Source organism: Ruditapes philippinarum, unplaced genomic scaffold, assembly GCF_026571515.1.
Source record: "Ruditapes philippinarum isolate M1 unplaced genomic scaffold, ASM2657151v2 ctg283_1_1_1_1, whole genome shotgun sequence".
Lineage (NCBI taxonomy): Eukaryota > Metazoa > Mollusca > Bivalvia > Venerida > Veneridae > Ruditapes > Ruditapes philippinarum.
This window is the reverse complement of record NW_026855710.1, coordinates 124,788-268,966: the sequence shown is the minus strand read 5'-3', so window position 1 is coordinate 268,966 and position 144,179 is coordinate 124,788. Positions and strand designations below refer to the sequence as shown.

Genomic DNA, 144,179 nt, shown 5'->3' with positions numbered 1-144,179 from the left:
AAGGTGAGCTAAAAATATAGCAGTAATCTGTTTGTTGGATTGGGTTTTACATGGCACCAACAGCATAGGTCAAATTGCGACTTTCCAGCTTACTGGTTGAGAAAGACCTTGGTGCCCTTCCGTGCATTATTTCAGGCACGAACAGGCACATGAGTACAACAACAGATGTTCAGTATGCTAGCTGGATTATAGCATTCCTCACATAAAAGAATCCAAAGTCCCTGTCAGGATTTGAACCCACAGCGGTGAGATAGCAGTACATTTTGCTTGGAGGGCAGCTAATTATTGGAAATATTTGGTCAACTTTTAGTTTTAGGTATTTAAATTAAACAAAGAGCTGTTTTACAAGTAAACACATCCTTAACTATTCTTTCTTCACAAACAGGACAGATATTTAGGGAAAAACACAATGTCGACAGTAATATCAGGGTTGACAGCAGACATTTAGTGAGAACATTGTTTCCTGTTTCTGTTATTTAGAGGCAGATATTAGGGGAATACAATGCAAAAACTTTTTTTTTGTTAGAGTGAACATAGGGTTTAATTTATATTAATAGGAAGATAGTTAAAACAGAGAGGGGGTGAATTGTAGTATTAAAGATGAAATTATGATTAAATAATAAAGAACACATTGGCTTGACTTTTGAATTAAATGGCAGGCATTTTGTCTTTATGGATGATAAGGGTATTGTTGAAGGGCTGGATTAACTTTTATGATACAAATGTTTGGTAAAAACAGAAGGCTGGCTGTAATTTTAGAAGCTGTTATTTGGTGAAAACATATGGTAGTTAGAACCGAATGTAATAGGTACCCCAGCAAACAGCTTTTTTTCTGAAACAAGGCATCATAACAAGCATGGGTCACATTTGGCTGTTTCTTTTAACCAAATGCAAAAACTGAAGTTTTTATTGGTGAAGATCTTTCAAAGGTCAAGGTCATATTTGAATCACTCAATAATAAATATGAAAGTTTGGTCTTGAAAGTTGTTTTGTCCAAGTATGAAACAAATACATCAATAAACAATGAAGTTGTTGAAAATTTCATATGGTAAAAAAAATCTTTATGGTCATTAATTTCAAGTTTGAATCATATACACTTCAAGCAGTATGTGGATGTTGTACTTATTTTTATTCTGTGCAAAAATTAACAAGTTCTTCAGAATTTAATTTTTGCAGTAAGCCGCTTTAGTTATAACAACTTCTGGAGAGACTGGTCATTTTGAGCGAAAACAGCCAAATTACTAACTCTGATTTGCTGTTGCGCAGTACAAAATAATTCTCAAAATGTAACAAACAATTACCAATGATTCGAAGATTTTTCATTTGCTGGGCCATTATATCATAATGTAATTTTGATTACTCGAATGAGGTTGTGAGAATAAATATTTTTGAAAATATTAACATATGCTTGTATGAGTATGCCCGATGTTACTTTGCTGAATTCCGTGAACAGTCCAAACTCCTCACAGCGGTTACTAACCTTTATCAGTACAGTCTACGCCAGATCAGATGTTTTCAACAAGCGTGCAATTTTCCACGAATAAGGTGTGATTTTTTTTTTCAGTTTATCAATTGCATTGTTATTATATGTTTAAGATTATGCAATGCTGTTTTAGCAGTATTTGATTGCATTTTACTGTTTGATACATGGTTAGTCTGTGGCTGGTAAATGTATTTCATGCAGGCCTTTTTTTCAGTTGCTGTGTAAATTTATTTTTGGACTGCCACCTTTTCCATATTATATAAGCCAATAGACTACATTTCAAACCTTGTTCAGTATTCAGTTATTCAGAGATGGATTGATTTGCAACATACTGAATTTCTCATGGATTAAATACAAATTTGACAATAAATTACAGAGTCCATTGTACATGGATTGAAATTGTGTTGAATTAAACATGGAATTTGATTTACACTAAATAATACATGGAATCTGAATTGCACTGAATTTCACATGGAATATGAAGCACACTGAATCCCACATGGAATATTTTGAATTGTACTGAATTTCTCATGGAATATAGTGCAAACTGAATTTCAAATGGAATTTGAATGGCACTGAATTCCTTATAGCATTTCAATTGTGCTGAATTTCTCATGGCATTTGAATAACCAATAAATAGTTTCTGAGCTAGCAGACAACAGGCTATTCTTATCAGTTGAGTTTCAAAGGTTACATAATTCTCTCAGTATAAATTGTTTGTAAAATGGTGTGACAGGCAGTTAGGTTTAACAGTTAATTTAAGTACCTATGGTGTCAAAAGGGGGAGAATAGTCTGACTACCTATGCTTTACAATTCTCAGACTTACTGTATACAGCACTTTCAGTGCTTTGATTTTTTTATTTGTCCATAAGGGTCAAAAACAATTAAAGGGTAAGGTTGCACTTGAGTTACTTCACATGAATATTTTGCCAGATGTGTTGTTTTCTTTGAATATGAACAACTCCATAGATTTATAACAAAGATTTGGCCAATTTAATTTGACTTAGAAAGGTAAAAGTAATTCTCTAATTCCCCACTTGACAGATTTATCCTCGGTGGTAGTTAGTCCAAATAGGAATTGAATCAAGGTTAAATGTACTGTTCAACAGGTTGATTTTATAGAAAATATAGGACTTTCTGTATAACATTGCAGATATTTAGTGATTTCATAAACAGGCAGATATGTACATATTAAGTACTGAAAGTGTTTTTGAAAGGTTACTTAGGTTAACATATTTGTTACTGGCAGATATTTAAGGAACATATTTGGTTCAATGAATTGGAAAAAGAGGCAATAATTAAGATATAATACAGTGTTGACTGTACTTCTGATATAGCTAAAATTTAGAGATAATAAAGGATGGACTCTCTCTCTTTAAGAAGGCGATATTTAGTAAACATATTCTTTAGAGAAAGACCTTTCATTAAAGCAATAAGAACTTGAATTATGTATCTGGGAAACAATGTTAATATTAAGAGAAATCATAAAAATTAAATATTTGCTTTGGAGGAAGATATTGAAAGAAAACAGAGTTGACAACACTTTTGCAGCCAGATTTTGTTTACAAATAACATAGAGTTGGGCTTTTTTGTTTGCTATGGCAGGTTCTTTATAAACAACAAAGAAAAGCCTTTTTGTTCATGAGGCAAATATTTTGTAAAAACATTTTGTTGCCTTATTGTTCATGAGGCACATATTTTGTGAAAACATTTTGTTGCCTTTTGTTTATATGCAAAACAATGAAAACATTTTGTTACCTTTCAGTTTATGAGGCCGATATATTGTTAATATATAATATATGATCCTTTTGTTCATGAGGCAGAAAATGTGGCTGCCTTTTCATTTATGAGGCAGATATTCTATAAAAAAAAACCCAAAAAACATTGGTTGCTTTTTTGTTCATGTGGCAGATATTTCTTGAAAACATAGGGCCAATTCTTCAGAGGTTAATAGTGTAAGGCAAATATCAAGACTGTCCTGGCTTTACTCTTTCAGAATAAGATATCACAGGGCTGAGTGGTCTGTCTTTATGGAAAATGCACTTATACAACGGTACTATTGTTGGCATGCAGATTCTAAAAATATTTTTTCTGAAGCAGATATTTATAGAAAGCAAAAAAATTACTGTACTATTTCAGAGGCCAATATTTAGAGAAAACATATGGTTAAAATATATTGTTAAAAAGAACCAATTTTTACATTTTACAGGGTTGACAGTTGATTGTATTATTAAGCTGAGTGAATTAAGGTAAAACATAGGTGGCTTTAAGAAATACTTTTATAGAAAATATAATGTTGGCCTTTTTGTTCTATATGGCTGATATTAAGAGTTGGCTATAATTTGTATTCACTTGCATGAGTTTTCAAAGAGAGCATTACTTTAATCTTATATTAAGAGAAAATATATCACTGTTTTATTTTTGTTGCAAAGGCAGATATTCAGAAAAGAGCATTGTTTAATGTTTGCCTTGTATGCAATTATTAAAGCAGCACGCCTCCAGATTCATGTTAATTTTCATGAAAATTTTGGAAATGTATTTAAAGGTAAAATATTGTGAGGTGAAAAAATAAAGCAATTTACATATTGCAATCGCCATTTACAATCCCAGAAAATCACCAATAAGTGGTCAACATATGCAAAAATAGCACTAACGCAGTAGAAATATGGTGATAAAATACTGCAAAATCAGTCTTTAACTGCATATAACATGCAAAATATAACTTTGATCTTGAATGTCTTTACCTTTCTTAAACTCTAAGTACATTTTTCTCAATGTTAATTTTCTTGAGATATTTTTGCTTATCTGGAGGCGTGCAGCTTTAAAAGACAACAATGTTGGGTGTTCTGTAAAATAGTACAAAGGATTGACTTTCTGTTTTATATGGCAGATATATGGCTGAATATATTATATATTTAGTAGCAGATATTTACATAAAAACTCGGTGCTGAGAGATACAGAATACACCACAATGACATTACTATGTTAAGAGAACAGTGATTGTATAAGCTGCGTGTATCAACAGAAAATACATGTTTAAAGCAAATCATTATGGGGAAAATACTTTTATAAAGAAGGCTAGATATAGTGTAAAAATAGGGCTTACAATTAGGGATTACTCTTTGGTTTAGAAGCAGATATTTAGTTGACTTTCTGTGGCAGATATTTAGTGCAAACTTTGTGTTGACTTTCTGTGGCAGATATTTAGAGAAAACTCTAAAGAGACTCTCATTATTTTAGGCAGCTATTGAAAAAACGAAACCCACAGGGATAACAATATTGTTATTGTTAACATTAAAGGCAGACATTAAGAGAAATAGCTGGATTAACAGTTTATTAATCTGTTGGTTGACTGTACAAATTGAGTGGCAGGTATTAAAGACAACACAAGGCTGACCAAATATTAAATAATAAGAAAATGAGAAAGGTATGGAAGCTGTCCTGTGAATGTCAGGTGGACATTACTGGTTTAGAAGCAGATTTTTGGAGAAAAGACAACAAAAGATGGACTGTGCTATTTTCAAGGACAAACTAAAGCTGAGTGTATTTTTAAATTGGAAGTATTAAGAAAAAAGGTTCTATGCATTACCTTGTAGTTGAGGTTAACATTTAAATGATTGAAGAAAAATCTCCAAGAGATAAAGGGTTTATAGGGCATACCAAAAATTATCTGAAATTTGACCTTCAATATTGACTTGACCTTGAGATGGCACAAAAGAAGTATGGATTCTGCTTATTGCCTTGTTGAAATGTGCTGTTACAGTTTCAGGTAAATCCCTCAGGAGGGAAGGGTATTAAAGAGTAGCATTTAATTTTAGGACATTTGACTTTCAAGGGTGACCTTGAACTTGAGAAAGCAAAGCATAGACATGGGTTCTGCACATTGATTTGTTGACGTGAACAACTGAGCCAAGTTTAAAGCGAATCATTCAGGGGTATATGTTTTATATTTTAGAGAAATGACACAAATTTGAATTTTAAGGGTGACCTTGACCTTGAACCAGCAAAACTGTGGCATAGGTTCTGGACAATCACTGCCTTTTTGAGGGAAACTCTTCAGCCAAGTTAAAAGCAAATGCTTTCTTGTGGTATTGGATTTATAGAGAAGACACAAAATTTAAGACATCTGAACCTTAGAGTAGCATGCCTCCAGATTCATCCTTATGTTAGTGGAAATTTTGAAAAAGTATTTTAAAGTAAAATATTGTAATGTGAACAAAGAATGTAATTGACACATTGAATATCAGCACTTAATCGACTTTTAAATTACCAAAAAGAAGTCAAAATATGCAAAAATCAGACATTAATTGCACATAAGATATAAATTATCATTTGAATATTTTATCTGTTTACCTTTTTTAAAATCTTAGTACATTTTCTCATGTTGAATTTATTTGGGATATTTTGGCTCATCTGGAGGCATGCAACTTTAAGAGTCATTGTAAGCATAAATTCTACACATTAACCTGTTTAAGACTAGTGACAGTTAAACATTTTATCAAAGTTTAAAAAATATTATTCAAGGCATAAAGACACAAAATGTACAGAAATTTGATCTTCTATACGGTGACTAGCACAGCCAAGGTAGGAGTTCTGCATTTTGCTTTGTTGTGATGAACATTTGAACCATGTAAGATGAAAATCCTTCAAGGGGTATGGGATTTACAGAGGAGACTTGAAATGGCTTCAAGAATGCCTTAATTTCCAACTGGCAAAGAATCGGCATGGGTTTTGCACTTAAGATCCAAATCTAAAGAAAATCTTTCAAGGGAATGAAGATTTATAGAGCAGACAAGATGGGGACACATTGGCTTACAAACTGACAGTATGATTGCAATATAGCAATATCCTCTTTAGGAAGTTGGGGTATGAATACAGGAATTACTTTTTCTTTCAGACAAATATTTCAGAGTAACATAATGCTATATTTTGTGTATATGCAGATAATTTAAGAAAAACATTGGGTTTGAAATTGTTATTTACATAAAAAAGTGTTTGCCTTCTTTTTAATATGGCAGATACATGTATTTAGAGTAAACACTGTGTAGCAGATATTTGTACTGTCGAAAGGCAGGTTGACAAAATACATCTACCAGATATATTTAGAACAATGATTAATAACAAAAGAGTTCACTAATTTGTTTCAATTAACTTAAAACACTTGGTGGACTTAATTGTTTTTCAGGTGGTGCATTTTTTAGTCTCACTCGATATCAAGAGGACAAGTGGGTTGAGAGTATTGTATTTCAGATATTTGAGACTTGGGTTTGACTGTATTGTTTAGGTTGCAGATATTAAGAGAAAATGTTAATTTGTCTGTTCTGTTTTTAGGGATATATTAAAACACAGAGTTGGTATGTTGTCTGAGAGGATGCACCAGAGTACACAAGAATGCACATGGATGACTATGTTGTTTTGAAGCAGGTACGCCAGGCAATACCCAGGTTTTACACCTGTCTGTAGAAATTATATACATTTGATTTTTCTGTTTAAGAGGCATATAATTAGAGAACAAACAGAGATCAATGGACTGTATTACAGGTAAATATTTACATAAAACATTTTATAAAGAAGATATTTATAGAATGTTATGGTAGGTTAACTGACTGTTCTGTCCTTAACATGCAGATGTTCTTTGGGAAAACAGGGTTGCTTGTAATGCTGTAAGACAGGGTTAACATAATTGTCTTAGAGTCAAATATTTAGAACAACATACTGTAGGGTTTGTATTTTTTAAGGTGCTGATACAAAAAGTAAACACAGGCTTCACTACACTTTTTGTTAATTTTGTTAATTACAGAACATAGGGTTCATTGTTCTATTATAATATGGTAAACAAAGGGTTGACAAAACACTGGGTTGATGTTTTGTTAAAATACACAGAAATTTCAATAAAACATAAATTTGTCTGTTCAGTTTTGGGGGAAGATATAGTGAAAGCACATGATTGACTGCATTGTTTTTTGTAGCAGAAACGTGAGAGAGAGAGAGAGAAAGCACATATTTGCAGGCAATGTAATTGTTTTAAAAGATAGCAAAGGTAGACTGTAATGTTTAAAGGGGTTCATACAGTGGATACAATATTGCAAGACATTTGACCTTCAAGGATGGCATTTATCTGGCAAAGCAGTGGACATGGGTTATGCATTATTAAGGTCAAGTTATAGCAAATCCAACAAGGGGTATAAGATTTATAGAGCAGACAAAATTGTAAGACATTTTAAGGGTGACATTGACTTAGCACAGCAGTATTGCCTTGTTGAAAAACATTCTTGAGCCAAATTAAAGCAAAGTATAGAAAAGAACATTTGACCTTCAAGGGTAATCTTGATTTTGAACCGACAAACAGAGGCATGAATGAGTTTCAAATGAACATTTGAGCCAATTTTAAAGCAAATATATCAAGGGGTATATAATATTTTAGAAGAGGCACAAAATAATAAGACATACTTTCAAGAGTGACCTTGATCTTGAGCTGGCAAAGCCATGATATTGTTGCCTTGTTAGGGTGAAGATTTCAGCAAACCCTTAAGTGGTATAGGATTTAAAGCAGGTATACAAAATTGTAAAACATTTGACCTTCAAGGGTGACCTTGACTTTCAGCTAGCAAAGCAAAGGTAGTAAAACCTTCAAGGGGCATAAGATTTATATATTAGATGAATCTGATATTTTACCTTCATAAATGATGTTGACCTTGGCCACATTGGTTTTGCAATTTAAAGATGAACATGTAAGCCAAGTTTAAAGCAATCCTTTAGAGGGGTATACAAACTTATAAGACATTTAAAAATCAATGGTGCCTTTGATACATTTCCTTGTGGGGGTGAACACTAAATATTTCTGAAGGGAGTTAGAATTTATATAGAGGATACAAAATGAAAGATATTTACCATCAAATGTAACCTTGACCTTGAGCTTTCAAATAGGTGTCCTAGGTTCTGCAGATTGCCTTGTTAAAGTGAATTTGTGCCAAGTTTGAGGAATGGGGTATAAGATTTATAGAGTGGATAATGGTGGTGACAGACAGACTGACCTATTAATGGGACATCACTCCAGTATTATCCTGTCCACATTATGTTGTCAGGGTATAAAATTAATATTAAATAGTTTCAATTTTAATATTTTCTTGTATGAGTATATGTTTTTTCAAAGGATTCCTTTGAAAATAAGAAAACATTTTCTAAGATAATCAACAACCATATTCATGTAGACTGACAATTGGGGCATTTTATTATTCTCAATGGGGACAAAAAAAAACATTTTTCAGCATTAGGAATGCCTCTGTTGACTGGCAGTACATAAATAAGAAAAAAAGGCCTATATTTGAAAACAAAAGACTTATATTTATAGAAAATATTAGGTTGACTGCAAATTATAAAGGCAGATATCTTTGGAAAGCACATAATTGACTTATTGTTAATGAAATAGATATTTAGACAAAACAAATCAAGGTCGAGAAATTTTTTCAGAGGCATATATTTTAAGAAAAGACATCATTGACAGCTCTGTTTTAGAGGCAGGAATTAAGAGGAAATACATGTGGCAATACTGTTTAAAAGGCAACTATTTAATTAACTTGATTCTAAATTGACACTTAAACAATTGTGTTGATTCTAAAAGGCAGCTTTTCAGACATAAAACAAGATTGACTGTACTGAATTGTAAACTGAATTTTTTAAGCAAATGCAAGAATGCATGCCAAAATAACAAACCTATTTTAAAAGTGAAACAAAGATACAAAACTCACAGAAAATGTTGCCAAACACAAAATAACTTAACAAACCTATATTAATACTGTAACAAAAAGTCTGATAACTCATGGAAAATTGATGCAGCAGTTTCATGTCTTGCCATGACCATGGCTTAATGTATTGGTAAGAAAATATAGGTACTAACTGAACATTTTAAATTACAATATATAACTTGCAGATTTACCATACCTTTGAGATAAATAAAGGGGTGATAATTGGGGAAAATTGATGCGGGAGATAACTATCAGTTCAGGAACATGATTTTACGTTAGATATGTGTAATATGAAGTCATTTGTACATGTATAAGAAAACTGATTCTCATAAGAATTGTGAAAATTGACAGAACGAAATTTGAAAAAATCAATCTTCTTAATAGGACCTTATTTTGATGATTTCGAAAAAGTTAAGAACTCTTATATGAGACAATATTTTGAACATCAACCAAAAACTTTGCGTGTACTTGTAACTCCCTGAAAGAAGCAACCCTTGTTGTAAAATTTATCCTATTGTAATGTACGCTACTATCAGTTTATTAATTAAAACATTCCAAATTTCATAAGAAATATTAAACATATCCACTTCAAGGAACTTAATTTTTACAATTTATTCATTGCATTTATCAAATAAAAAATTATTTAACTATGAAACACCTGAAATATTATTTTCTTGAGCTTGCAAAAGTAATCGCAATAAAGCGCAATTCTACAAAAGTGCTTTTATCTAAAATGCAGAATTTTTCGATGATTGATATCAATTCTACGATTCTATTTATTTGTTCAAACCTTACTTCAATTTTAATACTGATGAAAAACAAACTTTGCAAACAAAATAACTGATTAAAGTTTTGTCGTAGAGTCTTTTAAACAGAACATCAATTGTCTCGGACATTACTATGATTACGGAATCCTGTAAAAATATTTGTTGTGGGTAATAAAAGTAATAGATATTATTATCATCATTTTATTATACAATCCATTTTTCAAGTTTAAACTTAATTTTATTAGTTCTGTTCATTAAGCTTGATTTAATAGCATGGGTAAATAATATTGCACGGACGAAGTAACTCACCAGTATAACTATGTATCCGACATACAAAAGAAGTTATATACCTGTACTTTATATTTATATCAATGTAATAAAACATATTATTCAGACCGCGGGCATATATGCAGCGTGCAGAATAACAACACATATATTACAATTACAATTAATGCCTTAAAGCTACATCAAATTATAAGATTTGAACAGAACATTTCATGACAGAGCATCATTCTAGCCCATATATAGATAAAATTATATTTTTATTGTCAATTATTATGTGATTCCTACATAATTTAAAATACTTACAATTACAAAGAGCCAACATTGTATTTTTCTCTTTTACCTTTGTCAGTGCAATTTCTACATATTTCTAAAAGAGCGGGTGTGGGTATTATCAAACACTTAAGGTAAAATAAATAGTATTCAATTGACATTTGATGAATATGAGTTTTATATGAATATGAATATTATTTAAAGAGTTATGTTATGGCATTTTATATATTAAACCTGGCTGCTTCTATTATAGAACATATGTGCGTAATACCAAACACAGGTGTGCATTTCCAAACACTGCCAACTTTAAAAAAATTTTAATCTTCACTTGAAATATAGAACAATTCATAATGATATCATTTCATTATTGTGCAAGCAATAAATATTTCACAAGTATTCACTATTGAACAATGTATTACGTGTTCAAATGTGTAAATATTAAATGATTTAAAGATCAATTAATTTTTATTCATTAACAGCTGACCAACTAAGATCTTAACAATATTTGTACTCAAGAAGAATTCCATCTATTCTTATGAATGAATCAATTAACAGAAATACACATACATGGACATACTTAACAAAAATGCATGTATGTTGAAAGACAGAACAGATTAATACACATATGTTGACAGACATAACAGAAATGGACATACATAGAAAGTCTTAATGGAAATAATCAGAAATACACATACATGGACACTCTTAAGGAAATACACTGAAATACACATACATGGACATACTTAACAGACACATACGTTGCCAGTCTTAACAGAAATACACATACGTTGACAGACTTAACAGAAATACACATACATGGACAGTTTTAAGGAAATATACAGAAATACACATACATGGACAGACTTAACAGAGATACACATAATATTATGTTAACAGAAATACACATATGTTGACAAACTCAATGGAAATACGCATTCATGGACAGTCTTAAGGAATTACACAGAAATACACATACATGGAAAGACTTAACAGAAATGGACATACAAAGTCAGTCTTAATGGAAACAATCAGAAATACAAACCTGGACAGTCTTAACAGAAATACACATACATGCTAATTTTATTCAATTGATTAATAATTGATGAAATAATTATTTCATTTATCCATTAATTATCCTTTTATTTATTTATTAATATGTATAAAATTATTTATTTTACTACTATAATTGTATTTAGATAAATTTATAACATAACTGTATAAGTTGTTTTAATCATTGTTAACACTGTGTTCGGTAATTCACACATGACAAAATTTAACTGCTTGTAATTCCAAACATGCAAATTCTCAGTAAATGAATAACTAAGTGACTTACTGAGTTATTTCTCATATCACAGTACATGTATAAGTTTCACAAATAACAAAAAACATGTGATTTATGGAAATCACATGACCATATAACCTTATGATGTCAGGTATTTAAAATTAGAATATTTGTAGTACAATTACTTTGACAGTCGAGCATCGTGGTATTTAAGTCTTGAAAATCTTTGCTTTGTCAAGGATCACGATGGAAATATAACAGATATGTCGGGAAAGGAAGTGACTTCATGTTTATAATGTCACTGCCTTATTAGAGGAATATTAAGAAGGTTATGGTGAGAAAATTGTGTTCCACAATACAGGCATGTTCGGTAATATCCACACCCACTTTACCGACTTCACCATACATGACTGTATAGATGAAGAAAGTTTTCAAGATCTGCAGGTAAAGTTTGATAATGATATTGTAATGTGATACATAATTGTAATATGTTGAACACGCTATTATGTGAATAATATTGTAGACAATATATTTTATTGATATATTTTATAACAGCAAACAAGTAAATGTTAACAGTTTCTGATAATATTTTCAGTTACTGTGTGTTTATAATTTTAGTTTTTTTACTCATGCGGGGAAACATAATTCACTGGGGTTTTGAAACTGATTAAGATGATAATCAACAATATTGCCTCATCTATATAATTATATGCATTTAAATTACAAACACCAATTTACTTCATTTAAACAATATATAGTTATGGAACAAAAGCAAAATCACTCAAAACATTAACAAATGTATAGATTGCCATCAGAATAATTCAGTAATGTTCAAGAACATTACAATACAGATAATGAAAGGCATATCACTTATAACCTATATCTTTATAACCTAACAGCTTTATACAAGAAAACTTTAGAAGAAAATTTAAATATTAAACGTATTCCATCTTACTAGAATCTGATATTCAGTAACTCTAAAGCTACACTAATACACAAAATAAAAAAAAATCTGACTTTATTACTGTAAAATACAAAGGATGTATATATTTATGCTGTATCTATGATTAAGTAAGCCCCCCACGGTTACACGTTTAAACGGATTCGTTTCGATTTTCATTCCTAAACGTTCATGATATGTCTTACCGTTTAATTGAAATGATCATATTGTCTTACAAAATATCCTTATCATTGCCTGTAATCACGGCTTTTATCAATTCCAATTGGTTTATTCCAAAGTGAAAATGGAAAATGGGTGTTTACAACCCTCCACACAGCATCACAGTGCAATAATCGCTTGTGGCATATACTTTTTTGGTAATGTTGATTTCCTTTGATCTTTCAAGAGCGAAATGGGGATACAATGCAGAAAATGTGTGCCGACACAATCGTGATGAGCCCTGAACATTATTTATTTGTACATGTATTAAAAATAGAAAGTATGTCATAATTTGCCAACTCAATACATGGTGTAGTAAAGTATATAGAAGGTAACCACCGTTTAAACAGTATCGTTTCGGTTCTTAGCAATCGTGTAAACGTTTACAAAAAAATGTAAACATGGGAGCTTTATGATTAAGTATATCACAAAAATGACTTGTTTAAGTGCTGGTTAAATGAAAATTAAGTATACTAAAGCTATGTTACATTTTTATCGTATTGAACATTACAATCGCGTACATTACTGACATATATGTATAATTATATAGATATAGATATCTTTAAAGATACGTGGGCACAATTCTTCCAGAGTTGGTTATTATATATCCCTCCAAATGTAAATCATTTATTAAAAATTTCTTAATTGGGAAAAAGTGCATAAAATGTACTGAATTTTAAGTAGCGAACATTACATGCTTAAGCCGATTCATCTGGCACAGGCTGTCAAAGTAATAGAATCTCAGTAAATTCTAAGAAAGATAAGTCTGGCTATTGTAGCATAAATATTTCATTGTAATTTAATGTAAATAAACATATAAATGACTTAGATCACTAAGTTATTTTCAGTTAAGTGCAGCACTTAATTTACAAGCCGCGTATATTAGCGTACGTTGCCTATAAATTTTGACGACAGTTCCAAAACATTCTACATATGACAAAGATCAGTCTTTTCAAGTCGGTCAAGCTTCGAAAACAGATAAGGAGATATAAATACACCTGCACAAATTAATTTTTCAATTTCACAATTCGCATGAGAATTAGTGCATAAATATCCAGCTTGAAATATAGACTAAGAGTACAGAAGCTGTACAGTTCAACTTTTGCAGGGCATTTTCATTCCATGGTTATTCAACAAATTGTTATAGATCTCCAAGTCTTACAAATTTGTAAAAAAAAATGTTGGATTATTTGGTATTATTGATTATATCATGCCAAACAATATATGTGTATGTGTATTATATTAAGCTTAAAGTTAGTCAAATTTTAGCAGACAAGTTTATCAAAATGAGTCAATTAAATACAAGTTGATATCTACAAGGAGCAGAAGCAAAATGTTCTCTTATAGAATATATCACAAACCTATGAAAGATCATGGCAATGGAGAAGGAAATGTTTAACAGTGAAATATTCTCCAATTCACTATCAATTAAGAACTACATGATCACAATGGTTTTGGTGATTTATTAAGACAAGGGTTGATATGATGAAGTTTGTTGGATCCGGCCTTGTCCTAATCTGATTTCCATTTAGATAATACTTGATTACTAATAGAGTATGATTTTAATTTTGGTAAAAATATATCTACTGGCTGAGAATTCTATGATTCAAAATCACAGTTAAAATCCTTTGTTTTTGTAGATATTCTTTATTACATAAAGTTACAGCCTGTGATATCTTAGCTAAAATTTTGCATTATAATTTAACTCAAGACTAAAATCTTTATGCATTATATATAAATTGTATGTTCCCACTTATATGACAATTCTAAATTAAAATGTTTTTTAAGCACCACCAAAACCTTAAAATAAAAAATTTAACTATAATCAACATCAACTATAAAGAACTTTAATTGTAATTTGAAAAATGTGAAACAATCAGAAATAAAATAAATATTTTCCCCAAAAATGCATATCTTTTTAATTAGGGTATGTATAACCTATATGTTTGTTTGAAACTACAGATCTGATGAATGATAAAAATGTAAGATGGAAACTCTAATTTATGCAATACATAATTTGGCACATAGCATTTAAACAAGAACAATTTATTTATGTACAGTAAGTAATATGTGAGGAACACATCACAACATTGGAACAAGGTAAAAAAAAATAATTAAAAACCTACTTAAGTTTTGGGTATCCATTACCCTTCCAAGTTAATAATAATTTAGGATTTGAAAAATTATACTTGCTGTAAATTCTAATGCTACCATTGTTTCAAAAAAAAATTAAAAAATCAAATAGCTGTATACATTTTTCATTCTAATGCTATTGTTTTAGTCATGAGAAATAAATAAAATTTATCTGTGCCAATTTAAACTTTAATAGTATTGTTTTGAAATAGCTAAAAGTTTTGGAGCAACTGTATTAATAATGTTGCTTTATATTTTTACACTATTGTTTTTTTAAAGTTACTAAATATTTACTAAAATGATTTTTTAATGCTACCATTCTTTCGAAAAGATGAACAATAAATAAAAAAGCTTTTTTTCAATGCTACTGTTTCTTACAAAAAACAAACAAACTGCAGTACATCTTTATTTTGTATGTTCTTCTTTTACTTTAAGAAATAAGATACTATCTTATAGGACAAAAAATTAAAGTTTACATCAATTGGATGCATATAGTTCTTCTAACAAAATCAAACTTTTTTTTTTCTTTTATATAATATTGCAAACGTTAGAATTCACAGTAATGGACATAACTTGCAATCAAGGCCGAGTCACCATTCACAATACATGATTACTGGTGTTGTAAAGACAATCAAAGCCTTCCTTGGCCTGGCACAATCCAATTTTGCTAATGATGGGAGAACCACCATTGCTGGAAAAATGCCCATCTAGATCTTTAGCCACCTTTCCTGAATACATGTATTCGGACACCTTATCATATAACTACCATGTTAACGTTTTGTTAACTGACTTCTGTTTTATTCCAAGTTATATCCGTTGTGGTGCATTCTTTTGTCTGATAAGTATCAATACACAAAATTTAAGCTAGTAAAGTAGAATTTTTATGCTGTCTATCAAGTATCATCTTGGTATAGGGAAAAGCACAATTTTTTAACAGGGTAACATTGAGCTTCAACTGACAGTCAGCTTCAATACAAAATGTTAAATTGGGTGAATTTTTGACCATATTTAATTTTCAAATCTTTTAAGGGGCAGAATAGCGATTTTTAAGTGACTATAAAAATAAACACATGAATATCTGATCTTAAAGTGTGACCTTGACCTTCAGTAAACACAGTTGCAGATTTTATTCTGCACATTATTTCAAGTTAACATTTGACATTTTCTTTTACCACAAAAGGTATAGGGGATATGAAGTGATCATGAAAAATGTTACTGAGAGACATTCACATAAACAGATGAACTTATAGACAGACAGACATTCCTATAATCCTCACCTCTCTTGGGACGGAGGATCGTAAAGCATTGAAAATTTACCTCTATGCAATTTATCCATAGAGTATTAGCCAAACTCTTGACTTTTGTATCCAATTATGTCATTGAAGCCAAAATAACATGTCACTAAGCATGCCATGAGACAATTTTGAAACCAAAAAAGTGAAAAATTTAATAAGGTAATTACTTCTGAAATATTATATAAACCAAAATGAATAAATTTTGAATTCAAAGTATTTTTCAATGTATAGCGACATGTCACCATCATGTCAATGAAAAGAAATTTACTACCAAAGTGGTGAAACGTTTAACTTTTAATAATTCCATAAAGTTGTAGTTTAAAATTGAAAGCAAGCAGCATGTTCCTTGCAAAAAGAAGTCAAAAAAGTGACTAACATTTCTTATTTCCTGTACTTTTCAAAAATACATATAGGCTAAATAAAAAGAAAAATTCAAATTTAAAGTCAATGTCGCATGTTTAAAGAGAAATTTTGAAGTCATAGAGGTGAAAAAATTACCTCTATGAACATGCCAAAAATGTCAACCCTAAAATATTTTAATATGTATTGCAGAAAAATAATGCAGCAAATTATATATAAGCCACATAAAAAGAAAAAATCCAACTCTAAAATACATTGTATGTAAGAATTTGAAGTCATAAAGATGAAATATTATCTCCATGAAATTTCCAAGAATGGGAAAAAAAACACAACTCAAAAATTATATGTTGCATGTATCTAAAGAGAAATTTTGAAGTCATAGAGGTGAAAAAATTACCTCTATGAAGTTGCCAAAAATGTCAACCCTGAAATATTTTTACATGTATTGCAGAAAAAAAAACAAGAAATGTCAAGGACACATATGCCCCTTTTCTAGCCCTTGACTCATATTATTGGTTATTTTGTTAAAGAAACTTGCCATAAATTGGTACATGTAAGTGTTCAGTTATGGAAAAAAGAAAAATATGAAGACTTTGTGATAAATAGTTTTCAAGATAATGAGCGAAAACTATTCTGACATTTAAGGGCCCTGTGACCTTGACCTTGAACTAGTGATTCCAAAAGCAATACGGGTCATCTACTAGTTATGACCGATCACTATGTCAAATATGAAGACTTTGTGATAATAAGCTTTGAAGATAATTAGCTGAAATCATAGGATCCTGAGACCTTCATCTTTGACCTGGTGACCCCAAAATCAACAGGGGTTATCTAAAAGTTATGACCAATCAATATGTGAAATATGAAGACTTTGTGATAAATAGTAACCAAGATAGTGAGCGAAAGCACTCAATTATGTATGGCCCCTGTGACCTTGACCTTTGACCTGGTGACCCAAAATCAATAGGGGTCTCTACTAGTTATGACCAATCAATATGTGAAATATGAAGACTTTGTGATATAAAGTAACCAAGACAATGAGCAGAAACAATTCTCACATTAATTGCACCTGTGACCTTGACCTTTGACCTAGTGACCCCAAAATCAATAGGGGTCATCTAATATTTATGACTATGTGAGATATGAAAACTTTGTGATGAATACTTTTCTTGATAATGATCGAAAACCATTCTGACATATAAGGCCCCTGTGACCTTGACCTTTGACATTGTGACCCAAAAAACAATAGCGGTCATCTTCTAATTATAACCAATGACTATGTGAAATATGAAGACTGTGATGCATAATTTTCAAGATAATCAGCGTAAGTCATTCTGACATTTAAGGCCCCTGTGACCTTGACCTAGTGACCCCAAAATGAATAGGGGTCATCTACTAGTTATGACTAATCACTATGAGAAATATGAAGACTTTGTGATGCATATTTTAAAGAAAATCAGCAGAAGCCATTTTGACATTAAAGGCCACTATGACCTTGACCTTTGAAGTAGTGACCCAAAAATCAATAGGGGCATCAACTCGTTATGACTAATCACCAGGTGAAATATGAAGACTTTGTGATGAATAGTTTTTAAGATAATCAGCGAAAACTATGCGGTCTACCGATGGACAGACAGACCGACATTAGCAAAACAATATACCCCCTGTTCTTCGAAGGGGGGCATAAAAATGCAGCAAAATCATATTAGCCACATAAAAAAACTCAATTTCAAAATTATATGTTGCATATGTAAAGAGAAATTTTGAAGTCACAGAGGTGAAAAAATACCTCCATGAAATTTCCAAAAAAGTCAACCCTAGAATATTTCTATATGTATTGCAGAAAAAAAATGCAGCAAGACATATAAGCAACATCAAAAGAAAAAGTTCAAATCCAAAGTCAATGATCCATGTTTAAAGAGACATTTTTAAGTCACAGAGGTGAAAAAATTACCTCCATGAAATTTCCAAAAAAGTCAACCCTAAAAATATTTTAATAATTATGTATTTCAAGAAGCTCAAACAAAAGCTCAATGAGAGCAAAAAATAAACCACTTACGAACATATATATGTTTGGGTTATTTACCCTCGCCACCTGATAAACCAAAGGGGCGAGCACAAACATCATTTATATACTTGTTTTATTAGGATATTGAATTTCTGTTGTAAAGTTATATATCAGCCATGTGTCTATGTGTGTTCCATAATTCTTAACCCACCAATGTCACAAAATATACCTACATATAATGGGTTAGGAATAAGATGGGATAACATCCCATACTCAGTCAATTTAAGCAATATTATAAAGCTTAATTGTTAATCAAGGTATAAGCTTTTACAAAGAAAGAAAGACAATTAAGATGTTCTAGAAACAGTATCTGTCACTGATGTTTTCCCAAAGTAAAAACAATTAATTAACATAAACAAAATTAATGAAATCATTTTCCTATTCTTATAAAATAAACCAACAAAAAATATATTATTTAAACATTAAATATGATTTTTTATTGAAGTTATTGTAAAAAGGCATTTTTCTTGGTAAATACCTAAAAGAAAAGACAAAAAAATATCATAAAAATATAATGAATACTAAATATTTTCCCAAAATAGAGCTATCAGCAATTTATCTGTGTTACCATTAATGTGATGAGAGAATCTTTATCTTATACAAGAAACTCTCATACTTGAGTATACTCAAGATAGCCTGTGCTCTATATAAGTTGGGGCATGAGTATACTTGGCAGATATACTGCTAACATAAGAAAGGGGAGTACAATAGAGATATATAGAGACTTATTCAACATTAAGGGTAACATGTAGCCTTTTCCCTTCCCAATTTGACTTTTTTAAACTTCTTGAAAATGTTGTTTTAGAGCTCTTAAAATTGTTGTAAATCAAATACGCTCTTTATTTATTTAATTTTCAACCCTTTAAACAATATAACATCCAGTGACAGCCCTTATTTTTTATAACAGCATATGGGCTTCTATGGCCCATCAATAGTGAGAGGTTTATATGAAGGTGAGATGACCTTTTAAAAGGTTCATTTTAATGAGTGCTTTGTGGCAAGAGGCCAATTGCATTGTAATTTCTTTACATTACTTTGTATATTTTCTACTTCTCCATAAAAAATTTAATTATAAGTAAGACTGACACACATAAACAGGTAACTAACCCAAACACACAAATCTTTGTTTATATTACTTTGTTTTAAATTAAAACAAGAGAGCCAACAAGAGAGCCAACATGGCCCTAAATTGCTCACATGAGAATCATTGCTTTTGTAGAGAGTTATCTAAAAATAAAGAGAGGCTATGGCCTTTAGTATTGCATGTTGTTTCAGTTCCATAATACTTTCATCTTCATAATAAACAATTATACCAGAAATTCAAACAAACATCTTCCATATTGAGACAAAAACCATCTATGTTAATATGCTATAAATATGCTTATGCTTGATAAATGGGTTTCCTTTGTTCAAATTTAAATAACTAAAATTTAAGATAAAAAGAAGGCATAAATCTATCATTCTGTTTACAACATCTATCAATGTCAACATAGCATTTAAGAGGCACACTAGGCACACATTTGAATAATATCATTTAAATTTAAAATTGTCATATTTGGTGAAAACATACAGAATAGCATTAAACACATCATATGCAGATAGATTTACAATAAAAAGCTTTCAGTTAAATATTAGCTTGACTTTTGTTGGTGTAAGACTGAATTTGACCTCAACTTATAAATGACCTTGACCTTGAAAGTCAAATTTTTAGTTTTGCTATAACTTGCTATAACTCTGTAATTAATTAATGGATTGTTTCCATACTTGAAAACCTAAACTCTTAGGATAAGACCTTAAAGAACAAACTGAATTGACATTGACTTCTTAATGACTTTGATCTTGAAAGTTTTGCTAAAATAGTTGGTAACTTTGTTATACATGGACGAATTGGATTCATTCTTGGAGGAAACAACATTTATGACAAATATTGAATTAAGCTTGCCCTTAACCTAAAAATATGATAACATTGGCACATGACTAATGGTTGACAAATTGGATTTTGCTTTGTAATTGCAATAAATTATCTTTTTACAAATTTGGTTCAAATCTTTTCAAAACAACACTAAAGTGGTCTATATTGACCTTATACTTTAAAATGATATTGACTGTCAAGGTTAGATTGTTTCGAGGCATGTTCAGGAAATGGAATGAAGTCAACCTAAATTGTACAGACATGTACAGGTAAAGGACAACCAAAATGACATAAAGTCAACTCATATATTACAGATATATACAAGCACAGGGTATGGCATAAATCAATCTAAATGTTACAGATATTTATCGTAAAGGAAATGGCGTAAAGCCAACTTAAGTGTTATGAGATATGTATGTTCATGTCAAAGGAATGACATTAAGTCCATTCAAATGTTACGGGTGTTGTGTGTATAGGAACAGGAAGTGACAAAGTCATCTGAAATGTTAGATGTCTACAAGTATAGAACAGGACATGAAGTCAACCTAAATGTAAGACATTTGTACAGGAACATGAAATGGCATGAATTCAACCTAAGTAATGAACAGCATGGCATGGAGTCAATCTTATTGTTAATTTAAATGTACAGGCACAGGAAATGGCAAGAAGTTAACCCAAATGATATAGATGTGTATGGTACAGGAATTTGTAAAGTCAACCTTGAAGTTGGAGATGTTTACAGGTACAGGAAATGGCAGGAAGTCAAAACAAATTTCAGATAATTATACAGGTACAGGGAGAGGTATGAAGTCAAACTAAATGTAAGAAATGTGTACAGGTACTGGAAACTGCATAACATTAATAATAAAGTAAGATATGTGTAAAGGAACAGGAAATGCCTTAAAGTCAACCTAAATGTTAAGAATGTGAACAGTACAGAAAAGTGCATGAAGTTAATCTTAATGTAAACTTTAAGTTTAGGAACAGGAAATGGTTTTTAAGTCAATTGAAATGTTAGAGATATGTTCATATAAATCAAATGACATAAAGTCAACCTTGAATGGACTCCACTGAGGTTTTTTGACATGACTTGAGTGGTATTTATTTTTCGAGATTTATGTTCCATTTGAATAAGTCTAGACCAATACCTCGTGTGCAAAATTTCAGATCATTTGCTCACTATGTTTTTTTTTAGAATAATTATCCTAATTGTGAAAAAAGATCAATAATTAAAAGTGTTGCAACACTCTTCACTCATTGGGGCTTAAAAACAAGCACAAAAATATGATTTCCAATTATTCAGAGAATATTTCTTAAATTTCACTTTTTGCATATCTCTCTGTTTTAAGTGATCTATGTAAGAATTTCAATTTTTATGTTTATTAGGCTTTCGGACCTCAGTTGAGTTCCTTTCATGTTAAGGATATAAATGGCATGAAGTCAATTTTAAGTCAACCTAAATGCTAAAGATGTGTACAGGTGCAGGAAGTGGCATTAGGTCAACCTTTATGTTGGGAGATATAAACTGGTACAGGAACAGGAAATGGCAAGAAGTCAATCTGAATATTGGAGATATAAACTGATTCAGGAACAGGAAATGGCAAGATGGCAAGAAGTCAATCTGAATATTGGAGATATGTATTGATTCAGGAACAGGAAATGGCAAGAAGGCAATCTAAATATTTGAGATACATACTGATTCAGGAACAGGAAATGGCATGATGTCGATCTAACTGTTACAGATATGTACTGGTATAGGAAATGGCATTAAATCCACCTTAATGTTTGTTTGATTTGGTTTTAATGTCACACCAACACAGTATAGGTGATATGGCTACATTCCTGCTTTACTGGTGGAAGAAAACCTCAGGTGACCTTTTGTGCATTATTTCAGGCATGAACAAAGGCAACCTTTATGTAACAAATGTGAACAGAAAATGGCATTAGTCAACCTAAATGTTAATGGAACAGGATTTGGTCTCAAGTTAACCTTAATATGAGAAAAATAAAAAGGCGAAGGATATGGCATAAAACTAACCTAATTGTTAACAAGGTTAGCTTTTAAAAAAAGCTAGTAGCGACTCGCTTCGTAATTTTTTTTCCACTGTTAGGTCTAAATGTAAAAATGACAGTTCTGTTACTTGAAGAGATTTCAGCGAACATCAAAATAAAAGTGACATATAAAGTTATGGAAGCCAGTTCTCTCAGTTTAACAAAGAGTAATATGAGTATATATGAAGATGCATGTAAACAGATAGAATGAAGTCCCTATGTCTATGCACATTTACTATATGGCCTGTTGACCTTGACCAAAAAAATGTTAGATAGGTAGAATTCATAAAGATGTCTCTTTATACGAAGTTAAGTTGTAAAATGTTGGGTGCGGGCGAATTTAGATTCAAGGGGCATGATTAACATTTGATTTGTACAAGTTCTCAAGGCATTGGTACATATTCAATATTAAAGCTGGAGGCATTGAAATTTGTATCAATAAGACTTAAACATATTTTCCCTAAGCATTTTAATAAAAATTATGTCCACTTCATCTTGGTATGTGAAACATTTTAAACAAATAGATATGATGTAGATACATGAACAAAATCTGAAAGTGGTCAACAAGGCAATACCACATGCCAAAAATTTAAGGTTTAGGCATTAATAAGGTTTAAAGGTGTGCATATGTGTTTCTATATAAGACATGTCCTTGACCTATGTGCAAAACAATATGAACAACTATGACAGAGGACACCTGTAGTGTGGTTAATGTGCAGTGTTTGGTTTCATAGATATCATTTAAAAAGAAACTAAATTAAACATTACGGACAACAGATGAATAGGGATCCCAATTCCTGTTTATGCTCACCAGAGCACAACTTGCTCATAGTGAGCATAAAAGGGAATTATATTGTAAGAGCTAGCTAGGGTTTGATCTCCTGTACAAAGATTCAACGACAATAATCAACACAAATATAGTTTATTCTAATACTATCCCGGGCGTCCCGGATCCCGGGATTTTTCCCACCCTAAATACCGGAAAGAATAAAATGACCGAAAAAAAGAAAAAGAAAAAAATGCACATAACCAGATCTACACTTATGTAAATTAACCAAAAGAAAACTTACTACAGAGAAAACAGGTAAAATCGCTAAATCAAAAGTCAGTGTAAATATGATCTATTGAAAAGAATTCATGAAATCAAACATTTCAAACATTATCATCATATCTTTGCGCTCAAATCAATACTTGCTGCTTTTAAAAAATGGCGTGAAAATTGAAGGTTTTTTGACGCTTTGTAAGATGAAATTTGATTTGCTAAATAATTCTGGATTCCAGCACTGACAGATAAATTTTGTAGAAAGCTGGAAGCCAAGCTTCGATTAAATTTTTGGATGGATTCGGAGTTTAAGGTTGTTTCTCAGTAAAATCCTAACGTAATACCGGCTCGCCGTGGCGAGCCGGCAATATGTGTACAGTACAGGAAATGGCATGAAGTCAATCTAAATGTTATGGGTGTGTACAGGTACTGAAGAAAAGGCAATGTGTACAGGAACAGGAAATGGTATTAAGCAAACATAAATGCTAAAAGAAATGTACAGAAAATGGCATCAAGTCAACCTAAATGTTTGAGAAATGAGCAGGTGTAGGAAATGACATGAAATCAACCAAACTGTAAGAGAAGTACCTTAATGTTATAAAATCATACAGTGCAGGAAATGGCATGAAGTCAAGCTAAATACTAGAGGTTTGTATATGTATGAACAAGAACTGTCAGAGGACAGTAACGCTCACATTTCGAAAAAGTTGTCACATGGGTGTTTCATTGAGTATAATAATGCTTACCTATATGAAAACATAAAATTGTTCGAAAAGGTACAAAGGCTTGCTATTAAGATGTTTTATTGAGTAAATCACTGCTTTATTACCATGAATGCATAAAATTGTCCCAAAAATGGCACAAACCCTTCAGTAGTTATGGAGATACCAGCTTACACACAAAAACTTAACCAAGAATTTCTAAGTCGAAAAAGGGACATAATTATGCGAAAAAGCAAATCAGATTTATGGGACTTGTGCCATTCATGTTAGATAATCACAGAGAACAAGTGTGTGAAGTTTCGATCCATTCTCTTCAGTAGTTATGGAGATACTTGCTTACAAGCAAAAAACTTAACCACAGGGAGGCAGACGCCACAAATGGGTGACTGCATTAGCTCGATTATTCTGCGAATAGTCGAGCTAAAAATGGCATAAAGTCAAACTAAATGTTGGGAGTTATATTCAGAAACAGGAAATTGTAAATAGTCAACCTAAACGTTAAAGATATGTACAGGTTCACAATATGGTTTTAAGTTTACCTAAACATTAGAGATAAAATCTTTTTTCCAGTATTCAAAATTTATGGGGTGAGTCATTTAAAGATATACTATGCTCATATTGCTGTGGCCTAGCTGCTGATACGCCAAATATGCACATGGGTACAATTCATTTTGAGAGGTGAAAAATTAGAAAATCATTTCAATGCAAAAAATGGCTTAAAAACAAGCTCTATACGGCCTGCAGTCAACTTACGCAATGTATGAAAAAGACCATAATTATTTATTGTATTTGAAAATAGAAAGACCCTAATTATAATGTACTAGATTCTATTTTTACATACTTATATAAAATTATTCATTTGTTTTTTATGTAGATATAGGTACAGTGAAATTTGAGAAAACCGGACGCTGAGAAAATTGGAACTCTCTAAATACCGGACGAATAATTCAGTCCCAAATTTTCCCTTCTTTAAACTATTGTATTAAACATTGACAATACCGGAATCTGTAAAAACCGAATATCGGACGGTTGAGAGGGGACTACAAAGTCCATTATATAGACAATTACCTTGACAATACGGACGACGTAGGTGTGAATAACCTTGTGTACTTATCAATTGGTTGTGTCTAATACGCTAACTGAGCGGTAACGGAACAATGATTATCTGATTTGTTAATTATCTCTCTTTTTACAGTTTGATTCATTGTAAGGTATAGATGTAACCGTTTTATATAAATGCCAAAATGCACGAGAAATTGATAAGTTAAAATCAGTATGAATGAAAAATAGAATATTATTATACTGCATTGCTTTTTCTCTATTCATTTCCCAAAATGACAACGCAACGGAAACGACATTTATCAGCGCTAAGTTCTATTCCATGGTCTAAAAGAACTTGACGAGAGCTGTCTATAAGTGACAAATTTAAATTAGTTAAAGACAGTGAAACTTTGCCGAGACCTATTCTAAAAATCTCTATCTGATAAATATGGTATAGGCGATATTTACAACTGGGGCATTATTATAAACAAACAAAGTAAATCATCGTTTAATCATTATTCATTACCCAAATGTAAACATATGCGGGTGTAATCGGACTTAATCGTTATGAGGTAAATGCTGTTCGTTTAAACCAAAATATTATTGTATTTATATGCAATAATGGGACAAAAACAATTAAAACATATTGTATAGTATTTTTATCATTTCTTTATTAAGCAATATACTTACTCATGATCATAAAAATGCAAATATACGTTTAGCATCCTTTGTAAGTTATTGCTCGGTGAATAGCTGAAGAGGACATTGAGAATACCGGACCGCTGAGAAAACCGGACAAAACCCTCGGTCCGAAAGCCGTCCGGTTTTCTCAACTTTCACTGTACCTATAAAATCATATGGACTCCGTTTTGTTTTTAAAAGTTATCAACTTTTGTATTAAACTCACCTCACATGTAGCTTGAATACGAGCTCTATCCGTAAAATATTACGAAATAATACATTTGCTTTTGAAAAAGTTGCAATTCTTTTTAATTTTATGAATAAAAGAAAATAATGCAGACATTTTGATAATATCGACATGTCATAGATATCACAAAATCATGTAAGACAATAATTATGTCGAAATGAAATTTCTTAAATTTGTGGTTTTATAAATGGAATAACTATAAGTGACTTAAGTTTTATTTGGAGTAAAATAGGGCATGTTCTTAATATTAATTTGATATGCCTCATCACATGAGCGTCTGAAAATCAGTCTTTTGCAAATTGTTTCAACAATTTATTTTGGAAGGACTATATTTCTCTTGCATACATCATTGAAGTGAAATGACTATTTTTTTAACAATTTGAAAAAATAACACCGAAAATAGTAAAAATGGTAATACCCAAAATAACGTTGCTAAAACGTTTACAAAATATTAACTTGTGTGGATTTCTTTACCGTGAATATCTGCCAATTTTATTGTGCATGGAACATGATCCTAACCTCCCCTTTGGCTGAATACAAAATGTATTTCACAGAGCTTGATTAAATAAATAAAATATTAACATTTATTCAAATGTGAGCAATTGACACGGTGCTGGTGTCATAGGCAATGGGGAAGAGCCCTCGCAAATGTGATGGAGCCAACTCAACCATTCAATAAGTGTCGAAATGGTGGAATTATGCCGATAAATATTCATGGATATACTAAAACAGAATCTCCAAATGCATTGAGATACTAGCTTAATAGGTTCTTCAGTATCCGAGTAGAAGTGTACTACGTTGCTATATATCTATTAGTTTTTAAGGTAATGCACCAGACAAGGAAGAAGAACAAAGGGAAATAACTGCAAATACTGAAGATGGAGTTATGGTTATTGTACACTGCACTTCCTCTCATTGTGCTTGACCATTGTACAAAGATGTATTGAATTCCAACTTCTAGTTTTCAAGTTATGCACTAGACAAAAAAGGAACAAAGGGCAATAACTATGTAATTAGTCCAAATAGTTATGGTTCTTGTGAAATGCACTTCATCTCACTGCGCTTGACCATTGTATGAAGTTTCATTGAATTCCAACCATTAATTTTCAAGTTATGTACAGAACAATAAAAAACTCTTAAATGAGTCAAGCACTGCGCTTCTTCTCAATATACTTGACCATTGTATGAAATTGTATTGAATTCTATAACCAGTAGATTTTATGTTATGCTCTGCAACAAGGAAAAATAACAAAGGGCAATCACTCTATAATCACTCTGGATAGAGTTATGGTTCTTGTGGACTGCACTTCCTCTTATTGTGCTTGACCATTGTATGAATTTGCATTGAATTCAAACTATTAATTTTCAAGTTTCCACTGGACAAGAAAAAGTATCAAAGGGCAATAACTCTGTAATTAGTCAAAATAGAGTTATGGATCATGTGCACTGCATTTTCCCTCTATGTGTTTGACCTTTATATGAAGTTGTATTGAATTCCAACTAGTTGTTTTCAAGTTATGCTCTGGACAAGAAATAGCAATGGGAAAGTTACAAAGGGAAATAACTATAATTGCTCTAGATAGAATTATGGTTCTTGTGCACTGCACTTCCTCTTATTGTGCTTGACCATTGAATGAAGTTGTTTTGAATTCCAACCATTACTATTCAAGTTATGAACCGGACAAGGAAAAATATTAAATGGCAATAACTCTATAATTTGTCAAAATGAAGTAATGGTTCTTGCGCACTACACTTCCACTCAATGTGCTTGACCATTGTATGAAGTTGTATTGAATTATTCAAACTAGCAGCTTTCAAGTTATGATCCTGACAAAGAAAAGCAATAAAGGGAACTAACTCTGTAATAAATCAAGATGGAGTTACAGTTCATGTGCACTGCACTTCCTCTCAATGTGTTTGAGCATTGTATGAAGTTATACTGAATTCCAACTATTAGTCTTAAATTTATGCTCCGGGCAAAAAAAAGAATTGGAAAATAACTAAGGGCAATAACTGTAATTACTTTAGATAGAGTTATGGTTCTTGTGCACTGCACTTCCTCTTACTGTGCTTGAACATGGTATGAAACTTTTTTGAATTTCAACTAATAGTTTTCAAGTTATGCCCCAGACAAGGAAAAGTAACAAAGGGCAATAACTCTGTAATTAGTCAAGACAGAGTTATAGTTCTTGTGCACTGCACTTCCTCTCAATGTGCTTGACCATTGCATGAAGTTGTATTGAATTCCAACCATTAGTCTTCAAGTTATGTTTCGGACAAGGAAAATGCAACAGATTGCTGGACTCCTATATAGTAAATTTTTTACACTAAGTTTGGTTGTAATGAATTATAGTACATAATGTATAATGTGTTATGTGCTGAATGTTGTAGTGGTGTGGGGGGGGGGGGGGAGAAGCAATCAAGAAACCAGACTATTTAATAGCTTACATGTATTCTTTAGGTTTATATGGTACCAGTGCTTTACTGATGACTGCTTGTGTTTCAGGATATGTCTCAAGCTGGTGTAGAAAGTCTGGGAAAGAAGAATTCAAGAACAAGGATATTAACGATGCCAGTTATGCTAGGAAAAAAATGAAACAACTGGGTGAACAAAAAAAAACATTTACAGTGCAGTGCAATTAAAGATGACTTTCAAGAGAAAATTTCAATTTCAGCAGTGCAATTAAAGATGACTTTCAAGAGAAAATTTCAATGTTTTTTTTTAATTGTCTCCTAGATTTAGAATTTTTTTCAAAAAGAGTGTCTTTAATCAAGATTATTTTATTTGCTTTTTGGTCACTGGGTACGTATTCTTCCTATTCTTTCGTTTTGTTTTAAACATTAAACTGTTAAATTGCATAGCACTGCTTGGGCGAAATTGATAGTGAAAAAAAGTCCGAAACAATTAGAAAGATGTTCTACTTGGCATAACATTCTCCAATTTTTGAAAAGCAAGCTTTTAAATTGAGTAGTTTAAGAAACTGTTATTACCCTTTTCAGCTTTGTTTTGGTCGAAAGCTCTACAACAGAAGAATCGAGGTCTCTGATTTAAATAAGAAACAGCCAGCATTTAGTATCCCTGGGTGTAATATGTCTTTAATAAAATTGCTTTTTTTAGGATTTTAACCACATTTATGTGATATTAAAGGGACTCCACTGAAGTTTTTTGATATGATGGGACTGAAAAAAAAATTTCCATATAAATGTACAATCTGATGTAGGTTTAGACCTCTAATCTTTGTGCAAAATTTAAGATCATTCAAGCGTTTAAACACTTTTCACTCAAATCGGACTAAGAAAAGCATATAAATACGATTTTCAAGTGGAGTCCCTTTAAAATGCACGTAAAATTGTATAATCAAATCATCCTTAAATGACTAAATCCGTGGAGCTTTCGGAGGCTTAAAGCAATAAGTCAGGGATGTGAACAAAATGAAGAGATGGCATAATTTTAACTAAATATTGGAGATGTGTATAATTAAAATACATGTAGATGGCATGACGTCAACCTAAATATTGGGAAATCAGATATATAGTATTCAAAATGTTGGAGATGTGTACAAATAAAACAGATGACAAGAGTTTGAGTTAGAGATGTGTACACAAAACGAGAATATGGCATACAGTTAACCTAACTATTAAAGATATGTTCAAGTAAAACAACCAGTCTTATTTAGCCTATGAGATGTTTACAAGTAAATGGGAAAGCATGAAGTTTAACATAAATGTGTTTTTTGGTTTTTTTTGGTTTGGTTTTATGTCACACCAGCTTTACTGCACATGCCCATGCCCCTCCATGCATTATTTTAGGCAGTAACAGGACCCTGAAAAGAACCACTGACGTTCTATAAGCTAACTAGATAGCTTTCTCACATAAAATAAATCCAAAGTCATTGTCTGGATTCAAACTCACAGCAGTGAAGGGCAATGACCTGTTTTTGTTTGTTTGTTTCATTATACGCCTTGTCCCAACAGTATTTCAGTCATATAGTCGTTTCCTAACCATCGTTCCTGGAAAGTTACACCAGTACTAGACTACCTTCCCTCTGCGCTTAACTACCAAAGCATCTCCCGGGGATCGAACCCGCGCCAGAGAGGTAACTGGATTAGAAGTCATCGACTCTAACCCCTCGACCACGGAGGCGTAAATGACCTATACCACTCAGCCATAAATTAAGATAAATATCAGAGATGTACACAAGCAGGGACAAGTAGAAACCATGCAGTCTTTGACATTTGTTAGGCTGTTTATTTTACACACTGCTAAAATACTTAAAACACTTGCCTTTGCTGCCCTTTCAGTCTGTCTTATGTTGATTTGAAATTATGCAAATAGCTCTTCTATATCACACACAAACTACTTGTTCTTTGTCCACCAGTACATTACTTCAGGCTTTTACCAGCTGCTGAAATTCTTAAGAATGGGAATACTGTAATATTTGGTAAACATTTGTATCAAAAATTGTTACCCTTAATTAAAGGTCAAAATGCAAAAGAGCCTAAGCTCATCATTCATTTCCTGAAACATGGTAAGTTCTTCATAAACTAGAACTGTGTCCAAAGGACAAGGATGCCCCCACTGACAACATATATATGGTACATAGTGAAAAATCAACAAAGGGCCATAATTCTGTTAAATTTGGTCGCAGCAAAAATTCCTTCCTTTACTTCCATCTACACATTAAGGTTGTTCATCCCTGGAAGTTTAAACAAAATCTGCCATCCGGTTTAAGAGGAGTTGCGTTCACAAATTTCTATATGGTATATAGTGAAAAAATTAACAAAGGGCCATAATTCTGTTAAATTTGGTTGCAGCAAAAATTCCTTCCTTTACTACCCCATACACATTAAGGTTGTTCATCCCTGGCAGTTTAAGCAAAATCTGCCATCCGGTTTAAGAGGAGTTGCGTTCACAAGATTTCGGGACCTACGGACGGACAGACGTACGGAAGGACGGACGGACAGATGGACGGACAAGTGCAACGCTTAATGCTCCCACTTTGTGGGGGCATAAAAATTTATAAATACAACCCCAAGGTGCATAAGAACACATGTTGACCAATATTCTTGTAAACTTTCAGGCCCGCAGGTCAAATACTTTTTGAGCTTTGCATGAACAAGTTGAAAATTGCAAACTTACAATAAGTCAAGGACAATGACTATAACAAAACTGAAAAAAAATCCACATGCAAAATCCCAGGTGCATAGCTTCACAGTGATGTTGATCATTATTCCTGTAAAGTTGGTTGATTCTAACTCAAGCACTCAAGGAACAAATAACACAATATAATAAAATGGTTCTTACTTAGTAAAGGGCAATTTCTCTACAAATACAGGATAAATCCACAAACGAACCCAAAAGTGCATAATACACATGTTGACAAACATTCTTGTAACCTTTCAGGCCTACAGGTCAAATACTTTTTGAGCTATGCATGAACAACTTGAAAATTGCTAATTTTTACTAAGTCATGGGCAATAACTCTGACAAATCAGAATAAATCCAAGAGCAAAACCCGAGGTGCACAACTTCACATGCTGACCAACATTCCTGTAAAATTTCATAACCCTAGGTCAAATACTTTTTAAGCTACATGCCACACAAGTTGAAAATTGCAAATTTTTACTAAGTCAACGGCAATAACTCTAACAAAATAGAAGCAAAACCCCGGGTGCACAACTCCACATGCTGATCAATATTCCTGTAAGGTTTCATGACTCTAGGTCAAATACTTTTTCAGTGACTAAGTCAAGGGCAATTACTCTAAAAATACTAAATACATCCACTCAAAAATACCAAAGTGTACAACTTAAATGCTGAGCAGTATTCCTGTAAGGTTTCATGACTCTCGTCAAAATATTTTTTGAGCTATGTGCCACACATATTGAAAATTGCAAATTTTTACTTAATCAAGGGCAATAACACTAATAAAACAAAATGAATCCACAAGCAAAACCCCAGGTGCACAACTTTACATGCTTATCAATATTCCTGTAAGGTTTCATGACTCTAGGTCAAATAATTTTTGAGTTACATGCAACACAAGTTGAAAATTGAAAATTTTCACTTAGTCAAAGGCAATAACTCTAAAAATACTAAATTATCCACTCGAAAATACCCAGGTGCACAATTTCACATGCTGAACAATATTCCTGTAAGGTTTCATGACTCTAGTCCAAATACTTTTTGACCTATGTGCCACATAAGTTGAAAATTGCAAATTTTGACTAAGTCAAGGGCAATAACTCTAATAAAACAGAATAAATCAACAAGCAAAACCCCAGGTGCACAGCTTCACATGCTGAGCAATATTCATGTAAGGTTTCATGACTCTAGGTCAAATACTTTTCAGTTAAATGCGACACAAGATGAAAATTGTAAATTTTTATTAAGTCAAGGGAAATAACTCTAAAACTACTAGATATATCCACTTGAAAATACCCAGGTGCACAACTTTACATGCTGAGCAATTTTCCTGTACAGTTTCATGACTCTAGGTCAAATATTTTTTGAGCTATGTGCGACACGAAATGAGAACGGACAGAAGGATGGACAATGGTAAATCTAAATGCCCCCTGCCTAAAGATGGGGCACAAAAGTTCATTAAATATTAAAGAGAATCACAAGCAGTAAACTCTTAAACTCACCAGTGCATCAACTGGATTAAACATCAATTATTGCCTCTTTTGCTACATGTCCCACTTGCAAGATATTCTTGGTTATTATACCATTGGCTCTCTCAAATAATTGTCTTCTATAGCCACTTTGTAACCCACCTGAAAATTAAAAAAAAATCATTTTGCTATTAATGTTTACTAATTTAATTGCAAGTAAACACCTTTGAAATTCATCATTACAGGAATACCAAATATTGACAATAAAGTTGTTTAAATGAACATACAAAAAAAGTAAATTAACAGTTTAAATCAACGTAAATCTTCTGATTCCCTATGAATAAATAGGCTAAATCATTTGTAAAGAACTAAATTCAAAATGTTGTTGGTCAATTGTACTTACTACTACATGTACATGAAAACAACTGGGCATTAACTGTTATCTTGTGAGTGTGTGAAAAATAAGATCATGTGACCCTATATTTTGTCACATTTTTACAGTTGGATAAATTATTGTGCAGTAATGCTAGGGGCTTTACTTTGTGCTGTGATCCTTACCCTCAATTATCAATCAATTAAAATTGACCACCTTTACTGGTAAGTCACCAATATACAGGTACAATTGGATTAAGAGATTAGGGCTGTTGCAAATACACTATTATTGAGGGTTTAAACCTTTAACTTGCTGGGGAAAAAAACAACTCATAAAGCATTGCCATCAGTATAGAGCTTGGCCAGTCTGAACATTTGTGCAGACTAGCCTGGCTCTAAATTTTTGGTTAATTAAATTTTAATTTTCATCATGATATCCTCAAGTATTTGTCATCATTCAGAGCTGTTCACTAATTAGGGGAGATAATGTGTAAACAACCAGACAGCGCGATCAGTCGGTAGAGCCGCAATACTGTATTCCTAGGGTCCCAAGTTTGAGTCCCTGTCAGGCTGCACATTTTCCTCGCTCTGTGACATTTTGTCCCCAACAGGGTACTTAGGCTACATAATTATAGCTCAAGAGTTTAATATACATTGCTCTGTAACCTTGTAAAATTCGAAGACAAATTTCAATATAGAAGAGATTGAGTATGTCATGGTTCAGAACTGTCCACTATTATTATATAATGTGTAGTTGATAAAATGAAATCAGGAATAGACAATTTAAGAAATTTATCAGATGAAGGGTGAAATAAATCTATGATTGAATGGATGCAGTAGTTCAGTGGTAACACACTGTATTACCAAAAGTCCAGGTGTTGCATGCACTTTTAGTTTGATTCCCCGCTAGCCAAACCCTCTTTGAGAAGTGACTTCAACTTTGAGAGACTAACTATTAAAATTTTCATCTTGACTTCCCCAAAATTGATAATAGACAGTTCCAAAAATTGAAGGCTACCATTGAAGTCCATTTTTAGAGTACAGTAAGAGCAAAATTAATATGCTTTTTTTAGAATAAAAAGCAATATAAGCAGGACATAATTACATCACATTAAACCAAGACCACAGGGCAATCAATTTATAACTTTTTATGTGTCAATAATTAAAATAATCTTTAAAGAAGGAAACAGACTTTGAATTCATGATTTTTTTCAAAACATGTTTCATATTAAATATCCTCATGATAACAAGAAATTATAACAAAACAGTTTTATATTCAAGTTGTAAAGCAAGAAATTGTAACAAAACAGTTTCATATTCAAGTTGTAAAGCAAGAAATTGTAACAAAACAGTTTCATATTCAAGTTGTAAAGCAAAAAATTGTAACAAAACAGTTTCATATTCAAGTTGTAAAGCAAGAAATTGTAACAAAACAGTTTCATATTCAAGTTGTAAAGCAAGAAATTGTAACAAAACAGTTTCATATTCAAGTTGTAAAGCAAGAAATTGTAACAAAACAGTTTCATATTCAAGTTGTAAAGCAAGAAATTGTAACAAAACAGTTTCATATTCAAGTTGTAAAGCAAGAAATTGTAATGAAACAGTTTTATAGATACATCATGATTGAACTTTTTTTTCTGATAAGATATTATCCTGAATATATATTTCTGAACTCTAATGAATGATTGGAAAAATCATAATACATGTATATCAAAGCATAAAAAAAGTCCATATTGGGATTTCAACCACTTGCCTAATGACTGTTAAATATTTTACAGTATGTACAGATAATTTACTTAAAGAGAGTATTCTCCCTTGAATAAATATTTTTTTTAAATGACTATGTGCAACATAAAATGACTTAAACTGAGGGCCTGATTTCTTGTATCCTGAGTTAACATTTCTGAAAAAGTCTCTTATTTTCTTCAAGCAGTTCAATTATTATTGAATATATTGAAATTTACACATATAATGATAAACTAAAAGTAACATGAACCTTTGTACTGCACATCATCTCCACTGTTTACATTTCTGTCAAATAGTTTCAATTTCATTCCATTAATTGCATCAAAGATAAAATACAAATTGTATTAAAATTCATAAATAATGAATAAGTGTGACCTAACCCATTCAAAAGGAAGCCCAAACCTGCAGACAGCAGCAAATTGTCTCATAATGATTCTGCAAATTACAGTTTTAATATCCTTCCTTCAGTTTAAAAGACAGAGCACATAATAACATAATACATTGTAAGCCAAATTTCTTCAAAACACTTCAGTCATGATGGGTTATACTGCATATAATCTGAGAAAATGAAAAAGTACATGTAAGACATGCTATATGACTTATGAAATGTTTTACTCCAGGGGCAAATGTCCAGGATCACCAGTAAATGCTGTATACATATTATATTTGAGCCGCGTCACAACAAAACCAACATAGTGCGTTTGCGACCAGCATGGATCCAGACCAGCCTGCGCATCTGCGCAGTCTAATCAGGATCCATGCTGTTCCCTTACCAACCATTTTAAAAGTAGAGAAACTGATAGCGAACAGCATGGATCCTGATCAGACTGCACGGATACGCAGGCTGGTCTGGATCTATGCTGGTTGCACACTATGTTGGTTTTGTCGTGACGCGGCTCATTTTAATTTTGTTCCGATATTTGAAGTTTCTGATAAAGATTTCATTTTTAAAATCTACTGTTGCTTCTATTTTTTTATAATGATTTATAAATATCAAATTTGTAGTTGATGATGGCCACCTATGATTTGTTGTAAGACTAATTAAAAGAACAGCTCAAGAGTACATGACATAAACCCTTTCAAATTACAATGGACAATGTCACTTACATAGGGCTGCACTGGCTTTGGACCATTCAGAAATTATTTGATTGTTGACCATATCATGGTAAAAATTTTGATAATGCGTAACTAAATGTTTGCTGCCAAGAAAGGACACATTCATCAATAATAGACCTGATAAAGACATCATCATCATATACCACAGCCAAAGTTCAAACAGGTTCATCAATGGATATAAGGTGTACATCACATTCACCATTACAGGACCCTGCATACTTATATATTTTTTAGCAAACAAATCTGATTTATGGTGGTGTAGCCCAGTGGTTAACACATCAGATTAGTTATCCAAAGATTGATGGCCACATCACACTTCAATCCATGCTAGGGGCAAGAAACTTTACACTCATTGTTTAGTACTTATTGGTTCCAGGCACAGGTAAACGTTGCGTGGCCATGACTTACACTAAACCTCCGTTCCTCCTCTACAACCCAAAACCCTAAAAAAAATTATAAAAAAAAATTTTTATGACTAAAATATTATAAAGGTATTTTACTCTACTTTCATTTTGCATAGAAATATCACTAGCATCACAATTATCAGCGCATATATTCATCAATTTTTCACCAATCTTAACAATCTTGGTCTCAAATCTTAGATAAATAAATACTCTTTAAGAAAACAACAATGGCACCTTCGCTGATTATACGTAGCAAGAAATATCCAAGCCCAAACTGTCAACAAATGAAACTAGGAAGAGATCTGATTGCACCGTTTCGGTAAAACTCTCACGAGTAAAACACACTTAATTCACCGTGAAAGAATATTTCTTTGTATTGCGTATTTAAATATGATAAAATTAAGTTATTATTTATAATAATTGTTCAATCAAAGCATCATATGAAACTATAACGCACCTTTTTTCCTATATGTCAAATTCTCAATCCAAAATGAAAGTAAATTAGCACAGCAGAGTTGTTTCCCTTTAAGTATTTTCATTGGTCCGATGTTTTCCTGTGACCAATGAAAATACTCCATTTGAAAACAATCTGCAGGCCCATTTTACTTTCATTTTGGAATTAGAATTTGACATATAGGAAATTAAAAAAAAAAGAATGAGGTATTCCTTTTTTAAATTTTGACAGGAAGGTCCAATGAACAATTTTACATTTAAAACTGTGCACATGGTCCGAAATCATACCTGTACAAATTCAAAGAACAAGAAAATAGGTCACTTCATCAAAATATAGGTCATCTGATATTAAAGTCTTTAACTCCCTGTGATTCAAATTTCATAGATGTCCATCAAAGGACAAGTCACTTCATCAAAATCTAGTTCATCTGAAAGTTCAATTTTACATCTAAACTGTGCACATGGTCTAAATTTCATAGCTGTGCATAAAAGAACAAAAAAGTTAGATTTAGATTATTGTAGCGCCAATTTTGTACTTCTAATCATTCGAGCATTTTGATTTTGAGGGGGTACTTTGAAATATTAGCAAGACGGCAGTTTTTCTGCTATCTTCTGGAGGTCAGCTGCTTTAAAGCTCAAGGCCAATGTCAGTTCAACCTTTTAAAAGGTCTTGTCCAAAAGGTTTTTTTGTCTCAGTATGAAGATAAAACATTGTTTTATTACCAAATTACAGGCAATTATAGCAATAATCTATAAAAAAAAATCAATTATTTGGCTGTCAAAGTCATACACCAGTCGCGGTCAATTTGAGTTTGTTATACATAAAGGTCCTCGCCTATCCAAATATATGAAGTTTATTCATTACGAATAAAAAAGTTATAGGAATGTACACTGTGCATCTCTTAGTTTAAGGTACTTAACGATTTGAAACCAGACATAAAACAACAAATGAAACTTATGGTCATAAGCTATAAACATATAGGTATTGTCTGCTGTATTGCACAAGCAAATTCATTGAATTTATATCCCCCGCCGAGTACTGGTTATTATTAACACAACAACTGAAGACATGAGGCTTTATTTATATATTAATCATGGCATAAACAGTAATATTCTTTGAACTTGATAAATATTCAGGGCAATAACAGAGCCATAACTGTGTTAAATAGTAAAATCTGGAAATGCCAATGAGATGTATGTATACTACATAACTAATCAAGGGCCATAAATCTGAGTTTAGGTATCTGACTGGAACAAGGCGACTTTATGCACATCTCCTCTTAGTATCCCATAAAGTTTCATTGAATTCCAGCCAGTTGTAGCATTCTGTATGGAAACTGCATTATGAACTAATCAAGGGCCATAACTCTGAGTTAAAGAGTCTGACCGGAACAAGCCGACGATATGCGCATCTCCTCTTGATATTGAAGGTTCCCATTAAGTTTCATTGAATTCCAGCCAGTAGTTGCAGAGAAGTAGTGTGGAAATGATTTTTACTCTATATGCATACTACATAACTAATCAAGGGCAAAACTCTGAGTTAAAGGGTCTGACTGGAACAAGCCGACGATATGCGCATCTTCTCTTGATATTGATGATTCCCATAAAGTTTCGTTGAATTCCAGCCAGTAGTTGCAGAGAACTACTCCGGAAACGATTTTTACTCCATATGCATATTGCATAACTATTCAAGAGCAATAACTCTGAGTTAAAGTGTCTGACCCAAACAAGCCGACGATATGCGCATCTCCTCTTGGTATTGAAGGTTCCCATAAAGTTTTGTTGAATTCCAGCCAGTAGTTGCAGAGAAGTAGCGCGGAAATGATTTTTACTCCATATGCATACTACATAACTAATCAAGGGCCATAACTCTGAGTTAAAGTGTCTGACCCGAACAAGCCAACGATATGCGCATCTCCTCTTAGTATTGATGATTCCCATAAAGTTTCGTTGAATTCCAGCCAGTAGTTGCAGAGAACTACTCCGGAAACGATTTTTACTCTATATGCATACTACATAACTAATCAAGGGCCATTACTCTGAGTTAAAGTGTCTGACCGGAACAAGCCTACGATATGCGCATCTCCTCTTGATATTGATGATTCCCATAAAGTTTCGTTGAATTCCAGCCAGTAGTTGCAGAGAACTACTCCGGAAACGAAATTCGGATGGACGGATGGACAGATGGACAACACCAAAACTATATCCCCCTCCCGATTCCATCGGCGGGGGATAACAAGGAAACAACAATATATTTAGTCAAAGTCAATTTTAATGGACCAAACGTAGACAGTATGTCGGCCAATTTGAAAACAGTATGACATCATTTAAATAGCGGTAATGGTATTATATTATAGTTTTTTCATGTTTCAGTTAAAATTTCTACGTGTTACTTTGCTTGATTTTAAATATTAAATTTATCCTTACTTGTAACTCAAAGTTTATTTTATAACAATTAAACAAGAACAATTGTTTCAGACATATGCAAAAATTAAACAGACTATTGTTGCTTTTTGCAGAAATTTGTAAACTGTTGTTCTGTTTTACGTAAAAGTCTAGAGATTTAAAATATTTTTCCACAAAAACTTTGTTGTTTAGGTATTTAAATAAAATATGTCAATTCTGACCAATTTTAACACTGGTAACATGAAAATATGCCATTACCGTGAAATAAGTCATGACGCGGAATTAGAGATGTTGAGTACAATAGTTTTGTAGTTTGATATTTCTTAACATGCCAAAAATATACATTGCATGTAAAGGGAAAATTATACCCAGCAGGCACTTGACGTTGTTTCAACGTTGAAAAAACGTTGAAATATGGTCGTGACGTTGTTCAACCAATATTCAACTATGGACAACCATACGGATATATTGCCAATGTATATAGAACGTTGATTCAACGTTGTTTATGGTCGAAGTTTTACATTTAGTTTAATCATTATATAAACTTTTATACCACTAATTTTGTGTTATTATTCCTTTATTGAATTAGTCTGTAAGTGATTTTTGTCACGAAATTTTGCGTTAGTATATTCAAAATTAGCGCTTTAACAAATAAAGTTGGAAATAATTTTTCACTTTATATTAACGCTTTAAATGTTTAATTAATATGTTTTGTTGTTTGTTGTTTTATTTTTTAGTTCTTTATGAATAATATTAGATGATCTAATTAATAAATTGATATTAATCAAAACCCCGTTGGTCAGGGGAAGTAATTGTTGCAGTCTATGATTTTGTTTGTTGTCTATGATTATCGTTCGTGCAAATGGTGGTGCTGTTTGGAAAATTTGAAAACAATACGATTGGCAATTTATTTGGATTTCGAAGGTATTACCGTCATGCTTTACTTTAGTCAGGGCTCACGCTGTCGGTCGCCATAGTCGCCATTTGCGATTATTTTATAAGATTGGCGATTATTTTTGCATTTTGGCTACAAAATCTGGCGATTATTTTTTACTTCCAACAGTGTTTATATAAGGTGTAAAAATCGATAATGAATGCAGTAGACCCAATTAACGCCAGCGGGGTGCATTTGATTTAGTGTCAACTTTTTACCGGTCACGTGCTGCTAACTATATTGCCCGAGGTGATAAAATACATGCGAGATGTATAATTGTATAAGTACTTTAAAGATATTGTCCAGCATTTATAATAGCCATCAAGTATCCGTCAATTAGTCACAAAAATCGTTTTAAAATTGATAAACTGGATATTGACTTACCCAAAATTTAGATGCCAAAATTTACCGTGAATTGCAGTAATTGCAAATTTTGATTTTTTTGTTTTAAGCTACTTGACTAAATCGCCAGTGGAAAACAATGGTAAAATATTTAAAAAGTATTAACTTCCAAACAACTGTTTGCACAACAACCAAAATTGTGAATATTTCTTCAGAAAACAGGAAAAATCCGATTGTCACATATTTTCGCGACACCGATAATTTTGATATTTATTTAAAGGTGAAATAAGCTATGTTCTGTTTAAAACTCTTTACTACTATGGCAGAAAATTTGTATTACATTGGTGATGATGATATTTTTCAGTAAATTATTCAGAAAAAAGGCTGCATTCTATGAATGAGTTTGCAAACTTGTGTTATTTCTATAGGCTAATATGACCTAGATCTACTCAAGTTCTGTGTGAAATGTGGAAATTGACAGTGATTATAGCTAGAACAAACAAAAAAAGTTGTCTGATAACAGCATTATGTAAAGTTATAATGAATCTTTAATATTATTGTTATACAGTAATTATACTAATTATAACGTTTTTATTCTGTTCTAAAATAACAATTAAAGTTGTGGTTCTATTTAAAGAAAGGTAGTTATCAATATACACAAATGTATCAGTTTATTTGAGAATCCTTATAAATCTGAAAGTTTTATATAAATGTAATGTTTATTTAATCAACTGCTTAATATGTTGTTAATCGCTAATTCGTGAATAGTCCGCTGAACGTTTGGCTATTATTTTTTTAAGTTGAAATTATTGGCTATTATTTTATTTGAGCCAGTGTGAGCCCTGCTTTAGTTTACTGATTATTTTCTAAAATATTACTATTTATTCTTTAAATTCTACTTTAATTTACTTTATGAAATAAATAAGAGATGAAAACACATGCTTGAGTTGATTTAACACGTTTTCGCGACCTAATTGAATGATTTGGGTTCGGTAGGCATTGTAAGCATGAAGTTATTGATGTCCTTGGCAATTTATGATTTTACAAATCTTGTCTTTCTTTAACTTATTTTGCATATTATTAAACATTTGTCTGTACAATATCCTAATTAGAATTTAATCAATTATAAAATTTAAACCTATTAACTATTTAGTAGTTCGGCCCACATAATTTACGTCCCAAGACAATATATATAACTATGTCTATGTTTATATTTTAGTGATAGTATTATACAGTGTTAATTAGTTTGAAAAAAATACATTATTATTAAGTTAAATAACAAAGTTGACTGTTAAACTTTAAAATTGAATAGTCGTAAATTTATAGGGAATAATAAATCTATTTCTATTTTATTACATATTATTTTATATTCTAGATTCTGGTCCTGGCTGAAATTTAGAGTATTGCAGCTGTAGTCTGTATACCATACACTCAACATGAAAAGGACTGTCAGGTTTGTTCAATTGAAATTAATTCTTATTAATTTATATATTTGAATTTATTTACAATACAAAGTATAAATTTTTCAACTACTGGATATTTATCTTGTCTTAAAATATATTATTTTCTGAATATTCCTGTAACATTATTAATATAAAATTTACATGTTTGTTGATTTCAGGATGCTGCATAAAATGGTCTTAGCTAGAGCCTAGAATGTTAATTTCTTGGGAATATGCTGCAAGGAACTGACGGGGAGCAGTTTTTCTTACCAATCATAGGTGAGACTTTTAAATAGCTTCTTTTTAAAAAGATTTTGTTGTCTTATATACAGTATTTGCTGTCAATATGAAACTTAGCTATGTTTCAATTTCTATGCTGTTTTATGATGTAAATCTTAGAGAAAAGCATTTTAAGATAAAAACAAATCACTAAGTTGAGTAATTATATGTATAATTTGAGATTGACCAAGTCAACAACTTCTTATTTTTATTTGCAGAAGCAGTAAGAGACAGCCAAAGAAGTACTCAAACACCTGACATACCAAGAAAGATCTAGAAGAAAAGATTGGAACAGATTGTAGCTTAATTGTTCAAACTATCAAAGTGAATTTTAGCTGCACTTGAACTGTATTTTTTAAATAAAATATCTGAAGTATTTAATATTGTCTTGATATTTTGTTAAACTTGGTAACTTTGCTTTATATCCAAAAATTAAAGTATGGTGGGTTTTCAACGTTGAAATGACATTAAAACGTCAACGTTGTATCAACATTGAAACTTCAACGTTGTATCAACATTGAAATTTCAACGTTGTTTCAACTTTCAAATCCCAATATAAATCCAACCTTATTTCAACGTTGAAATCTGACCATAATTCAACGTTGAAACAACGTTGATGTGCCTGCTGGGTAATTACTTCAAATATAATTGTTGAAAACATACACTGATATTGTACATTAAGATAAAGGGAAATTATAATAAACATTTCATTTTCAAATTAAACAAAAGGTCAATTATAGGTCAGTGTCACATCTAAATTATTCAATCTGTTATTTGGTAGGATGTCTTATTTTGTCAAATCTACTTGGCAGAACAATTTGTGAGAATCAATCTTAAACAGTTAAAAGAAACTGTACAGTTGCTTGTCAGTACTACAAACATCATTGAAGTACCTTTAGTGGGTTTAGAACTTTTTTGCAACAGACACACTGTGCAAGAAGCAAATAATGTCTTTCTGTCTTTTCTTCTTTTTCTTGGGTGTACGACATGTTGTTGTTGTTCGAATTTTGTGACATATCGCGGGAAAACCGAAGAACAGTGAAATAAATAGTTCCCAACATTGACTTCTCTATATTTTGATTTTTAATAACATTTAATCAATTAATGTTAAAAACATAAGCGTAAAAATACAAGACAAATCAAATTATTTATCTAAGAACAAAAGTTTGTGGAAATTTCAATTTTATCTCTTTTACACAAATTACTCCGCTTGTATTAGGTTTAATAGTACTAATTTATTTCTGTCATTTTGAAGTAAATTTTGTCCGCCTACTGCACATAAAGACAGACAAAAACATTGCCAAAATGAAATACATATCCTTAATTACATACAGCTGTTGCCAATTTAGTACCATCATTGTATTTCTTAAGACATTCATTTGATCCATTTGCTTCAGTTATTAGTTTTCAATATTTAGAAAGTCCAAAAATGTGTCATATAACGTTATAAAATTCATTGACATGCAATCATAAATTACTTTTATATATCTCCAAATTTGCTAAAAAAAACATTTTTAAATATTAAAGTATAAACCCAATTACACATCATTTTTATAAACTTCATCAATGCCCAAAATCATCACCAATTAGTCTACACTATATATCTATATCGTCCGCTTTTTTCCTCTTTGTCTATATTGTCCGCGTTTTCCCTATATGTTTATATTATCCGCTTAAGGCGTCCGCGTTTTAATAGACAGGCCCTAGGATGAACGCCAGGCCCATTTTAGAGAAGAATTACTAACCATGTTATGAAATGACATATAATTAAACCGCACGCAACAAATAGAAAAGGACTGGGTAGTACATGTATACAATGAGATTAATGAGTAGAGTTTGTTATAAAAGGAAACACATTTCACAGTAACAACAAATGCAATATAAATGTAAAATACTTGTACAATAACAAACTAGATCTATATATTTGACATTGTAACATGTAGATAATCATCTGGGCGAAAGCCCGTTGCTTTTCCTTAGATACAAATGTAGACTAGATAGGCGTTGAGGTGCAAAGATTTTGGATTTTGGAGAAATACAATTTTATGATCAGAGTATCACAAGTTCCCACTGCACTTCCATATGGAAAATCCAAAATTACACAAGAGGGGCTCTGAATCGATTATCTGACTTGGTGGAAGTATATGTAATTGGGGCAGGTGAAGGTCAAAGTTTATACTACAGCATGACATACCTTTTAATCTTGGGAGGGGGGTTTAAAGTAGAACTGGCAATGCATTACAAGTAATGGTTGTTTTCTAGGTAATCATTTTGGATCTTATTTTGTAGAGATTCTTTGAGAACAGCGATAGACAATCTTGTGACCAGTACATTTATACTGTACCTACAGTGGCATCAATCTTACATACCTTATGATTTTTGAATCAAGGCGTTACCACTTTTCAGTAAAAAAATATTCATTTCCTGACCAGCATGTTTTTCATCATTTTGTTCTAGATAACTTATATCAGCATTGTTATCTAAAACCTTTTGATGTTTTTTGGACATTTTGAATATCTTTTTATCATGTTATCTGACATGATATCTGTTGAGTCTGTAGGCAACTCATCAAGAGCAGAATTTGACTTTAACAATTGTACTCTTTGGTTTGGTACATAAGTATTTACCAAAACAACGTCTCTTGTACTTTTGTTTAAGGGAATTTTCAAAACTAAATATACTGCTTCCTGTGCACTCACTTCAACACTGATCGAAAACACATTTTTAATGTCTCCTACTTGCCTTTTTATATCTAGTTTGTCATTTCTTGCTTCTTTTGAAGCAGCATGCATAAGATTATTCATACCATATTGTGATTTACTTATATATGAAACAATTCACAAGGCACAAGCATACGAATCTAAGACAAATTGAATGTCAGTGTTTGCTTTGCATGCTTTCAACTCTGATTTACACGTATCTCATTTGGATTGGAGTTTAATGAACTGCTAATGCATTAAATGTAATCATTCTCATTTACCTGTGCATTGTCTGTCAAAAAATTCTCAAAAGACATATTGTATCCATGTTAATTCATTTTTATTTTTTTTCGTACTGTTTGAGATATTTGTTCTTGTTATTTGGTGTTGGTCAAACACCATATTTTTTTTTGCAGAGGTGGTCATGGAAAGCCAAAACGGCATGTCCGATCTTGCCCTTTTTACATTCTTGAATGTTTGTGGATTTGGATGTCTACCAATGTCCTCTTTTTATTTTTGCACAGTCAATAATTTCACCAACACAGTAATAGCTTAACATAGCTTATTATTTTCCTAAAATTATTTACACAGTGTTTGGCAGATTTATCACTGGAACAACGAAAATCATTCAATGCATCTAAATAATAATCAGTGTGACACTCATAAAATTCATTTATGACTTCGTTCCTGTTATATATAGTCAAAACTAAAAAAAATCTTTGTTTTTTCAAATAAAAACCATAGGGTCAAAATGGACCCCGTCTATGGGGGTCATTTATTTTCCATATATTTACATGTACATAGTAAAAGCTTTAAAAAATCTTCTTACAATATTACAAAAAGCTTAGATATTTGGCATTGAAAATGTTCCAGTGATTGTCCACCATGTTGAAATAAAACCCCTAGGGTCATTGAGAAATGGCCGTTTGCAACACCGGGTCTTTTTCAATTAAAGGTGATTTTATAGAACATTAATTTACACATTGAAAACTCATTTCTATAAATTATTAATAAAATGTGTTTAACAAATGTGAAATTCAAGGGTTATCCGAAAAGTTTCTTGAAAAATGTCGTATGGTTTTGATTTATTAATATTTTTCGATGGTACTTGCAAAACCATTTATCATTGTTATTAAGTGCATGAAGTATTTGTTTAACTTTGTGAAATGCTATTATCGACAAGGAGTGATACTCACATTCAAAAAGATACAGTGGAAAATTTTCATTCATAAACTAATTTGATTACTGTCATAACTTTGAATATTATGATAGCTTTATCAACAAAATAGTTTACGCCTGTTTATGTTCAATGTACTTTTATGTTATATACAAGCAAATAAATATGATTGAATGTTAAAAGTTAAATTAAATAAGCTATTAACATTTATGCAATGCTATAAATTTTATTTCAGGCTCGTTTGAAATATATGTCAATGGAAAACCGTTATATTCCAAGTTAGAAAAGAATTGTTCCCACCCGATTGCATTAGTGGTAAATATATCATTTTCAAAAAAATGCTAAACAACGGTACAGTTAGGGGCAATATACATATAACGAAAACATTGTAGATATGAAACAAATTTCCTAACAATACATAACTGTTTCATTTTAAGGTTTAAATGATCATAAAAGCTATTTAAAGGAATAGCCTTATTAACTGACAAATTTCAACGCTTACATTCAATATTATCCTTTTAGAATAAGTATAAATGTAATTAAAACGATTACTCTTGTCAACTGATAAATTTTAACGCTTATATTCAATATAAAATATTTTCCTTGTTATTTCAGATATTTAATTCAATACACAATACGATTCACAACCCCGACTCCAAGAAGACAAAAGACAGTTCTACACAATTTTGTATTCTTGTTTAGACAAACTATACCTTCCAAAGAAATACTTAGAAAGAACAAACATCAACATGTCACACTTTTGTCATACTTCATTGCATTAGTAGGAAGTTAAACATCAGTGCATGAGTAGATTTTAATTTAATTTTTATACTTAATTTTTGGAATATTGTATTTATATTTATTTAACTTTCTTTGGACTCTATCTCGCCTTTCATGTCCAATGTATAAATGCATAGCGAATTTCTCTCCTGATGCAGTCGCGTAACGGGCAGATTTATCTTGTTTTAGCTTAGCATACTAATATTGAATTTGTGACAGATGTGCTTCTATAGATCTCTAGATAACATGGATTAAGGTAATATTTATTGCATAGATTATTAATACATCTTTCATTTGTAAATATGTTTGCCGTCGGCTTGGAATGACTTTTGGATACTTAAAGCTTGTAAAAAGCAGGTTCCATAAGGATGTACCGCCGACGACAAACATTCATAACTTATTTTGTATATATGCTAGCATAGATTACTTTGAAATAAAATATCTATAATTCTTTTCATAGTCAAACACTTTTGCTTTTGACAGTTTGCAAGTCACAAACCGCTTTATGGGTTAGATACTTCTTGATGTGTAAAAGGTAATCAAGAATTTAATAGTGGTGTATGTATCCTATGCTGTTTTATTGTTACCTTTTACTGTTATATATGTTTACATATTTATGTAAAATGGATAAAGAGTTCTAAATCATTCCGATATACTAATCATCTTTTGCACCATTAGTAAATTTTTATGTTATCACAAGTATATAAAACAGATTTCTTTCCAATTTTTGAAAATTCTGATTCAGCAATGTTTTGAGAGACTTATCCGTTACAACTCGTTTAGGTAGCATGGAAAGCATGTATCCCAATATTTTTATGTTTTTGATGAGGTGTACAATCACACATGTCTTTTGTTATACGGTGAAAATACCGGGTTATTGTCATTCAGTGGCTTACGTTTCTTACATCTGGAGCTGGAGCAAGCGGCGATCAGTTCATTTAAATGGACAATAATGCTCGCCCCCATAGGTCCAGGGTGGTCAAGGACTAACTAGAAAGGGAGTCTATTGAGCGCATGGACTGGCCAGTTCGCTTACTAAATTCTTATATCCAATAGAACACATGTGGAATGAGATACAGGTTATAATTTCAAATCGTCCGCCGCAACACTTAACCAGTCAGGAGCTTTGAGCCATGTTGGTCCAATAATGTGCAGCCATACCTAATAGGAATCAAACGATCACTTGATTATTGTCAAAAATATCATCAGTAAACCGTATTCTTAATTTCTGAAAACTATGATATAAAGTTCAGCACTGTTCCGACCTGCCTATCGAGCACGTCCAGTTTAAAAGATAGGGACAATAAGCACACAAACATCATCTTTCGTCCGATCAACTTTAACTATTATTTTAACGTTAATCATGACTGAATGGACCAGTACACAACAACAATGTTAAACATTTTTTTTTACATTTCTTTTCCAATATATCGTTAACATGCAACAGCTAGGAATTAATAAGTCATGATATACTAAGTTGCTACATGACTATGAATAATTAAATATCAGGATAAAACATTGTAGTTCATTATCAAAAAGCTAAATCAACCGGTGCTTTATCAGGCGATAAAATATGCTTAAGGTGATTTTCCTATACATTTCATATGTACCATGTTTTATTTTATTATTTAAATATGGTATAGTAATACAGAAGTATTATAGGGGACTCAGAACATGCTTCAGATGGAGCGGTTACAGAAATTGATTCCGGACGGAATTTAACAGGGTGGAATTTAATTCTAATAGTTGCTATTATGGATATTGTTTGGCCCAATTTGAAGCAACTATATGTGTATAAAGTCGTCAGCGTTGATTTCACGCTTGCATGGCGTTATCATTTTAATAAAGAATAACCTAGTGCCTCTTTTAATTTACATTTTAACTGATATTTCAATCAAAAACCATAAGTTATAGGTGAACGAACACAACTTTCGCTTTCCCCTGAAGCCGCCCTTGGATTGTCAACATCTTTTATCTAAGGTTTAAATAGATGTCACCTATAATGTCATGACATAATGTTTAGAGTGATAAAAGGATATTTTACATCAGATAACGGTGCATATATACTTCATATTTGGTGCAAATCTGTAAATGGAACGTTTTTCTGACCTTAACCGGAAAATCAGTTACACAGGACATGTGTATAAACTGTTGCTATCTTTTATTCATATGGGGACTATATTAGTTGAAGTGAAACGGAAGTAAGCTGCATGTTTTGATGACAAATATTGAGACCACATTGTTATTGTAGCAAGCATTGCGTGAAATTTTTAATATGACAGCGACCTGTCGAAGAATGGATTGCAATGAGTTGAATTAGCAAAATTTGCTTCAATATTACTTGACGAAATAACATAACCTTCCATGTTGTTTAAAGCGTATTTCTTTGATCAAAAAACAAACAAATAATTACTTTACAGTATAGTTTGTTTAAAGCTATACTTCTTGTTTTAAAATTTTACAATTAACACGCAGGGAAATATAATATTCTGAAGAGCTGGAAGTAAGTTTTAATTTGTTATGATTGATACTAAAAATATATTTGTCTAAGCCTTAAAGGTTAGGATGATTTCTAAAATATCTGATGTTGGCACCAGATTTAAATGAACTTTAACGAGAGAGGTTGTTAAAATTTTAACTTAATGTATTCCCGTTGTTTGCAAGTCACTCATGCGACGGTTTTAATATGAAGATTATATTGAATAAAAACTATTTCAGATATTGCGTTTAAATTCTAAAACGAAGCTGTGTATAAAAATCAAACGGTTTGATTATGATATCCGTCCATATCAAATGTCATGTACAATGATATATCTTTTATTCTTTTCTACAGGCTTGAAAAGGTAGCCAATAAAAATTCTATATGCCTTCATATAATTCGGAAAATATATCTCTAAAACAAACCATTAATCAAATATTATGTTTATTATTTTTATTTAATTTTTTTTGTATACATGTACAATTCATGATGATGGAATAAGGAAGATTTATATCATACAATGTACTGTATATCCATGGCAGTAGTATAAGGACTCGACGACACAGTATATTCTTTGTCTTAAATATATTAATAATAACTATATTATATTTTAACTAATATTTATCTAGATTTAAACTGTATGAGTATAATAGTGCAGTATGCTGCCGATAACAAAAGAATAAACTGATGTTGCATCATTATGATGTATTATATATAAGACTTGACGTGTATTGAATACACTTAAACGTTTATCATTTTATAAATGTAGTAATAAATTTTTATTTTCCTTAAGCTTGACAATGGCAACCGCTAAAGTTATTAGTGAATTATTCGGAAATTTTTGAAGCAGTTTCAAATGCAGTGTCCATACGACTAAATTTATTTATATTTGAACACCTTTATGAAAAACGGATTTATGTTTCTGCTTTGCATATAAGTGGTTTAAACAATACGTATTAATTTGCTATTAACATAAAAGGAGTAATAATAATCCAATGATTCTGTATCTACAATGAACTTTTGCTTCAGAACAGACTGTTTTTAAACATAGCATAAATTTTGCTTTTGAAACGGAAAAAAATAGCTTATCTTGAAAGTTTTATTTATAGATTTAACGTTAAACACATGTATGCCTATAGTACGTATGTACAACTCGTATACAAATAACCTGTGGTATATGCCACTGTATTTACATTTTGCCATATTGATAATCAAAACTTAATTCATTAGATCAAGTCAACAAACAAACTACATGTGGTGTTTAAAAATAATTTACGACTTGTTTGTCACTTCGTATTATACATGTAATTACAAACTAAAAATTATACATATGGATACAAGTTGTATAGATAAGTGCTAATTTGTTTGATACTTGCTCTTTCAGAAATTAAATGGAAAATTGATGGAACAATGGATTTAAATCAGATGGATAAGGAATCTACTCGGAAAGAATACAAAAATACCTTCGTGCTGTCAGTTGCCTTTACAGCAGTATTTACTTCTTACTTAGCAATACAAAATCTTCAGAGCAGCTTGAACGAGAAGCATGGTCTTGGAATTATCTCCTTGTCATGCATGTACTCTAGTTTAATTATCTCAGGTATCATTGCACCTGCAATCATCAATGTTTTTGGCGAGAAAAGGGTGTTAGTAATATCTTTCTTATGTCACGTGATTTATATAGGAACTAATTTTTATCCAATCTTTGCGACATTAGTTCCATCATCTGTGTTATTAGGTTTAACAGCAGGACCAATGTGGACATCACAAAGTGTTTATCTCGCTACCATGGCTTATTCCTACGCAGGAAGAACATCTAAGGATAAGCATGCTGTACTGAGTAAATTCAATGGAATTTTCTTTCCGATGTATGAAACCACGCAAATAACGGGAAACCTTATATCTTCGTTGGTCCTGCAGCAGGGAAGTTACAATAGCAGTATATCAAGCAGTGCAATAAGCAATAATATGACTATTACTGATAAACTGTGTGGCAGTGCAGATTGTCCTATGTTAGTTAAAGCCACACATATCGACGAACCTGGTAGAGACGTTGTGTTTATTCTACTAGGAATATTTCTAGGTCTTGACATATTCGGTGTGCTTTTGACGTTGTTTTTCTTGCCCCCTTTGAAAAGGTTGAAATATAAAGGTAGTGTTTGTAGAACTTTGGCACTATGTGGAAAGGGCTTAACCGATGTTAACATTTTACTTTTGCTACCATTAATAGTGTTTATGGCAATGGAGCAAGCTCTTCTTTGGACTGTTTATACAAAGGTAAAAGAAATCAAATTAGATTAATATTTTCTCTATTTATGAATAACCGTTTTCTAAAAGACTACATGTAATTAGAAGCTTATAAATCAGGCGTGTATGAAACTAAATCTTTGACAGGAAAAAAATGAAAATTGAAATCATTAAATTCTTTACTTTTTATTTCAGTCTTTTATAAGTTGTCCATTAGGAATACAGAAGCTTGGGTTCGTAATGGCAACCTACGGAACATCTACAACACTGTTCGCGTTCGTTGTCTCGAGAATCTCAAAGTTTACAGGAAGATATATTTTATTTACAATCGCCGGTGCTTTCAGCCTCGGAATTCTTATCACTTTATTTTTATGGGAGCCCAGTTCAGAAGACGTCATGTTTATCTATCTGATACCTGTAATCTGGGGTGTGTCAGAAGGCATTTGGCAAATCCAGTCAAATGGTATGAAAATATTTATTATTATTATTATTATTATTATTATTATTATTATTATTATTATTATTATTATTATCATTATTATTATTTAAATGAAGAAATCATACTTCATTTAACCATTATTATGACTGTTAGTATTCAAATACATGTAGTGTTGAATTGATGAATTCGTTTATTGAACACATTTTTTATCGGTAAAATATTGAAATGTGGATAAGTTGTTTATTCAAATTTTATATTTGTTACGCATCTTTTATTAAGTATTTTTCTGTTATTCGTTCAAATATATATCTATACTGACTACCTTATGGCGGTTTAAACAAGTTTTAACAAGTCATATTTTGGAGGTTAAGAAAACATGTACATTAATATTTACTGTTTATTATGTGATTTGTCAATTAAATAATTTACTTTCATAAGCGAATGTACAAATGTGCCTCTTTAGTTTTTCATACACTAGTGATATAATTATTTTTGTTTGTTTCAGCTCTAATTGCATTTTTATTCCCGGACAAGAAAGAAGTCGTATTTGCCAACTATCATACGTGGAAAGCCATTGGTTTCACCATGCCTTTTGTATATGGAAACATACTCTGTGTGTCAACAAAATTATTAATAGCCATTACTTTACTTATAGTAGCAATGATTTCATATCTTGTAGTGGAAATAAGAGTAAAACCAGCAAAGCCTTGTAATGAAATCATTACAGACGAAGAAAATAAACTAAATCCAGACAATAATACTGCTAATTGTTAAACATTGGTACAAATGACAGCAATTTCCTTACATGCTGTGTGCAATGCATTTGATTCAATAAAGTAAAAAGCTTTGCAAACTCAAGTATATCAATTTTCATTAGGATTAGGCATGTAAAGATTATCGATTGCAAATAGTTCAACTATATACACTTAAATTGCCGAATATTAGAGCCACTATATATCGACTTCAAAGATAATTTATGGTTTGTTTACATGCTTGTGCAATCGAGTGATAAAAAATAGTTTCCTGAGTTCATATTTTATTATTTCCTATGTATGACAATCATTTCAATACGTGCATGGTATGTATTCATACCACAATATGATTTGAAATGAAACCAAATAATGATCTTTACAAGAACATGTGAATTATCGTAAGAGTCGTAAATTCGCAATAGTGATGCCAACTATCGACATTGTCATCATGATTGTGCTTTTAGATAACTCTTCCTATCGTATTATACTCATCTTTTCACGCAATTTAGTTTGTAGCATCATTTCTTTCAATTAAAAAAGCAGAATTGTCAAAAGCTGTTAAAAGTAATCGGGTAGAAAATGTAAAGTAAAGCTTTTAAGTTCCCCAACGATATATTTTCTATACATAATTGAGTACTTTGTTTAGCAGGTCTTAAACTATAACAATTTTTTTATAATCTATATCAACACTTAATTTATGTAACGAACTTATTTACAAATGTGTGTATTTTTTATTAAGATATGTCAATCAATAATTTTAAAATGCCAATATCAGGCTTATTTATATGTGTTATGATATATCATATTTAAGTACTGATTTTTAACTGTAACTCAGTAGTTTTTTAGTAACTTAATATAGTAGAAGACAATCTTGTGCTTTATCCATGAAAATACAGTCACACTGGTTTGTATACGTTAATAATGTAAAAGACAATCATACTTTGTGAATTTAGTTGTGATTTAATAATCTTATCAAATACATACAAAAAAGACGCGTCCGTTCAGGCGTTTTCGATTACAATTATTTATTATTTTCAGGTCTTGTTTTCTTTCTACCGAACTCATTTGAAAATAATTCATCAAAATAACTAATTTAATTCTTCCATACACCACAACGGTCTTAATTTTAATCTATGGTTATATGCATGCATATTTTGCTTTAAATAAGTCAAGCAGCACATAAAAAACATTGCTGATACACAAATAACGTTCTCCATATATGATAAGTCATATATTAAAAGCATAACTCATCTGTCACGGTTTAGATACATATAATTGAATCAAATTGACATTAAAAAACAAGCTTTGTAACAGCTTAGCTACTGCCTTTCGAGAAAGAAGAGCATGCTGTTGAAATTTAATGACATAAAAGTGAATTAAATGTCAACGTGACTTGAAAAGGTGCCAGTAACATTCCCTTTTCTTTTTCATTATATGTTGGTAAATAATTAAAATAATCGTTGAAAACTCGAGAAAAGATTTTTCTCTCACTTTTTTCTTCTTTAAAACAACAACAACAACAACAACAACAACAAAAACCCATCTTAATATAAAAAAAATGCCGAATCTGAAACACAGGCCCTGCTGTTTTTTTATTGCTCACAATGTCAATGTACTACTGTATGAATTCCTCGTCTATTTTTTTTTTTTTCTTGTTTTTTTTTCTCATCCGTCTCCTTTAACTTCTTTTCGAAAGTGGAGGTGAAGCGTTGGATGTAAATAAATGACAGAATGCCAATTAATAGGCATCGTTAGAGTGGTAAAATTTAGAACAGTAAAATAGCCATCTTTTTTTTCGGCAAATTAGTACAGTAACACTGATGGGAGTCAAAATACTAGCTACTTTGTTTACATTTAGCTACATTTATGACAAAGAATTTCACATTCATATTTCACATAACATGCTCTTAACCATTATTTAAACGTACATATGAAATTAATATTTGCCCTTTATAAAGAGGAGAAAAAAATAAGGATCTTTGAATGTGCCTTTATATAACGGCCAACACAACCAATATGCACGATCTTTTAAATTTAAGAATCCAAATTTCTTAGACAAGTGCACGATCAGTCCTGGTTAAGCCTATAGGTAAGTGTATATGCTACCACCCACGCCCCCTAGCACAAGCATAAGCAAATTCAATGGGGTAAAATTTAACATGGGAAACATACGTGAATGTGATAATACATGTTCGGCGATGATCATGGTGTTGTTCATGCCATTCCATGAATTGCGGCTTATGATACGGTCTTCAAGTAAGAGAATCCGTGTGACGTAAATGAGAAAACAAATGACGGGACTTAATTAGAATTTTGAGAGAGTGTCTCATTTTATGACGCCTTAATTTAATCGCATAACAGATAGCTGTTAAAAGAACCAAAATCTTGTAAAGAAATGTGCAGAGGAAATCAGCAGGTGAAATCAGCAGGTATCTTTTTTTTCTACATTTAGTTTGTTCTAGACTTTCCTTAATTAGAACAATGAAAACTACAAATGTACTATCTTGATAGGAATTTAATAAAATATTCAAGAAAGATATTTTGTTTATAAAAACTTGCTGTAGCAGTATTTATGACTAGATGTATAGATGCTAGTGTCAGACTTGTGTGGAATGATATGATTGTGTCTACATTATTGAGCTTTCAATAACAATGATGATGCAAACTTTGGTATGCCACATTTCAGACACCTCTATAATTTAAATGAGTGATGGAAATAGAAACATGAATTTATGCCATGCCACTTTGCATGATATCAAGAAATATAATAATAATAATAATAATAATAATAATAATAATAATAATGATAATAACAATAATAATTATAAATATAATAATAATATGGCTTGAATGATTTGGACGAAAACCTGATTGATTTTGTTTGTAATATATGTGTCTACTAAAAAAACGATTACATTTGGTAAGCGATATGACGTTCAAATACTTTTAAAATGGTAGGTAAAATGGAGATAAGATTGTAATTACCCTGATCTTGCTTATTTCTCTTTTTATAAACAGGAATAATATAAGCATCTTTTAATTTAATTTATCTGTATATATTGTTAATTATTAAAGATTTTATTGCAGCCACAGTCATTTAAAATATTATGGGCTTATTCCATCTAACCCTGTGGATTTTAAAAAAATACATGATATTTTGACTCCCATAGGAGTGATAAAGTCTATATCATTATGAAACGACAATATTTCATCTAGATAATGTTTAATTTGGAAAAAGTGTCAGTTTCAAATTTTGTCTTTCCTATTATATTTAAAATGTTGATAAAATGTTCTTTTAAAGCGTTTAAAATATTAAGTTCCCCATCAATAATGTTTTCGTTACTGAAAACAAGAGTGATAGGTAAAACATTACTATGGCAATCATCTCTCATCAAAACTATTTGGAAATTTTACATTACGTAATAAAATTGCCAAATTTGCCTACATGTAAACAAGAATGAAATTGATAATATTCCCACAATAATGAGAATAAGTTCAGGATATTTGTATACAATTCTATTATTTAAGATAACTGAAAGAATACTAAAAATGTCTTATTAAAATTATGAACAAAAGTTTGATAAACTAAGAATAAGACATAAAACATCAAGAGCACTACTTTCTACTGTTGTGATGATGATAAGGACTGAAAGACTTCCTCAAAAAAGCAGGATTGGCAAATCAAAGTTGACAGATTTAGATATACTATTTAGTTTAATAGAATCCAACTTCTTACAGGAATTTCTTCCATTCTGATAAGCCAACTCAGCATCCGTAATATTTAGATACAAGTTGGATAAAATTTCATTTTACTCCCCACGGGTCATTTTGAAAAAAAAGGCATTTCAGCAAAATAAGGATAAATCTAAGGGAAAAACAAATGTGTATATATAAGAATGTACGCTATAATCACTTTTTTACAAACATATTAATTAGGGTATAAATGCTTATTTTTTATTGGAACAGCATATCATTATTCTTCATCTGAAAACCACGCTCCTTCAAGTCTATGGAGATTATGTGTGGGTATAATACTATTTACAAAAGTAAATAATCAAAGTTTTGTACATTATTGCATTAATTCGGATTGAGGCCAGTATATAGAGGCACAGAGACAATTGATTTGAATTTTTTCTTCTGTGTATATGCACTTAGTCTTGTTCTGTTATTCAATGGTATCAGTAAATTTTCAAGATATATAAAACTATGGGGGTTAATTATCTAAATGAAACGTGATCTTGTTCTTTCGATATCTTCTTTATTGAAAAATATTGATTTTCTGGAAAAGCGTCAATTATTTTAGTAGCTTCACACCTAACTTAAAGTGTAACATTATATTTCAACGTCGTGACAAGCACATTGTGGACAACAAGCGATCGTAAAATTTGCGAATTAACAAAAATCTGTTGGAAAAATGCCTGCTTTTAAGCTGACAAAAGAACTCTTTATTAAAGACAAATTAAGCAATAATATTGTGCATTCCATTCATAGTATGTTTGCTTTTTAGTTTATTTAACATTAATTTTCGCGACACCAGAAATTATATTTTATAGGTTGAACACTGCTAAATTCTGTTTTTACTGCATATTATTCTGTGTTCTGCATAAAATGAAATGTATAATCAGAGACATAGATAACAAAGATAAGCAGCTCCTATATACCCTATTGAAATATCACTCATGCCTATAAAAAAGTGGGAAATTAGGCATTTTGTAGCAAATAAAACTTAATGGATGTACATCTGATCCTTTAGTATTATATACCATTTGAAAGGTAAATCTTTCATCTATGGCTGCATGTTAAAATATTGGTAACTTTCCATGCCTTTCACTTAGAAAAACATGGCAGAACATACCCACTGAGCCAGTTTTTTGTCATATGAATAGTTTTGTAACAAAAAATATTAAGTAGTTCTCTTTAAAAAATGATACAACATTTATTTAAATGGGAACTGTAAATATTTTTACCTGCAGCCATAGACAAATGCATAAGCTTTCAGAAAATGTATTATTTTACTGATTTTGATATCTGATTAATAAGTTTTACTTGCTACAAGTTTTAAGTTTAGTAGGCACGCGTGATATTTTAACTGGCTAGGAAGTATCCTATCTCTGTTATCTATGTCTCTGGTATAATGTAATGAATGTTTGTAAGAAAGATATTTACAGTTTCGATTTTTTGTACTGGGATCCTACATGTTTACCGGACGATCAGTTTACTGGACAAAAGCTATTCCTGCTGAGTATTGATTTGGTGGTGCTGGTGTTACAAAAATTTTGTTTGGTGTGCTGCCAAAGATGAAAAACTTATTGGCGTCCGCGCCGAAGCGCGGCGCCCTTATGGAATGAAATCAGATTTTGTGAATGGGCGACAGCAACTTCTCGAGCCTTTTATTATGACCACATAATTAAAGCCGATCATTCCGATCGGTATGAGGGTGCTTGATTAAAAATAATGTCTCGATATGTACAATGAATAGCGAACTGGAGAATTTCGCAATGCATGAAATAACCTTTTCCGTCTCTTCGTTTTTTTATTTATCATTTTGTAGTACACAGTGGGTTATTATGGTATGTTAAAATACAATAATGAGTTGATGACCTAAACATTCCGAAAATCTATTTATAGAGGGATGTACTGCTATCGGTAATTCCCGGTCTCTCCCGGTCTATTTTGACCGGAATTTACTAGTAACCGGCGAATAGTATCACACGTTTATTGTCCGGTCTCACCCGGTTTTGGAGTAGATGTTTGATATCGTTACAGAACAGAACAAATATTTTACAGATAAATAAGTTTTTTTTCCAAAATGAATGTTTGTCAAGCACAGATGAACTCATTATTATACATAACATACAATTCGAAAAAAACCAACAACAAAAACAATAGCAAATTCATTTTATCTTTATGAGATAAAAACAATAAATATGTGAAGGTACATTTTATGGTATTAATATGACACTATCAACTTTGAAACATTTTATTTAATTTGTTATTCGTGTTTAGTAAAGATGCCGAGGAATTATTCAAAGTTACAAATTAGATTTTATGAAGTATTCAATTGATTGATAATTTAAAAAATGATAGAGAAATACAAATGTACATTGTTTAAGAATAAACAATATTATATATTGAAAGATTAAGAATAATTTACTGACTTTTTCCAGTTAAGTTTTGATTTATAATCGTCGGTCAATATGACAATTGAATTCTTAAAATTTATTTTACAATTTTGATAAAAAAAGAGTAGTAAACGTAAAAATTCAGTATTAAAATAGCACATAAAACACAAGTATTAAAATAGCACATAAAACACAAAAAAGAGAGGAAAGCAATATTCATAAAATCTGTATATTTTATATTAAAATAGATATTACAATTATTGTATAATAAACAATTATGCTGAACATGATCAACATGGTAATATAACCAGTGTCATATTTTTACTAAGTGTGAACAGATACCTTAATATCTTCAATGATAGCGATAACATAATAAGAGACAATTCCACAAGGTGTTGATCATGCGTTACACATATGGATTATAAATGATGGTATACATGTATATCCGTTGCTATATATTAACAATCACGATCATGAAGAAATAACAAGTAATATTCTAATCTCTAGCATGCTAATCAAAGTTCATAATGAACAATGTCTTTCGTCTGTTCATTCTGGTGAAAACAAATTAACCATTGAAAAGTTTATAAGAATATCTTGTCATCATATGTCTACTAGTTCATCTTCACTTTCTGCATTTCTTGCTTGGACGCCCTTTGATGCTTTGCATCAATGCTTTTCTTGTATCCATTATGATAAGCTTCATTTATTCTGTCACAGTGAAAAAAAATACGGCACTTTACATTTGCACGTTTTATAGTGTCTAAAGGGGAACATAAATAATGCCACATCATGTAGAATTTAGAATACACATGTACATACAATAACATAATTAAAAAGTTTAGTTATTGACACATTCATCTTAAGAAGAATCAAGTTTATCCATCATTATCCCAAAGTGCTATCTGTAAACTCGTGACAGATAGACTTAAAACACAACTGTCAGTAACAGTAAGACTTATGTTTTAAATGTTGTGGTGAGTTTGGTTGTTCATTTTTTTTTTTGGTAATAACAATTGACATTAAAATTATATTCAAAATACTGATCTATTAAACAACGTATTGAAGTCTTAATTATTTAGACTTCAACACAATTTTAAAGTCCTTTTTATTAACCCTTTTTTGCATAAAAAACAAGGCTTTTTTCTCTCTCTCTTTCAGGTATGCCTAAAGATGATGACCTTAAATCTGATCTGCTTCAAATATTAAATGTTGAAAATGCTAAAGATCAAATTGAAGTTTTGAAAAAGGTATGTCTTTTTTTCTGAGTCACATGAAATGTTTGATGTATCAGTCAACCATATTTGGCAATGTTACATTAGTCAAATTTTTTTTTTGATTGAATTTAAATTATATTTATATCTTTATGGCCCCACTAATTGCGTCAGATAGAATATTAATTTATCCTTGTCCAAACATCCACAGGTCTATCATGCTGCCCATCTGTAGAAAAACAGTTGAATGTAGGGGTGTCCATCACTCCATGTTCTATTGACAAATTTCTAGTTTATTCACAATATCTAACTTAACTGAACAGCATATAAACTGAAAATCAAAGATTTGAATTCATGATCATTCATTGATGATAATTCTAACTCACTAACTCACTCATTTATATGATATATGATATATGAAATATATATAATATATAATCTTAGATTTAAAATTGGACTGGAATGTAAGTTTTGAAAGTACAAGGTTTTGTTTAGTTTATTTGTTATTATAAAAACCTGATATGGGGCAAATATTGAGTTTTTATGTACTAGTGCAGATTTTCTAACAACCAAGTTAACTTCAGTTAAGATGTTTGTATGTTATTTCAGGTATCAAAAGAAATCAGCAATAGAATAAAAAACAATGCAGATAATGAAGATGTAGTTTTAGCATTAAACTATTTGGTGCATATTTTCTTTATTAGTACCAGTAAAAACCCATGCAGGAGAGTTTTAATCAGGTATACCTTTCTCCCAGGTTTCATTTCCTTATACATGTAGCTTAACTTATATTATAAATTGTGATATTGACGCCTATTCTGTAATTTTTTTTGTTACTAATGGAATAATATAATTTAAAATCTTCATATTCATAATGATTTTTTTGTCATTGCCTTTCTTTTCTAGTTTAATATTCTTGGTGTTTTTTTAGCACCACCAGTGCTGTGTTACTTAATGGTTTATGTTGAATGACTACATTGTATTTTAAAACTTATCTTCAGTTATGTATCTCTGGGACAGAAAGTTATCTTCAGTCTCAGTGTATCTTAAAAATGCATAAATAAAAGATTTATATGTAATCTTGCCAGTTAAATGTTAAATTGAAGCCCATTACTCTTCTTGTAATAGGAGCTTAAATCTGTACCCAAAGCTACTTATATTGAGAAATGTACATATAATATTTTCTACTGTAGCATCTTCCAAGGATTGCCTGAAAATGTAAGAAGCAAGGTGATTGGTCCAGCATTCAAACATGCTCTGCATGAGTTATGCAACCATCCAATAAAGATATCTGATAGTGAATCAGATGGACCAATCAGATTTGTTGACACAGTTGATCTAAGGCACAATGTTGACACAATAGCTGCTGTTATTGAGAATTTCCCTCTAGGTAAGAGAACTAAGAACAAAATTATTACATATTTGTCTATAAAAAATTACAATAACTTGCAAGAATTAATTTTCAACCATTTAAGTTGTTTTTAACGTCAGGTCAGTACAAGCTCACTTTTTTACCTTTACTATATTTTGTTTTAACTTTAAATAAACAAGTTAACACTTGTAACTTTCTGAATTTTATAAATGGACTTGTCCAGCTTTAATTTTTGGTACTTTCCGTCATCAATATTGGTATATCAAGTTGAAAATCTAAAGTTATTTGGCCCTGGACAGGCTGCATGGACATTAGGGCTGCCAGGCCTGACTCTACACTGGTGGCAAAGGCTAATCGCTTCGGGTTTTAGTTTAGTAAAGGTTAAACATTATATCTTATGAACAATTTTATTATTTATTGTCATGAAAAGTTATGTATTGTGAGTATTTGAACAGTGGAATAACAAGTTGATATAAAACTATTTACAGGAGAAGACTGTGTTAGTAAAGTGTGCTTGGAAAGTTTGACATACCTTGGAAAACTACAAGACAACTTCTTTTATTCTTATGGGTATGTATACATGTTAAAGTTGCATATATTTAGAGCATCTAAATAAATAAATGAATATGGTGACAAAGTTGAATTTATATACTTGTTTAAGTATTCATATTTGAGTATGTTTATACATGTGTTCAAATAGTTTTATCTGTACAAGATTTAAATTAACATACATGAGGTAGAAAAATACATTTACAATATTTAGTTTGAATTTTGTTAGATTAATGACCTTGACAGAAAAATAAATGATCATTAATAGATTTTCAACTTATCTACTTAACCATTACCTTTTATCAGATCTTGTTCTTTACTTTAATTCAGTAGCTATTTGCTAGACTTTCATGTCTAACACATATTTTTATTGGAACATAGCAAGATAAGCCATGATTACGAGTGCCTGAACTCCTTATGCCTGAGAAAATGCTGTACACTAAAGAATGACCTTGCTAGTCTACTTGTCTTTAGTTAAAAAAAAACACTTCAAAATACATTCAACTACTAAAATACTCAAATTGGAATTTTAGGAAATCTGAATTTAGGACCTAATTCTAGACCTGTATTTCTTATGAATTTTACATATTCTTTATAGTGATTGGTTATCCCCAGTGCAACAAAATGAGGTAATGCATCACTGTCTGGAAACTGTTAAACTAGCCAACAGAATCTGCCAGAAATCTTCAGTAGCCTTGGAAACCAAATTAAAAGATGAAGTTTTATTAGAAACATACAGACAAGTGGTTACTCAGTTTATTAGTATTGACATTAAGATATTACAAACAGGTAAGATATGATATTACTATAGTAAGTATGAAGAATTTCTATTTAACTCTGATATACAAAAATGTACTATCCAAAATTATCAAGTTACTGACATTCAAACCTTTAGCCTGATGGTGGTAACAAACTTTACCCATATGACCAGTGCAGACCAAGATCAACTGGTACATCATGCAGTCTGGTCTGACCATGGTCTACATTGTTCACTATTCAGTCAATACATACTTAGAAATTTTCCCTAAATATGATGATAAATGGTCTTGTCCAAATTAAAAAATGGACAAGGCTATTCAAGGTATTAATTGCATTACATGTAAAATTGGTGACATAATTTTAATATCAGCATCTTAACTAACCTGAACAAAACTGGATTTATTGAAATTAAGATTTTAGTACACATGCAGATTGCAGTGAAACCTGATTTTAATGGAACTGAAAAATAGCACATATCAAAAGAGTTCAAATGTACATGATTGACTATTACTCATTATAATGAATTATTGTAATTTTATTTTGTTGACCTTAAAATGTCATTTATAAATTCCATATGGAAACAGTGTTATAGTAGGTAGTTTTACCACCTTTCTTAGTACATATTTTATGAGTATATTATAATGTTTGAATGTTTGGGATAGTAATCGTAATAATGGGTCAATATCCTATATAAAAAATTGTCATGTTTTTTACAGATGATTTTCTACTAGATTGTAAGACAACAAGTGCTATGAACATTTGGCTGATGTTGAAATTTTGCCTGGATAGAGATCAGCTAATTTCTCAGGTAAGGCTCCATTGATAATTGCATGAAGTTGTTCTAAGCAAAACAGGTGTGTTATTGCGCTACATTATAGTTCATTAAAATATCTGTAAATTTGTTTTAGGGAATTTGGGACTGTGGATTCCATGTTTTGTGATTCTATAATTTTGAAGTTAAAATTTTAACCATGAGGTTATCTAATGCAGTTGCTTTCTTTTCAAATCATTTTATATTCCTTATATCTTTTGAACTTAAAATTTCTTCAACATGTCTATATTTAGGCTTCAAAGACGATGTTCAAACACATTGATTGGTTACTTTTGTCCTTCAAACAAATTGATAGATCACCTTATTGGTTGCAAGAATTAAACTTTGACCATTTGACTAGGAGCAATTTATCAAGCTCAGCCTACCTGTGTAGTGTCTATGGATTTTTAGCAATGGTTGCTATGGAAACACTGTTTCTTCCTGTTGATGGAAAATGCTTGATATTGGATGTTTTGTTACAAGAGTTTTTAGAACTAAGCAAAAGGTAAGCATATGTATTGATGCATTTATTCATTTTTGTAATTTTTTCAACTTGACAGTCTAGTCTTATAGCAAATATATACAATATCACATGACAGTAAATATTTCACTAGTTTTTACTGATTAAATAAAGTATTTTTATTTATATAATTTGTAATACAATGCTTTTTTGCAGAGACTAGTTTACTTGTATAGAACAAATTATAGTCTGCCTACAAAGTTCAATAGGGAGAGTATCAGATTTGTAACTTAGGGGTTGCTAATTTGATCCTTGAGGCTTAATTTCTCTGTGAAAATTGATTTTGAATATTGAATCTAATAATTCTTATGGTCATTTGTCTATCATTTCTTTAGAAATCATGTGTGATTAGTAGTCAGTACTGCAGAGAAATCCAGATATCCTAGTTAGATGGAATCACCACCAAACATGACCTAAAACACGTGTTGAAATTAAAATCCAGAAAAAAGGCAAAACAAACAAAAGTAGAACAATTTATGTTCCAATTATTATACAAGCAATGGTTTGTATGTAGACCTTTGTTGTTATTTTTTAGCTCAAGTGATGTTGGTAGCAAACTTCTAGCAGCAAAATCTGTCTGTTTTTTAACTCAGAAAGTCAGGTATGTGCAAATGAGATATATTCAATATTCAATATTCATTTCTTTCAGTAGTAATACCTTTCATGTTATCAAACCTTGAAAGCAAATCTTTGATTTATGGTTGGAAAATTTGACATAACGTGAGTTTCTAATCATAATCTTTTGATCCACTTGAGACGTTAAGGAGAACAAAGTAAATTCATTGTTTGAAATAAGAGCTTCTGCAGTTGAAGTTTATTTAAGGTACCTTATTAGTGACCTTTATAAATCATTGTTTCATATTTAGTATTGTTTGGAATCCTGCCAGGGACTTTGGATTCTTTTATGTCAGGAAACTATCCTGCTAGCTTACAGAATGCCAGTGGTTCTTCTCAGGTGCCAGGTTGTTACAGAAATAATGCATGGAAGGGCACCTGAGTTCTTCTTCGACTAGTTAAGCTTGAAAGTCGCCATATGACGTATACTGTGTTGGTGCTAAGTTAGTTTATACAAATTTAGTTTAGTTTGATTGTGTTGGAAGCTGTAAGCTTATTGAAACACTCTTGAATCCGTTCCTGGACTCAAGCAGTACCAAGCAATGAATGTAAAGTTTCTTGCTCAAGGAAACAACTGCTTGGCCCTGACAGGGTTTGAACACACACAATCAGCAGTACTAGTCCGACACGTTAACCACTTGGTCATGCAGCCATTGGTGCTAGGTTAAAAGCAACCTAAAAGAGATAGGTGTGATTTATATTTGAAAAGGTCATTATTTATCATGTGATTAATTTTGTTCTTGTACAAATAGTATCATATTATATGTAGTGTAAACATATAATAAAGATGTCATTGTACATGTATATGTTTCAGAGATTATTGTAGTCAAGGAAATATTATACCAGTAGAGATAGAGAAACGGTTGCTAGGAGACAGTGAGAATATGAAAGCTGTATTACAGTTTGTATGGACAGCATGGGAAGATTCTGTAGATGTAGGTAACTTTATATAGGTGTTCTTGTCAATGTTTTTAACATACTATTTTAACATGTTAGATTTTTATGTCCTGAGAAATGAACAAATACAGTGAGTAATACAAATACATGTGATTTATTACAATAATCCTATTAAATACTTCTTGCATAAAAATACACATGCAGGGCAACATAGTGTAAAATGAAAACATGCATCATGATTGTCTGCACAGTTATTTCACATTTTATGTCTATATATGGAAAGCAAGTGACAAAATAGAATTTTCCCAGATACAAATATAATAACATATGAAAATACTTTACTTACATAAAATAAAAAACAATTATGTTTAAAAGCAGTCAAAAACTGTAGATGTATCTTCTGTTGTTTTTTTTTCTTGTTCTTTTGTATTTAATTTTTCACCCCCTTTACTTTCCCTTTTTCCTTTTTGTTTAAATATTAGGTTACACTAATACGAGTATCGTATTGCCGATGGTACCCGAAATGTATGTGTGCTGTTTTGTGTGTGCTGTTTTGTGTGTGCGTTATGTTCGAAATATGTATAGTTATAAAACCTGTTGGTATCTATGAATTGGAAATGTGGGTGTATGGGTGCGGATGTGTGTGCGGGCGTGTGTTTGGGTGTGAAAAAAACAACTCTTTGTGACCATGCTTTTATAACTGGACAGAAGTTTATTATATGTTATGTACACTGTACTATTGTATGATCACTGAGAAAAAAATAAATTATAAAAAAAAAAGTGACAAAATACAGTTTATTTAAACCAATTATGAGTCTGCTTCCATTAAAACTATGTCAAGTTATTACCTTAGTGGGCTCAAAAGTCCAATTCTTGGTTTGAGATCTCAGACAGATGCCTTAATCACTGGACCACCACTTACCTTAGTTAAAAAATGATGAATATGGAGCCTACATTTGTTTCAATTATTAAAATGTTGGTAGAGTTCAATAAGAGCAATGTTTAAAAAATCTCAAGTGTGTTGCCGCATCAGAATGAATTGTCCATGTGATTACTGTTTACATATAAGGTTTATTATTTCAATTAGAATAGAACTTGTGTGTTAATGTAGCAGGGCTGGCAAAATCAATTGTCCGAGTTGCCCGAGTCGTACAATTGTAGGTCCGGCCAAGTAAAATTCTGCAGTTTACTTGTCCGTGGACAAGTAAATTTCGGCGGCTAAAAGAGGAATTCTGAGAAAAAAAAATCTAGATCTTTTCTAATATATCTAAATCAAAAGGAAAATCACACATTTAATACGAAAACTAGCATGTGAAGTATGGTGTCATTCGTGAGGGCATTCCGTGCATATTAGGGTGTTACTATTTAAAGTGTTTACATAAATAGCAACCAACCAGGCTTGGGGTTTTCCTTACGTCATGCAGTTACTGCATGCGCGCGGCAATTAACTAATTATTGAACGTATCAAGGTCACTATGTAGGGTACATGTTTGTTTTGGTTTATGACTGCCGACTTAGCCTCTGCAATAAAATATTTTCGGTAGGAACGGGGATTCTGCCATAAAATTGACTTGGAAGCTGTGGTCTTTTCAAGCGCATTTATTGTTTAGATAGCAGACACAGCATCAAACTCGCAACAATTGTCTTTGAAATACCGCTGTGTTATATGAAAGTTAAATACATTGTATATAACTCTTCCAGGTCATTTGGGAATATTTACGCAAAATAAGTTGAATCACATCGGCAATTTGACTGCTTGAATTTATGTGGACAAAGTCATTTTATAATTTACTTTATGTAAAGATTTCTAGTAAAAATGCCTTTGTTTTTGAATGTATAATACTGGTGTTAATGTATACATGTCAGTTTCATCGTGGCCGATGATAATGATGTCAAAATTTTCACAAACCAAGCGTATATACGTATATGATATTACATTCTGTGACAATCATAAATATATCGTTAAAAAAGCCAGATGTCATCAATTTGACAAATCTAACTCAAGAGTACATATGTTTTTTAACAGGATTCAAATGAATATTATATAGATGAATAGAATAAGGAGTGAATAAATAAGAAATGGTACCAGAGTGCAAAAAATGAAGACATATTTTTAGAGCAATTTGGGTTCAAGTGACACAGGGAAAACTGAAAAAGTGCTGGCAAAAGACCAATGCTCCTTCCAGTAAAATATACACAATTTGTCCATCACTGCCGTTCTACTTTAATCTACTGCTGTTAACATTTTATAAATATAAATTATATTATAAACATTATAGGCCTATATTATATTATTTAACATATGGCACAGAATGTTTAATAAAATTGAAAAAAAAGTTCATAATCATATTGCTCTTCTTTATTGACATTTGCAGTAAATATTAAATATAAATACGGACAAGTGTACATTGAGTACGGACAAGTAAATTTCTTAGGTTACTTGTCCGTGGACAAGTACAATTTTCTGAGATTTTGCCGGCCCTGTGTAGGCGTTCAAAAAACTGAGCAACATCATATTCATCACATTGTTTATAGCTATTTAGTTTTTCTTCAATTTTTGTTTGTTTCAGGCTATTAGATTTACAGTGAAAGATGTCTTTGAGAATGTAGTGGCCATACATGTTCATCTTAAAAGTAACACAGGTAATACTTTAGTATTTTTTCATTTTGATTGAATTGTGTTTATAGAATTGATTTGAGGGATTTTCTTCCAGATAAACTTATACCTAACTTATACGTTTTTTTAAATTGCGTTATAATGACTTAGTTTTTGATAACTGAAAATTGGTATTTATTATTTACCTGTAATTTATTTGCTATGATTTAAGTCACACCAATACTGTAAAGGTCAGATAGTGACTATCCAGCTTTACCGGTGGATTGAGACTTCCGGTGCCCGTACTTGCATTTTTTCAGGCATGAACAATCACCTATCTAAGTAGAAAGCCAATGTTTCGTAAATGGACTGAAAAGCTTCCTCACATAAAAAAAAACCAAAGTGCTTGTTTGGATTGGAACCCAAAACAGAGAAGACCAAGTGGTTCAAAGTCAACAACCTTAGTTAAACATTGTTTTTTTTATTTTTTACTAGTGTCAGCTAAAGATGACCCACTTCTTCACCATGTAGCATTATCAATCTTAAATGATGTAAGCTGGTCATGTAAAGGAAAGTACCCCACCCTATCAGTTCTTGTCAGCCATCTTGGAAGTACCAGTATGTTGATGTTGCATCCTGGGATTGCTGGAGAAATACTTGAACAGATGCAGGAGCAAACACTGGCTTGTTATGTAAGTTATTTTAGCTTGAATTATTTCTGTTTTATAAATTTATACATCCATGGCAAAAAATCTGTAAAAAGGTTATCTTAAGGTCAAATATATGTCTATTTGTCTATTGGGCAGGATAAACAAAAATGTTGTAACATAAAAGTTAAATATGTACTCATATATTTATAATACTTGTATTGTAGGTAACAAAGATGAATGTTATATATCCTTAAGAACTTTCTGTTTAAAAACATAATAAGCTGCATAATTTAGAAAAATATCTGAATAGAGAATTTGAAAATATTGTGCAAACATTTAAAAGATTAGCAATGTCTACATGATAATGTATATATGGCATTTAATTTTTGGCAGCTTAATGTGAATTTAAATGTCTTGTTTTTTAATAAGGCTAGTGGACTTTATGAAAAAATGTTCATCAGTCATAGAGCAGAACTAACCAATGACCAATCAGAAAGCAGTACCTGGTTCCAACAGTGGCTGGAACCCATTCTTACAGTATTGTGTGGAAACAATGTGCTTCAAAAGAAGCATATCATAGAGGTAAAATAAGTTTCATCTTAATTGTGAATTACCTTGGATAACAGTAGATTAAATAATTTCTGGTATGATATGAGTAAGATCTTAATAAGTTATTGTTTTGTTTTATATTACCACCTTTCAATTATAATCACATGTTTTGACTTTAAATTTTTGTCAAATTCACAAATCCATATGTTTGAATAAAAAAGCTAACAACTTCTCCAGAATGCTGCTTTTGAAAAAAATTGTGTTGATCGAGCACCTTAGTGTTTACCTCAAATTTGGAAGCATTGTATTGATGTTTTCTTCAATCACTATTTGACAAAAAAGTGTTGTTGTTTGTTTTTATCAATTCACTGGATGGTGATACAGGTATATAAATGAACAATATTTGTATTTCAGTATATTTTACCAAAGTTATTGAAGACTGGTACCACGACTCTACATTATATAATACAGAGATTGTCTATAATGTCAGGTGATAATACAACACACCAGTCTACAGGGAATTTACCTTGTACACATACTGAGAATAAAGGTTTGTATGATTTAACCACTGATTTCTTAAATTTTGATTATTCACACTCTTTGCTTAAGACAAGATTTCTATATTTAATTGAATTGATTATAATACTGCAGTGCACATTGTCAGCATCAATTTTCATTGGACAAGCCTGGCATTATATTACCTATATGTTACACATGGTGTAAAGGTATAGATTATATTCTATTTGATCGTTGACTTCAAACCACTTGCCCCTCACCGCTGTGGGTTCGAATCCCGACAGGGACTTTGGATTCTTTCATGTGAGGAAGCTATCCAGCTAGCTTACGGAACGTCGGTGGTTCTACCCAGGTGCCCGTTCGTGCCTGCAATAATGCACGGAAGGGCACCTGAGGTCTTCCTCCACCAGTAAAGCTGGAACGTTGCGATATGACCTATACTGTGTCGATGTGACGTAAAACCCAAAACAAACAAACAAATATTCTATTTGAGTCAAAGAAAGAACTTTTCATTAATGCTATGTAGACTTCTGACAGGTTAGATAGACATAATATTATATAAGTGGTTGTTTGTTATATAACACATGCTAATTTGGTAACAAAAGCTTACAACTGTTTATACCTATAACTTTTAAAAAACCTTAATAACTAATAATACTGTAACAAAGTGGTAATGAATACAAACAAATAATGTGTATGAATATTGTAGGGGGAGAAATTGGAGCCCTTGTTATATGTTTATGTAGAGCCCGTGCCCTCGGGCTTCTGAAGACTGGGTCATGTGGGAGTGATGGAGGAAGCACGGGAGAATTGTGGTGTGGAGTGGTGGATGTTAATCTTCTCAAACAAGCTCTCATCTGTAATGATGATCAGGTCAGTGATTTATTATCTCCCTTTGTAGAAAATACCCCATTTAAATATCTGATAGATGATGTTACAGTTGAAATAATTCTAGTTATGAAAAATTGTTTTACCATGAAATTTTGTGACATGTCATATTTATGAGGTTTTGAATTCATGTGTCTAATAATTTTTAACACCAAGAGGGTGTCAACGTGAATGGTTTATTACAATAACATGATTGTGGGACCTTGTTAAATGCAAGGAATTGTCACATTTACATGCATTTACTGTTTTGATTCTAATATTTGTCATCCTTTTCATTCGGACAGTAGAACTTCTATGAGTCGAACATCGATTAGTCGATTTTCTCGATGTGTCGAAATAAAATGAAAGTCCCGATTTTTTCCCTTATATATTCCTTATAAAAACCTATTTATGAGTCGAGATTTTATGTGTCAAATTTTTCGATGTGTCGAAGTTTTTTCGTGGTCCGTATAGAATAAATCTATTACAGTTTACTACAAATAAGTCGAAGTCCTTCGCTTATTTTGACACCTTTGATCTCGAGACATTTTTCACACCTTTTCTGGCCGCGAAGAAGATTTCCGATCAACTTTAGTGACAGGTGTAAAGTACACAGCCGAGTGTTCAAACAGCCTTTGTATGCGTTAAAATATGTGAAAAAATGCTTTAATCATTACTATTTTAATTGCGTAGCGGTATTTGAAAGTACATGTAAACAGTAAGAACTATCATTTAAGTACTTCCGTGACCTGTGTCGCATGATAATCACACACGAAATATTTACTATAAGCTGGTTTATTTATTGCCCTTTCGTATTGTTACGCCTTTTGTAACTTCATTTTATACGTCAACAGGAAGTCCAAATCATTAGCTGTGAAAAGTTATTTAACATGTCATATTTATCATTATCAGATTAATGAATGAAAGAAAAACATGAAATAGATTACGTTATAGATCTTATAATTAGGACTAGTCACGGGTTAAAATTTTGTCATGAAATTCAGACCGATTCTTGAGTCGAAGTCCTGATGTATCGAAGTTTTTACGCAAGTCCCTCCAACTTCGACTTACCGAAGTTCTACTGTACAAATTTACAGAAATATTTAGTACAACTGTACCAAAGGGCACAACCCTATGTCAAAGTCGATAAATATTAAAAAGTAGCAATCAATTCTATAGTAATTATGCTGTATCATATTGTATCTAGGTAACTAACATTATAATTATAGATCAGACTAGATGCGTTTGCACTACTATGTGAGAATCAGAAGACATCAGAAACTATCAGTATGACAGAATTACAACTGATCACATATTTTATACCTCAAAACTTAAACAATCAGAACCCTGCCTTCAGACAACATTTCCTATCACTACTTAAAAAGGTAATTTTAAAAACTCTACATCTGGCTTTACTCTTTATTGATGTTGTATAAAATCTTGTCACTACATATAGGATGTTCAAGTTTTTTCTAGAAATATATTTCATGATAGATGAAAGAAAATATGGAAAATATCTTTAACTGCAGTGAAAAATTAATTTTTATAGTGAAGTGAATATTTCATTTCTAAGTATATAGAAAATTACTATTATTTTATTGCCATGAGTTTAATACTAAAAAGATGATAATTAAATAGACCAGGTAAACATTTTTTTATTTTGATTTTATTAAATCTTTGAATGTACATTGAACGATTTTACACATATTTTATGCATTGACTATATTTTCTATGTTGAATGTTTGTTATATTTTTGGTCAGTTTGTTTCAAGAATGAAGGAAAGTAGTGTAGCTCTGAAGAGAAAAGTAAGCAAGGATAAAACAGCTGCTGGGAACTTGAGGCAGTACAAGGTGATACATCAGATCATTTAATATTATAGTCCTATAATTGACATCATAATTTGTGCAAAACAGATGACACAAATAACAAAAGTTATGTTTATGTATTTTTTTATTTTAGCTTGACTATTAGAAAACTCTGCATTATCCATCTTATTGTTTTACTCTCAAGCACTTAAAGTCAAGCATGCTGCCCTACTGACAGCTCATGTTAAACTATTTCAAAACATGCAGTTGATTTATGATTCAACTCCTAATTTTTGCTAAAATCATGTTTTCCTTTTTTATAGATGTTTCTAGAGCAACTAACAAGGCTAATGTTCAGCCAGTTATATCCTGGTTCAGTATTTGCGAGAAGAACCACATCCCTTGGTGCTCTTGTTCTGTTGAAAGAGACTTTTGGAGGTCACAATAATGGTATGTGGATGTGTTAAATGATGTATTTCTATTTTAAAGATACCAATGTCATTGTGATATGTGAGACAAAAAGATACCATTTGATGTCAATAACTATTTTTGCATTTTCATTTAAAAAAGAAAACGCACATACACACATTTTAAAACCATCCATATTAAAAGTTTGTTTCACCAATGGTCAGATTTTATTTCTAAACTTTTGTTTAGAAAAGTTAACATCTGAAAATGTTAGTGTCAATATCTTACACCCAATCAACATTCATTTTTCTGATTACCCAGAATATAATATAATAAAAGCTATTCCTACAAAATTATTTTATATGATATATAACACTGTTTTGATTTAAATGATGTATAGATTTAAGACTTTTTTATCCTAGGTTGTGAAAAGGAATACAGTTTCTATGATTGTGTAACACAGCAAGATTTGAATTGTCTGATATTTTGTCTGACTGATACATTTTTAGGACAATAAGAGGAAGCGCCCCATACTGATTTCCGTGCTGATAATACTTCTCCTCAAAATTGTAAGTTTTACTTTTTATATAGTACAATCTTGATAACAGCCCCTTTGGGGACAAAAATTTTTTTTTTGCTTTAAAGGGATTAATTTTATGATGAAATCTTACTTTTAGAATTATTGATACTGCAGTTTTTAAGATGTAATTGCACTTTAGTGGACCGCTTCACAGAGGTTACACTGCTAATAACATAGAATTTCTTTTTGTTTCATTTTTAGTAAAAATAGAAGCTCTTACAATGTTATAGTTTTGTTTAATTGTTTAAACACCTCAAACAATTAATGTTCAAGTTCTTTTTGAGAAGAATATACACACAAAAAATAGTTTGGAATGTATGTAAATTTTTAGGAATATTGCATCTGCTTCAGGCAAGAGAGTTAGAGACAGGGATCTTTTTATGTGTTTCTAAAATCACTTCCAGTTCTTCCAGTTCTAAATAACCACAACATGAAAAGGGAAACAATAATTTTGAGATATTAATTATGTGCTAGTCAAAAGTACAGTGTAAATGGTTATTTTATTTTTCTTTCATCCAGCTAGAAAAGCAAGCTTGACACATATTGTTGATAATTTTCAAGTTACCTGTTTTATTTCCTTGGATAAAAAAAGTTTTGTGCAGATAGTCTAAATCTTATTTTGATAGCTAAAAAAAGGGTATACCAACCATGTCAATCAAATGTTAATTTCTACGTTTTCAGGAAGAAAACGTTGTTAAAGAGCTGCTGGACATCAGTCTATCCTTGTCTGAGAGTACACGACCTCAAGACAGTACTACAGCTGCATATCTCCTCTCTGTGTTAACACATCAGCATAATATGCATACAGTTCTTACCCAGCATATTCAAACAAGTCAGTCTGAGGATCTAAAATGTGACTTAGAAACAGAAGCCTTAAAAAGTGACAATGGAAAGGAATGTATTGATGAAACTAATGTAATTAAAAGTGAGAATGATAGGGAGGTTCTAAGAGAGGGTAAAAATAAGAAGTCATTGGTTAATGTAAGAGGTGGAGACAGTGAGCTTGTGAGGAGATATATATTGCTGGAGATACTGATGAAAAATTTACAGATCCAGACAGAGACAGCCAAGTCAAGCTTGATTGTAGCAGCTGCTAACAAACCCCTATACCCCACCATACAGTGTATGAGATATTGCTTTGCTGATATACAATATAGGTATTATAAGAAATAATTATCATGTTATATGATACATTATGATTACATATATATGATAGAAAACTTAATGATCTTAAACCTTGTTAAAAGTATAATGTATCTTTGATTCTTATCATTGGACTTAGTTAATGCTAAAGTTAAGTATAGACAAGGTGGTTGATAATGTTAAAAATACTTTGGAAAAAAAAAAAGAATACGGAACAAATACTGAATAGTATTAAGTGATTATCTATATAATGGGATGTGCACTGAATCTTTGTCTCTTACTCCTTATTAATAACAATACTAAAAAGTTTTGTTTAGGATTGCACAATCCGTTATAAAAATATATTTTATATTGTGTGTATAAAATAACAGAAAGAATATAGTTGTTGCATCAGGTGTATATTGAATAAGTTATATATAAGAGTTTTACAGGAATATACCATCCGAGTGTGTTGTTGACTGGAGGAATCTCGTGGCCAGATTTATTGCTCTATGTTTTGAGATATCTGGGGTTGTCTCCCCTGTTGTATGTAATTCCTCCCCTGAAGGCAATGTACCAGTTGATGCTGTGACAGGTAGGTTTTAATTTTCTCGAGAAGCATGGTTTTGTTGGATCTGAGTCTACCTGCAAACCTATCCTCATGTCAACTAATCTCTAGCCAAAACTAAACTATTATGCTATAATTATTTTTAATGCAGTGGCATCCAACCATTTTAAGTGGAAACTGATTCCATATGCACACATATTTATTTCTTGTATTATAAATGCATCTTAGTTTTAGATTACAATCAGCATTTCAAAGCTGAATCAAGATAATCATTTTAGTTTTAGTGTTTATTTTTTTAAAATTATTTTAAGCTTGTACCCTTTTTTGATTGCTCTTGAATCAATTAAAGCATAAAATCATATCCTGCAGTCTCATTGAGAATTACCATTCTGTTCTTAGGTGTTTTATTGTAGTGGCAAATTATCCAAAAGAGGTGTACCAAGGTTAATCATTCACTCTTGACATGGTGAAATTTAGTAATCGAAAATAAAAATGTACTTTGATTGGCAGTACTTTCATGTATCTGGAAAAAATTAAAAAATGAAGTTTGTATTTACTATTATCTTTTGCAGGGATTTAGAAATTTTGAATCATACTAGCTATAGATATAGACTTTTAACTTACTTGAGTATAACAAAATGTAGAATATGATTTTTAATCACCATGATATATTATATATAGGTATTGAGAATCTAGAAGATGGTGATAGTGAGAATGTTAGTAAAAGTAAGGAAACAGTAATGTTGATGCCAGAATACCTGATAGTATGTTGTTGGAGAAGTGTGAAGGAGATCTCTCTCCTCCTCGGACAGTTGACATCTGATTTACCTATAGTTAGTGTAGATACACACCAAGGCTTGTTAACATATGAACAGGTAAGGCTTGAAATGTGGATAAAAAAAAGATATATATAATTATGTTCAAACTTGGTTAAAGCATTGATGGTTTGCTTAATTCTTATGAAAGGTGTATATCAAGTTTACTGTTTAGCTCTCCAAAGCAAATGACTATGGTTAGTTATCCAGTGTTGCCATGAAAGATGTCTACTTACATCTGTACATTTATGTAATTGCTCAGGGTGTTGTTAATCTTGACCTTGATATTTGAAAAAAAAATGTACATATTCCCAATATAAAAACTACTAAATTTAAAGGGCCTCTGTAGCTGAGTAGTAAATTTTGTAGACTTCCAGTCACATACCCCTCACAACTGTGGGTTTGAAACAAGTAGGGGACAATTCATTTTGTTAATGTGAAGAAGATACATAAAGGAAGGTCAGAGGTTCTTCATTTGTGCCACCATGTGTTTGATATAAAGGCATGAATAAGCATTTATAGTTTTCACCCACAAGTATAGCTTGAAAGTTGCCATATGACTTTAACAGTGCCAATGTGATTAACTACCCAACAAATAGAGATGAAATTTAAAATAAAACATAAAACTTGAGTCTGCATAGGAAAATAATCTCTGTCTACAATCTTTTTGTCTTTAGTTTTTATTAGCTCGACTATACGAAGTATATGGAGAGCTGTCCTACTCGCCCCGGCGTCCGCGTCCAGATTTTAGATTAAAGTTTTGGTGCAGTAAAATATTTTTCACTATAACTTTGTCATTTCTTAAGGTATCAACTTCAAACTTCAAATATATGTTCCTTATCATCAACCACATCTTATGTGACAAGGTTCATAACTCTAGCACCAATATTTTCAGATTTATCTCCCTTTGAACTTAGAATTTTCCTTAAAAAATACTATTTTTTTACTGTTACTTCTTTATTTTCTTAAAGGGGATCAACCTCATACTTCAAATATTTGTACCTTATCATCATCCCCATTTTATGTTACAAGGTTCATAACTCTAGCACCAATATTTTCAGATTTATCTCCCTTTGAACTTAGAATTTTCCATAAAAAATATTATTTTTTACTGTTACTTATTTATTTCTAAAGGGATCAACTTCATACTTCAAATATATTTACATTATCATCATCCACATCTTATGTGACAAGGTTCATAACTCTAGCACCAATATTGCAAGAATTATCTCCCCATAAACTTAGATTTTTTTACTAGAAAAATGTTATTTTTTATTATAACTTTTTTATTTTTAAAGGTATCTACCTCAAACTTCAAATACTTATTCCTTATCATCAATTACATTTTTATGTGACAATGTGCATAACTCTTGAAGCAATATTTACAGATTTATCTCTCTTTTAACTTAGGATTTTCTTTAAGAAATATAATAACTTCTTTACTTTTTAAGGTATCTACTTCAAACTTCAAATATATATTTCTTATCATTACACAAATGTTGTGTGACAAGGTCCATAACTCTAGCATGACTATTTCTAGAATTAATCCCCTTGATCTTGGAATTTATGTTAACAAATGTTTTTTTTTTACTATAACTTAATACATAATTATACATAATTGATTTTTCTTTCATAGTTTTGTCCTCCTTACTGCGTCCAGTATTTTATTAGTCGAGCTTCGCTGTCTCCTGTGACAGCTCTTGTTTGTGTATGTTTTAGGTTGTACAAGTAGGAGAGTTTTTCACAACACTCTTATTAGAATCAAAACATAGAGGTGCATTTGAATTAGCTTATACTGGCTTTGTCAAGGTCACTGACATGCTGTGGAGGTAAATTCACTTTATGTTCTTTACAAGTACATGTATACATGTATTGTAATGATTGTTTTCAAATGCAGGGTTATTGTTTATTTAAGGTGAATGTCTTTCAGTATTTTCTTATTTATAATTTAATCATAATTCTTATTATAGAATTTGGCAGTTGTTAAAAGTACATGTATTTTATAATTGTGTAGTAGAAAAATCTCAATTACATACCAGATTCTTACTTGTGAGATTAAAGTTTCTATTAATTTTTTGGACTAGAAATATTTAACTATAGATATTTAACATTATTCAAATTTGTTCTATTTAAAACATTTTAACTAGAACATTTAAATAAAATTACTTCCAATAATTATATCTGATTACTACTAGTATTTGCCACTACACATCATGCTATATTGGCTATATGTAAAATTGAACAGTACAGGACACAGTCCTTTAGACATAAGTTAAAAACATTTATTTGTACATTATGACAGGAGTAGTGATGCTGACCTCCACCATCTGCCTAAGAAATGGTTGAGTGAAGTTATGGTAGATATAAAATCTAACGACCCTGAGTCTCGTCTCTGTGCTACCAGAAGAAGTGCTGGTGTACCATTCTATGTGCAGGTGGGTGTTTTAACTATTATCTATTAATACTCCAATTATTAGGGTTTTAAAACAATAGAACAGTCAAAAAGCTTTCTATAACATTTTATCACCTAATTTTAAAGGAATAGGAATGGATATATTGATGTCTGTCTTATATTAATATTTATCCTTTAAAAAGAGGTACCATGACAGTTTTTTATGCTCCCCGAAAAATTTCGGGGGAGCATATAGTCGGCGCCTTGTCCGTCTGTCCGTCCGTCCGTCTGTCCGTCCCTTGTCTTGTCCGGAGCATAACTTGAAAACCCTTGGAGATAATTTGTTTAAACTTCATACAGTGGTAGAGGGCATTGAGGGGGAGTGCAGTGTCAAAGAACCATAACTCTATTTTGCCCGATTTTTTAATTATCTCCCCTGATAGAAAAATCTTGTCCGGGACATAACTCTAAAACTATAAGAGATATCAACATGAAACTTTGTAGGTGAGTAGATCTCAATGGGTAGATGTGCAGTGCATAAGAACAATAACTCTTTTTGTCCTAATTTTGGAGTTATTGCCCTTTGTTAATTTTAACACTTTGAACTTTGTCCGGAACATAACTCTAAAACTATAAGAGATATCAAGATGAAACGTTGTAGGTAGATAGATCTCATTGAGTAGAAGTGCAGTGCAAAAGAACCATAACTCTGTTAAGCCTCATTTTTGAATTATTTCCCCTTATAGAAAAATCTTGTCCGGGACATAACTCTAAAACTGTAAGAGATATCAACATGAAACTTTGTCAGTGAATAGATCTCAATGTGTAGATGTGCAGTGCATAAGAAACAATAACTCTTTTTGTCCTAATTTTGAAGTTATTGCCCTTTGTTAATTTTAACACTTTGAACTTTGTCCGGAACATAACTCTAAAACTATAAGAGATATCAAAATGAAACATTGTAGGTAGATAGAACAGTAACTCTTCCTTGCCTAATTTTGGAATTATTGCACTTTGAACTTTTTCCACGGACATAACTCTGAAACTACAAGAGGTGTACTTTCCTGTGTCCAAAACCTATTTGGGGAGCATCACCCGGCTCAAACCGGGCTCTTGTTTAAATCTATATATTATGGAGAAATTCATGTTTTAAGACAATATTTTTTACTTGAGAAATAAGTCCATGGGTGCCGCCATTTTAGCGATCTTTTACTCTCGCGAGACCGAGATTATGTATTATGTATGACTCCTACTCTTTTTCTGATATTAAGTTTTCATTCTTACATTGCCTTTTCCTTTAACTGGTTAATACAGGTTTTCAGTTTAAGATACTTACAATCATTTTATAATCTGGTTGAATTTTGTTAATAAATATGATTTTTATCTTTTAAAATCCTACTTTCCAATTGCTTCTTTGTGTTTATTATCATGATTGAAAAACATTATTGTTAGCATTATATGTTTGTATTTTCACCCTGTTTTATGATGTTTAGTGTATAAATTTTTGTTGACAAGAAACTTCTTATATTTTTTATCATGATTTGTTTATTCTATAAAATTCTGTTCTATATAAAGGCTCTAGTTACAACAGAACCCTCATCTACAGGGAGACAATGTTTTAGACAGACCATGCAGGAACTACTGACCCTAGCCTTCGATGAAACCATTATTACACAGGAAAAATGTACTGCCAAGGTATGTACCCAATTTACTGTATTACAGGAGAAAAGTACTGCCAAGGTATGTACCCAATTTACTGTATTACAGGAGAAAAGTACTGCCAAGGTATGTACCCAATTTACTGTATTACAGGAGAAAAGTACTGCCAAGGTATGTTAAGCAAACACTGTATGATAGGAGAAATATACTGCCAAGGTTTGTTTTCTAAACATTGTTACACAGGCGAAATGTTCTGTCAAGTTATGTTAAACGAACACTGTTTTACTGGAGAAACATTCTGTGAAAGTATATTGATTAAACACAGTACTTAATGTGATTAGAAATTTAATCTTGAAAAAAGAACCACCTTGTGGTTTGAGTAACAACACAACCTTCCTTTAGAAAGATGTCTCAAAAAGCACATATATAATCATTGAAGCATATGTAAATTAATATTTTGGTTTTTCAGGTACATGCACTGAATATTTTGAGGGCAATGTATAAAGATTCAAGATTGAGAGATGATGTAGCACCATACCTTGCAGATGGTCTGAAAGTGGCAATATTAGGGTTCAAGTCTCCACTTTGGGCGGTATGTGTACAATATAAACCAGTAACATATCTATAGAAAAATTGTGTTATTTATTAAACAATAATAATCCCCCTTTTGATGCTAATTGGATAAAACAAAAGTTTTTTTTCAGTCTTTCAAGTATTTATCAGTATTATTTTGAAGTTTTTTTTTCTGCCAAAGATCTTAATAGTACTGTTGACATTACTGTAGGTATGTTATCTATATACCTGTAGGTAATATAATTCAGCGATGTTATTAAAAATTAACATAGGTATGTAATTATACCCCCACAAACTAAGTTTAGGGGGGGTATATAGGAGTCAGCTTGTCGGTCGGTTGGTTGGTCGGTCGGTCCGTCGGTCCACATCATGGTTTCCGGACGATAACTAGAGTTTGGAATGAGGTATTGTAATCAAACTTGGTATATAGCAACCTTATGTGGAAACTCTGGTTGGTATTGCATTTGGACCCCATGGGGTCAAGGTCAAGGTCACCGTTACTAAAAATAGAAAAGTGGTTTCCGGACAATAACTAGAGTTAGGAATGAGAAATTGTTATCAAACTTGGCGAATAGCAAGCTTATATGAACCCCTGGGTTGGTATTGCATTTGGGCCCCCTGGGGTCAAGGTCAAGGTCACTGTTACTAAAAAATGAAAAATGGTTTTCAAACAATAACTTGACTTAGAAATGAGATACTGTAATCAAACTTGGTGTATAGCAAGCTTATAGGAAGACCTGGGTTGATAATGCGTTTGGGCCCCCTGGGATCAAGGTCAAGGTCACCGTTACGAAAAATAGAAAAACGGTTTCCAGACAATAACTTGACTACGGAATGAGATACTGTAATCAAACATAGTGTATAGCAAGCTAATATGAAGACCTTGGTTGGTATTGCATTTGGATCCCCTGGAGTCAAGGTCAAGGTCACCGTTACTAAAAATAGAAAAATGGTTTCTGGACAATAACTAGAGTTAGGAATGAGATATTGTAACCTTATTTGGTTTAAAGGAAGCTTATATGAAGACCTGGGTAGGTATTGCATTTGGACCCCCTAGGGTCAAGGTCACCGTTACAGTGTTACTAAAAATAGAAAAATGGTTTCCGGACAATAACTAGAGTTAGGAATGAGATATTGTTATCAAACTTGGCGTATAGCAAGCTTATATGAAGACCTTGGTTGGTAAAGCATTTGGGCCCCCTGGGGTCAAGGTCACCGTTACTAAAAATAGAAAAATGTTTCGGACACTAACTAGAGTTAGGAATGAGATATTGTAATCAAACTTGGGGTATTTCAAGACCCCAGTTGTGATTACAATTAATTGAAATATTTCTTTGTACACAGTTGATAGTTTGTGTTCAAATTTTTCTTCAGACTACTATTTTTCCAAAAAGTCAAAGTTGCTGGTGGGGGTATTAATCACCTTCAGTGATAGGTCTAGTTAAGTAATGTTATCAATATAACTATAGGTACGTAATTCAGCAACATTATCAATATAACTGTAGGTACGTAATTCAGCTACATTATCAATATAACTATAGGTACGTAATTCAGCTACATTATCAATATAACTATAGGTACGTAATCCAGCTACATTATCAATATAACTATAGGTACGTAATTCAGCTACATTATCAATATAACTTTAGGTACGTAATCCAGCAACATTATCAATATAACTTTAGGTACATAATTCAGCTACATTATCAATATAACTGTAGGTACGTAATTCAGCTACATTATCAATATAACTATTGGTACGTAATTCAGCAACATTATCAATATAACTGTAGGTACATAATTCAGCAACATTATCAATATAACTATAGGTACGTAATTCAGCTACATTATCAATATAACTATTGGTACGTAATTCCAGCAACATTATCAATATAACTATTGGTACGTAATTCAGCTACATTATCAATATAACTATAGGTACGTAATTCAGCAACATTATCAATATAACTATAGGTACGTATTTCAGCAACATTATCAATATAACTGTAGGTACGTATTTCAGCAACATTATCAATATAACTGTAGGTACGTAATTCAGCTACATTATCAATATAACTATAGGTACGTAATTCAGCAACATTATCAATATAACTTATTGGTACGTAATTCAGCTACATTATCAATATAACTATAGGTACGTAATTCAGCAACATTATCAATATAACTGTAGGTACGTAATTCAGCAACATTATCAATATAACTGTAGGTACGTAATTCAGCTACATTATCAATATAACTGTAGGTACGTAATTCAGCAACATTATCAATATAACTATAGGTACGTAATTCAGCAACATTATCAATATAACTGTAGGTACGTAATTCAGCAACATTATCAATATAACTGTAGGTACGTAATTCAGCATTATCAATATAACTATAGGTACGTAATTCAGCAACATTATCAATATAACTATAGGTACGTAATTCAGCTACATTAATCAATATAACTTTAGGTACGTATTCAGCAACATTATCAATATAACTATAGGTACGTAATTCAGCTACATTATCAATATAACTTTAGGTACGTAATTCAGCTACATTATCAATATAACTATAGGTACGTAATTCAGCAACATTATCAATATAACTATTGGTACGTAATTCAGCACATTATCAATATAACTGTAGGTACGTAATTCAGCAACATTATCAATATAACTTTAGGTACGTAATTCAGCAACATTATCAATATAACTGTAGGTACGTAATTCAGCTACATTATCAATATAACTTTAGGTACGTAATTCAGCAACATTATCAATATAACTTTAGGTACGTAATTCAGCAACATTATCAATATAACTGTAGGTACGTAATTCAGCTACATTATCAATATAACTGTAGGTACGTAATTCAGCAACATTATCAATATAACTGTAGGTACGTAATTCAGCTACATTATCAATATAACTGTAGGTACGTAATTCAGCAACATTATCAATATAACTGTAGGTACGTAATTCAGCAACATTATCAATATAACTGTAGGTACGTAATTCAGCAACATTATCAATATAACTGTAGGTACGTAATTCAGCAACATTATCAATATAACTGTAGGTACGTAATTCAGCAACATTATCAATATAACTGTAGGTACGTAATTCAGCAACCATTATCAATATAACTGTAGGTACGTAATTCAGCAACATTATCAAATAACTGTAGGTACGTAATTCAGCAACATTATCAATATAACTGTTTAGGTACGTAATTCAGCAACATTATCAATATAACTATAGGTACGTAATTCAGCAACATTATCAATATAACTGTAGGTACGTAATTCAGCTACATTATCAATATAACTGCAGGTACGTAATTCAGCCAACATTATCAATATAACTGCAGGTACGTAATTCAGCAACATTATCAATATAACTGGCAGGTACGTAATTCAGCAACATTATCAATATAACTGCAGGTACGTAATTCAGCAACATTATCAATATAACTGCAGGTACGTAATTCAGCAACATTATCAATATAACTATTGGTACGTAATTCAGCAACATTATCAATATAACTGTGTAGGTACGTAATTCAGCAACATTATCAATATAACTGTAGGTACGTAATTCAGCTACATTATCAATATAACTGTAGGTAAGTAATTCAGCTACATTATCAATATAACTGTAGGGTACGTAATTCAGCAACATTATCAATATAACTGTAGGTACGTAATTCAGCAACATTATCAATATAACTGTAGGTACGTAATTCAGCAACATTATCAATATAACTGTAGGTACGTAATTCAGCAACATTATCAATATAACTGTAGGTACGTAATTCAGCTACATTATCAATATAAAACTGTAGGTACGTAATTCAGCAACATTATCAATATAACTGTAGGTACGTAATTCAGCAACATTATCAATATAACTATTGGTACGTAATTCAGCTACATTATCAATATAACTGTAGGTACGTAATTCAGCAACATTATCAATATAACTGTAGGTACGTAATTCAGCTACATTATCAATATAACTGTAGGTACGTAATTCAGCTACATTATCAATATAACTATAGGTACGTAATTCAGCAACATTACTGATGACTGCTATGATGACGAGAATATTTGGTGTGAAGAGAAGCAAAGATGAGACCACATTCTCCAGAAAGAACTGGTATTAAAATTTCGTTCCAACACTCAATCATCTCTCATATATCTTTCATTCTGAAAAATAAGTGGGATGAACAGTCAAGATATTTCCACAACATATATCCCACAAGAATCTGTAGTTAATGAAGAAATAATGTTATATAAAAGTAAAAATATTGTTATACTGTGTCACATACACTAGATTATCTATGGAATATAAAGTTTATTTAGTCCCCTACCGGTTTACCGGAGGGGACTTTGGGGACTTTAGGTTTACCCTCCGTCCGTCTGTCCGTCTGTCCGTCCGTCCGTCAGTCCGTCCGTCTGTCCGTCCGTCAGTCCGTCCGTCCACAAAACTGGATCCCGCGATAACGCAAAAAGTACTGAAAATATTTTAATGAAACTTGATATATGGATAGATGGCAGTATGGAGATTATGCACGTCTTTTTCTTTTCTTCCTATGTTGAAAATTCTGGTTGCTATGGCAACAAATAGACTGAAAATATGGCAAATTTTACACATAACCTGGATCCCGCGATAACGCAAAAAGTACTGAAAATATTTTAATGAAACTTGATATATGGATAGATGGCAGTATGGAGATTATGCACGTCTTTTTCTTTTCTTCCTATGTTGAAAATTCTGGTTGCTATGGCAACAAATAGACTGAAAATATGGCAAATTTTACAACAAAACCTGGATCCAGTGATAACACAAAAAGTACTGAAAATATGTTTTATGAAACTTGACATATGGGTAGATGGCAGTAATGAAATTATGCACATTCTTTTTTATCTTCCTATGTTGAAAATTCTGGTTGCTATGGCAACAAATAGACTGAATTTTCAAGATTTCTGATTTCTAGTTTTTAAGTTTTTTCACTATAAGTTCTTTATTTCTTAAGGTATTTTCTTCAAACTTTAAATATAAGTTGCTTGTCATCAACCACATCATATGTGACAAGGTTTACAACTCTAGCACAAAATTTATCAGAATTACCTCCCTTGAACTTAAAATTTTCATGAAAAAAAAAAAACATTGTTTTTTTTATAACTTCTTTTTCTGAATGTATCTACTTCAAACTTCATAAAAATGTTTCTTATTGTCACTCAACATTTGTGAGTGTTCAATACTCTAGCAAAGACTATTTCCAGAATTATGCCCCTTTTGAACTTAGACTTTTTTTTTAGAAATTGGTAATTTTTACTCCAACTTCTTCAATCATGATAGGATTTTAAAAATGTTATATTTTGATAACAGGGATGTTTAAAAAATAACTTTAGAGTGTCCTTCAGTCCATCTGTCTGTCCTTCAGTCCTGTGATCACTTTTAAAGAACTTTTTCAACAAATTTACTTAAAATAGGAACCTAAGCGAATGGCCAATGGCCCTTCAGAATGTTGCTTGGGCTCTTACCGGTAGGGGACTTATGGATTGCTTGCAATACTATGATAATTGCTTGTTTTCTTTTTAGTTAACAACAAGTTTCAGTTCAGTCTTAAAAACTGAAATGTAATTGATGCTTTGGTTGAAATGAAGGCATTTTATGGACAATTTATCTGATAATGGGAAATCCCTAAAAGATAATATTGTTGTTTTTTAACATTGATGTTTTGTCAACTACTACAGCATAGGAAAAAGTAAAACATAGTGATTTCCCTTTTTACAGTCAGACAGGAAGGACATTTTTCTACAACTATCCATCTCTGTACCAGTTCCTGTTAGAGCAGATTGCCATGGCAACAGAGCATGTGACCAGTCAGCTGCATCCAGGACTGTTCCCCATTCTCATGGTTTTAGGCAGACTTTTCCCATCAGCTATGGAAGGAACTGATACCAGTCTAAACCTTGCAGCATTTATTCCATATGTTGTCAAGTAAGAACTTTATACCATTATTATGTTTTCAAGTAATATAATTCAAGAAAGTCAAGAAAAAGACCTTATACCATAGTAAGGTTTTTAATGGTAAACCAAAGTGTCTGTCCATTGCTGCTATGGGATGAATTCTACAAGGCACTATATTTTTTTTTCACAAAAGAATCATCATGATAATCATAAACATCTATACAGCTAGCTTACAAAAGTTAGTTACATGCATGATTAAAATGATACAAGAAATGGCACATGGGATGATTCCCGGCATCAGTAAAATAATGACCTATTCAGTTTTGATGTTGCACCATTTATCAAACAGAGTCTGAGACTATTGTTATCATTGATCTTGAGGGAACTCCTTTTATATACAAATGCATGCATCAAAGATATAAATTAATTGTTTAAAAGATTTTTGACCGGTTATATTGCCCTATAATTATGGTTATATTGCAATCAATTGTTTATAACGTCCAGAATCTTTATAACAGATTTAAATTCTTTATTTGAAAAGAAAGAAATTAAGTCAAAAATTAAAGACACAGTTTTTAACCAGGTTTTCCGAAGGAAAAAACTGGTTATTAGATTGAGGTATGTCGGCGGGCGGGCGGATGGACGGGCGGGCGGGCGTAAACAATTTCTTCTGTGCGCAACTCCTCCTACATTTCTCAACGGATTTTGACCAAACTTTCACAGAAGCTTTGTCATCAAGTGCCCTGGCGCATATTGTCGGGGTTTTGCGATTAGATAATATTTGACCTAATTATGGCCCTTTGTTTTTTTTTCTTATATAGAATATATAGTGACCAATTTCTTCTGTGCGCAACTCCTCCTACATTTCTCAACGGATTTTGACCAAACTTTCTCAGAAGCTTTGTCATCAAGTGCCCTGACACATATTGTCAGGGTTTTGCAATTGAAATATATTTGACCTAATTATAGCCCTTTGTTTTTTTTCATTATATAGAATATATAGTGAACAATTTCTTCTGTGCGCAACTCCTCCTACATTTCTCAACGGATTTTGACCAAACTTTCACAGAAGCTTTGTCATCAAGTGCCCTGGCGCATATTGTCGGGGTTTTGCGATTAGATAATATTTGACCTAATTATGGCCCTTTGTTTTTTTTTCCTTATATAGAATATATAGTGAACAATTTCTACAGTGCGCAACTTCTCCTACATTTCTCAACGGATTTTGACCAAACTTTCACAGAAGCTTTGTCTTCAAGTGCCCTGGCGCATATTGTCAGTGTTTTGTGATTGGATAATATTTGACTTTATTATGGCCCTTTGTTTTTTTTCCTTATACAGAATTGAACAAATTCTTCTGTGCTGAACTCTTCCTACATTTCTCAACGGATTTTGTTCAAACTTTCACAGAAGCTTTGTCATCAAGTGCCCTAGCACATATTGTCGGGGTTTTGTGATTGGATAATTTTTTACCTAATTATGGCCCTTTGTTTTTTTTCCTTATACAGAATATATATAGTGAACACTTCTTCTGTGCGCAATTCCTCCTACATTATTCATGTTTTACATTGCACATAGTTACATTGTTTGTTGCTTGTATTTGTATTTCAAATACAACATATTTATCTACAATGGTGATAATTGAAAACCTGGTTTCATGGCATTGCCATGTTTCTTGTTATAGATGTTATAATTATCCATGAAAGTGACTTTAAAAAGGTACAGTATTGTAAGTCAGTTTTAATGGAAGCACATGTTCTTTTGATTTCCATAATTTTACAAGAGAGTATTTTTGAGATACATGTATAGGTTATTGATTTTCTTAATTTTAGTATCATTTATGTATTTATAAGCACTGATTGTTTTGCAGATGTAGTGCAAATCCAGTTTTGAAAACTAGAGAAATGGCAGCAAAAGCTCTTCAACCATTGGTTGAAAAGGATCAGGTGACCTCAGTGTTCCATGACCTTTTGACCTTATTACCACACCAGCAAACAGATGTCATGAGACAGAATCAAATTCATGGAGTTCTTTTGCAGGTAAGATCTGGGTTAAATGTACCAAATAAACTTATCTACAATATTACTTAAATCTGTGGCTGAACTAAATACATGGAAATTAGTGATTATTACAGCAAGGATTGTTTTAATGTTTTCATTATATACTGATTTATCATTAAATGGAAGGGGAAGTGACCATAGTATTATTAGCTCACCTGTCACAAAGTGACAGGGTGAGCTTTTGTGATCGCTTTTCGTCCGTCCGGCGTCCGTCCGTCAGTCCGCCGTCCGAATGTAAACTTATACTTTAAATGACATCTCCTCATAAACCACTAATTCAATTTCATCCAAACTTCACAGGAATGTTCCTTTGGTGGTCACCTTTAAAAATTGTTCAAAGAATTTAATTCCATGCAGAACTCTGGTTGCCATGGCAACCGAAAGAAAAAACTTTAAATATCTTCTTTTAAACAAGAGGGCCATGATGGCCCTGAGGTCGCTCACCTGTATATAGCCCCCCCCCCCCCCCCCCGGCCCAATTTTTACCCAAGGGCTTTTATTTGTTTATTTGAACAGACTTGGTAGACACCCATAAGAAGATGTTTCATGCAAAACATCTAAGTTCTAGCTCATTGGGTTTTTTAAAAGAAGATTTTTTAAGTTTTTACTATACACATAGAGTAAAAAACAATGACACCCCTCGGGCAGGGCCAGTTTTGACCCCTGGGCTTTTATTTGAACAAACTTTGTAGATATTTACTTAAAGATGTTTCATGCTTAATATCTAAACTCTAGTTATTTGGGTTTTTCAAAGAAGATTTTTAAGTTTTTGCTATGTATATAAGGAAAATCAATGACCCCCGGGCGGGGCCAGTTTTGACCCCAGGGCTTTTATTTGAACATACTTGGTAGACACCCATTAGAACATGTCTCATGCTAAATATCTTAGCTCTAGCTCTTTGGGTTCTTTAAAAGAAGATTTTATAAGTTTTTACTATATGCATATAAGGAAAATCAATGACCCCTGGGGAGGGCCAATTTGGACCCCAGGGGTTTTATTTGAACAAAACTTGGTAGACATTCACTAGAAAGATGTTTCATGCCAAATATATAAGCTTTAGCTCTTACAGTTCTTTAAAAGAAGATTTTTTAAGTTTTTACTATATGCATATAGGGAAAATCAATGACCCCTGGGGCGGGGCCAATTTTGACCCCAGGGCTTTTATTTGAACAAACTTGGTAGACATTTTACTAGAAGATGTTTTATGCCAAATATCTAAGCTCTAGCTCTTACAGTTCTTTAAAAGAAGATTTTTTAAGTTTAAACTATATGCATATAGGGAAAATCAATTACCCCCAGGGCGGGGCCAATTTTGACCCCAGGGCTTTTATTTGAACAAACTTGGTAGACATTCACTAGAAGATGTTTCATGCCAAATATCTAAGCTCTAGCTCTTTGGGTTCTTTAAAAGAAGATTTTTTAAGTTTTTACTTTATGCATATAGGGAAAATCAATGACCCCCTGGGGCGGGGCCAATTTTGACCCCAGGGCTTTTATTTGAACAAACTTGGTAGACATTCACTAGAAGATGTTTCATGCCAAATATCTAAGCTCTAGCTCTTACAGTTCTTTAAAGGAAGATTTTTTAAGTGTTTACTATATGCATATAGGGAAAATCAATGACCCCCGGGGCGGGGCCAATTTTGACCCCAGGGCTTTTATTTGAACAAACTTGGTAGACACTCACTAGAAGATGTTCCATGCCAAAAATCTTAGCTCTAGCTCTTACAGTTCTTTAAAAGAAGATCTTTTAAGTTTTTACTATATGCATATAGGGAAAATCAATGACCCCCTGGGGCGGGGCCAATTTTGACCCCAGGGTTTTTATTTGAACAAACTTGGTAGACACTCACTAGAAGATGTTTCATGCCAAATATATAAGCTCTAGCTCTTAGGGTTGTTTAAAAGAAGATATTTAAAGATTTTTCTTTCGGTTGCCATGGCAACCAGAGTTCTGCATGGAATTAAATTCTTTGAACAATTTTTAAAGGTGACCACCAAAGGAACATTCCTGTGAAGTTTGGATGAAATTGGCTCAGTGGTTTATGAGGAGATGTCATTTAAAGCAAAAGTTTACGGACGGACGACGGACAACGGACGGACGACGGACGGACGGACGCCGGACGAAAAGCGATCACAAAAGCTCACCCTGTCACTTTGTGACAGGTGAGCTAAAAACCCTAAGAGCTAGAGCTTAGATATTTGGCATGAAACATCTTCTAGTAAGTGTCTACCAAGTTTGTTCAAATAAAAGTCTTGGGGCCAAAATTGGCCCCGCACCGTCTTTGATTTTCCCTATATGCATATAGTAAAAACTTAAAAAATCTTCTTTTAAAGAACCCAAAGTGCTAGAGCTAAGATATTTAGCATCAAACATCTTCTAATGAGTGTCTACCAAGTTTGTTCAAATAAAAGCCCTGGGGTCAAAATTGGCTCCGCCCTAGGGGGTCATTGATTTTCCCTATATGCATATAGTAAAAACTTAAAAAATCTCCTTTGAAAAAACCCAAATAGCTAGAGTTTAGATATTAAGCATGAAACATCTTCTAGTGAGTGTCTACAAAGTTTGTTCAAATAAAAGCCCTGGGGTCAAAATTAGCCCCGCCCCGGGGGTCATTGATTTTCCTTATATGTGTGTAGCAAAAACTTAAAATTCTTCTTTGAAAAAACCCAAATAGCTAGAGTTTAGATATTAAGCATGTAACATCTTCTAGTAAGTGTCTACAAAGTTTGTTCAAATAAAAGCCATGGGGTCAAAACTGGCCCCACCCCAGGGGTCAAAACTGGCCCCGCCCAAGGGGTGTCATTGTTTTTACTAGGGCTGGGTATTGATCAGAAATTTTCGATACGATACGTATTGCGATACAGACCAACGATACACAATACGTATTGACGATACAGTACAATGATGCTTCATTGTTAGGATGTACTTATTAAAAGTACTATTTACATTTCATAGATTCCCTGGTGAAATATTATTGAATCTTTCTTATATCTGTTTTAGATTTTGACTTTGTTAATGATGATATATAATACAGAGCAGGTGCATAGGTACCTTAATTAGTACATTTGAGATAATATTTTGAAAATGACATGATGGCCCCTTTTTTTTAGATAAAACAATTATTTTGAAAAAAAAAATTAAAAAGCTTTGTAGAGAAATAATTCAATGCAAAAATATAATTATGTAAATACTAGGAAAAGTTAACACAGAAAATAATTAAAACATCACTATTTATTATGACAGGAGTCTAGTACTGTCTACAAGTCAACTGTTCTAAATTATAAGATCTTTATAATAAAATCAAATTTTTGTAGAATTTGAAATATATACGCTGAGAAAGTATTGGAACATTGAAAAATTTTCTAACAAATCATGTTTTTTCTATCTTAAACGGTAAAATTACAATAAAAATATAAATATAATGTAATGATGTTGCGGTGTCGTAATCCGTAACGTACCGGGAAACGGTGTTTAGCTACGTCTTCGCGCAGTCACATTTATTTAGTTAGCAAACTACATCTTGGAAAATCAATAAATTTGTAGGATTTATGTGTTTACAAGATGTGTTTGATTAAATTACAAGTAAATGTTTGGTCTAATACATACTACTGCCGACCTGAAAGTATATTTTACCAGTGTTAGAAATAGGAGATTGAATGGCCGGATAAATTTTGTCACGGATTTAGCCGTCATTTTGTGTATTGACACATTCGTTGTTCCACCTAAACTAATCAATGCAGCCTTTCAAATATTGCTGAGGGCCTTCTTAACATTTACTTTAGAGAAAATTCCACACTTTTGACGTTTGTGCGGACATTTTAAAGACGATAATTTTATGTAAAGCCATCATGTTTATAAGTTACATATTTTATTAGGTTGTCTCCCTTTGTATCGGTATAGCTAAAACCCGATAACCGTACCGTATTGAAAAACGGAAAATCGATAAATACCGATTTACCGGTATATTGATCCAGCCCTAGTTTTTACCTATATGTGCATAGTAAAAATTTAAAAAAATCTTCTTTTAAAAAACCCAATGAGCTAGAGCTTAGATGTATAGCATGAAACATCTTCTTATGGGTGTCTACCAAGTTTGTTCAAATAAAAGCCCTTGGGTTAAAATTGGCCCTGCTGGGGTGGGGGGGTAGATCGTTGTTTTTCATTATATGTGTGTAGTAAAAACTTAACATCATGGAACATCTTCTAATGGGTGTCTTCCAAGTTTGTTCAAATAAAAGCCCTGGGGTTTAAACTTGCCCCGCTCCAGGTGCCTATATACAGGTGAGCGACCTCAGGGCCATCATGGCCCTCTTGTGTTTGTGTATTTGTTTTTAATTGGCAATTAGTTGTAGTAAAAATGTATTTATTTAAACAGCCATTGTAAACAGACTTCTATCCAATGCTCATATTGTCACCTTAATGCAGTAACAGGTTATCTCCTATTAAATTATATAAGAAGTTAACCTGTTACTGCACTAAGGTGACCATTTTTAGTAATTTATTTTATCTTAGCATGTAAGCTTTTTAGCTCACCTGAGCTTGCTCAGGGTGAGCTATTAGGATCAGTGAATGTCCGTCGTCCGTCCACAATTGCTTGTGAACACACTAATGGTCACACTTATGACTCAATCATCAAACTTTGTCAGGATGCTTGTTTAGTCAATTGCTCGGATGAGTTCGAAACTGGGTCATTTCGGATGGAAAACTAGGTCAAAGGAGCTAAAAATAGAAAAACCTTGTGAACACTAGTGGTCACATTTTTGACCCAATCATCATCAACCTTTGTCAGAATGCTTGTTTAGATTATTGCTTGGATGACTTCGAACATGGGTCATCTCCGATTAAAATCTAGGTCACAGGAGCTATAAATAGAAAAACCTTGTGAACACTCTAGTGGTCACATTTTTGAACCAATCATCATCAAACTTGGTCAGAATGCTTGTCTAGTCAATTGCTTGGATGAGTTCGAACATGGGTCATCTCTGATGAAAAACTAGGTCACAGGAGCTAAAAATAGAAAAACCTTGTGAACACTCTAGTGGTCATATTTTTGACCCAATCATCATCAAACTTTGTCAGGATGCTTGTTTAGATAATTGCGCAGATGAGTTCGAATATGGGTCATCTCTGATGAAAAACTAGGTCACAGGAGCTATAAATAGAAAAACCTTGTGAACACTCTAGTGGTCACATTTTTTACCCAATCATCATCAAACTTAGTGTGGATGCTTGTCTAGTCAATTGCTCAGATGAGTTTGAATATGGGTCATCTCTGATGAAAAACTAGGTCACAGGAGCTAAAAATAGAAAAACCTTTTGAACACTCTAGTGGTCACATTTTTTACCTAATCATGATCAAACTTTGTCAGGATGCTTGTTTAGATAATTGCTTTGATGAGTTTGCACATGGTTTATCTCCGATGAAAAACTAGGTCACAGGAGCTATAAATAGAAAAACCTTGTGAACACTCTAGTGGTCACATTTTTGACCCAATTATTAAGAAACCTTGTCAGGATGCTTGTTTAGTCAATTGCTCAGATGAGTTTGAACATGGGTCATCTCGGGTGGAAAACTAGGTCACAGGAGCTAAAAATAGAAAAACCTTGCCAACAGTCTAGTGGTCACATTTTTGACCCAATCATCATCAAACTTTGTCAGAATGCTTGTCTAGTCGATGCTTGGATAAGTTTGAACATGATTTATCTCGGATGGAAAACTAGGTCACAGGAGCTAAAAATAGAAAAACCTTGTGAATACTCTAGTGTCACATTTTTGACTCAATTATCATCAAACTTGGTCAGGATGCTTGTCTAGGTAATTGCTCGAATGTCAAGCTCGAATATGGGTCACCTGGGGTCAAAAACTAGGTCATACTGCTCAAATATGGATAATCCTTGTTAACACTAGTGGTCACATTTTTGACACACCTGTCATGAAACTTGGTCAGAACGCTTGTCTAGGTAATTATTTGGATGAGTTTGATGGGTCAGGTGAGCAATCTAGAGCCATCTTGGCCCTCTTGTTTTGGTACTTACGGTTTTTCATAGCTGTTGTATGCTCTTTCAAGTGAAGGAAATAGAAGTATGTATGAATGCGTTCTGTGGTAATTAAAAGCAAACAGTATAGATTTTATGTTTTATATTTACAGATATCGCAGCTATGTAGAACAATACCATTACTTCCTGATTCTATACAGTATAGACTATCATCTGTCATACATGACATGTGGACTGACAGAATGTGTATTCTTATGTCAAGGTAACAATTATAATCTTGACTTCATTTTCTTATTACAGTTTGACTTCATACAATTCCTTAAGTACATGTATTTGATGAAATTTTCTGCTTCAACAGCTATTATAACATTTGATTTCTCTTTAATTCAGAGCTTGGTAAAAGTGTAAAGCTAAAGAAGATTTTATTAGAAATAAGTAAATATGTGTTACTCATTGAATTAGAAAATTCTTAAATTAGGTAAGACATTGAAATCCAAATTTCAATTGACACAAGATTTGTCTATAGTAATTATTATATTTATCACTTAAAATAATTCTATTTTAATATCGGTATACTTGTAAAGGTAAACCAAAGATTACTTCTTCAAATTTGATAATCAACTTGAGTACAAGCCTGAAATGGTTTCAGCAGATAATGCTTAATTTTAAGCAAACATGCTGAATAAATATCAGGATATCAGTTTTAACAAGTAATTAAACCATAATTGCTAGTACATTAACAAGTTGGGCATTAATTGTATAATTGACTAATGTTTCATTAATTTTTTTAACTAATCATAAACACTGTTCTTTTGGACTTTCAGACATAACAGATGTTTAGCTACCAGAACAGTTGCATTGAACATAACTTTCAATTTTGTTCAACATTTTGGTGACAAAGACATTTTTGTCAGCAGTTTGTCAGACATTGTCAGTACAGAAGTACTAAGTTTGGATACAGCTTATGATCCCTGTACACCTGCCTTGTCAGAGTTTCAAGCTACCATTTGTAAATTGTATTGTGAAATTTACCTGAGTGTTCATAATGAGAGACATGGGCCAGATTCTGTAAGTGAGACGGTAGATAATGGAATAGAAGCCAGTGGGAAATTTACAGAGAGTGAAGATAGCTATAGGTCCAGTAAAGAAGAAACTGATGGAGGAAAACTTCAGTCAAGTGTGGGACAAGGTGATGGTAAAGTTTTGCAGATCGATGAAGTGAAAAATGTAATACTAAAGTGTTTGAAGTCAAATTCGTATGAAGTAAGGAAAGAAGTTTTGTCACAGCTTGGAAATATGATGTCAGAAATAAGAGAAGACTGTGGATCAGAGAATTTTGCTGAGTCATCTAATATCACTGAGAATAGTAAAGTGTTGCCGGTGAAGATAATCCCTCAGTTATTGGGTATGCTGGTCACAGAAATTCATGAAGAATGTAAAATAGAAATTCTAGGGTAAGTTTTATTATGATATGTTCAATATTTTGCTTTATGTTCAACTATGATGGTTGTATATATCTAAGTAAAAAAGTCTGTCATGTCATGAAGTAGAATTTTTATGTGGATTTAGATAAATTTCAACAGGTTTCACCATTACATATTTTTAGTCAGCATAGAATGTTATTGTTTGATAAGAAATGAATCCAAATGATGCAGTTAGTATTAGTCTCTTCAAAATATAATGGAGGAAATTATATTGTCAAATGTTTCTGTTACAGCAATACTGTTCAGTGTTGAATATTTTTTGATATATAGGTTTGTAATCTTATTCATCTCTTATGTATTTAAATATTGATGACCACTTTATACACATTTCTCTGGTCTTAGAATTCTAAAACTTAAAAACATCCTCATTATATATTTGGGAGTGTTTTAACATTAACAGGAAATAGATACATGTATATACTTAGATAGATACAAACCTGTAGTAAGATGTTTATAGTTTTATGTGTCTTTCTACAAAGGTAAATTTATCAGTTACATAATATGTCTATTTCCAATTGTGTCAAAACCTTTGCAAGAATACATTGAGGACAAGAAGTTTATCAATCTAAGACCAGAAAAAATGCTAAGCGTAAACTGATCACATATTGGTATTATACTTAAATTTATCTTTAATACCAATCTAAAGTATTTTCTAGAATTGTAAACACATTGAATATTGACAAATAATTATATTTTATGTATTGTACAACAATATTTCAGTTTGTTGGAGAAGAGTTTAGGACATTGTGATATATCTGATAGTATAATATTGACATTGATGCAGTCTGTACAGGTGATAACGAACCAATTACAGCTTCAAACATGCAGGTATAGATAATTATGCCCCCATTTTGAAAAAAAGGGGGTATATTGCTTTGCACTTGTCGGTCCGTCGGTCCGTCGGTCCGTAGACCAAATGGTTTCCGAGTGATAACTAAAGAACCCTTAGGCCTAGGAACTTCAAACTTGGTATGGTGATTGGTCATGACCAGTAGATGACCCCTATTGATTTTGGGGTCAAGGGGTCAAAGGTCAAGGTCACATTGACCTTTAAAGCAAAAACGGTTTCCGATCAATAACTTAAGAACCTTAAGGCCTAGGAACTTCAAACTTGGTATGGTGATTGGTCATGACCAGTAGATGACCCCTATTGATTTTGGGGTCAAGGGTCAAAGGTCAAGGTCACATTGACCTTGAAAGCAAAAAAACGGTTTCCGATCAATAACTAAAGAACCTTAAGGCCTAGGAACTTCAAACTTGGTATGGTGATTGGTCATGACCAGTAGATGACCCCTATTGATTTTGGAGTCAACGGGTCAAAGGTCAAGGTCACATTGACCTTGAAAGCAAAAAAACGGTTTCCGATCAATAACTAAAGAACCTTAAGGCCTAGGAACTTCAAACTTGGTATGGTGATTGGTCATGACCAGTAGATGACCCCTATTGATTTTGGGGTCAAGGGGTCAAAGGTCAAGGTCACATTGACCTTAAAAGACAAAAAAAACGGTTTCCGATCAATAACTAAAGAACCTTAAGGCCTAGGAACTTCAAACTTGGTATGGTGATTGGTCATGATCAGTAGATGACCCCTATTGATTTTGGGGTCAAGGGGTCAAAGGTCAAGGTCACATTGACCTTGTAGGTAAAAACGGTTTCCGATCAATACCTAAAGAACCTTAAGGCTTAGGAACATTTAAACTTGGTATGGTGATTGGTCATGATCAGTAGATGACCCCTATTGATTTTGGGGTCAAGGGGGTCAAAGGTCAAGGTCACATTGACCTTTTAATTAAAAACGGTTTCTGATCAATAACAAAAGAACCCTTAGGCCTAGGAACTTCAAACTTGGTATGGTGATTGGTTATGACCAATCAGATGACCCCTATTGATTTTGGCGTTAAGGGGTCAAAGGTCAAGGTCACATTGACCTTGTAGGTAAAAACGGTTTCCGATCAATAATGAAAGAACCCTTAGGCCTAGGGGACTTCAAACTTGAGATGGTGATTGGTCATGATCAGTAGATGACCCCTATTGATTTTGGGGTCTAGGGGTCAAAGGGTCAAGGTCACATTGACCTTGTAGGTAAAAATGCTTTCGGATCAATAACTTAAGAACCCTTATGCCTAGGAACTTCAAACTTGGTATGGTGATTTAGTCATGACCAGCAGATGACCTATTGATTTTGGGGTCAAGGGGGGTCAAAGGTCAAGGTCACATTGACCTTGTAGGTAAAAACGGTTTCCGATCAATTAACTAAAAACGCTTAGGCCTAGGAACTTCAAACTTTGTGTGATGATTGGTCATGACCAGCAGATGACCCCTATTGAGTTTTAGGTGAAGGGGTCAAAGGTCAAGGTCACATTGACCTTTTAAGTAAAAACGGTTTCTGATCAATAACTCAAGAACGCTTAGGCCTAGGAACTTCAAACTTGGTATGGTGATTTGTCATGACCAGCAGATTACTCCTATTGATTTTGGGATCAAGGGGTCAAAGGTCAAGGTCACAATGACCTTGTAAGTAATAAATGGTTTCTGATCAATAACTAAAGAACGCTTCGGCCTAGAAACTTCAAACTTGGCATGGTGATTGGTCATGACCAGCAGATGACCCCTATTGATTTTGGGGGTCAAAGGTCAAGGTCACATTGACCTTGTATGTTAAAACGGTTTCCGATCAATAATTAGAGAACCCTTAGGCCTAAGAACTTCAAACTTGGCATGGTGATTGGTCATGACCAGCAGATGACCCCTATTGATTTTGGGGTCAAGGGGTCAAAGGTCAAGGTCACATTGACCTTGTAGGTAAAAAAACGGTTTCTGATCAATTTACTAAAAACGCCTAGGCCTAGGAACTTCAAAACTTTGTATGATGATTGGTCGTGACCAGCAGATGACCCCTATTGAGTTTTGGGTCAAGGGGTCAAAGGTCAAGGTCATGACCAGTAGATACTTTATAACCCTTATTAATTGTTTGATCACTGGGTCAGACGTCATGCATAATAACCTTATCACATGACTAATTGGCTGCTGATAGGGGGCATACATGTTTTACAAACATATCTTGTTTACATTTATTATTAAATGCATTTAAGTATGATCAAGCTTCAATCTTCTATTATGATTTTACAATAGTCATAATCAACAATACTTTAACAATTTTACATCTGCTACTAGTTTCTTGATAAATATATCTTAAAGTTTGCCTAAAGTAGTAAGAACTGACAGCTTTTCTTCTGTTGGACAGTGCAAATGTTCAAGTTTGCATGGATTACATTGTGGTGTTTACCACGATTGAAGAAGTTAACTTTACTACATTTCTTTATTTCAGTGACAAATTAACAGCAGCTGCCATAACATTTACTGGGATGGCAATAAGTCAGCTCTCTAGAATGTTTACTAATGGACCTAATAATCAAACTACAGCAAGTAAAGTGATTTTAGAGCAAGACCATGAAGACAAACACCATGTTTCTATGGCAACACATGTTGTGTTGTTTGTTGATATTATAAGAGGTTATACAGAACAGATGGAAACTAGTTGTGACATTCTTCTAGCATGTGCCAAGGCTTTGCTGCAGAATGTGGATATTTTACTTGGAACTGATACTCAAACCTGTCTAAAAAATACAGGTAACATTTTCAGTTTTCTCTTTTCAACTTAAAGCTGCTTGTATTCTGATTCAATCCTTCTATAATTTGTTGGTTGTATTTTAACTTACAAACATAAAATCTTTGTTGAAACACATGATTAATTAATACCGCCTCCGTGGTTGAGGGGTTAGAGTTGATGACTTCTAATCCAGTTACCTCTCTGGCGTGGGTTCGATCCCCGGGAGATGCTTTGGTAGTTAAGCACGGAGGAAGGTAGTCTAGTACTGGTGTAACTCTCCAGGAACGATGGTTAGGAAACTACCCGCCTATATGACTGAAATACTTTTGAAAAAGGCCTAAGATGAAACTGTTAAACAAACAAACAAATAATAATAATTTAATAAAAATAGAATAAAATAGAATAGAATAAAGTTTATTCACCAATTATGGGTTATTTACATGCCTTGATAATCAAAGAATAAAACAATACTCATAGTGAGGTCAACAGTGATCAAATGAGATCAAAATTAAGTTAGTATAACAAAATAACCAAGGCTTAATTGGTATTAGATAAACACAAATAACATAGAGCAGTGAGGCAAATAAATAATATTGAGTCTCTGATATAAATCACCAGAACTTACCTTTTTCCTCACCTTGACAAGAGTCATTGTTGGTTTGAGAGTTCAGTATAAGTTGTTATTTGTAGATGATGTTTTCAAGTCTGTCCTTGACCTTTTACAAACAGATGACATTGAGGTCAGGGAGACAGCTGCAGCTATTGTGTATTCTATGTCTTCACAACAGATCAATGGTAAAATAGTAACTGAACTAATTAATTTACTTGTTTTAAGATAAAAACATTTTTTTTTTTTAAACTTTACAACTGTCATGTATCGAATTACATTGTTAATACTAGAAATTTTGCAAAATTCAGACTTCTGAAAGTTAAGGGGCAATTTAGAATTAAGTTGAACTGTTTAACTGTAGTCTATAGCCTGTCTATTACACATACAGTAATTTCTGAGGAAATGATTATTCAGTCAAGTTGAAATATTATTTAAATATTTTAAGTTTTTATTGAAACGTGTTAACTTTTTTCCAGCATATGGACATCCTTATATAGCCATTAAGGATCTTTTAGAAAATTGTGTTTCACAAGGTAAACTGTCAGATGGTAGACAAGATTTCATAAAACTTTTATTTGATATGATGCTAGAGGACAAAGACGACAGCCAGGTTTGTGTTCCCATATATCCCTTTGTTAAACTCTACTTTCCAAACTGAAGACATGGCATTTATAAAATATCTTTCGAAAATGTACTAAGATTTTAACACTGTAATCAATAGAAATTCAATTTTAATGTTTATTATCTTATCATGTTTGTTTATTGTTGATTAAAATGTTTATTGTTGATTATAAGATAACCAACAAGCTTTGTTATTACTACCAATGGGACTAACTAGTTGTAGTGTTACCAGATGGAAAAAATGATTGTTTAACATGCCGAGATTTGAACCTTACATTGCAGAGTGAAGAGGTCCACATAAATCCCCTTCTATACAAATGCTTCTGTTGTAATCAGTCTATTAATAAACGTTTATGATAGAATATGTAAGACCCTGTTTGAGGATTTCTAAAAGTATTTATAAGAGTTTAAATTTTATGAGACAGTTTACCTTTAGGCATTGTTATACAGGAAGAATACCAATTTTTTGATGACTGAATTAATATTTCAGGAGTACGAGGAGAGATTGTTTGATAGAGGAGAAATGAATACATACTGGGATGAACTTGATTTTATACAGGTTATACAAATTGTATATGTAACTTCCGTATTTGATATTTTCTTAGCCAACAAAAATATCATTTCATTCTGCCTAGATTGCAAGAAATATCAGTTTTCATCCTTAACAAAGAAAAAATGTTTTAATCCTAAGACCCTTGATCTTAATATATTGAAGCCTGTATATTGTATTTTGGACCATGTTATTCAAGCTTATGCTTAAATATAGTCTTATTCAAGTACCAAGAATTCTAAATTTCAGTTTTATTGATATTGTTTACATACATATTCAGTCCTTAGAGTTTTAACTTTTGTTATATGGGTATTGAGCAATAATGTATGTTATAAAGAAAACAGAATTGAAATTAATTATGAATAATTTCAAAATAATTACAGATGCTGGAAAGTGCCATTATGAAATATGTTCAGTGTGATAGTGTCTGTCAGTCATCTATGGTAAGATTTAGTAATTGTAGTTCCTCTATACAGAGTATAGTTTATTTTATATCAGGAAATTTATAGACAAATGTGTTTGAATATAAATACATATACCATGCAAAATAAGTTACTTGTAACTGCATGTAAGTTTAACATTGGCTTTAATCTATTGCCTGAATACACACATAACAAATTTCTTATGAAGACAAAAATAAAATAATATTACAAGAGGTGTAATTATAACTATACACATTATGTCTGACTAATTTGATAATTGCAAATTAAATAAAATACAAAACAAATGTATAGCTTTAGTCTATGAAATTTGGTTATTGGTGCATTGATATGAGAATCTTGAATCTTACTTATTTTCATTTATTTTCAGATAAAACCAGCAGTAGTGTTGGAAAGTGGCCCTGGACACAATGAACATATACACCAATCAGAACACTGGAGTATTATAAGGTCAGCAGTAAAGGACTACTTTCATAGTGGTCATGTGATTACATCTGATCATAGACAACTGGAAACAGATGCTACTGAACTTACCTTCCAAAATATATTCTTCAACACATCATCATACCAGAAACATGTGTTATCACTTTATAGGACATTAATAATGATCAAATATGGTAAACTATTGAGTTCTAACTGTGATGAAAATGTGACTAGAGTAGTTGAGAACACTGTTGTAATGTTAAAAGACACAACAGATAAATATATATGGCTTCCAGTGCTGTATGATAGTTTGATCAAACTTTAACCAATCATTACTGTATACAGTACCTCAGATTTCTAAACCTCTGAGACAAGACAGGAAAATTTAACTTTTTTTAACAAACAATAATTATTTGAGCCGTGTCATGACAAAACCAACATAATGGGTTTGCGACCAGCATGGATCCAGACCAGCCTGTGCATCTGCGCAGTCTGATCAGGATCCATGCTGTTCGCTTACCAACTCTATTACAAGTAGAGAAACTGATAGCAAACAGCATGGATCCTGATCAGACTGCGCGGATCAGGCTGATCTGGATCCATGCTGGTCGCAAACCCATTATGTTGGTTTTTTGTGACGCGGCTCATTTAATAATTGGCAACAAACAAAACAGCTAATGGTACTCCTCTTTTTTGTTGTGCATCATTTATATGTGAAATGGTGAATGCAGTGAAATTATTAATTATGTTGTAAAAACATACCAACTGTTCAAGAATGGATTTTCAATTCTTGTGTAGCTCATAAACCTACTGTATAAACTCAACAATGTGATTTAAACTTAAAAACATAAGGAAGATATGTTCATTTTGATATAGAAACAGGAGTATTAAAGAGAAGGTAATTTTATAACCCTATCATTTAATGGCTGTGATAGCAATACATTTGTAAAAACATTTTGTCGACATTTCTTGTTGACGTTTATTGCATTCATAGCAGTGTACTGTTTAGATATAATTGTGACTAAATAATCTTTGAATTATCTTTAGTTTAATGCTGAAACTGAAGATCTCCTGATTCCAGGCATTATGTTAAATGTACAAGATGAACATAATATAGGTTCAATTTGGTTTGAAGAAAGTTAAAAAATAAACTACGAAATTATCAAGTTTTTCAGAGATTTATTGCATATATTCTTGGATTTTTTTTCATAGCTTTTAACATATGAGCCGCGTCATGACAAAACCAACATAATGGGTTTGCGACCAGCATGGATCCAGACCAGCCTGCACATCCGCGCAGTCTGATCAGGATCCATGCTGTCCGCTATCAGTTTCTCTACTTGTAATAGGGTTTGTAAGCGAATAGCATGGATCCTGATCAGACTGGGCGGATGCGCAGGCTGGTCTGGATCCATGCTGGTTACAAACCCACTATGTTGGTTTTGTCATGACGCGGCTCATATTATGAGATAAGTCAGACAGAAATGTCATTACGTAGTTTCTAGGATAATGTAAAACCGTAAGCCAATATTTCTTCACAAAACAAGAATTATAAAATTCGAGTTTAACTGATTATCATCATTAAGTGTCTTTCAAATTGAAATAAAATAATTATGAAATGATATTTGTTATTACTTAGTTCATACAGGCGGTTGAATGAAATGACAGGAAGCTGAAGTACATTTTATGCTAACCTAGCACATATAATAGTGGTTATTGTTAGATTAATGTATTGTTTTAAGCACATTGCAAGATTTTGTTTTCATCTGTATTAATTTTCACCAGGGGGTCATTGATTTTTCCTATATGCATATAGTAAAAACTTAAAAATCTTCTTTTAAAGAACACAAAGAGCTAGAGCTAAGATATTTAGCATGAAACATCTTCTAATGGATGTCTACCAAGTTTGTTCAAATAAGAGCCCTGGGGTCAAAATTGGCCCCGCCCCAGGAGGTCATTGTTTTTCCCTATATAAATATGGTAAAAACATAAAAATCTTCTTTGAAAAAACCTGAATAGCTAGAGCTTAGATATTAGGCATGAAACATCTTCTATTAAGTGTTTTCAAAGATTGTTCAAATAAAAGCCCTGGGGTCAAAACTGGCCCTGCCCCAGGGGTGTCATTGTTTTTTAAATATATGTGTAAAAAAAAAAAGAAAAAATCTTCTTTTAAAAAACCCAATGAGCTAGACCTTACATGTTTAGCATGAAACATCTTCTAATGGGTGTCTACCAAGTTTGTTTAAATAAAAGCCCTGGGATTTAAACTGGCCCCACTACGGGGGGGGGGGGGGGGGGGGGGGCTATATACAGGTGAGCGACTTCAGGGCCATCAAGGCCTCTTGTTGGTATCTTATTGCAGTTTCCAAAAACAAAGTACCCATTTGCCATGTAGCTCAACTATTTTTCGCTTTTGCTTTGGCAATTGGGTATAATTATACTGAGGTATTGTTTAATTTTAATAACCTGTCAATTCCATACTGATTATACGGTCAATGCACAGAATATATACATATTCGATAAATGTTCGGTAAATTCCGTGAGAGGTACGCAGTAAGATGTGATTAAATTCATCTTGTTTCTATGAATTAGTCATACTGACCGTTATAGCCCAAAAGGGTAAACTACCGGTATATATTCTAAATGTCCTACGTGTTGTATGATCGAGACCGCGTATGTCCAGGTTTTTTTTTATTCATAACTATTTTCAACAATTTTGAATTGTTGGTTGTTCTCTTTTGTTTTTAATATGTTTTGCACTTTTTTTGTAAACACTATACTTTGGTATATACCATTATTTAAGAAATAATATTGAAAATTCATTCGGATTAAAATCAATAAATGTCATTTCAGTGCCGTCAAGTACAATACAAAACGTGACAATCCATCGTTTCTTAGTTGCTTCATATCCGTGTAGACAATTTTGCAAGCGCTTGAACGTTTTCATTAAAGTATACTTAAAAATACAGAAATAATAAGTCTGAAAAGAATGTCAAAGGAAGGGATCGAACCTAGGACCTCTCCTGCATTAGGTTATCACTTATCCGACTGTGCTATTGCGGATGTTACGAGAACTACGAGTTTTCCAAACGTTAAACTCCATATTAATTCTTGTAAAATAAACGGACAAAACCGAAGTGGGATCGAATATTTAAATGAATCCAATAATGTATTCAAAATTTCCAAACTTCACAGGAATGTTCCTTTGGTGGTCACCTTTAAAAATTGTTCAAAGAATTTAATTTTTCCATGCAGAACTCTGGTTGCCATGGCAACCAAAAAATAAAACTTAAAATATCTTCTTTAAAAAAACCCATAAGATCTAGAGCTTAGATATTTGGCATGAAACATCTTCTAGTGAGTGTCTACCAAGTTTGTGCAAATAAAATCCCTGGGGTTAAAATTGGCCCAGCCCCGTGGGGTCATTGATTTTCCCTATATGCATGTAGTAAAAACTTTAAAAAATCTTCTTAGAGCTATGGCTAAGATATTTAGCATGAAACATGTTCTAATGGGTGTCTACCAAGTTTGTTCAAATAAAAGCCCTGGGTCAAAATTGGCCCCGCCACGGGGGTCATTAATTTTCCCTATATGCATATAGTAAAAACTTTAAAAATCTTCTTTTAAAGAACTCAAAAAGCTATGGCTAAGATATTGAGCATCAAACATGTTCTAATAGGTGTCTACCAAGTTTGTTGAAATAAAAGCCCTGGGGTCAAAATTGGCCCCGCCCCAGGGGGTCATTGATTTTCCCTATATGCATATAGTAAAAACTTAAAGAATCTTCTTTTAAAGAACCAAAAAAGTTAGAGCTAAGATATTTAGCATGAAACATCTTCTAATGAGTGACTACCAAGTGTGTTCAAATAAAACCCCTGGGATCAAAATTGGCCCCGCCCCGGGGGTTCATTGATTTTCCCTATATGCATATAGTAAAAACTTTAAAAAATCTTCTTAGAGCTATGGCTAAGATATTTAGCATGAAACATGTTCTAATAGGTGTCTACCAAGTTTGTTCAAATAAAAGCCCTGGGTCAAAATTGGCATCGCGCCGGGGGTCATTGATTATCCTGATATGTGTATAGCAAAAACTTAAAAAATCTTCTGTGAAAAAACCCAAATAGCTAGAGTTAAGATATAAAGCATGAAACATCTTTCAGTAAGTGTCTACAAAGTTTGTTCAAATAAAAGCCCTGGGGTCAAAACTGGCCCGGCCCCAGGGGTGTCATTGTTTTTAACTATATGTGTATAGTAAAAACTTTAAAAAAATGTTCTTTTAAAAAGCCCAATGAGCTAGAGCTTAGATGTTTAGCATGAAACATATTCTTATGGGTGTCTATCAAGTTTGTGCAAATAAAAGCCCTTGGGTTAGATTGGCCCTGCAACATTGGGGGGGGGGGGGGCTATATACAGGTGAGGGACCTCAGGGCCATCATGGCCCTCTTGTTTCCATAAATTATTTAATTCATATAGATAAACATCACTTCGTATAGAAGCCCCATAACTTTGAGATTTGACAAGTGAATTTAATGGAATTTCACTCAGGGATAAAAGTATTTTCTTATTTTGATTGCCATGTTAACTTCTTCATTAAAAAATTGTCCACGTAGAAATATTCTACTCTCATGGCGAATTCAAACAAATATTTGTATGAAAATGGTAAATGAAGAATCATTTGACAGCAAACTGTTACTTTTAAATAATCGTAAGTGTTCATAATCATTGCATCAGATATTTTATTGTTTGTACTGATTTATATTGAAATGGGGGAGCTAAATAGAAGTAACATGTTATAGCAGTCGATATTCTGTTTCTGTTTTAGTTTTAGTTTTGTGAATATTGAATTATTACTTAAGAAAATAAATGTAATCTGTGACGAAAACGATTGGTGACAAATATCTATATTGTAGTTAGGTGTAGACAGATTTTATTTTCTCAAACTTATTTTTTAACCGTTTTAAACGTCGGCATAAGTGACAAAATGGAAGCCTCACCCATACTTGTACATTTGAAATAGTCATGGACTTCTAAACATAGCTATAATCAATGTCTTAAGACATAAGTTTAGTGCCTATTATCTTTTCCTTTACGGATGATGTTATTCAAGCTCGACCTAGGACAATTTGCCCTTTTGGATATTCGTTTTAATTACAGAATGGTACACAAAACAATAAAACATCAATTGCTTTATGGAAGTGGTCCGTAATTATGTTGATGCTTTTATATCATGCACATTTGGATCTATTCAGCACATATGGAATTCCGATGGAAGTTAGACCGGCAATACCCTCATTTGGAGCCAAATCTCAATTAATGTTTCAAAAAGGTTTTCTTTCAATGTAAAGTTAAGCATTGTTCGGGGTTAAGATTTTGTAAAAACTCTTCATATGCGTTGCATGTTTTGAGACACAAAAAAAACCCACGATGGGAATAATATCTCGACGAAGACTGTATGAATATCCGTAACAAAAATTGGTAAATATAGAGGAAAATTATAGGAGGGTTGAATCACATTTCGATTAAAAAATATCTCGACGAAGACTGTATGAATATCCGTAACAAAAATTGGTAAATATAGAGGAAAATTATAGGAGGGTTGAATCACATTTCGATTAAAAAAAACTTTGAATTTTATGTAAGTTTGAAAAAAGTTGAAAACATACTCTGTGATTGACCTATTTGCTCTTTCACATAAGCACACATCTGGATCAGCGGAAATTCATATATATTTTTTGTCCGGTATATACCGGAATACGGTATTTAGTGTGGTGCTCCAATCCTTTTTTTAGTCACAGCCATTTTTTTTTTGTTCTGTTCAATAAATTTAGGGGCACTCAACCACTAGATTAGGATAATGACCGAGGTGATGAGAAATTAATTCATCATGGCTGGACCAGCTTCGATTGTCGAATATTTTGCTGAACATGAAGCGTATAGATGTGGTTATTGTGGAAAGTCAGACACAAATTATTCACATGGTTAACATCTTCTTTTTTCATGAAATTACATATGTGTGTTTTTTTTAAAAACAACCGACAAAATGAAAGTGTGATCCTTAAAAGTGTGGTTTCCTTTTAATAATTTTCATGATTTTAGATATATAAAATACAAAGGGACCCGCACAGTGTTTGGATAGTGTAAAAAGTAATTCAAGAAGAAAAAAATATATTTTATATATAATATATAGACAAGGGGTTGAACTCGCTAAATCGGCAGAATGCCTCTAGTCCAGTATAAGTCCAAATTGCATTTTTTAAGTAAATCATAACCCCATATTAATTTATATCAATTTGCAGCTAAATGACATCACTATACATTGACAATAGCATTATTGTTCCCACTTAAACCGTTTTTGAACAACAAATCAATATTTCGGATGGAACATCATATTTTTACTAGGTCGACAACAAATCTCGACACTCGATTTTCTACGTGTGAATACGCAATTCTAAACCATGATATTGTATCAACCCATAATAAATCAATGACATGGTACAATGACATGGTTTAGAATTGCGTTTTTACACATAGAAAATCGAGTGTCGACGGTTGCACGGTTGTTGCGGTTGTACCTGGGCATGAAAAATACATTATTTTACAAGTAAGATTAGACCAATATTGTAAAAACAAAACATTATACATTCTATTCTTGTGTGGCATTATCATTACAACATAATGTGCAATATTACAAATATAAACTTTTTGTCTTTAGAGTGGACTTATTTAACCAGAATAAAATTTGATTTGGTGTAAATGTGGAAAAAAAACACACAAAAAAAACAAAACGATTTCCATGAATTGTGTTTATGCATTATAATGAAATAATTTCATAATAAATATTAACAACAAAACAATAATTCAGAGTTTTTTTTGAATAACTATAAACTTTGAAAGTCTCTTGAAGATTCAAAATATCAGCAATGCTATTGTGAGCATTGAATGACTAATCTATAAACATATTAATTGCGACACGCTTTTGGACTCCAACTTTTTCAGGGTTGGGAGTCCATGGACTCCATGTTTTAAAGTCCTAGTGAGAACCCTGCGCGGCCACATCTTTTTCTTTTCTTCCTATGTTGAAAATTCTGGTTGCTATGGCAACAAATAGACTGAAAATATGGCAAATTTTACACATAAACTGGATCCAGTGATAACGCAAAAAGTACTGGAAATATTTTTATGAAACTTGAAATATGGGTAGATGGCAGTCTGGAGATTATGCATGTCTTTTTCTTTTCTTCCTATGTTGAAAATTCTGGTTGCTATGGCAACACATAGACTGAAAATATGGCAAATTTTACACATAAACTGAATCCAGTGATAACTCAAAAAGTACTGGAAATATTTTTATGAAACTTGACTGTACTGTGTAAAATTTTCAGATCTCTAGCTTTAAAATTATAAAATCTGTATGGAAAAATGTTAAAAAAGTGTCCGTGGTTGGTGGTCGCCAACCGGTACGTGTAGTTCATGCTGTTATATTATAATCAAAAACAAAATCTATGCATTATTTTATGTTAGAAAATGAGGCACCATTTCATTGTTTATAGATCTAGCTCTCATAAACTAGTTTGTATGAAGTTCACTAACTTAAAATTTTGGCCATCAGAAACATAATTTAATTCTCTACAAACTTTATATGGACAGTAAAAATTGTAAAAATAGTATTTAAACTATTTTTTATCAGAAGAACATAAGTAACCTTCCTTTCAGAAAATTGTGACAGGAAATACGAAATTCTATTTATGTTATTAGTGTATAACCCCTGTTGGTGTCCGCCTAGTGAATTTTCGTATTCTTTGTTCTATAGTAAATCAGTCACATTTGAGGCTTAATTATGATTCTACTGTTCTTGATGAATTATATACTGTCTTCAACTTTAAACATCAACACTATCTAAGTTAAATGAGGCCCAAAATATAATATGTTAGCCATCTAATTTTTAACAAGAATGTCATGGAATAGCAGGCTTGGCAGAACACTGCAGTTAGGAACTTTTCTTTAAATGGGGGGGGGGGGATAAGAGAAGTTATTGTATATTGGAAATGAGTCCTTATATCGACCCCTGGTATTATATAGGAGACAATGATCTGCATGTAAAGATCATATTTTCTTGAAATTGTCAGTAAATACATGTATCAGTTCTTGTTTTAATTACAGGTATGTGGGCACATGCAATGACTGTCCAAGATTACCAAGATTTGTTGAATAGAGGATGGAGAAGGTGAGGTCTATTGTAGATAAAAGATTCATAAATTAAAATGTGCTTAAAGTAGAATATAACTATCAAAAATAAACTAGAGGAAGTGAAGAAAGAATACATTTGCAAGGACTTTAATAAAATTAATGTCGTAATATCTTATAGATTGAGTACAGAATGGTGAATTACTGCTTAGGTGTCATGTGTTGGGTGATGCCATGATCACGGACACCAGTCATTATATAAAGATATATGTTACAGTGTCTATTCTAGGATTCGAAAAACGGGGGATTTTTATCAAAAAGTAAGAATTTAATACTTTTGTTGATCTTTTTCATTCTTTCTCTATGTAAAATTTTCTCCCTACCACTGAATAAATAGGAAGGCATTCTCAAAAATATGAGTGAATCCCCCCATCCCCCCTCCTAGAGTAGATACTGATTTTATTGTTAACTCATGAAATGACATATATATTTTGAAATAGAGTGCTTATGTAATTATGTTTCATTGGACATAAATTATTATGCCCCCCTTCAAATAGGTGGGGGTAAACTGCTTTGCACTTGTTGGTCTGTCTGTCTGTCAGTTGATCCACACAGCTGCTGACATACTGACAAGGGGGACATACATTTTTACACATATTTCTTTGTTTTTATTTCAATTAACCCATTACACAATTTACACGCCTTTTAACGCCTTTTTAACCTCCCCCTTTTTTTTGTTGTCTCAAATGGTGAAAAAATGCCTTGTTTTTGTTTGAGAAATATTGTTAAAAAAGTGACCACTTTTTCGGCAAAAAAAAGTGCCCCTTAATGCTATGTTTATATAAAGCGCAAATGACCTTATGTCAAAGTGTTATTTCACTAGTGTAACATATTTCTAATAAATGGCTTTATAACACTCCTGTGCAGCAGTTTATGAGATAATAGATAATAACTGGAAATCAGCAAATGTGGGTTTTTATCAAAGCAAATCCATAGGTACAAAGAAACTTACTGTTAATGCTACACTACCTGTCACAATAGATTAGTCAACCTGTTGGGCCTATTTAAATTATTTTGTAAGCTGTAACTGTAAAAGTTTGTTTGTACCTATGGCTTAGCTGGGAACAACCCCAAATATTCTTAATTCCAGACAAGCATGTCTAGGTAGATATTCAGTTAGTTTTTGCTATTAATTTGGAATTTTATGGCCTGTGATAGCTGTCGGACTAGTGTTAACTCCTACCACTGCTGAAATATTATACAATTATTGACTAGTGAGCCATTGAATATGATGATCATATTCAATGGTTCACTAGTCAATAATTGTTTTATTATATGAATAGGCTAAGCAATTAAAAAAAATCACATAAGTACAACCTTATAATTATACATGTACAAATTTTGCCTCGTTGAAGCGCGGGAAAAAAGACGCACGTGCTAGGCGTGCAACGACTACGCGAACGCTGCGCATACAAAAATAATTCAAGTTGATACTCATCATTGCGGTGTAACCTTTAAGTATAATACTAAAGTATTGATATTTTAATCGAGAAATATGCCATAAAGAGCAAAAAGCAACAATTATTTTTTTAATTGACATGCGTAATTAACAGTCTACGGTGTATGATCATTGAATATGAGTCTCAATCTATTTTTAGACTGGGAAAATCCAATTCAGCCAGTGAATATGATACTTCACCCAGTAAATATGATAAAAAGTTCTGTTGACTACTGTTTGGACCAATGAGATTGCAGCTATATTTAGATCATATAATAAATTATATTCATATATATTGATTTGAGTATTTGAGTGAAACTAAAATAATTGTTTGAATGATTTTAACCAAAATGATATAATTTGCTTTTATTCTTTAGCATCATTAATAAAGCTTAGTCCATGCTCTGTATTGTAATTATGTTTTAAAATACGTTCAATGCATTAGGTAGACAAGTTGAAATATAGGCTGCTTGTTTAGGTTTGGATTTTCTATTAATTGTATTTTCATTTTCAGGAGTGGAAAATACTGTTACAAGCCCACCATGAACATACTGTGTTGTCCAATGTATACCATCAGATGTGAGGCATTAAAGTTTAAATTACGTAAATCTCATAAGAAAGTTTTGAAGAAAGTGAATAAATACCTCATAGAGGGAATCAAGCCTTCTGGTGACATAGCTGATGATGAAACAGAGGAAGTTGAGAAGCAGTCTAGTAAAAAACCTGTGAAATCTGAAAACCAGTCTACGAAAATACCCAGTAGTCATTGTAAAGCTAGAGAATGTACTGAAGAAAAAGCTGTTCCGGGATGTTCAAAAGATGTAAAATCTCCAAGAAAAGGTAAGAGCATATCGGTCTTTATTTTACTGCAGATTGCATATATACATCAAGAGTTGAGAATGTAATAATTGTGTATTGTGTTCAATACATTGTCCTTTATCAAGAAACTAGAACAATTTTCATACTAGAACTACAATAAGACTAGTCAATCAAAAAATAGTTTGGGAAATTATATCCGTCCGTATCTTTTACTTTTTTCACCCATAGTAGAAATTACTTTTTTTTAAATGGCATTAATTATATGTTTAAAACACAGGCTATAAACTATAGGCTTTATTTTTGCGTTTAGTTTGACCAGTTAATCAGATTAAGGTGACAACGGAGTCAATTATCACTGAAAATACCTAAAATGAGATTTTTTGCTTAGTATATTTATCAACCTTTCCCTGAAAACACATTCGTGAATTAATTTTGGAAGCAGGTTAGTCCAAAAAATGTGTTTTAAACGTTTTAAAACAGGGAACCCTTTTGACTATTTTTATCTGCTATCGCGTAACCTGTCAATTATCGATAACGCTCCCGGCCCCCCTGTTGAGGCATCAATGAGGAAATCGTAGTTCCATATATGCGTGAAATACCGGGGTCCATTTGGTCCATACTACTCGTAATTCATGTATCGTACAAATACCCGTACATCTTTTATGAAATATCGCTCTACCTTTTATTTAGCCTTTTTTATAAAATAAGAAATTGTCGGCCAATGTACGTAACATAATGTATGAAACATAAATAATTAAGCATAGCGACAAATCGCACGACCACGGGTTGATTAAAAATATAGTTGCTAAAATATCCATAATGTGTGAAAATAATTTGTCTGTCCCGTTAATCTGATAGATATTACATTGAGTTTATGGACTTTTGTACGGATTCAAGGGCTTGCTTTACATTCAACCTCGTTTTCTAACAATGTCAAGTATAACAACAACAAAAAACAGACAAACATTTTTTATGTGAACGCCTATATGACTTGTGTAAGGTCTCCCTGACAAATTTCTAAACCATTTTAGGTTGTCTCAGGATGATTATTTCTCTATGAATCAATAAAAAAAGATAATAAAATAAATATCAGTGAATGCTTTGAATAAATTGTTCGCTAGTAAATCACAGTACTAATAAACCTGGAGAAAGTTTGGAATTTATTTGTATATCCCAGTAGAAACTGGATCTCTATGCCGTGCATAGATGATTTTCATGATAATAGAAGTCAAGAAGGTCAGATCATAATGATCGAGTGATACCTTTTATTTCTATTAAAATATGTGAAGCATTTATATCAATTGGAGGAAAAAATATATAAAATCCCGTTCTTATTTGTACATCTACCATGGACTTTAAAATACTGTCAGAAGCTCAGTTTTTTTGTTATTTTAATTTATATTTTTACGGAATTTCATACACGAGTACACAGATAGAGTGACACTGGTATAATTATAATAATAATGCTGATGATAATAATAATAAACTTCAAATGTGAAACAATTAAATACCCCGCTAGCGGTGCACAAATACGTCCCATTTCCCCCCACGAGTGCCTCAAATTTTACCGAAAGTCACGTGACATGTGCAACCGATACCAGACAAACGGTAAATCACGTTAAGATGTGAAGAAATTTCTGTTATAAACTGATATTAATCAGCAACTTTTTAATTGTCAGATGTCACTGGGTCATAAAATGTTGTTAGTGTATGTTACCGCAACTTGTGACCCTCTCTGGTGCGATACTTGTGTATTATGTAATTATTTAGCGTGAAACGTAGGGGCGAGAGAGAACAGCCAATTTATGACACTTCGTTTGATGCGGATCGGACTAACTTTGAATCGGCATAACTTTTTTAATAATCAAGCAATTAACATGCGGTTTAAAGCACATGAAAGGGAATTCATTTACGGAGGAACCGTGTCAGGGATTTTTGTTTGCTCAATCAGCGACTTAATTATCTTTAATTACGTAATATGTTGGTGAAAAAAGTCGCATAAAAATGTTTGACGTTACGTAATATTTTTTTGAGAAAAAGATAGACAAAAATTTGAGACACGGTTCCCCAGATATTATAAGTATGTTTATTTTCCAAAAGTTTGATGACAAAAAAATAAAAAATGACTTTGATATGACGATTTAAAATTTTAGGATTTTTATAAAAAATCAATCATTTACAAAGACATTTTTTTCAAATATGTTATTTTTTATGATGATCAACGACATTTAATGCACCAAGATTAAATAAATAACAATTATTACTAAAATAAGTTGGTTTAAATGACATTTATGTGATTACCACGGAAAGTGTCTGTTGTCACCTTAATCAATATAAATTATTTCAAGGAATAGCCTAGGTTTTTCATTCACTTTATCTTAAAAAAAATGAGTGTTAGCAATAAACGCACAGCTGAGTTAGTTTAGCTAAATTAGAATATAATTTGAGCTGTGACATGACATATTCAACAAAGTGGTCAAATGACGCAATTGTAAAAACATGATATATGAAAGTTCACGCCATTGTTTTTAATGATACAATGCGCACTTTTCCAATCAGAACTGTGCAGTTTTTAAACAGTGTGAACTTCAGTTGTATGTAAGCAAAAAAAAAAAAATTCATAACTTCACTAAAATGATAAAACTGTTCACCACAATGATGACTGTTTTTTTCTGTATTCAAACAACACTTGAAAATTGTCCTTGCAATTAGAAAACACTTTCAGGGCTTACTCATTTAAAATAATTAAACAATAATAACATTTATTCTTTTGATTGTTATTTTATTTCCAGTGTCAAGATGTTTTCCAAGCATTTTGTCCATTTTAACATATGATAATTATGTATATAAAAATTGGAATAAACACTTTATTGTAAGTAGAACAAGGAAGATATCACATCACATGGATATCATTGTTTTATTTAACGGACGCTTGAATTTGTTGAAATCCAATCCTGCTTTATATAAAAATTAAGGGGCAAACAAAATTTCCTTGAAATTACATAATATGAGTAGCATGCCTCAAGATCCATACTTATTTTCATAAAAAAATTAGGAAAAAGTATTTTAAATTAAATATTGTGAAGTGTACAAAGTAAGTAATTTACAGACTGTATACAATCCACGTAAATTAATGTCCTAAAAATGTACTGTGCATATTTCTTGATTCAAAGACAACACCTGTGCTAAAATAATAAAACCGTACTGATAATTCTAAGCTGTAACCTTTTTTGTTTTTGTGCAGTAGTACACATAGCCGTTGAATGTCTGACACCATTTTCTTTACATGGGTCTGTTTCCCATGCCTTATATTTATCATGCATAAAAAATTGTTGTTGTTAATGTTTTAATGCCAATATGCCATGCATATATATGATCACACAACGACATAGTAGAACGTCATTATGTTAGGGTGTTTTTGTGCACATTCATTTCTTGAGTATGTGATGAAAGCCTGGCAATTTTGCATAATCTTTTTGCAAGGTTTCTTTTATGACTTAATTTTGAGTGATAGCCAGCTGCCATGCGCTGTAAATTCTTTAATGCATTAACCGATGGTGCATTGGCGTGGATGAAAAGCTGTAACATAATCTGAATTCTGTTATAAGTATGATAAGTATGATGCATTATGCTTTTCAAGACATGAGGTTGTAAATCTTTGTACAAAACAAACAACGAACAAACCTTTAATCAATTGAACATAAATAAATAAGATTTGTAGATGCTGGATTTGCAAATTATAAGAGACTATACAAGTATGTTGACTATATCTATACCTTCATTAGAAGAAAATTACAGTACAAATAATCATAATACCGCTGAAAAGAACAAACATGTTTCACATGTGAAACTATCCTAAAATTCATGTCGATCCTTATGTATCACTGTTAGTCTAGACTGGTATGTAGGAGCACATTTGTCTCACGAGGTGTGACCAATTTGCTTGTAAATATTTACTACAAATTTGAAATGAGACAGATGTGTTCGGCACACAATAGAAATAACATTCGAAGCACATGTGTCTCACATTCTTCCAAGGTAATACATGTAATAATATCTGTCAGTATACAGGTTCACCATTCTCACTACATGAACATTAGATAGCTTACAATTGATACCGCAGGGGTGCGGAATTACTATGCCCGACTTGCCCAACTCTGGACTTTTTGCCGACGGACAAGTAGATTTTCAATTAGCAGTTGTCTAAGTGAATTTCAAGCCAAGGAAAAAAGCTTGATGCCAATACTCTAACCGTGTTAAAAAGTACAATGTCAAATTTGACCACTTTGTTGGAAATGTCATGTCACGGCTCTTTTCAGTTTATGATTTTTGTTCTTTACAAACAGGTGAAGGTGCAGACCCAAGCAAACCACCTTGTAAGAAAGCTAAAGACAGGAGAAAAGAAAAGAAACTAGCTAAACTTGCTGCCAAAGGTGAATCAACTGAATCTGTTGCACAGGTAATTTTATATCAAATTTTAATATTTTTGTTTTTGTGCGAGTTTAAGTTTATTGGGGCGTCTGTGGCCGAGTGGTTAAGGTCGTTGACTTCAAACCACTTGCCCCTCACTGCTGTGGGTTCAAATCCCGACAGGGACTTTGGATTCTTTCATATGATTCTTACGGAACGTCCGTGGTTCTACTCGGGTGCCCGTTCGTGTCTGAAATAATGCACAGAAGGGCACCTGAGGTCTACCTCCACGAGTAAAGCTGGAACGTCGCGATATGACCTATACTGTGTCGATGTGACATAAAACCCAATTAAACAAACAAACATTTACACTTAAAGGATATAAAATCTTATATATGGTAAAATTATGTTGTTTCCATAATCTTGTAGTACTTTTTGAAAGAGTTGTAACTTGGAATGTCTCAATTGTTTAACATATATGAATATTGTACGTAAATTGAATATGTTACAGAATAAAAATAAAGGGTTTAGAAATCATTCCATGCATGCACCTGCAGCTCTTAATGAAATATACAAAGATATTTTCTTAATTAAGGTATTATGGAAGTAATTCATAGTGTTCATAATTCAAACAGTAATTTTGTTAGGTACTTTTGTTTTTGTTTGTTTATACTAACACTATACAGGTAATATGGGGATATTCCAGCTATACATACTTATGGAGCATTTTTTCAGGCACAAACCGGCACCTGATTAGAACCAGATATGTTTTATAAGCTAGCTGGATAGCTTCTTAACATAAAGATGAATCCAAAGTCCTTAGTGAGGGGCAGGAGAGAGGGGCAAGTGATTTGAAGTCATTGCTTTAAACCACTTGGTCATGGACGTCCCCAGATATTGTAAAAGGTTATTACATATTTTAAATAGGGGTAAATGTGCATCTCACTATCAGACTTACTGAATTGTTTCATGCACTCACTCAATCAGTAAATATGGACTGATTCATAACTTCTGTTGCAGGATAAGGTTGAACAAGTAGAAAATAAATGTGAAGGGAAAACATTAGAGGAATATTTAGCAGAACCAAGTAAAGCCACATCTAGTGCTCATAAATTAGAGGTAGGTTGGAATATTTTCAACATTTTTTGTAGTGACTGAATTGATGTTAATCATTAAATTATTATAGACCCACAAACAAAGTTAAGATGGGTATACAGGATACAGCCTGTCCATCTATGGGTCGGTTCCTGACGTTAACTAGAGTTAGAATGAGTTATTGTAATCAAAATTGGTGTATAGCAACCTGGTTTGGAATGCCTTTGGACCCCCAGGTGTCAAGGGCACTGTTACTAAAATAGAAAAATAGTTCCCGGACAATAAGTAGAGTTAGAAGGAGATATTGTAATCAAATTTGGTATAAAACAAGCTTATTAGACCCTTGTTAGGACTGTTTTTGAATCCCCTTGGGTCAAGGTCACTGTTACTAAAAATGGTTTACGGACAATAACTGGAGTTAGGAATGAAATATTATAATCAAACTGTGTATGTAGCAAGATTATATGAAGACCTTAGTTGGTATAGCTTTTGGATCCCCTGACTTCACTGATACTAAAAATAGAATCAGAGAATAACTAAAGTTAGGAATGAGATATCGTAATCAAACTGTGTATATAGCAAGATTATTTGAAGACCTCGCTTGGTATTGTTGTTGGACTTCCTAGGTTCAAGGTCAATATCACTGTTAATAAAAACAAATAATGGATTGTAATTTTTTTTTTTTCACATAAATGTTACATTATCATATTCAGGTTTAATTCAAATTTGACTATTTTTTTCTACATGTTTATCTCACTTTTTCTACTTTCTGTTTTACAAAGATAATAGATGATTATACTCTTTAACAAGGCAGTTAATTGTAATTATTTTTGATACAAAGATTAAACATCAAAATAACGTTCAAAGTTTGCTTCAGACAACTTATTTTTCAAAAAGTCAAGGTGGCATATGAATCACCTTTAGTGATAAGTCTAGTTTCTTGTTGAACTGATGGTTCATATGTAATCATTGGAATGTTTGAGTCTTTTTATCAGCATACAAGATAACCATGTATTTTTTAAAAAAAAATTGATTACAGACAGATAAAACAAAAGTTTTTTTCCTTGTATTATACTGTAATTTACTGATAGGTAGTTAAAGCTGGTGAAATTTAAAGCTTCTTTCAGGTGTTGATTCTGTATAGATTGGCTAAGGAAGTAATTAATACACCTATAGGAAACATAGTTTCTACAGTTCTGTAACAATAACAAAATTGTGGAATTTTAAGTTGGAAAAGTATTTTTTCTTATTTCATTTTACTTTCTGATAATATACGTGGGTTGTCCCAATATTATGTGACAAGATTGTTTCAAAGCTAGATAAAACAGGTACGAATTTGATATTTTAATATGTTATAAACCCATATAATGTAAACATTTTCACAAATTTTCAAAGAAAAATATCAACAAACAACAAAAATATGCCATAAACATCATGGCAACTAACTGAATCGCTGCGCACGTCCAACGTCATAAACGGCGTTAAATCTATATAAGGCGCCTTTCTCAAATACTCTTAATGGCTTTCAACGCAATAATGGTACCGATAAATCGTCAATTTCTGACTTAAATCATGTGGTTGTTAATGTCTGTTGAATGTTTGGATGGCATACATTAATTTTTTCGATACGCAAACTTCCGTTCTCGTTACACCTGTTTTTAGCTGTAGGAAATAGTCTTCCTATCCGTGTTTTCCTTATTTCGCTTTTTGTACCGCAAAACACTGGTTCCGTTCATGCCTTTTGTACACAAGTGCTCAGGATATGTTGCTAAACTGTTCTATTAGGTATATTTGTTGAAAATCTTAACATGTGTCATCTAGAAATAGTCATGAAACCCGAGTGACATGTTCACTGCGCCGCAAATTCTTCGAACGTCGCCATTTTAACTTTCCTATTTTCTATGACAAATGTACATTTATCCGTAACTTGTTAGTTTCTTAAGTTATTGAACTAAAATTTTCTGAGTAGATGTAAACATAGCAGCAGAGGAAGTCAATGTGACATTGTGCAGACACATCATCAGATATTTGAAATATACGTAATTAACTTCAGCCTATTCATAACAAAATGTAAATTATTTGACGTGCGCCGGCAACTCAAACCAATGTCGTTAATACTGAAAATTTCTAAGTAACTAGAGTATTTTTTTTGTAAATGATTTGTTGTAATGTTAGATAATAAACTTAACGGTTATATGTGTGAATTATTTTCTATTGGCATTAAAAATGAACCGGCTATAAAAGAGCTAGGTTCACTAACCACCGAAAATGGCCCAACCTCAGAAATAGATGAAAAACATTTTAATTAGAGGTTCAATATATCTAGTTGATGAAAGAAACATTTTTTAACAAAAATTCTTAACGATGACGTCGAAATTTTCTCTTAATCATTAACGCCCGTTAATCCAGTTAATATCAGAATCAAACGATTATTGATCTCGCAAAATAAAATTAACGTCTACTATATTTAATGTTTATTTTCCCTTTAAGAATAATCCTTACCCAACTAATTAGCTTTTATGAAATTAACTGTATTAATTAAATGTTTTCCAAGAATAAAGCATTTTTTAATGAGTTAACCAATTTTCGGATATACAAAATTCGGACAATATTATTTCTTGAAAAATATAAGTTTTGCGCTTTTAAAATTTGAATATGAATTGAATGACCATTAGATTTACAAAATTACTTAAGAAGAATTGATAACGAAATAAATAAAACTAGTTGCAGGAATAGTCAATAAGTATAATATTCATAAATATCACATATTTAACATAATAAATATAAACATAATGAATAAAACAAAATGATTTGGTTATGATGCTTGCAAAGTAAAATACAAACATAGCGTAAATAACAGAATGATTAATGTGAACATTGCTTTTTAAATAAAGGGTAAGAAAATAAAATCGATATTTAAATGAGCCGTGTCACGACAAAACCAACAAAATGGGTTTGTAACCAGCATGGATCCAGACCAGCATGCGCATCCGCGCAGTCTTATCAGGGTCCATGCTGTTCGCTATTAGTTTCTCTACTTGTGATAGGGTTGGTAAGCGAACAGCATGGATCCTGATCAGACTGCGCGGATGCGCAGGCTGGTCTGGATCCATGCTGGTCGCAAAGCCCATTATGTTGGTTTTGTCGTGACACGGCTCAAATATTTGTTCTTGAATCTGAACAATCAACAAGCTACAAAAATATATGACAACTTTTTAAAGAAAATTTATATGATCTCGCTTGAAACTTAACCACAAGCAATTGATTTAGATATATTGAACAAATATGTGAAAAAGTCAACAGTTGTTATTCAGCATCATAACACCATAAAGATAGAATGTCGGTATCAGTTCTTACACCATGTTTTTATCTCTGTGTAAATAAATAATGTAATAATATTGCTTGATATTTACTTTAAAAAAACGAAAAAGTTAATAAAAATGAAAGTTGTATCAGCATTGTTTTATGGTAATGAGGTAAACAACGTCGCACGATATATCAGTCTGTATCACTGCCAGATGATTCGTCAATTGCCACGTCGATTTTAAATTCAGCGGCGTCTGAAAGGTGTACACCCCAATCACGGACACCATAACTTTCTCTCCCGCTATGACGCCCGTTGGACAGATACCACACTATGGCAGCAATATGGGCACACATCCCAACTACTCTTGAGCCGCACCTGCAAGTGCAATACCATCCATCTACTGCCTCGTTTTCAACTTGAATCCAAAGCATATATCTTTTTGATGAAGAGTGTCTGCTTTGCATCTTGACACAAAGTAGTTTTGGATCATCTATGTTGACTGTAGAAATAAATGTTTAAATATCAATTGTTCAGGTTTTGATGGGATTTTACTAGATTCTTTATAACACTGCACGTTTGTAACGTCGCTTTTCATTGACTACTCATGACGTTTAAATAGTTTTATATACGCGGCTGCTGAAGATTTATAAAGACATCTCGCTTTATTCCTCTAAAAATGATGCTTGCTGTATTATAAATTCGATGTTAATATTACTTACAAGGTATACGGCCTATATAATTGGTTGTTTGCAATATAACCATCGCCTAGCGGCTCGGGTTATATTTACACACAACCGTTTATATAGGGCCATATAACCTGTCAAAATCTTTATAACTAATATATATATGAAAAGTGAGTTGAGAAATGAGCACCAAAATAATAATTTTTAAACTAGATAACTAACAAAGCATACTTTTAAGAAGTCATTTGTAAACAGGTATATGAAGTAAAAATAGGATACACAGAAGATAGGACATTACCGTGTATAATACATTTAATTTATAAAAGAAGACTAACCTTCCTACCATTTTGCTGATATGGACATATATATTTAAATGTATACATTATGTGACTTTTTACCTTTAATGTCGAACTCTCCGTCTAAATGTTCTTGAATGTATGATGGTGACAGACTCAATTGATAAACTCCCAGTGTCAGCTCACTCAGTTGTTCACTGTTTAGAACTGGGAAATATATGTCTTCTTCATCGACATTCTTCCACACTTTCTGTTTTCTATCTAAACCTGTCTTCTCTACTTTTTTCTGAAGCTCATTTTCCTTTTCTAACAATCTTACCATTTTTGCTGCCATAGCAACATCACTCTCTGACTGGTCAGTGCTACTGAGTGGGGGAAAGTATTTGTTCGAGATGGAACAAACAATGCGTACAAAGTCACCAATGAATGGTATTTGGCTATTTGGCATCACATTGTCTAAGTACTTGAAACGCTTGATCCGCGCGTTTGCTGACTCAACAACCCACCTTATCTGAAAATAGACAAAACAAATGAAAAAGGTCATACACCTTAATAAATTAAAATTAGATTAATTTATACTTTGCATTTTAACATAATGAAGCCATTGTAAATTATCCTAAATATTGATAGATTAATTCACTGTTTAATTAATTCACGGTTAATATAAAATAACAGTTATTTTATGAATATCGATTGCAATAGAAAAAAAGAAACATATCACATTTTAATACTACTCAGTGTAATTTCGTGGATAAATTGCATTAATATTTACCAGTTTTGAAAACAATATTCAAACTCAAATTTCATTTTCATCCATATACAGTTAAACTTGTGTTAAAAATTAACGTCAAATAAAGACCACCCTGAAAATAAAGGCTTTTACGACCTCTACCGGTTAAAAAAGCTGAGTCGCTCTCTGGATAGTTTTTGTTCACATGTTTGAATGTATACATTTACATTTCGAAATATATTACATATTTCAGGAATATTTTTATAATAGTATGTACATAATTCATTTGTATTTAAAAGTGTTTAATAGTCAATAACTTACATTAGTGACTAAACGACTTTTGATTGCCTCATCAGATTGAAGCTGCTTCTGTCCCTTTGTCATTAATGCTGGCATCTTTGCATGTATGCCTAAGTCTTCCAGTAGCTCTAGAGAGTCCCTGAACCCGCGATCCACTACCAGCATATCTCCTTCTTTAAGGAAATCCTTCATATCATCTATGTTTAACTTGAGGATGTGGTTAAGGATGGTTGCATGAGCAAGGTAGGGACCAATTATATTCACGAAATGTCCAGTGGTTACTGGTTATAACAATGACCATTGGCTTTACGAGAGGTCGATCTTTGTGAAGACTGTATGTTCTTCTTTGAAACTTGTAATTGTTTGATCTATTGATATAAATGTATGTGCCATCAAGAACCAAAACAATGTTATCAGAAGAAGAACAAAATAGGGATTTAGCTAACTGTCTTGTATGGTTGCATAGTATTGATTCCCTTGTCACACTCTCAAATCCATGGTAGAGCGGCACGAAACTTCTCATCAGGGCCTCTCTTACAGTGGCAATGGTTAGTCTAACACTTGACTTTGAAAGGCTGAAGATAGTTGAAAGAAGCCTGTTAGAAAGGCCTGACTCAAACTTAAGGAGAAACAGTCCAGCAGTTGTTCTAGGTGATCGTGACGGTGTTGATTTTATCTTATCATTGATGTGGGAGAAGAGATCATTAAATTGTGGTTTTGAAAGTCCTGTAAGTGAAGAGTAGTCTGCTTCTTGAAGAGTGTCAAAGTTCAGAGAAGAATTCTGTTGAATGCATAAAGATCGCATATTCTGAAGGAGATTAGAAATAGATGACCTGTTCAGATATGAAGATGCGTTGAGGTGATCAATGCCTTCCACAGAATCTATCTTTAGCGTTTTATCTGAAACGTGTAATGGACAACATCTTGCATCTGAATGAACTATGATATTGTGCTGTAGAAATGATTGTGGTCGACACTCTGAACCCAGGCGAACAAGTTTTGGACCAGCTTTTTTACAGACAAAACATCTTGAATGGCTCCTGCTTGTTGATGGGATTTTAAGAACTACCTAAAATAGTAAATTATTTCTATATTTACCTTTAGCCTGCTGTCTGCAACATAATCTACCCATGTGATCAGTGCAGACCAAGATCAACCGGCACATCCATGTCGCCTGATCATGGTCTGCACTGTTCGCTATTCATTCAGAAAATATTTTATTTTTTCCCCAAAAATGATCAATGGTTTTGTCCAGATTTAAAAATGGACAAGTTCATTTGAAATGTTTAGCGTGGTAAGGGTTAATCGCCAATTCAACAAAACCACCAAGATCTATCATAAATGAAAGTTTACATATTTAATGAAGTTACAATTTAAGAACACAAATTGTCCCAAACTTTCTGTCATTTGTTTAAAATTACTTTTACGTACATCATGTTTAATATTTAAATAATGCTTTTTCATTTGTAAAAAAATCATATAGGTTGATTTATTGTTATCTAATGTTTACAAAATTATAATGCAATTTATTACAAAAATAAACTTACCGATGGAGGACTGATAAGCTGACTTGTTGATGGCTGTGGCACACTGACTGTATCTTTAATTTTCTTCTGCCTACTCCGGTAAAGTTTTGTCCGGCATGAAGGGCATATCACGTCATCATCACAGGGAAGAACAGATAGAATCTTTCTTAGTAACTTTTTTGCTTTGTCAGGAATAGGACGTCTTCCAGAGGGTTTTATTCTTTTTTTACACACAACGCATTAATAATGTTTAACCATCCTGAAAAAAAAAAACAATTATTCAAGTCTTGTAGATTTTGAAAAGATTTTTATACTTGAATATATTATACCATATAATTTAAAACATTTCTATAATATATATATCTTATAAAAAAAAAATTTGTTTCAAAAAAAAAAAAAAAAGTAGGTTGTTGGATTCGAACCCCGATCTCCTGCATGTGAATCCACCGCTTCTTCCTCTCTCCCACGGCTGCTTTCACTCTAGAGCGGAACAGTTTTATGTCTATAACATTAATCGAGTAAGAAATTTTTAATGCAGACGACCACAATTTAAAACATTCACATAATTTAATCGATGGACGATGGAATTTTACAATTTACATATGTATACAATTTCTGATTTTTACTATAGCTGTTTCTAAATATACACTCTACTAAAGGACGATTCTAGGCTAAAATTCACCGTCGTTGATGATATTTCCATTCGACTTGTTTTGTCAGTCATCATTCGGCATACGATTTTTTATTATTCAAAGGTAGTCTAGATCTAAATTAAGTAAAATAAAGTAATAATAAATCAGTAGTGTTTTCTTGTAAGAGCATGTGACATAATTCCTTTTACAGGGAAACAAATACCTGAAAAAATCGGTTTATTGCTGTCTCTATGTCATGTTGTTTACATTACCAGCGCTGTGTTTCGTACCCACTGCAATTCGTTCCAAAACATCGCGTTAATAAATTATAATCGTTTGTTGTTTTTTTTGTGATTCCAAAGGTTCGCATTCACTTTGAAATATCTCCTTTAAATTTTTTCTTATACAATTTGCTTATCAATAACGTTATTTGTTACGAAAATCATAGGTAATATTGGTTTTTAAATCGATATGTGGCCTTTGATAAATAACAAAGGGTCTCACACTTTCTCATTTTATAATATGAGCGCACGCGTGTTCCACAAAATAACTATTATTTATTTAAAGATAATTGAATAACAAATCGATTTAAGCTGGAATAAAGGTGGAACAAACGTGCGCTCATACTGGGACACTGAAAAATTCCCTATCATAGCACTTAAATATTGCCATTTTGGCAAGAACAGGGTTCAAACAAAAATCATAAAAATCACTTTATACGATGATTTTTATGGAAGAAAATCAATTTCTGTATTTAATTGATGATGTTGATTAAAAACAAAACACAAAATACAGTTTTTCTGTAGTTTTTATTTTCCGTCAGTTTTGGGCCATTTTCGGTGGTTAGTGAACCTAGCTCTTTGTCATGGACTTTTGGGACAACCCTCGTATTATCTGGTGGAAAAAATGTTGAATTTAATGGTAAATTTTCTTTTAATTTCTATGCATCATTTGGCAAATTTTATACTTTTGTGTTTTTTATTTGTATTTCCTTTAAAGGAACAATGTATATTATATTGATATCTCATTTACACAATGAGATCATATATCAATGAGTCAATACCAAGCTATTTTATATGTTTCATCATACTCAAACCTACAGTCTGAACTTTGAACTTGTAAAATTCTGTATCAATCACATATTTTTGTCAATATACAAGTCAACTGTCTTTCACTTTTCTAAAAATCAACTATGAGTGTGTGAACTTTACTTATATTAGAATAATATCATTTTTAGTTTGGGTTTTTGATATGATTACAGATTTGTTTGGTAAGGTCTTCTCCTAAAAGTCAACAGTTTGAGGACAGTCTGAAAGAGACCCACAAAGTTTATGTTAGATATCAAATGGCAATACACGGAGACCCTGAAGACAAACCTAACATGCGTCAGTTTACAAGATTTCTAATTGATTCACCATTAGAGGTACTTGATTTTAATATTTATATTCCTTACTTCACAGATAAAGTTACTACGCAGTTACCCGAAGTGTGAGGAGTTTAAGACTAGTTATGACGAATCATACAAGGTGTATAAGAAATATCAGATGGCAATACATAAAGACAAAGAAGATGATTGTTCTAAGTCTTCCTATGATGATTTTCTTGTTCACTCACCATTAGAGGTACACAGTCATTTTCTTGCTTCACTCTCTGGCTTAGTTTATACAGATTTATTTTAGTGTGATTGTGATGGAAGTTTTCATAAGCTTATTAAAACACTCTCGAATCATTTCCTGGTCCCAGCCAGGATTGAGCAATGAGTGTAAAGTGCTCATAGAAACAACAGCTCGACCCTGACAGGGTTTGAATCCACACCGCTAGCAATCTTTCAATTATTAGTCTGAAACGTTCACCAACCCCCCACTCCATTTTTTTGAAAAAAACCAAAAATTTCTCTTTTTTTCATTACGGGGGGGAAAGTTTTTCAGAAATTTTTTCTGTTTCCTTGCTGGTTTGAGGTCTTGGCAATTTTCTTGTTTCACTCACTGGTTTGAGGTACCTAGTATTTTTTCAGTTATACTCACTGGTTTGAGGTATTCAGCAATTTTTCTATTTCACTCACTAGTTTGAGGAATTTGCCAATTTTTCTGTTTCACTCACTTGTTTTAGACTGGGAATCAAGGTTGAGTTTATTTTTGATTATTGTGTGTAGGAGCTATTATTGAATTCTTATGTAAACTTGATAATATAATAAGGGTTTTGTATTTTCAGTCTACTCACCCTGGAGGAAGTTTACCAGAGGGTTATGGGGCATTCCCCATTTAATATATACGGGGTGGGAAAAATAATTTGTTTGGGGGTGATAATTTTACTTTCCAGCTGGGATCTCTAAAAACCTTTATATGATCCTTTATTAAACCGTTTTTATTCATTAGGCACATATTCTGCTCTAGTGTAAGTACCATAAAACGATTCACAATGTACATAATCTGCTCTTGTGTATGTAGTGTAAAACTTCTGGCAATGTACATATTCTGCTATAGTGTAAGCACAATAAAACTATTCACAATGTACATATTCTGCTGTTGTAGTGTATGTACCATAGAACTATTCACAATGTACATAATATGCAGTTGTAGTGAAAAACTCAAGGCAATGTACATATTCTGTTGTTGTATGGTAATATCAGAACTTTTCACAATGTACATATTCTGCTCTAGTGTAAGTATTTTAAAACTTAGCTTAAGTGTAAGTATTGTAAAATTTAGTTCATAATGTATATATTTGTCTCTAGTGTAAGTCAAAGTTAAATCTTTTTAAGCTTCAGGAAATCACTAATTATCTCATGTCTAAACCGCCTCATACAGACAGAGCATTTTGGAAAAAAATGTTTCAACACCACAATTAGGTTGTTAATGAATTTTATGATCATAATGATTATTATGATTTCTTGTGTTTGCTAGTATATTACTAAGTTGAAATGGCAGTGTGACACCTGCTTACTTTCTGTATGATATTATGTTAGTAATGACATATATTATGTGAAATATATACCATATGCTGTCCTTTATCATAAAGTATTATTTATAGTTAAATCTATATAAACTGTCATGAATTTTGTGTTATATGTTCCAGAGAATGTTTACAATGATAAAATTACATTTTTATGCCCCCGCCATGTAATGGCCGGGGCATATAGTGTTACCCTGTTCCGTCATTCCGTCCTTCCGTCCTTCTGTCATTCCGTCATCATCAGTTTCCGTTCAATATCTTAAGAACGGTTGCACACATTCAACTCAAATTTGACATATGGATATGTCATGAGAAAATACAGGTCAAGTTCGAATTTGGTCATGGTTCGAAGATTTTTGGCAGAGTTATGCCCCTTTTACTTTGAAAATAATATGAAATTTCAGTTTCCGTTCATTATCTCCCCAAGGGTACAACACATTCAACTCAAACTTGATATATGGATATGTCATGAGAAAATACAGGTCAAGTTCGAATTTGGTCATGGTTCGATGATTTTTGGCAGAGTTATGCCCCTTTTACTTTGAAAATAATATGAAATTTTCAGTTTCCGTTCATTATCTCCCCAACGGTACAACACATTCACCTCAAGTTTGAATTTGGTCATGGTTTGATGATTTCTTGCAAAGTTAAGCCCCTTTTACTTTGAAAATAATATGAAATTGTCAGTTTCCGTTCATTATCTCCCCAAAGGTACAACACATTCAACTCAAACTTGACATATGGATGCGTCAAAGGAATGCGCAGGTCAAGTTCAAATTTGGTCATGGTTCAATGATTTTTGGCAGAGTTATGCCCCTTTCACTTTGAAAGTAATATGAAATTTTCAGTTTCCGTTCATTATCTCCCCAATGGTACACACATTCAGCTCAAATTTGACATATGGATATGTTTTTGGAATGCCCAGGCCAAGTTCGAATTTGGTCAAGGTTCAATGATTTTTGGCAGAGTTATGCCCCTTTCACTTTGAAAATAATATGAAATTTTCAGTTTCTGTTCATTATCTACCCAACAGTGTTACATATTCAACTTAAATTTGACATATGGATATGTCAAAGGAATAGGCAGGTCAAGTTGGAATTTGGTCATGGTTTGATGATTTTTTGGCAGAGTTATGTCCCTTCAACTTTGAAAATAATATAGATACATCTTAGGAATAAGCAGTTTAAGTTTGAATTTGGTCATGGTTCAATGATTTTAGACAAACTTATCTTTCCTGAATGTTGGAAAAATTTTGAACTTTCAATTTCAGCACTCATACTTTTAACCATTATTTTGGCTACAAATATGCAATATGCTATTTTTAAAAGGTTAAGACTGAATAATTTCAGTGCCTTGAACATTGTATGAAAACGGTTTGTGTTAACATGGAAAAGTTTTAAGGGCTTTGAACTTAAAATGAAAAAAATAATTAATGCACCATCTGAAATTTTGGCTGCATGCGGGGGCATCCGTGGCATGATGACACATTTCTAGTTTTGTATCAGCATAAACACTAAATTCCTGTAGTTTATGTGTTATAATTATATGAAACTTTTACAACCATGTATGATAATTAGCTGTTGTGTAGATATATTATACAAGCTTGTTTTTGTTATTTCAGTGAAATGGCATTAGTTAGAGAACTTCATAAACATTCAGCAGAGATGATATATTATTACATGGGTTACTATATACATTCCTGTCCTAAAATGAAATACAAGGTAAATATTTACTATCTTATCAGATAACATTAAAGGAGCTTCATTGAGCTTCTAATGCCTAAATACGTAAAATTTGAAAATCTTGCATAGTCTTTCTTTCAGGGTTGTTATAGCTGCATTTTTTTTCAGCCTTGACTCTCTAATTCAGTCAGTGCGTTTCCAATGACGCAGGAATTTATTCTTCATAAATTCACAGTAAATCTCAAATTATGCCAATTTCAAGTCCTCTGCAAACTATTTTACAAATCCTCGAATTAAAGTTGTAAAAAGGCTGAATTATTTCATACTTGTTAATAGTAAGTCATTTTACACTGCTCAGAATGTTGTTAGATATGATTTTGGTAGTGCATTTAGAGAAAAATTTAATAGGAATTCAGTAACAGAATATCAGTGGTTCTACAAAAAATTGCAATGGCCTTCAGACTGCTTCTCAACTTGTAGGTACTTGAAAAGTTGTTGGAGCACTTGACTGCTATAAATTATTATAATTACAGGGTCAATACCAACCATCTTATTTACTGTGCCCTGAGACATATACCTGGCATCCTGTAGAGAAATGTCAAGCTATGCTGGACCAGAAAACATACTGCAGGTTTGAGGAGGACACTAAAAAAGGTAATTTTCAGCACCAAGAAATACCCCGAAACCATTATTATATCATGAAGCATTAATTTTTGCTGATTGCAGTCGTCATGCCTGCAATAAAAAGAAGAGCAAGACAAGCTGGTTTATCACTGAACTGTTCTTTGTCTTCTTTGTTGCTCTACCATCTTATTGTATCCTTACTCTGCTTCAAACAATAATGAATAAATCCAATATTCAGCATGTTAACAGCTACTAGATTATCTGTGGTTCTGGGCAATTGTGAACCAGTGAGATAATGGCCAAAATTCAATACTTACTTGGTATAATTGTACTGTAAACAGGGAAGACGTAATAACTGCTTAAGAATGTAATAAACATACTCAAAACAAGTGAACTGAGAACCTATTTTGAAGATTTTAAACTTGGTAAAAACATGTTGCAAACTTATACATAAATTTAAATGTTGATTTATTGTATTAAGACAAAATAGCAACATACTAAGAACATAATGCAACCTTGTTTCATCTGTCTGTGAAGTTGACAAACAAGCTTCAAATGGAAAAATCAGTGTAAACTCTTTCTGTCATATGTTTCAGGACCTCATCTTGTGATTGCATGTCCCTTATAATATGCAGCAATTGTATTCTAAATATGTTCATCTTGTTTTAAGTATGTTGGCTCTTGGTCTTAGTGGAGAATGTGATGTCCTCCAAAAGTTTTAGTAGACTCAAAGATCTGCAGCAGCATTCCTCATCAAACTGGTTCGTGTCCGTCCATGAAGTTCTAAAATGGACTGTAAAAGTCAACTGTTTGGCCACATATTATAGATTGTATTTGGAAAACTTACTTGTTGTTGACTGGGGTATAAGCTTTTCTAAATTTCATATAAATAATAGTGACAAGGATCAATATTTCAGTAAAGACTAGTCACTGCTTGAGTTTATAACTGTATTTGAGCCGCGCCATGACAAAACCAACATTGTGTTTGCGACCAGCATGGATCCAGATCAGCCTGCGCATCCGTGCAGTCTGATCAGGATCCATGCTGTTCAACAAGTAGAGAAACTGATAGCGAACAGCATGGATCCTGATCAAACTGAGTGGATGCGCAGGCTGGTCTGGATCCATGCTGGTCGCAAACCCATTATGTCGGTTTTGTCATGACACGGCTCATATGGTTAATTACAGGTGACGAAGATGGGGAACCAGACTTGGAGACATTGTTGGTGTTGTATCAGCGTACAGCAATGCCATACACCATCTACCAGCAGCTGAGTAAAGGGAAGAATGATGACCTAGAGGAGGTTAAGGAGTACGCTGGTTACGTCGGCAGGAAATTAGCATCCAGGCTATTGCTGTTCCGAAAATGAAGGCAACCTTATATTAGTTGTGTTTAATTATCTGTGATAGTTTTGCAATGATCTTTGAAATTCAGAAAGCATGTGATACTGTATAATATATTGACTACTGACACTTAAGTTAGCTAATTAGCTCATTTATTTAATTTAAGATTAATATCAGTTTCTTTGTTTTGATTATTATCATTGACAGTTCAGTTTTGGTTTAAGATATCTGACATGATTTGTCATGATGTTGAGCCAAACAGTATCTGAACAATATGTATTTATTAAACTCTTAACCTGCTGTATGTCTAAAATGGACTTGTTCAGGGTCCATGTTTGGAATGTGTGATTACCAATTTTGGTGATATCAAAATGAAAATTATCAAAAGGAAAATTAGAAGTTGGTCCAGATATAGTATAGAGCCTTGTCAGACTGAATGGATGTGCAGACTGGCCTGATTGTAGGCTACCTCTAGCAGGATTATATATAATATTTATATTATAATCACAATGTCACAGACTTCTCTTAAGGGTAGAAAAGTGTAGTAAGCAAATAAGACATACATGTATACCGGTGCCTCATATTTCCTTGGTACTTCAGTGTTAAACAAACACAACAAAAGTTAGAAGAATAATGTGCTGGAAATAACAATGAATATGATAATAATATTCATTTTTGTTTAACATGGAAATAAGAGGCATTGGTATATATATATATATTTATAAACCAATGTTTGTTTTTCACTGTTTTAATAATGTTGTGTATTTATTAACGCTCAGATTACAGTCAATGGCTGTTTAATACTGAGTAGTGATACACACCTATACTGTTACATGTAATAGTTTAAATTAGATAACTAAGAAATTCTATGTTATATGAATGTTTGATTTTATTGATTTAATTTATTATTCAAGTTATTGTTCTTTCTAAAGTAAATTTTATTAACCAGGTTTTCAATTTTGAATATCCTGGTTATTTGATTGTTTGTTATTTATTTGTGTTCAGTTTAGTGTTTGTTAACATTCATGGTTTGAAATCTGTCTCTGTGGGCCCATTAGATATAATGATATTATCATTGATTTTATAAACACTTATCTTAGTGGTTGAAATTAGGTTTTGAAATGTTAGACAGTGTTAGTATAGAAGTTAGAACACTGATTTAACAGAATATTTAAAGAAGTATATAATAACTTGATGCTGATATAATAGATAAAATGTTCCTAAGAATTTGATATATGTAAAAACCTTATTGATCAAAATTTAATTTCAACCACTTATTTTAAAACATATACTAAGTCTACACATATATTGGTTTTTAAGGTTCAGTGTCCTGATTTTATTGTTCTAGCTAAAAGCAATATTCTTATATTCATAATTACTGTACTTAGTAACTTACAAATTTCATGCTAAAAATGCAGTTTCTATGACCATGTATAAATGGTTGTTTGGTATATAACTCTATAAAGCAGAAGTCTTCTATTAATACTAAGAGCATAAATATTCTACAAGAAGAAATGCATGTGACTTATAATGTTAGGTATCTTTCTGTTTGTCTATAGACAACTGACTTCCAAAAATAACTTAAATTTTCAATACTTTATTTAATAGATTCATGTTTGGTATGCAAAACAAAGGCCATGTTTGAATTTCGTTATGATCCACTGGTTTATGATCGAGTTATGCGTAAATTTATAGGCAAATTTGAATTTCTACACAGTACTTTTAAAGAGATTCTCAGATTTGTTGATTTAAGTGTATTTTAAATAAAAAAACGTTATTTTGGTTTTATGGCTGCTGAAAAGTTGAATGGTGATACATATTGGCTGTATCAGGGCCATCAGTTAAAGGACCAGCATATTGTTCACCAGTACCATTTTTATCCACATCGTCATTGAGCAGTATCTCAATCAATTCAAACTACCTGGTGTTAAACCATTTATAGATTTCCTTAAGTTATAACAAGGTGCTGCAGTGCCACTAGCACCACTCCCTCTACCCCAAGGTGTTCCTGTGTCTTGTTTTGTCAGTGCTCTTGGAAAATTGTCAATGCTCTTGGAAAATTGTCAGTGCTATTTGAAAATTGTCAATGCTCTTGGAAAATTGTCAATGCTCTTGTAAAATTATCAATGCTCTTGGAAAACTGTCAATGCTCTTGGAAAATTGTATTTGTTTAAAATGGATAACACATAAAGAAAATATGGTACCCTAAAGTATGTCCCTTCTTATGGGCAAATTTCTCTTTGCATCAAGAAGCAGAATACCAGTTGAACATTGATGTTTAACATAATGTTTGCTGCTTTAAATTGCTGACACCTTTTTGGTAACAAGAAGCTTCAAGTTTTAAATTGATTCAATATGTTTTACTTGTTGTTGTCATAGCGTCCTTGTTTTTTGTCATAGCATCCTGAAACAATTTCAAGGTTAAGTCATTAATGTCACAATATGCAGTAATGCCAGAACATCAAATTTTTCTGTAAGTATGTTGTACCACTGACGTAATTGTTAGTCTCCAATATATTTTGATTATCTTTTGCGAATTAAATTTGTGTTTTGCCTTGGCATTTACATGTGTATATGAATCGTCATCTCATTCAGTCCATATACTTCATACTTCATCAGGAAAGGATACTTGGATGGTGTAAGATGAATTTGTCCCAACAAGTAACATAGATAAAATAAAATAGCTCTTTTTAAAAATAATATTTTTAAATGGTACATTTGAAAGTTATCCATGACATTATAAAGGGATAATATTTGATAGACAAAATATAAAGTAATAGACTGGTGTTCTTGTTGAACAATAATTTCAGATAAAAAGAAATAGTCATTGTAATACAGGTTATTTCAGCACACTTTTCTTTCATTTTTTTTTTAATTCAAATGTTATTATTACTGGTAATAAAAGAGTCTTTTGTATCAGTTGTTGTGTTTTAAGTAAGGCTCATTATTAGCATAGAATTTGTTGGCATTTGACTATTTTTCAAGTCTATATATTGTAGTCCTTCTGTCCAGGGGTTCAGGTAAGGAGGGAATTACCTGGGACTTTATGTAACAGTGACTTATATCAGTTTATCTGGTGGTATTGAACTGAAAGAACATGCCTCTCCTTATAAAAAAACCAGGGCTTTCAATTGCTTATGGTATTTATTATGACTTTCAGTTGGTTCAAACATTCCAGTAATAGATAATAAGAATTCCATTTCCATGATATCCCAATTCCATTTTCCTAATATCAGATTTTTCCAATTCCATGATATTCCATTTACAAAATATCAAATATTAAAAATACACTACTAAAATTAGTATCTACTAAAGAAACTTTAATATATTTCCGCAATAAGTCCACCTCTTCAAAAGACCTAAAGCATGCATAACTTAGTTTATTATTTAAAACATATTAGTTCTGTAAAATATAAGTTGCACCATCCACTTGTCAGTTGCCTCAATCAATATATTTACATAATAGAAACAATAAATATATGCATGTACATAAGTGAATCACCGGGGCCAAGATTTATTTATATTTTATTTAAAATGTTTATCCCCGTCATCCCTCTTAGTCTTGACCCAAATTTTGTCTTTAATTGCTTGTACTGTTAAGGCGCCCACCTTTGTTGAACCTTTGGTATCATTTTTAACATAGCCTTAATGGCCGGCAATTTTTGCTCTGCAAGTCCAGCCACAACAAAGTGTTTGCACTGTGTCTCCCAAGGTTTTAGGCTTAAACTTCTAAATACTTTAAAAGCATATTTGTCTCATTTAAAAATAAAGCGACAGCTTTTGACACTGCCAAAATAAACATCTCATTACCAATGTCAGACAATTATATCATTGTCAATACCTTGGCAAAAACTATTGCTGAGTTATTTACAAATATTTGTTTTAACTGCATTATTTCCCCCCCCCCCCCACTCCAAATCTGAAAATACCATCTTAGGTGCTTTGCCTTTAAGAACACCTTACTGCATCTTAGAGTGCAATTCTTCCACTTTTAGACCTGTGAGGTCAAGGAATTCTCTTGTAGACATATCATTGACTGGGATGAACACAGTAATTTCAGAAAGCTTAGTCATAAATTAAGTCAAGAACAGTGTAATTCTGAAAGTTGTTAAATTGTCTCCATTTCTCCATGCTTGCTGGGAATAAGTTTGAGCCAGTCTCTCATCTTTTTCAGTATTGTAGTTACAGGTTCACCAAATTTTTGAGTCATTTCTGGAAAAAATATTACAATAGATCATAGCTTTCATTAATAATTACTTTAAAACAGAAGTCATTAGTAACTTAAACAAATTGGCAAAGGGGCAAGATAAAGTTGAGCAAGAGACATGAAAGAATTCTAAAAGACGTTGACCCCTTTTTTGACTTAAAGATTAATTTGCCATGGTAGATGGGCTACTCTGTATGAGCCATGAAAAGGGAAAATGGGTCTGTCAATTTCAAATTGGTCAGCATGTACAGGTTGACTACGACATGCCATATTCCCATCGTTGCCTTGAAACAAATTGGACAGATATGAGGATATCTGTAGTTTTGATACCTACAATTAAGGAAGAGTGTTTCCCATGAAACCCCAAACAGGAAGTAACCTTTATTGTACTAATTGACTCCGCAAACTGTACCCCATTACCTGCAAGTAGGTCCTGGATGAGATGTGCAATGACATTTTGCATGTGTGGCATAAATGTAACTTCATCTTTGTCAAACTCTGATTCAGATGAGGATATGTCCTTCTCATATGGAATTCCTTGCATAGGTATGCAAGTATCTGAAGCCCTTGTTTTGATTCAGATTGTAATAAAGTCTGCTTATTTATTAAACTCTGTTCTAGTGATTGCATCACTACACCTTGATCCATGTCCAAGCTTTCATTTACCAGTTCCATCTGGAGATTATTTTTCCCTGCTGCTGGCCTGCTTTTGTTTCTTTTGTGGATTTTTTGTTCGACATTGCTGCCTAAGCTCATTTTTGTGGCAATTTTTCAGGCCTGCTGGAGCAACAAGAACAAGTAGTCATTGCTTCTATCTTTTTTCATCTGAAAGAGATGTGTTCTGCAACGTGGCTGCCAAGCCACTGTTACAAAGGGATTCGTCTGAACCTGGCTTGAGGCTTTGATACACTTATTTTATAATGGAAGCTTGACAACGGAGGCGATAAACATTTAACACATTTTATTTAACTAGAAACCTTAACAATGAAAATGGTAGCATATGGTAATTAGTAAGAGTAAGTGTATAAGATGGTAATATTACGATAAATCGTCACCTTAGTGCAAGAACTCAATATCTGCTTCTTTATCTATATGCAGTTATTGAGTTTTTGCACTAAGGTGACGAAATGTTCTGCTTAATAACAAGTATTCTTCTGTATATAAAGTTCACGAGTTCCTTCTTACTCTATAAAATACTTCAGTCCATCTTAAGTTAATAGATGTGAAAGAAATAGTCACTTATTTAGTAAATAAGTTATTCCACTGAGTGTTTATGTTCAATTTAATATGATTATGGAAGTGTCGGTTAGTTAAAAGTCAGCTTGATAACATCTTCACGAGTATAAGACAGCAACGTCACTTCATCATGTTATTGTTGTTTAAGAATAAAGGTATCTAAGTGTCTATCTTTTGTTAATCTCGGCGATAACACTCCTTCTTCAAGGTTTTAAACATCAGTGAAAAAGGAGTACTTTATATATGTAAAAGATCCATAGTCTTTAGTGCGTCTCTTTATTTAAGGATCTTCCACAATATTTATATGTATTTATGTATTGTCCAGAACAGGGAAAGAGCAGTCTAGATCGAACTTGTTTGCCATAGGGAAAATATAAACAAACACATGTGTTGAATGAAAAAGGGCATTTATTGAAAATGCCATAACTGACATTAATTAAAACTATTACATATAAAACATGTTATAATAATTTTCCAAATGGTAAAACTGGGAGGTTAGGGCATTTATTGAAAATGCCATAACTGACATTAATTAAAACTATTACATATAAAACATGTTATAATAATTTTCCAAAATGGTAAAACTGGGAGGTTACAAAACCGCCTACAATATATCTTGATACAAGATAACATAATAAAGTAATAAAAAGAAAGGTACAACTATTCTAACATATGTAGAGATACAATAAAATTAATGATATAGTAAAGAAACATACTAGTACAAGGAAAAATAGGTGCTACAATTCTACTAACAGGCATAAAGATATGTAACAATTACAAGAAAATGTAATATTAACAAAAACCAATGTTATCTATTATGAAAGTAAGTTAACCAGAGCTGGGTAACTGTTAAAAAGGTGGTGGACTTAGGGGAGGTGGAGGAATTTCGTTGAAAAAATTGGCGAGAACTTCTCCTTCGCCATAAAATATTCGCTATGAAAGCTTACGAGCCCTGATTGGTTCGAAAGCATCACGTGATCTTAAGTCAGGACCTCATTTGCTAAAAAGTTAATTTATGTAGAAAGCTAAAAACTGATGTTGACCGTAACAATTCAGTAATAGGGAAAATTTGTAATCAAGAGAAAAAGGGGGCCAACGACATAAATTATTTTATGTGTTCATAAAATCTTATTTATGTATTGTCCAGAACAGGGAAAGAGCAGTCTAGATCGAACTCGTTTGCCATAGGGAAAATATAAACAGACACATGTGTTGAATGAAAAAGGGCATTTATTGAAAATGCCATAACTGACAAAACTATTACATATAAAACATGTTATAATAATTTTCCAAATGGTAAAACTGGGAGGTTACAAAACCGCCAAAAGGGAACCGCCGCCCAGAGAGACTAGACCGACCACCTATGTGGTGACTACTATAATGAAAATATTAGCTTTAACTATGGCATGATAAAAGACATGATATAAAAATACATATCTTATGCATTGGCATTGCAGATGGAACATTTCAGGGCGGCGACCACAGCTCAGTACAATTCAGTAATAGGGAAAATTTGTAATCAAGAGAAAAAGGGGGCCAACGACATAAATTATTTTATGTGTTCATAAAATCTTATAAATGAGATTACTATCATAAGTTAATCTCCTTGACGGTTCTGTAGAAATGAGAGGATTTTATTACTGCTTGTAGCACTGCATTGACCGTAGTATGTACATTAAATTCTGAGGTGTTTGACAATAATGTTACTTCCTCAATCTCTCCTGTAACTATAGTGAGGTGGTAGCTTTAGAAGAATAGTATCTGACGGTAATTGGTCAGATAGACGGTAGGGTACCACAAGAAGTAGTAGAGTATAGATTCTTCTCACAGATATAATGGTAAACTGCAACTGGACGGTAAAGTAACACTTTGGATATCAACGATGAGCAAATTTCCACACACTTATTTATAAATGCGACGGAATAGTAGATCAAAAACCAATCACACTGATGACACTTGTAGAAATAATTCTATTTCAATATATTGACCGATATGGTTTTGTAGTCGATATTTAACACAGATGGTATTATATGCTGTTGGGAATTTCAACAGCACCCCTTCTTTATTAAGGTTAAAAACAGACTCCTTACTCAATAATTGTTGACGGTTCTCACTTAGAACACTGTAGCACTGAATATATATTTATCCTTAAATGACACTTTACGGTAATTAAAGACATCACACACTTGCAGAATTATAACTATTTGATTATGGATCAGATTATAAAAGGCACTTATACTGACAGTTATTCACAATAAAGATGACACTGAAGCACACAATAAAACACTGATGTTCCCTTATGTAATTACTTAGAATATAATTAAGATGACGGTAACCAACACTGACGACGTTCCTCTCCGTTGGTGGTAACACTTTACATTAATTATATTTATGAAGCACTGATATTGATTAGATCAGGTGATCTTTATTGCTGCATTAATTTCTTACACATTACCATATATATCCATGAAAAGGCACTGACGGTTATATTGAACACTTCCTTTGGATTTCACATTCACTCACATAACGGCACTTTACCCTTAAAACAGCTTAATAATGACGGTATTTTAATCACTGAAGCACTGACGGTTCTAATGTGGTCATTGACGGTACTTTAATCACTTAAACACTGACGGTTGTTCTGGTCACTGAAGGTAATTTCGGACCTCACTTTATATTAACGGTACGGAACACTGACGGTATTTTAAGACATTATTAACACATCCTTTGCTTACCAATTCATACACTTAACGGTACTTATAACCGTATAATGACTTATAATTGACGGTATTTTATCACTTAAACACTGACGGTTCATCTGGTCACTGACGGTAATTTCGGACCTTACTTTATATTAACACTACAGAACACTGATGGTATTTAAGACTTTAAGAAGGAATCGTTGGTGTTGTATATTACCTTACGGTTATGTATAATCAAAGAACTTCTCTTTGGTAATGAAGATCAGTAGACGGAGGGTGTTGGATGACGGTTGACGGTAAGATAGGTTTACATTATGCAGAAGATGGTTCCTGCCGGGAGACGGTAACCTTTTTACGGTTCTTGTACCCTGACGGTTGTAATCATAAGGTACTATACCTGCATCATAACGATGGTATCCGTAATCTTTGAAGATTGCCAACACAAATGGTCCAGAGGCTGGCTCCGACTATTTATAAGACTAAACTCCTGACGTTATAACAAGTGCTCGCTTCAAAGAATTAGTTTTCGCGAGTATCAAATATGGCTGTCTTAACTACTTCCGCCGAAGTTGGCAAAGTTATTTTGGCTTGTTATGGAGATATTTCAAAGCCCACTTGAAGATGTAGATACTAAATATTGTCTTAGAAGCACGATATATAATTTAAGGGTAATTATTTAGGAGAAACAGAAATATATTTCTTTTATTAACATAAAAACGATGTCGTTTATATGTAAATTCGGTGGTTGGGGTAACGTTATCGCACGTTTTGCACTGTAACTCGGCTATTCCTTTACCGATTTAGACAAATAAGGTATCGTTGGAATCATTGTAAGACAGACATCGTATCAGAGTATATATCTGATAAACATTTAAATTCTAAGTGGCTTTTAAGAATTAAAATGTTCATAAAACAGGAAACAATAAGTTTTTGGTATAAATCATCCATTTCTTCATTCAATAAATATGGACTTGATAACTTATGTTTATATATAAACATTAATTTTTGGAGGTTCCTTACATTGCCCCCTTCTAACTCTGGATTTGGTCACCAAATTGGTTTGAGGTAAGTTTTTAATGAGAACACCAAAACTTGAACTTATACCCTTAAATACAGTGTGGCCATACCACGTGACATTGACGTCATTTTCGGCATCATTTCCGAATATCCAATATTCTGTGGAAAGCTTATATTTTTCCCCGTAGACTGGTGCATATCCCAAAGAAATTGGTACAGAAATAAAATATTTACGGCTATTTTCTTTTCCGAATCTAGCAATTTTTGTGTTGGAAATGATGCCGAAAATGACGTCAATGTCACGTGGTATGGCCACACTGAAATAAACACGAAAAGAAAATGAACATGAACTTTATTCAATTGAACACAATAACTATGCTTAAGAGTAAGTTTTTATGCCACCGCAGCATTTGCGATGCGGTGGCATATAGCGATTCACCTGTGTGTGTGTTTGTGTTTGTGTGTGTTTGTGTATGTGTGTGTTTGTGTGTGTGTTATATAGATTATATAGTGAAATTAAAAAATCTTCTTGTGAAAAACCACTAGTCCAATTTCAACCAAACTTGGCAGGATTATTCCTTGGGTGAAGGGCTTCCAAAGTTGTTCAAAGAATTTCATTCCATGCAGAAATCTGTTTGCCATGGCGACCAAAAGGAATTATAAGAATAAATTTAAAAAATCTTCTTGTAAAGACCCAAAAGGCCTAGAGCTTAGATATTTTGCATAAGGCATTGTCTGGTAGACCTCTACCCAGATTGTTCAAATTATAGCCCTGGGGTCAAAATCGGCCCCGCCCTAGGGGTCATTTGTTTACCTTATATGTATATAGTAAAAACTTAAAAAAAAAGTTCTTCTAGCAATTGACAAATGCTAGAGGTTAGATATTTTGCATGAAACATTGTGTTGTAAACCTCTAACAAGATTGTTCAAATTATAGGCTATTTAATTTATAGCCCTGGGGTCAAAATTGCCCCCGCCCCGGGGGTCATTGATTTCAATATATACATATAGTAAAAAATCAAAAAAATCTTATTGTCTGAAGGTACAAGGCTTAGATATTGTGTACTGAATCTCTAGCAAGATTGTTGAAATTATAGCCCAGGGGTCAAAATTGGTTTCGCCCCGGGGGTCATTGATTTTCATTATGTACATATAGTGAAAAAAATAAAATTGTCTGAAGGTTCAAGGCATAGAGCTTTGATGTTTGATATATAATATCATCTATAGGTCCTCGACCAAAGTTGTTCAAATGTAAAAAATTTGCCCTGCCCGGGGGCAGTGATTCTCATTATGTACACGTAGTAAAAACAGAAAATAAAACAAATGTTTTCTGAATGGGAGAAAGCTATAGCTTAGATATTTGACTTGAAATGTTGTTTGATGGACCTGTATCAAGATTGTTATTAATCCCTTGGGTCAAAATTATGCCTTGCCCAAGGGGACAGTGACCTACTTACTTTCTTGTCCTTTGATGTACAGCAATGACATTTTGACCATGTGCACAGTTTTAGATGTAAAATTGAACTTTGACCTAGATTTTGATGATGTGACCTACTTTCTTGTCCTTTGATGTACAGCTATGAAATTGAACCATGCGGTGGCATAGCATTGTTCTCAAATGCAACCTTGTTTTTTCTTTTTCATGGTTTCACAGTTTGTGTGATGACTCACTGATGAGCTGTGTACGTCCACCTCGGAAAAGCTAGGGGTGACACTACTGTTAGCTGTTCTAATTTTGACACGATAGCCCTCTGAAGAGCACCCAGTTTGTAGTATTGGGCCTCCTGCAAACAATCCATTAGTTGACCAATAGTGTTTGGTAATGTTCTGGTGTCGGTGAACAATCTGTTTCTAAGATGGTTTATTACCATTCGAAAATGGGTGGGATCTCTATCGAATGTTAGAGTCCTCGACTCCCCCAATTCCCCATTTCTCAAAGACAGCGCAAACAAACTGGTTTG

At 32.3% G+C, this 144,179-nt stretch overlaps 4 protein-coding genes and 1 long non-coding RNA gene across 6 annotated transcripts; 4 read left to right on the top strand and 1 right to left on the bottom strand.

The window, feature by feature from the left end:
* Window positions 1-40,520: 40,520 nt before the first annotated feature.
* LOC132744148 (uncharacterized) lies at window positions 40,521-43,089 on the top strand. 2 transcript variants are annotated; one of them, XR_009627659.1, is made up of 4 exons: window positions 40,521-40,581; window positions 42,309-42,386; window positions 42,555-42,654; window positions 42,873-43,089. It is a non-coding gene; the product is annotated as an uncharacterized LOC132744148 (long non-coding RNA). The 2 variants fall into 2 exon arrangements; XR_009627658.1 differs by having other exon boundaries at window positions 42,555-43,089.
* Window positions 43,090-49,294: 6,205 nt separating this feature from the next.
* LOC132744147 (protein unc-93 homolog A-like) lies at window positions 49,295-53,333 on the top strand. Its single transcript, XM_060732766.1, has 4 exons — window positions 49,295-49,813; window positions 51,174-52,066; window positions 52,232-52,499; window positions 52,981-53,333. Exons 2-4 carry the CDS (start codon window positions 51,200-51,202, stop codon window positions 53,247-53,249), a joined length of 1,404 nt encoding a protein of 467 aa, XP_060588749.1. The 5' UTR covers window positions 49,295-49,813; window positions 51,174-51,199; the 3' UTR covers window positions 53,250-53,333.
* A 4,244-nt stretch (window positions 53,334-57,577) lies between these two features.
* LOC132744152 (tRNA (32-2'-O)-methyltransferase regulator THADA-like) lies at window positions 57,578-103,299 on the top strand. The gene is made up of 38 exons (XM_060732770.1): window positions 57,578-57,717; window positions 60,511-60,599; window positions 61,173-61,303; window positions 61,757-61,953; window positions 62,424-62,505; window positions 63,083-63,273; window positions 63,960-64,051; window positions 64,309-64,559; window positions 65,110-65,175; window positions 66,004-66,124; window positions 68,657-68,729; window positions 69,178-69,374; window positions 69,762-69,914; window positions 70,296-70,600; window positions 71,066-71,270; window positions 72,494-72,649; window positions 73,026-73,115; window positions 73,394-73,520; window positions 73,901-73,932; window positions 74,740-75,215; window positions 75,633-75,775; window positions 76,430-76,623; window positions 78,283-78,392; window positions 78,866-78,998; window positions 80,531-80,650; window positions 81,084-81,206; window positions 85,256-85,353; window positions 86,998-87,204; window positions 89,045-89,213; window positions 95,389-95,498; window positions 96,061-96,690; window positions 97,441-97,548; window positions 100,049-100,350; window positions 101,021-101,125; window positions 101,417-101,550; window positions 102,052-102,279; window positions 102,495-102,554; window positions 102,922-103,299. Exons 1-38 carry the CDS (start codon window positions 57,642-57,644, stop codon window positions 103,297-103,299), a joined length of 6,462 nt encoding a protein of 2,153 aa, XP_060588753.1. The 5' UTR covers window positions 57,578-57,641.
* A 5,497-nt stretch (window positions 103,300-108,796) lies between these two features.
* Window positions 108,797-134,085, top strand: LOC132744151 (arginyl-tRNA--protein transferase 1-like). The gene is made up of 11 exons (XM_060732769.1): window positions 108,797-108,952; window positions 111,135-111,198; window positions 113,171-113,496; window positions 117,822-117,934; window positions 118,906-119,004; window positions 127,716-127,877; window positions 127,915-128,076; window positions 128,820-128,848; window positions 131,028-131,127; window positions 131,622-131,742; window positions 132,901-134,085. The coding sequence occupies exons 1-11, from the start codon at window positions 108,859-108,861 to the stop codon at window positions 133,080-133,082; spliced, it is 1,452 nt and encodes a 483-aa protein (XP_060588752.1). The 5' UTR covers window positions 108,797-108,858; the 3' UTR covers window positions 133,083-134,085.
* Window positions 121,222-123,790, bottom strand: LOC132744157 (uncharacterized). Its single transcript, XM_060732776.1, has 2 exons — window positions 123,369-123,790; window positions 121,222-122,786 (listed from the first exon to the last, which is right to left on the bottom strand). The coding sequence occupies exons 1-2, from the start codon at window positions 123,712-123,714 to the stop codon at window positions 122,479-122,481; spliced, it is 654 nt and encodes a 217-aa protein (XP_060588759.1). The 5' UTR covers window positions 123,715-123,790; the 3' UTR covers window positions 121,222-122,478.
* Window positions 134,086-144,179: the final 10,094 nt, after the last annotated feature.

What these genes read in the sequence shown, in the direction of transcription:
- LOC132744147 (XM_060732766.1), top strand. Translation starts at nt 51,200, where the DNA reads ATGGATTTAAATCAGATGGATAAGGAATCTACTCGGAAAGAATACAAA. An exon ending in TTTGGACTGTTTATACAAAG is followed by an intron (nt 52,067 to 52,231) that starts GTAAAAGAAATC and finishes TTTTTATTTCAG; the next exon opens with TCTTTTATAAGTTGTCCATT. An exon ending in TTGGCAAATCCAGTCAAATG is followed by an intron (nt 52,500 to 52,980) that starts GTATGAAAATAT and finishes TGTTTGTTTCAG; the next exon opens with CTCTAATTGCATTTTTATTC.
- LOC132744152 (XM_060732770.1), top strand. Translation starts at nt 57,642, where the DNA reads ATGCCTGCTTTTAAGCTGACAAAAGAACTCTTTATTAAAGACAAATTA. An exon ending in TATTGAGAATTTCCCTCTAG is followed by an intron (nt 61,954 to 62,423) that starts GTAAGAGAACTA and finishes AACTATTTACAG; the next exon opens with GAGAAGACTGTGTTAGTAAA. An exon ending in GAGATCAGCTAATTTCTCAG is followed by an intron (nt 64,052 to 64,308) that starts GTAAGGCTCCAT and finishes GTCTATATTTAG; the next exon opens with GCTTCAAAGACGATGTTCAA.
- LOC132744151 (XM_060732769.1), top strand. Translation starts at nt 108,859, where the DNA reads ATGGCTGGACCAGCTTCGATTGTCGAATATTTTGCTGAACATGAAGCG. An exon ending in TTGTTCACTCACCATTAGAG is followed by an intron (nt 128,077 to 128,819) that starts GTACACAGTCAT and finishes TTAAACCGTTTT; the next exon opens with TATTCATTAGGCACATATTC. An exon ending in TGAGGAGGACACTAAAAAAG is followed by an intron (nt 131,743 to 132,900) that starts GTAATTTTCAGC and finishes GGTTAATTACAG; the next exon opens with GTGACGAAGATGGGGAACCA.
- LOC132744157 (XM_060732776.1), bottom strand. Translation starts at nt 123,714, where the DNA reads ATGCCAAATAGCCAAATACCATTCATTGGTGACTTTGTACGCATTGTT. An exon ending in CGGAGAGTTCGACATTAAAG is followed by an intron (nt 122,787 to 123,368) that starts GTAAAAAGTCAC and finishes TTATTTCTACAG; the next exon opens with TCAACATAGATGATCCAAAA.